At 35.6% G+C, this 107264-nt stretch overlaps 1 protein-coding gene and 1 pseudogene across 5 annotated transcripts; one reads left to right on the forward strand and one right to left on the reverse strand.

The window, feature by feature from the left end:
• The first annotated feature begins 17800 nt into the window (after positions 1-17800).
• Positions 17801-106486, forward strand: BTBD8 (BTB domain containing 8). Of its 5 annotated transcripts, none has more exons than XM_063106425.1 (18): positions 17801-17901; positions 23810-24007; positions 34134-34300; positions 41262-41379; positions 60090-60179; positions 66171-66251; positions 67766-67862; positions 78104-78192; positions 78813-78915; positions 91044-91226; positions 91836-91973; positions 92842-92971; positions 95373-95434; positions 98938-99646; positions 99901-99985; positions 100407-100546; positions 102096-104402; positions 105692-106486. In XM_063106425.1, the coding sequence occupies exons 1-18, from the start codon at positions 17867-17869 to the stop codon at positions 106156-106158; spliced, it is 5199 nt and encodes a 1732-aa protein (XP_062962495.1). In that variant the 5' UTR covers positions 17801-17866; the 3' UTR covers positions 106159-106486. The 5 variants fall into 5 exon arrangements, with proteins under 5 accessions (XP_062962495.1, XP_062962496.1, XP_062962497.1 ...); XM_063106429.1 differs by having other exon boundaries at positions 17882-17901; positions 23854-24007; positions 34134-34321; XM_063106426.1 differs by lacking the exon at positions 91836-91973 and having other exon boundaries at positions 34134-34321.
• On the reverse strand, positions 49259-50021 carry LOC134383256 (solute carrier family 2, facilitated glucose transporter member 3-like; annotated as a pseudogene).
• Positions 106487-107264: the final 778 nt, after the last annotated feature.

The raw sequence follows: 107264 nt of genomic DNA on the forward strand, positions 1-107264 counted from the left end.
CTTTAAACATGTTCAGAACATTTTCAGTAAAGTATTCAATAATTACATGAGATATTCAACACTTTATTATAAAGTAGGCTTTATGTTAGACGACTTGGCCCAGCATCACAAGGGAGTATCATACCACATATCGATAGCTGGGGTTAAGATCAAAATTCAAAACTAGAAGTACATCACTTGGGAGAGCACGATGCTGGTAACATGAAGGTCATGGCTTCAGATCCCTGTACTGGCCAGCCACCAAAAAATACCCACAAAAAAAAAGTACGGTTTCTACTGAATTCCTATCACTTTTGCATCATCCTAGTTAAAAAATAATTGTTGAACCATTGCAAGTCAGGGACCATCTGTATGTTAGAATACCATTTGTATTCCCTCCAAAAAAAGATCTAGAAAAATATCTCTTTTCTCTTTCATAAAGTAGTCCAAATTTTATTTGTCAAGACAAAATAAAAATAAACATCAGGAAGATTTAGTATTGGGAATACCATTGAAACTGTTATACATGGTATGCTGCCCCACTGCCCCCAACCCTTTTTTAAATATGAAAGTGGTTATTTAGAATAAGAAAAGAAATTACAACTGATTACCATTTCTGGAAAGCTGAGCAATATCATAACATAGGTTAAAAATACAGGAACTCTGACAAATTTTATTTTGTATGGTTCTCATCAAAACACACAAAAATTTTGTTTTTAATTGCATGTTCTGTATTACTAAGAATATTCCTTTCGTTCTGACTAGGCACCAGTGAGAACTGAAGCCTCTGCTTATTTACTCATATATTTCCAATATCTGTTGTTATAAGACATTTTCACATAGTGATGTGACCTTGGGCCCTATCCCTTCATGTCACCATGCAGGATGAATCAGCAAAATATTCCTTGAAACCATTCCTACACCAGGACAGGGAGCAAAAACCTATCTAGCAATGGAAGTGAATGTGAACCAATAAATATGCCTCACTAACACAAATTACTGTATCCCCAACTTAGTTTCATCATGGCTGAATCCTAGAAATACCTGCAGCCACTCAGTACCACCAGATATGAAGCAACATTTGACCAAAGACACAGAATCTTGACCTACTGAGGTCAAAATCTTTTACTTTCTCAAACTTTAAAAAAACATACCCAAGTAAATACATCTCTAGATACTCTACTAGAGTCTTGGAAGTGGCTGTGGAAGTGGGGCTCCTGAAGCTTAATCTTTGTTAGCTTCCTGATACTTTGAGAGAGTAGAAAAAAGAAGAGATGAGTGGGAAAAATGTAAGGCAATGGGGGAGGCAAGAAAACGGAAAGAAAAAAATTAAATTTTCTTTCAATATCATTTCCACAGTTCTGCCCTAAGAAAAGGAGGTGGATAAGTGATATTTCACAATTCCCATCCAGCTTGATATTCCCCACAATAATAAATGCATATATATGTAATTCAAATACAATAATTTTTTAAATGTACTGAAAATTATTCATTTAGATAAGAATTTTCACTTAAAAATAGTTACCAAGGTATATTTCATCTTTAAAACAATGATACTATTACTCAAACATTTGCAGACCTCCTTTGAAATTGTTTCTCATTAGATAGTGAGCTATACAAAAAATCAGGATCATTACTATACCTTTTAACCCCAAAATGTTTAACATAACTTTGTTTAAACCATCTTTAACACAAAACATTTTTAAAAATCCTTTTATTGTAAAATTAATACAGATACAGAAAACCACACTAAACAAATTTGTAGCCAGTAATTATTATTGTGTATTATAAATATAATCTCTATTAATATTCTAAATAGAATCTGTTTGAAGATGAATACAGTCACAACCAACACTCAGATCAAGAAATAAAACTTGTTCAACCATTCTGCAAGCCCCTCTATGCCCCCAATTATAGTTACATTATAGTTTCAAACTCCCCTTTCCTCCCAAAATTAAATGGCATTCCTGACTTTTATAGTTTCACTTCCTGTATGTTTTCACTTTTTTTATCATCCAAATGTGTATACTTTTTTATGCGTCTACTTCACTAGGCCATGGCACCTAGATATTTGGTCAAGCAAACATTACTCTAGATGTTTCTGTGAAGGTATGTTTTAGATGAGATTAACATTTTAATCAGTAGACTTTGAGTAAAGCAGATTGCCCTCCGTAATGTGGGTAGGCCTCATCCAATCAGTTAAGGTCTTAATAAAAAAAAGTCTGACGTCCGCAGAAGAAGAGGGAATTCTACAAGCAGACTGCCTTTGGACTTAAAGTGTACCTCTTACCTGGGTCTCCAGCCTGCCAGCTTACCCTGCAGATTTGTAGTTGAGAAGACTTCACAATTACATGAGCCAATTCCTTAAAATAAACCTCTCTCTCTCTCCCTATACACACACACACATATATACATGCATAGATGTATATATATGTGTGAGTGTATGTATATATGAGGGTACTTTAAAAAGTTCATGGAAGGATTTTAATTGTCCTCTAATTTTATTTTTTCATGAATTTTTTGAAGTACCCTTGTATATCCTATTGGTTCTGTTTCTCTGGAAAACTTTCGACAAATACAGATACTATCCCTAGACACCATAGTACGTTCTTGATCATTTTTGACATTTGATTTTTTAAAGTCTTTTTAAATCTACAGGTTTTCCCTCTACCCCTATATTTTGCTTACAATTTATCTATTGCAAAACCTAGGTTGTTTGATCTGCATTTTGCCAACATCATATTTATGGTACAAATTAGCATATCTTTCTGTCCTCTGTATTTTCTGCAGATTGGAATTCAGAGGCTTAATTAGATTCAGGTTTGATCTCTGGCAAGACCATACATGTGGTATGTTTTTCATTGGAAACATAATAGACTGATTTTCTCTTTTTTTGTGATGTTTGCAGCTGTTAATGCTTATTGCCTAGATCTATTAATAATTGAGGTCTGCAAAGTGGTAATATTCTGATTCTGTCACTTCTTTTTCACTTATTAGCTGGAACACTTTATAATAAAGAGATATTTTCACTCAATATTATTTCATTACCCAATGATACAATTCCTACTGAAAAGACAGGATGAATGCTTGATTTTTTAATGGCTGTGTATTTTTCAATAAGACAGCAGTAAGAAATCAAAATCACAACCTGAAATCACACAAGAAGACCTTCAGTGATCATCACCACCGTCACCATAGCCAGTGGAGCTAGTAAAACTTAACTGCTAGGAGGAAACACGTGCTAATTTAGCAAAATGGCATTACTTATTTGAATGGAAGACAATGTAGGGGAAAAGGTAAAACTCTGAGGGGTAACTTTCAAAAATGCTTTGTGGAGATAAATCATAAGCTAATAATATAGACTGTGGCAGGATTTTACATGGATTATCTCATTTAGTCTTCCCAATCACTACATGAGATACTCTTGTCTCCATACAGGAAAACTGAGGCTTAGAGAGCTCAGTAGATCAGCTCAATAGACTACAGCTCACTGGACCAGTAGATTAGGTCATATGGATAATAAACAGCTTATATTGGATTTAACATCATAATTTTAAATTCTGACATCAACCATTATTCACATGCAGGGAAGAGGAGTCTAAGTGAGGCTTGTGCAGAAATCTCAGCTTTTATCAGTTCTATTTATTGCTGTCAGCACTGAGAGGACATTGAACACATCAACAGTTGACCAACGCTAAGGAAAAAAAATCACTATGCCTTCACCCTTGGGCAGAGAGTATTCAGCAAAACATTTTTTAAAAAGGCAATGTCTATACAGCCTCTACAAGAACAATTGAAACTGTGGTATTAGCACATGAATAGATGGCCTGAACAATGAAATAGAATAGATAGCCTAGAAATAGATCCAAGGAACACAGAAATTTAGCATATGATAAAGGTGGTATCTAAAATAAGTGGAGGGAAAGTTCGACTTTTTAATAAATGGTATTGTAATAACTAGACAGCCATTTGGAAAAAAGATAAAATTGGATCTATTTATCATACCAAATAAGATAAATTCCAAATGGATCTGATAGCTAAATATAAAAAATAAAATCACACGTTACTAGAAAAAAAGTAGGTGAATTCCTTTGCAACCTGGAAGATGGGAAAACCTTCCTATCTATGACTCGAAGTTCTGAAGCAAAAAAGAAAAAAATAGATAAATGTGACTTCATTAAAGCAAAACAAAACAAACAAACAAAAAAACCTTTTGCAAGGCAAACAAACAAAAAACCATTAAGAGCTAAGTCAGAAGACAAATGACAAATGAAGAAAGATATTTGCAATTTATGTCAGAGACAAAGAGCTAATATCTCCAACATCGAAAAATAGAGGGGGGAAAAGCCAAAAGCAAAATGGACAAAAGATGTGAGCAAATAATTCATGGAAGATATTTAAATGGCAGTTGAATGAAATGAAGTGGAATTGTAGCCTTAAAAACAAATGACAAACATTTTCTACATTAGTATGGATTATCCTCTAAGACATACTATTAAATTAGAAAGCAAGATGCAGAATATACAAAGAGTATGCTGCTCCCTTATATTTAAGAAAGAGTAACAGGGCTGGCTGGTAGGCTCAGTTGGTTAGAGCATGGTGCTAATAAAACCAAGGTCCAGGGGTCCATCCCTGTACAAACCAGCAGCCCCCTGCCCCCGGCAAAAAAAAAAGAGAAGAGAAAAAAAAGTGGGGAATACATGCACACACACAGGTGTCTTTTTTTTTTCTTTATTGTCCAGATAATAAAGGAATTTACCCACTTTGTTTCTAGTAACAAGTAGTTTCACTTTTTACATGATCTGATCCATTGGAATTCTTATGTATAGTTCTTCCAAAAAGAAGCACTGGAAGGATAAAGCAAAATCCAATAAAAATGGTTACCTATGGGAGAGGGAGGAAAAAGGGTAATAGAATAGAGGGAACAGAAAAAGAAGTGAGATTTCTCTGATACAGCTTTAATTTTGGAAATACATAAATGTTTTACATATTCAAAATTAATTATAACACCAAGGTCAAGGGTTTGGATCCCTGTACTGGCCAGCCCCCAAAACAAAAACAAAATTAAAATTAAAACAAAAGATAAAAAAGATATTCCTAAAACTCAAACAGAAACAAATGAATCTATTTGTATATCATGGTAGTGACATATCACATGGAGAAAATAGTTATTTCAAATAACTTTACAATATAGTATTTTAACTATACACCCTTAGTAAAATTCATTCTATGTACAAATAGAGATGCAAAATACCCTAAACCACAAATAGTCTAATTGTTAGTAATGATATTGGTATTATTTTGAAACTCTTATAGGATAATATAAATACGTAATTCTGTTAATGTTATTAGGTACTGAGAGTTTTTTAGTGCAAAAATAAGGAGAACAGAGGTTAAAAACAAAGAATCTGATATGGTCTGAATGTGTCCCCTGCCAAATGCATATGTTGAAACTTAAACACCAGTGTTGCAGTATTAAGAGATGAGGCCTTCAGGAGGTGATTAAGAATGAGATTAGTCAAAAAATTTATTGAAACTAATGAAAATAATGATACATCATACCAAAACCTGTGGGATACTGCAAAAGTAGTATTAAGGGGGAAATTTATTGCATTAAATGCTCACCTCAGAAGAATGGAAAGATGGCAAGTGAACAACCTAACACTTCACGTTAAAGAACTAGAAAAACAAGAACAATCCAAACCTAAAGTTAGCAGACGGAAAAAAGTCATTAAGATCAGAGCAGAACTGAATGAAATTGAAACCAAAAAATTAATACAAAAGATCAATGAATCAAAAAGTTGGTTTTTTGAAAAGATAAATAAAATTGACAAACCATTAGCATGGCTAACAAAAAAAAGAAGAGACAAGACTCAACAAAAATTAGAAATGAAAAAGGCGATATTACAACTGATTCATCTGAAATACAAGGAATCATTCGAGACTACTATAAACAACTATACGCCAACAAATTTGAAAATTTGGAGAAAATGGATAAATTTCTGGATACACACAAGCTCCCAACACTGAACCATGAAGACGTAGAAAATTTGAACAGACCAATAACAATAAAGGAGATTGAAGCTGTTATCAGAAGGCTCCCAACAAAGAAAAGCCCAGGACCAGATGGATTCACAGCAGAATTTTACCAAGCATTCAAAGAGGAATTGACACCGATTCTTTACAAACTATTCCAAAAGATTGAAACGGATGCAAATCTCCCAAACTCATTCTATGAAGCAAACATCATCCTGATACCAAAACCAGGTAAAGATATAACCAAAAAAGAAAACTACAGGCCGATATCCTTGATGAATATAGATGCAAAAATCCTCACTAAAATACTAGCAAACAGAATACAGCAACACATACGTAAAATTATTCATCACAATCAAGTGGGATTCATCCCAGGGATGCAAGGTGGGTTCAACATACACAAATCAATAAATGTGATACACCATATTAATAAACTCAAACACAAGGACCATATGATCATCTCTATAGATGCTGAAAAAGCATTTGATAAAGTTCAGCACTCATTCATGACAAAGACCCTCTATATGTTAGGTATAGAGGGAAAGTATCTCAACATAATTAAAGCCATATATGCCAAACCCACTGCCAATATCATCCTGAATGGGGAAAAGCTGAAAGCTTTTCCTTTAAGAACAGGAACTAGACAAGGATGCCCACTCTCACCACTCCTATTCAACATAGTGTTGGAAGTACTAGCCAGAGCAATCAGAGAAGAGAAGGAAATAAAGGGCATCCAGATTGGAAAAGATGAAGTCAAACTGTCCCTGTTTGCAGATGACATGATCCTATATATCGAACAGCCTAAAACCTCTACAAAAAAACTGCTGGAATTGATAAATGATTTCAGCACAGTAGCAGGATACAAAATCAACACACAAAAATCAGTAGCATTTCTTTTCTCCAATAGTGAACATGCAGAACAAGAAATCAAGAAAGCCTGCCCATTTACAATAGCCACCAAAAAAATAAAATACTTAGGAATTGAGTTAACCAAGGAGGTGAAAAATCTCTATAATGAGAACTACAAGCCACTGCTGAGAGAAATTAGAGAGGATACAAGAAGATGGAAAGATATCCCATGCTCTTGGATTGGGAGAATCAACATAGTGAAAATGTCCATACTACCCAAAGTGATATACAAATTCAATGCAATCCCCATCAAAATTCCAAAGACATTTTTCTCAGAAATGGAAAAAACTATCCAGACATTTATATGGAATAATAAAAGACCATGCATAGCCAAAGCAATGCTGAGCAAAAAAAATAAAGCTGGAGGCATAACACTACCTGACTTTAAGCTATACTACAAAACTATAATAACCAAAACAGTATGGTACTGGCATAAAAACAGACACACTGATCAATGGAATAGAATAGAGAATCCAGAAATCAACCCACACACTTACTGCTATCTGATCTTTGACAAAGGCACCAAGCCTATTCACTGGGGAAGGGACTGCCTCTTCAGCAAATGGTGCTGGGATAACTGGATATCCATATGCAGGAGAATGAAACTAGACCCATACCTCTCACCATATACTAAAATCAACTCAAAATGGATTAAGGATTTAAATATACACCCAGAAACAATAAAACTTCTTAAAGAAAACATAGGAGAAACACTTCAGGAAATAGGACTGGGCACAGACTTCATGAATATGACCCCCAAAGCATGGGCAACCAAAGGAAAAATAAACAAATGGGATTATATCAAACTAAAAAGCTTCTGCACAGCAAAAGAAACAATTAACAGAGTTAAAAGACAACCAACAGAGTGGGAGAAAATATTTGCAAAATATACATCTGACAAAGGATTAATATCCAGAATATATAAGGAACTCAAACAACTTTACAAGAAGAAAACAAGCAACCCAATTAAAAACTGGGCAAAAGAGCTAAGTAGGCATTTCTCTAAGGAAGATATACAAATGGCCAACAGACATATGAAAAAATGCTCAACATCACTCAGCATCCGGGAAATGCAAATCAAAACCACACTGAGATACCATCTAACCCCAGTTAGGATGGCTAAAATCCAAAAGACTCTGAACGATAAATGCTGGCGAGGTTGCGGAGAAAAAGGAACTCTCATACATTGTTGGTGGGACTGCAAAATGGTGCAGCCTCTATGGAAAATGGTATGGAGTTTCCTCAAACAATTGCAGATAGATCTACCATACGACCCAGCTATCCCACTGTTGGGAATATACCCAGAGGAATGGAAATCATCAAGTCGAAGGTATACCTGTTCCCCAATGTTCATCGCAGCACTCTTTACAATAGCCAAGAGTTGGAACCAACCCAAATGTCCATTATCGGATGAATGGATACGGAAAATGTGATATATCTACACAATGGAATACTACTCAGCTATAAAAACGGATGAAACACTGACATTTGCAACAACATGGATGGACTTTGAGAGAATTATATTAAGTGATACAGGTCAGGCACAGAAATAGAAATACCACATGTTCTCACTTATTGGTGGGAGCTAAAAATTAATATATAAATTCACACACACACACACACACAAAAAAAAAAAAAAACCGGGGGGGGGAAGAAGATATAACAACTACAATTACTTGAAGTTGATATGACAAGCAAACAGAGGGGACATTGGTGGGGGGACGGGGGGGAGGGAGGAGGGAGGGAGGTTTTGGTGATGGGCAACAATAATCAGCCACAATGTATATCGACAAAATAAAATTTAAAAATAAATAAATAAATAAAAAGAATGACATTAGTGCCCTTATAAAAGAGTGCAAGGGAGTTGTTCATCCTTTCCACCATGCAAGGATGCGGCACCAAGGTGCCATTTTGGAAGAAGAAAGCAAGCCCTTAGGAGACACCAAATATGCTAGCACCTTTATCTCGGACTTTCCAGCCTCCAGAAATGTGAAAAACAGATTTCTATTATTTATAAGTTACCCAGTCTGCCTAAGGTATTTTGTTATACCAGCACAAAACTAAGAATCGAAAAACCTTGTAATGTTACATTTGAATTGGAAATATTGTTACTGGACCCAAGACTGGCTGCTTGACCCATACAGAAACCCTGGCTTGAGTCACCAAAATCTATTACCCCAGGGCACTCAGCCCCTGGCTCATCAAAATCTTCTTAACTAACCCAAATCCAGCTGCCTACACCAAACAAAACAAACAACTCAAAAGTCAAGTGTTAATAGGATAGGAAGTCAGCTTTGTTCAGGAATACCAGTAACCTGAAGAGACATGGTAGGCTAACCCATCTCTCTGGTAAACCTAAAGGGGACGGCCAGACTAAAAACATGTCAAAGACTCAGATTTACTGAGGGGTTTTTAAAGAGAGGGTTGAGGGAATGGAATGTGGGAAGTGAAAAGCATGAGGGAGAGGAACATGTACAGGGGCCAGACACAAATTTTCTCCAAGGTTCTTTCTGGCTTCTGCTCTCTCCCTTAATGTTATCTTTGGGTCCAGCAGGGTATCACTTTGGGGTGGAATCAGCATAGTTCTATCGATGTCTTCGGTTTCTCAGGGTCTAGATAGTATGTGTCTCATGGCAAGTTTGTAACTCCAGAGTGACTGGAAAACAACTTTACACTTATGTAAATAATGTCCTATTTTACCATAATCAAGGTTCAAAATCAAATAATCATGGGGAAAGAGGAAACTGAGAGAAATGCAGGGTAAGAAAAAAAACTGTGTCCATTTTTTCTTATAAAAATGTATATTGCTTAGAAACAATGACAGCTCAATGGCAATGAACACACTAAGCACTCATATTATGGGCTCTAAATATAATTTCATACTGAAAAGAACTACAGCTCGTTGGAGGAACAAGCAAGATGAGCCTGGGACATCTGGTTGTTCCAGAAAGCAAGGAAGCTATTAAAGATCAAAGGATTTTTTCAAAAGGACACAGGAGCCAACATGAAGGAACTCAGATTGGCCAGATAGGACATTTAAGCATCACAAAGAATAACAAATGCAATTGACTAAAAGATTCTGCATATATAAAAAAAAAACTATGAGTTCACAAAGATACAATCACGGGCCAGTCAACAATAAAGCGCATATACGACAGCAGCTATACAATATAGTCTAGGTGTGTTACAGACTTTACCATCTAGGTTTGAGTAAGTACAGTACAGTGATGAAATCGCCTAATAAATAATGCATTTCTCAGAATGTATCCCTGTTGCATGACTGTACTAAACATAAACTAGACACATTGGAATTAACTAGGGTACTAACTCCTTATTTTGAAAAATTATTATTTATTTAATTTTTTTATTCAAAATATTTTAACCTTTATTCACATATATTTGTGGGTTACAGTGTGTTCTTTCAATACATGCATATATTGCACAATGATTCACTTAGGGTAGATAGCATAGTTTTGTACCCATTAGTCCACCACTTTTCCTCCTCTCCCCCCACCCTCTGGCCTCTAGTAACCATTATTCTGCTCTCTATTTCTATGAGAGAACCACTTCTGTTTTTAGATTCCACATATGAGTGATATCATTTGTTATTTGTCTTTTTGTGCCTGACTTACTTCACTTAGTGTGATGGTTTCCAGTTCCATTCATGTTGCCCCAAATGACAGGGTTTCTTTTCTTTTCTTTTTTTTAAATAACTGAGCTGTATTCCACTGTGTATATACACCACAGTTTTTCAATTCATTCATCCACTGATGGACATTTAGGTTGATTCCATCTCTTGGCTATTGTGAATAGTGCTGTGATGGACATGAGAGTACTGGTGTCTTTTTGACATATTGTTTTCATTTCCTTTGGATATATACCCAGTAGTGGGATAGCTGGTTTGTAGGGCAGATCTATTTTTAGTTCTCTGAGGAAGCTCCATAACATTTTCCGCAATGGCTATACGAATTTACAATCCCACCAGCAATGTAGTAGAGTTCCTTTTTCTCTGCATCCTTGCCAACATTTGTGATTTTTTATATTGCTGATAATAACCATTCTAACTTGGGTGAGATGATGTTTCACTGTAGTTTTAATTTGCATTTCCCTTTTGATTAGTCATGTTGAGCATTTTTTTCATTTGCTTGTTGGCCATTTGTATGTCTTATTTATTTATTTATCTGTCTATCTATCTATCTATCTATCTATCTATTTATTTATTTATTATTTATTTATTTATTTTTTGAAGATGACCAGTAAGGGGATCTTAACCCTTGACTTGGTGTTATCAGCACCACACTCTCCCAAGTGAGCCATGGGCTAGCCCTTGTATATCTTCTTTGGAAAAATATCTGCTCAGGTCCTTTGCCCATATTTTAATTGGTTTATTTGGTTTTTTGCTGTTGAGTTGTTAAAGTTCCTTATATATTCTGGATATCAGCCCCTTCTCTGATACCTAGTTTGCAAACACTTTCTCCCATTCTGTAGGTTGTCTATTCACTTTGTTGACAGTGTTCCTTGCTGTGCAGAAGCTTTTCAGTTTGACGTAGTCTCATTTATATATCTTTGCTTTAGTTGCCTGTGCCTTTGTAGTCTCACTCAAAAAAGTGCCGCCCACTCCCATTTCATGTAGTGTTTCCCCTATGTTTTCTTCTAGGAGTTTCATAATTTTGGGTCTTAAACTTAGGTATTTAATCCATTTTGAGTTTATTTTTGTGTATGGTGAGTGATGGGGTCTAGCTTTAATCCTCTAAATGTGGATGTCCAGTTTTCCCAGCACATTTGCTGAAGATGTTGCCCTTTCCCCATTGTATATTTTCGGCAACTTCGTCCAAAATCAGTTGGCTGTAAATGTGTGGATTTACTTCTGGGCTCTCTATTATGTTCCATTGGTCCATATGTCTGTTTTTATGCCAGTACTTTGCTGTTTTGGTTACTAAAGCTTTACAGTATATTCTGAAGTCAGGAACTGTGATGCCTCCCACTTCGTTCTTTTTGTTTAAGATTGTTTTAGCCATAAGGGGTCTTTTGTGGACCCATACAAATTTTAACATTGTTTTTTCTATTTCTGTGAAGAACGTCATTGGTATTTTGTTAGGGATTACATCAAATTGTGTAGATTGTTTTGGGTAATAGGGTTATTTTGATGATGTTAATTCTTCTGACCCATGAATATGGGATACCTTTCCATTTATTTGTGTCCTCTTCAATTTTTTTCACCAATGTTTTATAGTTTTTATTATTTAGGTCTTTCACCTCCTTCGTTAAATTTACTCCTAGGTATTTCACTGTTTTGGTAGCTATTGTGAATTCAATTACTTTCTTGATTTCTTCTTCAGCTATTTCATTATTGGTGTATAGGAAGGCTACTAATTTTTGTGTTGATTTTGTGTCTTGCCACTATACTGAAGAAAAATGAAAATTTAAAAAAGAGAATTAAGCATTTATCCTGCCTTTGTAGCATGAGCTATATTTCTGGATATCCAAGCATTTTTTATTGCTGAAGGAAAGCTCTTTACAGAAGATTTCTAGCAAATAAATGTAGAAGGAATGATAAAATTATAGTCATTTGCAACTTGTGGTTAATTAGTTCAAGCAGGAATCATCAACTGATAAAACTGTCAGATGAAAATGAATTATACATTTTAGCAATACTAAAAGGAAGTTGAAATGACTAACATAGGGGGATAATCTATGTTTCCTGATATGATACAAAATGAATTGCCATTATTCTGGTAAACAGAATAATGGCCTTCCCAAAAAAGTTCATGTTAGTAATTCCAAAACCTGTGAATATATTAGGTTGCATGGGTAATTAAGGTTGCAGATAGAATTAAGATTGTTGTTAATCAACTGACCTTAATACAGGGAGATTATCCTGTATTATCCAGTTGGGCCCAAGGTAATCACAGAGTCTTTAAAAGAGGGAAGAAAAAAGCAGAAAAGATCAGAGTGACATGATATGAGAAGGACGTGACCACTACTGTCACTGGCTTTGAAGATGTAGGAAGGGGCCATGAGCCAAAGAATGTGGGTAGACTCCAGAATCTGGAAAAGGCAAGGAAATAGATTTTCTAGAGCTCCAGAAGAGAATGCAGCCTTCCCACAGATTGATTTTAGCCCAGTAAGTTTCATGTTGGACTTCTAACTTGCACACTACAGGTAATAAATTTGTATTGTTTTTAAGCCACTAAGTTTGTGGCAAATTTGTTAAGGCAGCAATGGAAAACTAATACACCACCTATAAAATATTTTTTACTAAAAAGTTGAAGCTGAACCTAATCAAGCCTCTAAAACTAACCTCCATTTGCCAAAAATTTATGGGATAGATGAACATAATAAGTGATGCTGCAAGGACACAAATAATCAAATTTAAAATATGGGATAGCTGGCCGGTTAGCTCAGTTGGTTAGAACGTGGTGCTGATAACACCAGGGTTCAATCCTGTACCAGCCAGCCATCAAAAAATAAATAAAATAAAAGTAAGTTTTGGGGAGGGGGAAAAATGTGAGATACTCTGTAGCTAAACCGGCTAGGCTTCTGCCAAAACGTCAATGGCATGAGGGAAAAAAATGGAAGTGGTAACTGCTCTAGGGTAGAGGAGACTCAGGAAACATAAGAACCAAATTTAAGTTACATATCTTGTTTAAAAATGGACTCAATGAAACCAACTATGAAGGATATATTTTAGGACAGTTGGGGTATTTTTATAATGGGCTGAGTCTTGGTCTGCTAGTGTTGGAGTGAGCAAGACTGAAGCCATGCTGGGTCCTAAAAGAATTTAAAAGAACACAGTTGTTGTTGTTGTTTTTCTTGGCATACATTTCTCTGAGTTCCCTCTTTTCTCATGGTCATTTGATATTTTGAACCTTAATTATGGGGCAAGATAACATTATTTACATGAATGTAAAGTTATCCAGCCAGCCTGAAGTTGTAGACATGCAATCAGACACTATAGTATTATCCAGACCCTGAGAAACCAAGGAAGACATCGATAGAACTATGCTGATTCCACCCCTTCAGCAGGACCTTGAGATAACAGCAAGGATGGGAACAGAAACCACAAGGAGCCTTGGAAAGACCTTGCAACTGGCTCCTTGCAAAAATCCCCTGCAGCTCACGTCCTCCCCACCCTCAACCTCCTGTTTTTCATTTCCCATGTTCCATTCTCTCAAGCCTCTCTTTAAAAACCCCTCAGTAAATCTGAGTCTTGGAGATGGCTTTAGTCTGGCCATTCTCCTTCAGGTTTACTGGAGAAACGGGGTAGCCTAACATCTCTCCTCAGGTCTGCAGTATTTCTGAATAAAAGCTGACTTCCATTTCACCCTTTGACTTTTAGGTTGCTTATTTTTGTCTGGTAGCAGGCAGCTGGACCTGCATTCGGAAACAGATTTGGGGGAGCCTCAGCCAGTAGCTGAGTGGCCCCCTGTATCGGTAGGGCTGCCATAACAAAATACCACAGACTGAGTGGCTTAAACAACAGAAACTTATTTTCTCACAGTTCTGGAAGCTAGAAGTCCAAGATGAAGGTGCCATCAGAGTCAGTTTCTGTTAAGGCCACTCTTGCTGGCTTCATGGTTGCCTTCTCACATGGCCTTTCCTCTGTGTGTGCATAGAAAGAGAGAGAGATAGTGAGAGAGAGAAAATAAGAGAGAGAGAGAGAGAGAGAGATATCTGGTGTTTCTTCCTCTTATAAAGACAGCAGTCCTATTGGATTAGGGCCCACCCTAATGACATCATTTAACCTTAATTACCTCCTTAAAAGTCTTATCTCTAAATACAGTCACACTGGGGTTAGGATGTCAACACATAAATTTGGGGGGGCACAATTCAGTTCATAACAGGCTAAATATTAAATGAAAGTATTGCTAATTTGTAAGGGATAAGATTAGTATTATGGTTTTGTAAGAAAACATCTCATTTTTTAAAGAGATGCACACTGAAGTATGTAGGAGTAAAGTCAAATAATAATTTCTGAAGCTTTACTTATTAGAACTCTAGTAGGAAAAAGGAAAAGAGAAAAGATGAGAAGAAAAAGGAAGGAAAGAAGAATCATTAGAGCATATATGCCCAATTCTTGATTATTGTTTCATCTTGGTAATGGGCATATTGGGATTCATTGTATCTCTTTACTCCTTTGCAAGTTTAAAATTTTTCATATTAAAACATTTTTAAAGAAGAAAAATAATGCATCAAAAATCATTTTGCTTTCACGAAATTGGAGTCCTTGTAAGAAGTTTTGCTTTCCAAGGCAATTTTACCTAACTTTATTTTTCATACGTAAGGATCACAGTTAAAGATAACCCTGAACAAAATTATGGGTTTAGCCATATTTACCTTCAGAGCTCCCATTGCTAGTTCCTCAGGACCCTCCTGGTCAAAAAGTCTTTTAGGAAAAAAAATTATGCTAATCTCATTTACATTAAGGGATAAGTGACTACAGAGATGAACTAATTAAAATAGAAATATTGCTTTAAGTAAAAAAATCTTGGTGAAATCTTTGTGAAGCATCAACGACACGATTTTGTGCATGTTTTGAAGAGTGTACTTATTCTTTAATCATTGCACATAGCCAGTTGCCTAAGTTGCGTCTGAGTAGAATTAAAGAGAATTGAATTACATGGACCAAAAGTCATCCTGTCACCCATTCCCAGCCAGAGAGCAGCCTAGCTATTACTTTATCAGCTGGAAAAAAGGCATGGTAGAAACCTCGCAGGAATTTGAAGGGAGCCTGATGCTAGACTGCCTGGGTTGTTTTTTTAAAAATTGTAGATATTTAAGGTAAACAATATGATGTTTTGATGTACAAAGTGAAATGATCACTTTGATCAAGCAAATTAACATATTCATCATCTCACGTAGCTACTTTTTTGTGTGGTATGAGCAACTAAAATGTACTGTCTTAGCAAATTTCTACTACACAATATTAACTACAGTCCTCATGCTGTGCATTGGTTCTCTAGATTTACTCATCCTTCGTAACTGCAACTTTGTACCCTTTGACCTACATCTTCCCATCCCTGCCCACCACCATTCTACCCAATATGTACTTCACTTTTTTTTTTTTAATTCTACATATAAGTGAGAGTATGCAGTATTTGTCTTTCTGTGCCTGGTTTATTTCACTTGGCATAACGTCCTCCAGGTTCACTCATGTTGTCACAAATACCAGGATCTCCTTCGTTTTCAAAGTTGGAAAAATATTGCATTGTATGCACCACAATTTTGTTATCCATTCATCCCTTGATGGACACTTAGGTCTTTCCCACATCTTGGCTATTGTGAATAACACTGCAACAAACATGGATATCTCTATGTGTACTGATTTCATTTCCTTTGGGTATATCCAGAAGAGGGATTGCTGGATCTTATGGTAGTACTATTTTTAAATTCTTAAGGAAACTTCATATTGTTTTTCATAATGGCTGCGCCAATTTACATTCCCACCAACAATATACGTAAATGGAATAAATTTGCCTGTCAAAAAGAATTTAATATATTGCCTGGGTTTTAATGCTAGATGACCACTTACTGGATGTGTGATCTTGACCAAGTTAACTGTCCTCTATTGTCTCAGCTTCCTCATCTGTAAATTGGGGCTCAAGACAGTACCTACCTAAACAGTGGTTGTGATGATTGAGTTAATACATACGGAGCAGGAAGAGCAGTGTCCATCACACAATAAGCATTCAATTGTTAGCTTTCATTATATTACTTTTGATACCCCTCTTTTCTAAAGGGGTAATTAAGAGTCAACTTTCCAACTATATTTTTCAGAACTAAGGTGTCTGAATATTTGAGAGGGGGCATTATTTGGAAACTTGGCTACTTCCTGGCCAATCTCACTGTACAAAGTTCATATATTTTCCAAACAATTATTATTCTTTACCTTGTACAGAGCTTGTGAACAAAGTAGAACTGTTGAGTTTCCTTCCTTTGGAGGAAGTAATCAAATAAATAACACCAAAAGACTTTTAAATGATATTCACTCCAGGTACTTTCCCCGGGGCAAAGATTCAAAATCCTGTAGCTCATCAATTCACCCACTTTATAGCTCAATCAAAGGCTCTGCTCCTACCCCTTTACCTTCTTCCTTCTTGGTCATAAATTCTAAGGTTTTATATGCAAAGAGCTATAATATGACTTTTGTCAGCTCAAGTCCAAAAGCAGTAATATGAGCCACTGCCTGCATAAGAAGGAGATGGGGGTCTTCAAGACGCTGTAAACAACCTTTGTATGGGACACCGGATTGTTCTAACTGGCAGAATTTAAGTTCTTCACCAACCCCTCCCACCCCCAATTTTTCTTGCCCAAACCATTTATCCCTCAGAGTTGAGAAGCAGGTAATTGAGGGAGTATGATTCGCCGCTGGGTGGGCTTTGTGAACCAGGCTTTCGTTGAAAAAAAGCGCAGACATGACAAGAAAGACACAGCACAGAAAGGCTGCACGTATCGATATTAACTAGGGCCTCAATAAAATGTTCATTAAAATGAATGGTTAGCAACCGGAAAGCAAAGAAGAGGGGCCGGGGTAAAGCACCTGAGGATTCGTCTGCCCCACCGGCCTGCCCGCTCCACGTGCAACCAGAGGCGGTGGTGCCAGAGGCAGAGGTCAACACAGCTGGCGCGCATGCGTTCGCCCTCCTGGTCACGTGCCGGCTAGCTTCTGCGCCCCGAAGATTACTGGGGGTGGCGGTCCGGCTGCTCTAAGGACCTTCCACAAATAGGCTAGGGGAGTCCACGTTTTCCCTTGGGGGCGGGTTCGGGTAGGAGCGGAGCGTTCGGTTGGATACGCCCCCTTCTTCCTCCTGGGCGGGGCAAGTGAGGCCGACTACTGGGCCTGCGCGGTGCCGCCGTACCTTTGTGGGACATGGCCGGCTGCGGGGAGGGCAATAAGGGGTTGCAAAGGAAGGGGCCCTGTGAGCGGCGCCGGCTGAAGGCGATGGTGTCGGAGCAGCTCAGTCAGGATCTACTCAGGTAGGAGGAGGCGGGAACTCTGACTGCTTCAGTTCCTAAATCACCCACCTCCCTCCCCTCGCGTCCAAAGCTGTGGCTTCTACGTGTTCTGCCTCCCCGTCCCTCTCCACCTCGTTCTCTCCTCGGGCTACCGTGGGACGTTCGCCAGTCTCCCCACTACTCCGAAAGCGGCTTCGCTAGCCTTAAATTACCAATGCCGAGCACCTCAGACACCACGTACCGGCTTCAAAAGGAAAACAAAAATTCAAATAGCAGTTATGTGCACCACCAGTTTATGCTAAAATATTCTAACGTGGGCAGGCTTGCAAAGGCAAGTCGCTAAAGTCGGTGTGCATCCAGGTCCTGAAACTTACACAATTTCTTAGTAAACTTATATAATTAAAAAAAATAAAATTAGGAAAACGAGTTTCTTTGGAAAGAAGCAAGATAAAACACATTACTGGAGCCTTGGAGGTTTCTTTCTTCCGAGCCTTCTTTCGACAACTTACCAGAAATGCCTAAATAGAAATACTTTTTGGTTGCAACCTGGCTCCTCTCTCCACCTAGAACTCTGTAACTCCCAGCAACTCCCAGCTCCCTCGAGAACCCAAGCAAATGAGGGTCGTCCTGAAGCTTAACTTCTGTAAGCCTCATGGATATCTATCTTAGGCTATTGGGGCTACACTTAAAGTAATTTCAGTTTACAAGGAAAATGAAGCTTAGAAATATTAGCTAGCTAATTTCCATTCCAGCCAAACATTGATTCTGAAAATTTAATGTGCATCAGAATCACCTGGAGGGCTTGTTGAATCACACATTTACTGGGTTCCAGCTTATAGTTATGATTGGTCTGGGATGGGGCCCAAGATTATGCATTTCTAACAAGGTTCCAGGTGATGCTGATGCTACTATCCAGGGTCAAACTTTGAGAACCACTGAATTAGAGCAAATATAGTTACTACTAATAACTAACAATTGTGCAGCATTCTACATTTTTTTAAAAGTGCTTTCTGTCAGAAATCACCCATGCTAAAGGCTCCAGTAGCTATATGCTGAATTTTATCAAAGTAAAAAAAAATTCCCTTTGATTTGGGCCTGTCTACTGGGAATGCTGGTTTATCCCCCACCAGTGGGAGACTGATAGGAAAGATGGAAAAAGTTAAGACAAGTTGTTCTGTTTGTAGGGTGAATCTCTAAGGATGAGATGCTCCCTCTCTTCAGTGGCTTTGTTCTTTGGGCTGTTTTGTGAGCCTTAAAGTGTTATGAATTTAAGGAAGGTAACAAATCTAATTTATGTAAAGAAAATGAGGTCAAAAGTATAGCTGGTGAACAATGTATTCTTGACCTAGTAGGAACTGAGAATAGGACCCTAAACTCCCAAATTCCCGTAATAAACAAAGAAAAATAGGTGTAGCAGGATTTTTTTTTTTTTTTTTTTTTTTAAGAAAAGAGCTTCATATGCTCACCCAACCACCTTAAATGCTATGGTAAATTGATCTCCAAGCACGGCGATATCATTAATTTGTTCTGCAAATATTAATGAAGTATCTAGCACAAACCATGTACTTAGTCCTGTACTAGGTCCTGAGAAATCAAAGATTAGTAAGACAGTGCTTTGGTGTTTGTGCTTACATTCCAGAGAGAGAGGTAACGACCAAACAGAAGTGATGCTGGTGGTGGTGGGCAGGGGCTGGGGAAGGCTCTATACAGCGACATTTGCGCTCTCAGGGATTGATTAAGAATTGATTAGGTAAAGATTAGAAAGGGAGATGTAGAGGGTATTTAAGCAAGGTTAATGACTTTTACAAGGCACAGAGATTGGAAAGGGCTTGATTTATTTTGGAAAAGCAAGTTGTATTAGATTCTTCCAAATAGCAAGGAACAGAGACATTCCTAGGTTATCTGAGGTGATGAAATATGTGGAGAAGTGGGGAAATGCAGGAAACAGTTTCAGCAGTCAAAAAGCCAAATCTGATGTAGAACTGGAAAGTTACTTGGGCTATGACAATTGTATCAGACCTCATTAACAAATGGACCGTTATTAAGGGCAATTGTAAAAAGAAAATAGCTAATATTTATTGTCATCCTAGTATTTGCTAGACACTGGGCTTCCACGTAATGTTTTATTTACTTTCATGAAAACTGTGAGGTAAGTCTTCTTATCATTCTTATTTAACACATGAGGAAACAGCATTAAGTGATCTCCACAGTGAGGGTGTAAAGAAAAAAAAAGTGATGGAATCAGAATAAAAATCTTGGCAGTCTGGCTACAGAGACAAAGTGACTTGCCCAAGGTTACATGACCAGAATTTGAGCCACAATGTGAACCCAAGCAGTCTGCCTCTTCTGCAGTAGCTGTGCAAACTTATCTTCACCTTCACCTGCTTCTTTCCTTACCCATTTCTTTTTCTTACTCTACCATGGATTTGTTCAGAAACACTCTAAGGGTGCCATTAGTTGGTCCCTGTTTATTATACAACATCTCTGCTTGTGTTCTCTTACTTAGCAACCACATTGGCTGTTGACTTAGTGGCTCAGTCCGCCGTCCATTCAGATGTGATTAAGGCGTAGAAGCATGTGGCACAAACCAGGGCCATATATAAATAATAAATGAATTTCGTAGCTTTATTTGGAAGGAGATTGTGGGTAAGGCAGGCGATCAAAGTGACAGCAGATAAGGGTGAATGGGTAGACTTAGACTAGATCACCGAGACCTTTCTTCAGTGAAATGTTTAGAATGTGTTCTGGAGGCAGTGGAGAGCCATTGGGGATTAACCTACTTGGACCTTGAATTTGAGGAGAGAGAAATCGGAAACAAGGAGACCAGCTAGGAGCTTTTATAGTAGTTGAGGGATACATGATGGCAGTGGAAATAGAACAGTTGATGGGCTTGGTGACTGATTACACATGGGGGAACAGGGAAAGGGAAGAATAGAAGATGACCCCAAATAAGAGGACAATTGAAAGGGAGATGCATAATGAATATTCAGGAAGCTATATCCAGGAGACAATTGGAAATATGTCTGGAGTTGAAGAGGGAAGTTGGATTAGCAGATACAGATTAAATGTTGGTGGCATCACCAACACCCAGTTATCCAAGCCAAATCTGAGAGAGGTCCTAGGTTATTCCCATTTCTTTACCTTTTACATCCTGTCACCAACTCCTGCCAATTTCATTACTTCAAAGTATTTTAATTCCTTCCCCTCTTCTTTATCACTATTGATCCTTTCTTGGCGCAAGCCCTTTCCATCATTCATCTGTGCTGTGCAATAGTTTTCTCATCTTCATTCTCTTTTTTTCTTTAATACCTTCTCTACACAACTAACAGGTGATATTTTGGGAAAAATAAATTTGCCTGTGTTTCAAACCATTTGGTGACTCCCCTTCACCTGTAGAATACAGTTAAGCTCTTTGCCTCTTATTCTTCTTTATCCCTACATCTTCATCTGCCATTTCTAACCCTCTCAATACCCTCTGCTGACCAGTTTGTAGTTCCACACTCACAGATATCTTTGTAAGGACATGGAGCCAAGAACTCCCTCCTACCTTGCCTTGCTTTCCTAGCCAACTCTTATTCAATCTTTAAAATCCCATTTGGTTTTCATGTCCTCTATGAGGTCTTCTTTTATGTATGTTCTTGAAAGAAAAAATTTACTTATTTTTGCTGTTAAATATATCACACCTCCTTAATTTTCAGACCTTGTTTTCTTACTATACTATAAACTCCTTTAGTGCAGATATTATATTTCAGTTATCTTTATGTTCCCAGTGATTAGTACATAGTAGATGGCCGATAAATGTTTAGTGGTAACTGGGTTTTATCAGCAGTTTAAAATGCTTTAGATAGGTTATGCTATGGTTTGAATTTTTGTCTCCTTCAAAACTCATATTGAAATTTAATTGCCATTGTAACAGTATTAAGAGGTGGGACCCTTAAGAGATGATTAGGCCATGAGGGCTCCAGCCTCATGGGTGGGATTGGTGCCATTATGAAAGGGTGAGTTTGGCCCCTCTGGCCCTCTCTTGTTCTCCACCTTGTGATGACACAGCAAGAAGGCTGTCACCAGATTCTGGGACCTTGGTATTGGACTTCCCAGCCTCCAGAACTGTGAGCCAATAAATTTCTGTTTATTATAAATTACCTACTGTGTAGTATTCTGTTATAGGAGCACAAAACAGACTAATACCAGTTAATATAGTAGTTGGCAAAGAAAATAGATGGAAGGAAGCTGGGCCTTGACATCATTGAGACTTTGCTCCAATCTGTCCTTCCTCCAGACTTTTCTATTAGATGAACCAATAAACCCCCCTTAATGTTTAAGCCAGTCTGAGTCAGAAACAGATACAAGATACACTTGTAACTGATTCAGGTGGTTTCATAAAGTAAAAAGCACTGTATTTTCACATTAACAATTTTTTACACACATTAGCTTTTTTTCATTTAACAAATACCCATGTGCATCTATTATGAACAAGGTGGATTCCTTAGTGGTGGTTGTACTGCTTCCTTATTCACTTGGGAAGGAGTAGAGAATGAGGATATGGGTGGGAGAGAAGCAAATTGAGTGTTTTTACAATTTGATTTTTTAACTAGATTTTGAGAGACCAACACATTTTTGCATAACTTTGAAAATTACTTATGAAAAAGCTGATTGATGAAAATATTGACCAAACTAAGATGCATCTGTTTGCTCATTTCCAATGTTCTGAAAGCTTTTGTGCTCTGAAGCATTTGTTTTGTTTAGGGTAAAATAGGATCATTCAACAAGCAGATATTGAGCTCTTGCTGTACTCTGAAGATACAGTTTTGTCCCTTGGGGAGTTCATTGTCTAGTAGGGAGAAAGATACATAAAAATAATAATGATGTAACGACAGAAGTGCTGTAATAGAGGTATGTACTGAGTGTGATGGGATTATAGGAAAGAGCCATTAACTTGGTCGTTAGGGAGTATGAGTGTCATTGGCAACTTTCCAAGCTTTCACTGTAATGGATTTCTTTATCCATTTCTTGTACCTCCTATAGTTTACTGGTGTGACTGCCAGTTATATCCTGCAATACAGAAGTCCTCTGAGAACACCTTGCTGATGATGTTGCTATAGTGATATGAAGTATGAAGTATTTAGTATTTAGAAAGTAAAAATATACAGTTATCACAAAGAGACAAAAGATTAAATTATGACAGTTTTCTATTGTGTTGATTTTTGTTCTCTTATCACTCTATGAATACATGTAATCAGTCTGTGCATTAGTAAAGTGATTTGAATGGGTTTACCCCATGAGTCCATCATTTTAATAATAGATTAGAACATGATTAATTCTATTTGTGGGAGGGGGGAATGGAAAAGAGCTCAAATGTCACATGCTTGACAGCTGAGCCTGCATTTCAGACTTGGTAATTAACTTTAGTCAGAACAAAGTGTACCAGTTTCTGATCTCAGTAGTCTGTTGTTAAGTCCAGTTTGCTGGTTGTATTGACTCTTTACTTTTTTTGCTTTCATTTTAGTAAGATTTTTTTTTTAATTGATTCTTTTCAATAGTCAACGACCATGTTGACTTTGTGTTCTCGTTCAAAATAAATATAAAGAAGGTACATTGTAAAGGAAAATCAATGTAAGTAACAGAAAATAAAATTTGTTATTATTAGAAGGAATTCATAAGAAAAAGATATATTTTGAAAAGTGATCCTGCTCTTTTAGAGAAATTACATTTGTTTTCACTATAAATTTTAGAAAATTAGATTCTAAGCCAATATTAAACAGTGTTCTTTAGAATGAACTGAGAACAAACTCATTTTTATATTATTTTTATTTTATGTTGCCTCTGTGTTTTTTACTGTGTTATTTTCAAACCTATTTTATAAGAATAAGTATATTATACATTTCTTAGCACCACTAATTAAACTATGATTCCTTTTTATTCCTTATAGGCTTCTAAGGGAAGAAATCCATACAGATGTTACTTTCTCTATAGGTTATACTTTGTTCAAAGCACACAGAGCAGTCCTTTTAGCAAGAGTTCCTGACTTCTATTTTCATACTATTGGACAGACATCAAATGATTTAACAAATCGTGAGCCTGTTGCTGTGGAGAATGTCGAAGCTTCAGAATTTAGAACATTTTTGCAGTAAGTACTTTATTTTTTTTCCCTCTTATATTTATGTTTAATATATAATTTATTTTTAAAACATATGTATATGTAAATATGTTTTTATTTCATGTATTTTCATATCTATTTTATAACCTGATAAGAAAAATTTATTCATTTAAATTCCAAATTACTTTAGTAATTACTGAGTAGAGGCTAAGTATTACTATTAGAGGCTTAGTATTGGTAGAGGACTAATCCTGAGAGAGGAGAAATTAATGGTGTGCTCTCTGGCAATTTGAATGAGTTATTCTACGCCAGGGTTTCTCCATAGTGGCACTATTGACATTTTGGGTTGGATAAGTCTTTGTTGCAGGGGCAGTGCTGTGCATTTTAGGATGTTTAGTTGTGACCAAAATGTTTCCAGACATTGCCAGATGTCCTCTGGGGAACCAAATTACACGCTGTTGAGAACCATTGCTACATACTGATTTTTTTTTTTTTTTTTTAAAGATGACTGGTAAGGGGTTCTTAATCCTTGTCTTGGTGTTGTCAGCACCACACTTAGCCAGTGAGCGAACCGGCCATCCCTATATAGAATCCGAACCTGTGGCCTTGGTGTTATCAGCACCACACTCTCCTGAGTGAGCCACAGGCCGGCCCAGCTACATACTGATTTCTGTATTATTGGTATGCAAAGTTTTAAATAAATTATGTATGTTTGTAAAAATATGAGATCATAATTGTGTTTATTCTCATGGTTTATATCTTTGTCCATTTGGGCTGCAATAGTAAAATACTTTAGACTAGGTAATTTATAAACAACGGAAATTTATTGCTCACAGTTCTTAAGGCTGGGAAGTCTAAGATCAAAGCACCAATAGATTAGGTGTCCAGTGAGGGCTAATTCCTTCTACGTGTCTTCACATGACAGAAGGGACTGACAAACTCCCTCAGGTTTCTTTTGTAAGAGCACTAATCCTATTTATGGGGGTGGAGCCCTTATGACCTAATCATTTCCCAAATGCCCCACCTCTAAATACTACCACAATGGGGATTAAGTTTCAATATATGAATTTTGGGAGGACACAAACAGACCATAGTAACGTGCATGTGGTCAAAATTTTTGAAAATAGAACATCAGCTGAACTTTTCAGTAATTTAAGGGACTCATGTTTGATGAAATTAGAGAATTGTCACCAGCTAAATAATGGGAGAAACCAGTTTTAATTCCCATTCTGTGCTTCATTTCTTTTTACTGGAAAATAATATTCTATTGTATGGCCATACCACACTTTATCCATTTATCAGTTGATGGCCATTTAAGTTGTTTTCACTTTTTAGCTATTATGAATAATACTGCTGTGAACATTTGTATACAAGTTTTTGTGTGAATCTGTATTTTCATTTCTCTTGGGTATATACCTAGGAGTGGAATTGCTGGGTCATATGGTAACTCTGTGTTTAACCTTTTGAGAACCTGCCAGACTCTTCCAAAATGGCTGTACCATTTTACATTACAATTAGCAATGTATGAGGGTTTCTGTTTCTCCGCATCCTCAGCAACACTTATTGTTTATCTTCTGTCTTCTCTGTTATAGCCATCCCAATGGATGTGAACTCATTGTGGCTTTCATTTGTTATTTGCGTGATTGCTAATGATTTTGAGCATATTTTTATGTGCTTCTTTGCCATTTTTATATCTTCTTTGGAGAGCTATCTGTTCACATCTTTTGCCCATTTTTAAATTGAGTTATTTGTCTTTATATTGTTGACTTATATAAGAGTTCTTTATATATTCTGGAATATTAGACTCTTTTCAGATATATGATTTGCAAAAATTTTCTCCCATTCTGTGGGTTGTCTTTTAACTCTCTTGATGGTATCATTTACAATGCAAAAGTTTTAAAATTTGATGTAGCCCAGCTTATCTCATTTTTCTTTTGTTGCTTGTGCTTTTGGTGTTATAGCTCACAAACCATTGCTTAATCCAGGATCATGAAGATATTTTCTTCTAAGAATTTTATAGTTTTATACTTTTAGCTCTTACATTTAGGTCTGTGATCTCTTTTGAGCTTGCTTTTGTAAATGGATATCTGGTTGTCCCAGCACCATTTTTTGAAAAGACTGTTCTTTCCCCATTGGATGGTCTGGATACCCTTGTTGAAAACCAGTTGCCTATTGCTATGGACTGAATTATCTTCTCCCAAAATTCACATGTTGAAGCCCTAACCCCCAGTGTGAAGGTAGTTGGAGATGGGGCCTTTGGCAGGTGAGTAATTAGGTTGAGATGAGTTCTCAAAGGTGGGGTTCTCATAAGAATTAGTGCTTTTATAAGAAGAGACATCAGAGAGTTTGCTCCCCCTCATCCCCTATGTGCCATGGAAGGACATAGCAAGATGGCACCATCCAAAAGCCAGGAAAAGGGCCCTTGCTAGAACCCAACCATATTAGTACACTGACCTTGGACTTCTACCCTCCAAAAATTATGAGAAATAGATTTTTGTTGTTTAAGCCACCAGTCTGTGGTATTTTGTTATGCCAGTCTGAATTGACTAATACACCCATAAATGTGAGAGTTTATTTCTGGTCTCTCAATTCTATTCCATTGGTCTTTATGTCTGTCCTTATGCTAGTATCAATTATTAGCTTTGACTTTTATGAGAAATCAAACTTGGATTTTTGTGATTTTATGTCCTGGATCCTAGGTATTTTTTAGATGCCAGTTATTTAGTTATTTGTTGACATGCTTTTTGCCTATAATCAAAATCACATTGACTGTAGTGTAGAAAATTGTCTTTGGGTAATTAAAGTTTAAATGTATTTGTGTGATTTGGCTTATTGTTCATTTTATGCTCTAACAGTTGCTTGAGTGATATGTTTTTCTTTATTATTTCACAGTTTCTTATGTGAAGCTCCTAAATGCATAAATAGAAAATAGCTTAACCTTGGCTTTCCTGTTTTTTAGGATATCATGATATACTGTAATTTAAACAGATACTTTAAGTGCAATTTAGAAAATTATTATCATTTTCCAGTGTAGATCATAGTCTTATCATTGAATTCCTAATATCAATTTTAGAATGTATACTTTTTTTCCCTAATAGGTAGTATAGTAAAGTTATAAGACGAGTTATTGTAGTCAAGTCAGATCTTCCAGTTCTAACTGTGTGAACTTGGACTAATCACTTATCATTAGTTTCCTCATCTGAAAAATGGACGTAACAGTAATAGTAATATCTACCTCATAGTGTTGTGAGGGTTAAAAGAGATGGTTATTAAGCACTTAGCACAGTGGCCTGGCATATAGTAAGCACTGAATAAATCTTAATAAGTGTTATTCATAATAGTAGGTGCTATGAAATTATACATTTATTCAGCTGTTGAGTGCATGTTTAAAAGAAGATCCAAATTTTCATACATTAGAGTAAGGGAGAAATTATATCAATATTATTCATTATTTGTTTTAATCATTAAAAGTGATTAAAAAAAAAAGATGGAATTAGAAACAGTACGGGAGAATAGAGAAAGCGCTGGACTTGGCAACAAGACAAAGATCTGCCTTCTCCTGGTTGTGCATTATCTTGCTTTATGATTTCTTTCAGTCTCAGTTTTTTCATTTAGAACAAGGAAGTTGGGGTAGCTGGCTTTGTGCTTCATAGCACTTCGCAGTGCTCTATTTTAAGCACTTAATCACATTTTATTTTGTATTAGGTTAGTCATGTATGCCTGTGGTTATGTAAGCTCCTTGAGATTAGATTGTCTCATTGATGTGCACATCCCCAGTGGTATCTCATGTAGTGTCTTGCACATAGAAAATGCTTTTGATGTACGCCCCTCTCTTGTTTTTTAGCAGATTGCATTGAAATTTGTCTATATTAAAATAAAGCACGAGGAGAGAATTATAATGGAAAATATTGAAATTAAAATTTATTTATTAAAAATTCTGATAAAATAGATTTTTGAATTTTTGGTATTTGAAATTCCGTTTAAGCCTATTCAGTTCATATCTTTTCTCTTTAAATAACTGGAAAAGCTTTTGAAATATTTTTTTAATGTTCTTTCTTATTGTAGAGCCTTTTGGTGTGCACTTGAGTTAGAATATGAAATATAGCCTCTGAAAAGTTGTTTATACGCATTGACTTCAGATGTGGCTCTAATGATTGTCAGTGGAAAGCAGTGCTTTATGACCTCATGATTAAAATTCAACTCAGGATCATAAAAATCTTTTATTTCTCGAGAAGACTCACCTTTATTGTTGTGAGAGCATGTTGGGAAAGAAAAGAGAGAAGGCCTTTGAATTTTCAGTTTACCATCAATAACTAGGAGATGCTAGGATAAAATGTCCATCAGGTGAACACATAAAACAGCACAGAACAAAGAGATCTGTTTCCTTTTTAAGCTTTCTCAGGTGGTGGCTATTTTCTCCCCCATATCCCTTATACTACTACTAGGGCTGGAAGTGGATGGTATAGGGCCTTCCTTATTGTATTAATTATACTTTCTTCTGTATTCCTGGATGCTCTGATATCGGGGGTCTCACTGACTGGGGAGAGACTGCCCCTCCCAGGTTTAGTGAATTTCTGCAGACAGTAAATGACTTGCCTGTGAACACTCATTTGATGTGCAAACCAACTAATTCTGAGTTCATACACCCACTCTATTTGTTTCTTACATTCCCAGAGGCAATATTTCTCTACCCTAATCATCTCAGGGCTAGGTACCAGACTTCTACGGATCACCCTGAAAGCCCAGAGCCTGCCAACATTATTGGAACTACCTAGTCCTAATCCTGCTTAGTTGCTCACCTTGCTTTGCTCATTTCTTCCCATGAAAACCACAATAAAGGCTTTTGTCCATGCTTTCCCTTTGTTTCCTTTGCCTCCTGGCTAACCCTGTTGCTTTTGGAATGGCCCTGCATGGCGTAGGGTGCCCCCTCCTCTTGGGAATTGTAAGTAACAAATTATCTTTTCAATGGCAGTCGGCTCATGATCTGTTGGCCTCACTATACTTGGATAAAACCAAAATCCCAGGCACATTTTAGAGCACTTGTGAATGTCATTGCTGCTTTCAGACTGTTCTTCCTCCCTTTCTCTAAACCACCTATCTTTGAATCTCATCTCACCATTCTGTACCACAGGACAGTCATCTTACACACCCCCAGGTCAGTTCTCCTCATCTCTCAAATATTTTATTTATTTATTTGTTTTGTGGCTGGCCAGTATCTCAGATATTTTAACTGGTGACTATTGTCAGTTTCTCTGGTAACATGATTCTTGGTAATTGCAATTGCCACATACAGTTTCCAATAACCTGGTCTCTTAGTTACTTCTATTCTCATCTTCCAGTAATCTTGTTCTCTACCCTACCTCAGCTACTTACTGCCATGTCAAATCTGAAAACACATCATTACCAATAACTATAACCCTCCATAATCTTGATTCCAAGCATCTCACTCTGTTACTGCTACCTCCTGTCTTTCTAGCTTACTCCTTTTAGGACTCCAACTCTGATAATTCATCAACCCCAGCAGGACCTGCAATTAATCTTACCACATTTTTATTGTCTCTTATCATCTTATGTCCTTATTTACCTCCATACTCAGCTTAAATTCATTTCACTATCATTCTGTCATTCCCTTTGCATAAAGCCTCAGCTCTCTTATCCCCTTTAGACCTATTTTACTTGCATGTTAAAACCCCAAATCTTATGTCCAGCTCTTTTGCTACTCCACTCCTGCATCCACACATCTGAGTGTGGCTGGAAAAAACACACAACCGTACTAACCAGTCATACCATATGCAGTCAATTTTATTTCCCTAGTCCCATTTGATTTCCCACTTTCCTAGGGGATTATTTTACCTCCTCTTTCCTGACCCTTCAGCTGTTCCTCCCCCACCTTCATTCTCACTTTTGATAGACTTGTTTTCTGTTTCAGTGAGAAACTCAAAGCAATTAGAACTTTCACAAATATCATCCACATCTACTTATTTAACTTGCATCTGTACCCGTAGGCTTTATCTTCCCTCCTGTTACTGTTGATGAACTGTCAGTGCTTCTAAAATCAATTTCTCCACGTGTCCACCACATCTCATCCTGTTTCTTTTCACCTTCTCAGGGACGTTGCTCTAGCAATTTTCACTTTGCCACAGAAAAATTCTCTCTTGGATTTCCTCCTTAGTACATGAAGATACTTCAAAAAGTTCATGGAAAAATGGAATTGAAGGAGAATGAGAATCTTTCCATGAATTTTTTGGAGACACCCCCCACCAACCGCAGAAGCGTGGTATTTTTCCCCCACCTAAAAGACAGACAGCAAAACCCTCTTCTGACCCCACTTTCCCTCCAGCTAATAATCTACTAGATAATTCTCTAATGCTCTACCCCTTTTCACATCAAAGCCCCTTAAAAATGATCTATCTCACTGTCTCCAATTACTTTCCTCCCCTCCAATCTTTTTTAATTGATACATAATTCACATACCATAAAATTCACCCTTTTAAAGTATATAATTCAGTAGTTTTAGTATATTCACAATGTTGTACATCCATCCCCACTAATTTCAGAATACTTTCATCATCCTAAAAAGAAATCCAATACCGATTAGTAGTCAGACCCTACTCCCCCCTTCTCCCAGCCCCTGGCAACCCACAATCTACTTTCTGTCTTTATGGATTTGCCTATTCTGGGCATTTCATGTAAATGGAATCATTTCAAATCCCGGCTGGTTCAAGTCAGGAGCTGGTGAGCACACAGAACAAGAGCTGGCAAAAGCCGCAGCTTTGCCCTTCAGATGAAGTTGCTTGGAGGCGGCAGGGGAAAAGAGGGCCTTGATGGCCCTCAGGCCAGCAAAACCACTAACACGGTTCCCGTGGATCCACAAAGGAGTGAAGAGCCACAACAACTGAAAAAAGGAGCCAGTCACAGGCCAGTGAGTCATCACAAAGGACTAGCCCATGGCCTGTCCCATGGGAAGTGTTTGGAGTATGGGTGGTGGGGTAGATGGGCCATGAGGGGAACACTGGGGCACAGCATGGACAGTTGATCTGCCCTCCACTCAGCGTAGGACCATTCTGTGTGGACTGGTCAGGAATATAGAACTGCAAGGCTGCTGTTTGCTGAAAGGACTCAGGCCCAGACCAGAGCTTCTACACAACCCAGGTGTACTGGATCTCATGAGATCCAGAAGTACCTACAAAGTCAACCATTAAAACCTGAACTGCACAAAAAGCCTTCCCTAGAGAATCAGCAGCAAAGCAGCAATTTAGCTCAACCACAGGGCTGAAGGGCTTGTTCCCACAGGAAGTTCCCCCATTTTAAAAGTAAGCAAAGGACAACAAATTAGTTCCAGTGCAGAGTTTAAGTAGTGGGCACAGCAAATAATCCAATCCAACGTAGAACTGAAAGAAAAAATACCCACAGATCAGAGACAAAGTTTGATATTAACTAGTAAAGGTCTGAGTTCACCAAAGAACACCTATAAAACCTAGAAGGACTGGAAGCCCCCTGACCCCCAAGCCAGGGAGGGAGGAGGGATGGTGCCTCAGCCATACCCCCCAACACCCACAACTAACCCAGTGATGACCACCAAACTGTAGGAAGCGCCCTGGGCTCCTGAACCAGGACATTGGAAGGCCAAGGGCCTTGGCTACACCCCCTCAATACCTGCTCCCAGCCCAGTGATGACCAGTGAGCTGCCTCAGGAAACACCCTGGGCTCCTGCACTGGGGCAGTAAGGGGCTAAGGACTTTGGCCACCCCACCCCCCACCCCCCAACATCTGCAACCAGCCCAGCAACAACCACTGAACCACCACTAGAAGCCCCTGGTCTCCCAAGCCGGGGTGGTGTGGGGCCAAGGGCTTCAGCCACACACCCCTGACATCTGCATTCAGCCCAGCAATGACCAAGCCACCACCAGAAGCCCCATGGTCTCCCCTGCAGGAATGAGGGGGGTGTCATAGGCCTCAACCATGCCCCGCCTCCTTCTTTCTTCTCCCACACTATTTCCTTTCCCCATCCTTCTGTCCCTCCCACGCAACTGCTCTGCAACATCTTAGAATGTAAAAACAGATGGAGCCAGGGACCGACCCCTCCTCCCATAACCAGGCATGCTGCTGCTGCCATGGGGCCTGCCTGGGGTCCTGAGGTATGAAGCTGGGGATGGACCCCTCCTCCTGCAACCAGGCAAGGAGCATGCCTAAAACACCACTTCCATGTGGGTGGCCCACCACTGCCACCACAATAGGCACGGCTGCTGCAAAAGCAGCTAGACGCCACAACCACCGTTCAGATGACCTGCCAGCCATTCAAGTGCATTGACACAAGGAGAGTCACCATTGGAGACTAAAGAAAAGAAGAGGATGTCTCTCTCTACAAAGCCCGTTCCAGAGTGGTAGAAGCATGTGCTCTATGGTAATAGTGGGGGACCTGAACACACCTCTCTTGGCACTGGACAGATCATCAAGGCAACAAATCAACAGAATAACCATTACTCTTTCAGAAAGAGAGAAGAAATCTAGCGTTATCACGTGGGAGGGAGAGGGGGATGGGGAGAGATTGGATAAGGGGCATAAAGAATAAGTACTATTTGTAATAATATATATGCTAATAATATTGATTTGATCAACATATGTCAATGCAGAACCCCCAAAATATGTATAATCAATTATGATTCAATTAAAAAAAAAAAATTGGGAAGTGTGAAACTTCCAACTTTGTTCTTTGTCAAGACTTTTTTGGCTATTCTTAGTTCCTCGCATTTGAATTTGAGGACTGGCTTGTCAATTTCTGCAAAAAAAAAAAAAAAAGCAGATGGAATTTTGATAGGGAGTACATTTAATAGGTAGATCTATTCAGAGTATTGCCATCTCAGCAATAGTCTTCCAATCCGTGAAAACAGAATGCATTTCCATTTATTTAATTGCTTTCAACATTGTTTTGTAACTTTTGATGTCTTAGACTGCTTTTGTTAAATATGTTGCTAATTTTTTTTTTTTGGATATTGTAAGTGGAATTATTTTCTAATTTCATTTTGGATTGTTCATTGCTAGCATATAGAAATACCATTGATTTTTGAATACTGATCTTGTATCCTGCAAACTTGCCAAAGTTGTTTAATAGTTTTTTTGTGGATTTCCAAGGATTTTCTATATACAAGTTTGTCATCTGTAAACAGAGATAACTTTACTTATGCCTTTTCAGTCCAGGTGCCTTTTATCTCTTTTTCTTGCCGACTTGCCCCTGGTTAGAATCTCCAGTAAAATGTTGAAGTGGTGAGAACACATCCTTGCTGATTCTAGGAAGAAACTTTCAATCTTACCATTAAGTATGTTAGGTGTGGGTTTTTCATAGATGTCCATTATCAAGTTGAGGGCATTCTCTCTATTCCTACTTTGTTGAGTGTTTTATTGTGATAGAGTGTTGGATTTTGTCTAATGATTTTTCTGCATTGGTTAAGAAGGTCATGTTGCTTTTGTCATTTATTCTATTGATACATTATACAACATTGTTTTTCTTGTGTTTAACCACTCCTGAATTCCTGAGATAAATCTCAGTTGGTCATGGCGTATAATCCCTTTTACATGTTGCTGGATTTAGTTTGCTGTAGTTTTATTGAGAATTTTTTCATTTATATTAATAAGGTATATTGGTTTATGTTTTTCTTTTCTTTTGATGTCTTTGTCTGCTTTTGTGTAAGTAATACTGTCCTCACTAAATGAATTGGGAGGTGTTCCCCCCTATTCTGTTTTTTTGGAAAATTTTGTTAGGAATTGTTGTTAATTCTTCTTTAAATGTTTGGTAGAATTCAGCGTAGTGACCGGTGAAGTCACCTTGTCCTGGTGAGAAGTTTTTGTTTCTTCTTAAGTCATGTTTGGTAGTTTGCATCTTTCTTCAAATTGTCCATTTCATTTAGCTTATGTAATTTGGGGGCATTATATATTACTTTTTAACACTAAAACATTTTATAGATTTCTTTTCAAACTTTCCCCTGTTTTAGATTAACCTTTCATGCAGTTAGTCCAGGTTAAAAGTGTTTTTAAATTATATGTTATTTATGAAAGCAGCATATTAGGGAAACTAGCTTTCTTTTCTTTTCTTTTTTTTTTCTTTTTTTTAAGAATCATCAACATTATTTTAATTATTATTTCATATTTTTTCTTTTAGGATTGTATATTCATCAAACAGACACATAAAAAATTATGAAGAGGAAATTCTTAGGAAAAAGAGTGGGAAACCACAAAAGAAACTTGACTCCAGTTTTCAAATATATGAAAAATCATCAGATAGTTCTCTTCAGAAACATGAAATTCCAGAGGATATCAGTGATAAAGGTGACAATTTAATTTCTAATGGTGAGGTATTTTTTTGTGAATTTTTATAAAATTTTATAGCCATGAAAGTAATTGTATTCCAATACAGTTAGAAAAAAAGTGTACTTCAAATTTCTGTGTGTATTAATCTGTTTCTATTGCTTATAAAAGAATACCTGAAATTGGGTAATTTGTAAGGAAACAATATTTATTGCTTACAGTTTCAGAGGCTGGGAAGTCCAGAGTCCAGGGAACACATCTGGTGAGGGCCTTGTTCTTGGTGGCGACTCTACAGCAATTCACCATGTCACATGGCAAGAGTTGCTTGGCAAGAGAGAGAGATTCTCATGCACTCCTTTTAAAGCAATCAGAACCACACCCATGACCCCCATTAAACCATCAATGGATTGATTCATTCACTAGGATATGGTCCTCACAATCTAATCACTTCTTCAAGGCCCCACCTTTCAGTTACCATAATAGGATTTCCCACCCTCTTACTACTGTCACAGTGGGGATTAAATCTCAATCTGTAGCAGTCTGCTCTACTGATTTTTTAAAATAAGCACGGAGAAATGAAAATACAAGTATGGTCAGCTCGCTCCCAGTTTTCTCAAGTAATTGGAGATAGGGTTATTATGAATAAGTTCACACATTATTCACAATTCTCCTTTTAACTGCTTAAGTCTGCACATATTGTTGTCCTTACTCTAATCTATTCCAATAGAGAAGCTTTAGCAGACTATAGAGTAAGTTCTGCTGTAACACAATATAAGCATTCCTTAAAAAACACTATACAACACAAAAATTGCTGTTACACAAAAACTTTATTAAAAAAAGATAGGAACCTAATAAAAATGGTAGCCTAGTTTTACACACATTAAATGGTTAAGAAATACATAAATAATACTATACATATGACATTTTACCATGAAAATACCTGAAATTTGCTTGTGGAAGTGGTGTCAGAAGGGTGCAACTTTTGAGTTATTGTGAATTGATGGAAAAAAAGATATTAAGTATATATATATATATAAAGATAAAAGGATATATTCTGACAGGAAACCTGGGGTCTTTGGATCAGAGAACAGACCATTAATTACACACAGAGCATCTTAGTGTGTGAGTTCTCAGCCTCCAAACTCCATGAGGCAAAGCATTGAGGGCATTATGTTACCCTGTTCATGCAGTGAGATTGCACCACAGGGGAGGACACCAAAATTAGGAAATTCTGAGCTTTTATAGGCCCTTGGCAGATCTCTGCCCAGCCTCCTCTCCAAAGAGAAAGAGACCTTTACTTTGGAAGGCAAATCAATCTTCTCCGGGGGTGTGAAGAGACAGTAGTTTTACTACCCTAGAGTGTAAGGAAATGGCTTACAGTGAAGCTAAGTCTTTAAATCTTTCTGGAGCAATACATTATCTCTAACTTCTAAGGTATATTTGCTGTTTAATCATCGTTTGATCAAGTTTTCCAGTGTTCTGCTCAGAAAGGCCAGATCACGCAGGAACGCAAAATATTCATAGAAAATTGTCTCCCAACAGTTGGTTATCTGAAATCAGGTAGAAATTTGTAACACCAGGTATAGATGGGTGTGGCTCAACGTGCAGTGAACTGAGGTAGCTGATAGATATTTAGTATCCGTGTATGGGGGGGAGGGGTGTGTGTGTGTGTGTGTGTGTGTGTGTGTGTGTGTGTGTGTGTGTGTGTGTGTGTGTGTGTGTGTGTGTGTGTGTGTTCTTATACGGCTCAGTTCAGCTGAGTCCAGTTTTCTGCATTGACCTAGTGTTTCTTATGTAAGAAATTGTACATAAGCGAATGCAAAATTCATGTAATACTCAAATTGTATCCTAATATATCAGCTGTATTGGATCAAACTGATGTTCTTAAAACAAGTGTTATAGCAGAATTGACGATATGTGAAAATATGTTAACTAAAGGATCTTATTACTGGTGTGTAGTGCAGTAACAACCATCAAACTGATTTAAGCTTGGTTAGATTCCTTTTGTGTTACATTTACTATATCTAATTATGAAGGAATGAACATTCCAGACTTTGAGGTAGATCCATTCATATACTTTAGTGTCATATAACCCTAAGTAGAGAAGTAAGTAGTTACAGATTGATTTTATAAATAAGGACCGTAAGACCTAGAGAACATAAGGGACTTTCACAAGGCCACACAGATAGGGCAGTTGACAGAGTTGGTATTTGGTGTCCATTTTTCCTGCCTCCAGTTCTCTCTGTTATGGCCCCACAGCAACCTTTTAAAGTGGCCAAACAAGTTGCGAATATAAGTGAAAAGAGTTCATTTACTTCTCTACCCACTGCCCTTCGATTGCTTTCTCCATCACTCCATAGGAAATCCCTAATTGACCTAATTTCCCAACCTGCTCTTTTCTTAAATTTCTATCCTTGTGAATTATGTCACCATCTTTCTAATTCAGTTACTTTCTTACCCTTCATTCAGTTCATGACCTTGTCTGTTGATTTTTCTCCTAAATATTCTTAAATACTTCTCTTCTTTATCCTCCTGCTACTTCTTTATTTCAGGACTTTGACATTTTCCTTGAGAATTTGCAGTCCAGGAAATCTAGGCCCCTAACTGTGCCACCCTCCATTTATGATATATAGAACAATGTTTGTTAATCACAAGTCTGATCACGGCACTCCCCTTGTTAAAATTATTTAGTGGTCTCCCATAGCCTTAATTTAAAATTTAAAATTTCTTCCCCTCATGTCAGGGAATTTCATGAATTGGCTACCACCTAGAACTCTGCCACCTCCTCTCTCCACAACCCCCTCATACACCTTGAATTATTCTGCTACTGAATGACTTGATGTTTCTTTCTCCCCAAAGAACTGTCTTTTGCCACCTCCATGCCATACTTGCTATTTGTTTCTGAAATGCCATTCTAATTATTCATCACATGTTTTGCTTGAGTATCTACTTAGTACTAGGTTTTAAAGATATAAGAGTGAACAAAATAGTGTTCTTGTTCTGCAGTCTAGTAGAAGATGCAGTTAGGTGGGTTCATGCACAAGGTGTTATGAGGACACAAATAGGACACATGTAACCTGGACTTAGGCTTCTAGAGAAAGCTACATGAAGGAAGTGATTTCAGAGTTGAATCCCAAAGAAAAAACAGGAGTTAACTAGGCAAAAACAGTTTAAGGGAGGAGTATTCCAAGTAAAGAAAATGACATGACTATATACCTGGAAGCAGGGAGAGCCAGGCATATAGCCTATTTGGAAAACTGGAAATGGTTTATTATGGAAATAGGGTGGAGTAGGGGGTCAGGATTGGTCACAGAGAAGAGATCAGCTTGGAGATTAATCAGAAGACAGATCATAAAGAGCCTTATAGGAAGGATGACCATATATTTTGTCCAAACTAGGACACTTTTGAGAGAATGTAAGGCTTGCCATGAATAATTCTTCTGGGGCAACAGGCATTAACTGGGACTGTCCCAGGCAAAACAAAACATGTGTCACCTTATTCATAAGCCATTTTAAGGAGTCTGGATGGTACTATTTTGCAGGCTTTTGGAATATAAGGAGAACAAGTTTAGGGTAGTGCAGATGATGACTTTAGGTTGAGGCACATTGAGTTTTGGGTTTCTGTGATTATGTTGTCCTTTTTCCTGACACCAAATGTATGTTGTTTTTTCACACACCAAAAATTCTCTTGCACCAGCTGGGTGTTCAACAATATAATTAAATCCTGATAGTAACTATCCAGAGTTAGCACAGAACCCACAGGTTAAAGGGCTTAGTCCTATAAAACTGCCCCCACTTCAGATGTCAGCTGCAAATGGGATGTTGCTCACACTTCTGCCTAGCTAACTACAAATTCTGGGGGTCCCATGACATATCCTTCCCCCACAGTTTCAGTAATTCACTAGAATGATTCACAGAGCTCAAGAAAACACTCTACTTACGTTTATTGTATTTTATAAAGGATACAACTCAGGAACAGCCGTATAGAAGAGATGCATAGGACAAGGTATTGGAGTGGGGGGTTCACAGAGCTTCCATGCCCTCTCTGGGTACACTACCCTCACGACACATCAGTGTGGTCACTAATCTGAAATATCCCTAAATCTTGCTCAAGAGTTTTTATAACTCAATCTTCAGTTTCTTCCTTTCCCAGAGGTTGGGGAGTTTGGTCTTTCTGGTGACCCTCCCCCATCGTGACGCTGTCTAACTCAGGTGTGGTCAAAAGGGGCTTGTTATGAGTAGTAAAAGATATTTCTGTCACTCAGGAAATTCCAGAGGTTTTAGGAGCTCTGTGCCATGAGCTGAGGACAAAGATATGTCTTTATTATACCATACTGTGATATATTTAAGTTCAGTAAGCTATCTGAACACATAAATGAGATTCGAGATACTTTATACAGTAAGTAATCAGCTATCAAATTAACTTGGTATTCTTTTTAAAAGTTTCTAGGTTTTCTCTTTGTGTCAAGGGAACATTCTTCGTTCTTCATCTCTCCCATTAATTTTTGTGCTTTGTCTTTTTTGTTGTTGTTGTTGGCTGCCCAGTACAGGGATCCAAACCCTTGATCTTGGTGTTATAACACCACGTTCTAAGCAACTGAGCTAACTGGCTAGCCCTGCTTTAAGTCTTCTATAGGAATACTTAGAAGTGGTAGGATCTCCCCTCTCCTGCTGCCCAATTCTGGTTGGAGTTTTATATTTTTCCTTCAAAATTTTTATCATATAATATTTGATACCTTAATTTATTCAAATACTTATTGAGGATCTACTATGTGTCAGGCACTTTTCTAGGTCTGAGGGATATCTCAATGATTAAAATAGGTTTCTAGCCCTTTAGGCCTTACATTCCAATTAGAGAAGGTAGGGTGGGAGTGGAGGATAGATAATAAACATAGGAAAGAAGTTAGAAGGCTGGCATATTACAGAAAGAAAAAAATAATAGGACAAAGAAAGGATTGAGAACAGTAGTGATGGGAGGGTGGTCAGGTTCAACGTCATTGAAGAAGTGACATTTAAGCAAAGAATTGAAAGAGGTGAGGGAGTTAAGCATGTGGATATCCTGAAGAAGAGTGTTCAAGGTAGAAGAAATGTCAGTGCAGTGATCCTAAGATGGGAATGTACCTGCCATATTGGAGGAATGAGAAAGAGTTCAGTGTGCAAAGAAGCAAAATAGTAGGAACTGAGATCAGCGGGGTAATGGGGCCTCGTTGTGGGGGCCAGATAAGATGTTGTGGGGCCTGGTAAGCCATTCTTTGGCTTTTACTCTGAAAGAAGTGGAGAGAACCAAGGTCTGAGGTTTGATCCCTGTACTGGCCAGAAAAAAAACCCAAGAACAAAACAAAAAAACAAACAAGAAAAGAAATGGAGAGAGCCATAGGAAGGTTTTGAACTGGGATGGGCCATGATCTGAATTGCATTTTTAAAAGATGCATCTAGATGCTTTAATGAAAATAGATGGTGTAGGTGAAGCCTTGGAGATCTGTTAGAAGGTTATTGCAGAAATCCTAGTGAGAGATGGCAGTAGCCTTGACTAGGGTATAGCAATGGAGACATTGAGTAGTGGTTGGATTCTGCATCTCTTTTGATGGTAGAGCTAATACTGACATTCCAGTTTATGCTCTAGGTTTGTAAATGTAGTTAGTGGCAATCTGTTACCAGTACTGATCCTCACCAGATGTATTGACTAAATAAAGTTTCTGGGCTGGCAAAACTGTGACATACAGTGGCTAAAAGAAAAACTTTAAACAAAATAAATTTCAACTGAGTTTATTTAAGCAAAAATTCATTTATGAATCAAGCAACATTCAGAACCAGAAGAGATTCAGAGAGGTTTGCTCTTCAAGTGGGTAGTGAGTATTAATAGACAGATCAGAAATCAAATATAGAAATAGCTTGAGTGGTTACAGTTAGGTGTTTGCCTTATTTAGATATGGTCTGATAAGTTGGCTGTCTGTGATTGACTGAAGCTTGGCTGCTTGTGACTGGCCGCAATCTGGCTATGTGTTACCAAAAAAATATACTCTTAATTTATGTTTTAGTTTGTTTGCATACTAAGTTAGGTTGTAGTTTCTTACATAGGAATTCAAAGTACTGAGATAGTGTCAGGTCAAATTTAAATTAACACATAGTAGTATTTTTCTTTTCTTTTTTTTTTTCATTTTGTTATTTTAATTTCTATTCTGCAGAATTTCAAACATTCAATATAGAGAGAATAGTAAAATGAACTCACTTATTTTTCTTTTATATATACTAAGATATATAGTGATGTATTTCATTTTCTATGAGCTATGATATAGGTGTAGTATTTTTCTTTTTTGTATATACACTTTTTTATATTTCAGCTTCCTACTACCTAAATGGTGGATCTTTTGAAGGAGAGATAGTTTTTAAAAATACTTATTTTCTATACCTCCCCATACTGTGTGCAGTACTAAACTCATAAGTGTTCTGATAATGCCCATTGATTACAATTGAATATCCATCAGTTCACACATCATTCTAGCCTATTTTGATTTTCTTTTCCACTACTTAATTCCTTCAACAGGAATTTAGATAATGCTCGTGAATAGCATTGATTAGGAAGTCTAATATTTCAATGGACTTTTAAAAAACCATTGTTCTGCTTTACAATTGGATTTCTTCAACAGGAAGGAATTAAGTAGTGGAAAAGAATATCAAAATTGGAAAAATTTCTGACTTTCTAATTTGGATGTTCATGAAGTGACTTCATTTTTGGTATGTAATTTTGTAATATTACTTATATTTAAATATGTATCTATAACGGCACAAGTGGAAATATATATTTCAAAGCAGAAAGTGTAGATAATTTTAAATTTTTGTTTTATTTTGAATTTACCACTTAAATATTCCAGCTGATCAAGATAATTATGTGCGAAAACCTTGCTAATATTAGAAAACAAATTTTTGGATGTTTATAATATTAAAAAAAACTATTTTTCAGTCTTGTTTTTCTCTGTTAAAGATAATTATGACTTGGAACCCGCATCTGAATTAGGAGAAGATTTATTGAAGCTTTATGTGAAACAATGTTGCCCAGATATTGATGTATATGTTGATGGAAAAAGATTTAAAGCTCACAGGTAAACAGACGTGATTGATTTGGTGTCTTGATTGTGACAGCAGAGTGTAGAAGGATGGCTGTCTTTTTTGACACAGTGGTTTTCAAGCTCTGATTCACGTAGGCCACAGGGGTTCCAAGGTGATTCCTCAGGGGGTCTCTCATGGGGAAGAGGCTGTTTATCAGGCAGGGTTTTCTGCCCACATTCTCACACACACATACACAAGGAGCCACACAGACATGTGCATGCACTTGTTTCTGCCAGAGCAGATCTCTTCTCATCTACTCTGTGCATTGGGCATGAACCTAAGATTTCATTAGAAGAAAATGTTCTGTTGCCTAAAATAGATTTGAAAGCCACTGTCAATGAAAATGTAGTTAAATGCAGTTTTTAATTTTATAGGCATTATAATATTGAGAATTATTATTTCCACATGAATAATGTGTATTTTCTCTGAATGCATTTTTGGCTCAAATTCTGCAATTAAAAATAGATAATGTTCATGAATAGCATTGATTAGAAAGTCTAATATTTCAATGTACTTTTAAAAAACCATTGTTCTGCTTTACAATTGGGTTGCTTAGACATTTCAGGCTTTTCAATTTCAAATTAAAGCCTGCTGCCTATTTTAGCTGGGCTGTTTTGAAATCTGCTTAAAAGAAGAAATGCTTTTAATAAGAAATAGATGATCTGTTGGAACTCAAGGGAAAAAAGTACAGCTGGGCCTCACTATGAACTAGAATCAGAACTATAAAACTGAGGAGTCCAGACATTTTCTTTCTCCTTCTCTTTGTGTTTCAAATAGAATGTTAATTAGAAGTTATTCTGGTGCTCCTGAAGAGGAAGAATAAGACAGTTTGCAATGGCAAGAAGCAGTCTTCTAGATTTAAGTGTGCATAGCCTTAACAAGATTAGCAGTGGGTTTAGATTACAGGATTCCACCAAGCCAAACATTGTGGTATTTGTGCTCTCAGAAATCATACTAGTTTTACCAGTTAATTGACAGCTGTACGAGGGTACTTCAAAAAGTTCATGGAAAAATAGAATTAAAAGGTAATATGAATCTTTCTGAGAACTTTTTGAAGTATGCTCCTACATTGCCAAACTGTAGGGTTGTGAGTTTGAAACCAGACTACTTACTATTCAGAATTTGAACTTTTCTCTCTGGGAACATGTATTTTGTAAATCTATACACACGTATGCATGTTTTCCTAATTCTTATCAAATCTTTATTATGTAATATGTATTGATCAACATATTTTCGATATCATGGGTATATATTTTCTAAATTTTGGTGCGTGTGTATGTATGTCTCTTTCTTTCTTTGGCCAACATTATTTTATTTTAAAAATTAATTTAATTTAATTTTATTTTGTGTCCAGGTTTTTCTTGAGAACATATGGGCATCCTACCAAAGTTCTGCTTATAAAACCCTAAAGCTATTGCTGTCATACAGGGAAGGCAGGACCCTGTGACCATTTGCAATATGTCCTCAGTGTCTGTATTTGGCCTCTCCCTGTGTGCTGCCTGACAGTGGACTAACAGGACTGTGTTTTAGGAGCTGGATCTAGAATATTAGGTTTGTATTCCAGGACAGCTCTTGCTCACATTTCTGGTTTATTTTGTTCATCTAGCAATTAAAAAAGAGGTTCATATTAACTAGAAAGGCAATTTCCTGAGGATATATTCCAAGATCTGACTTAAGTTTCCTACTTGTTGCCCTTATATGAATTACAATACCAAATTCTAAGTCACAGGGTTACCTTTCTAGTCCAAACTGGAATATCCCTTTGTTTCAGTACATACTAATTTTTTATGCAGTTCAAGTAATATTATGTCAGTGGTTCAGAAAATATACATGTAAAGCTCACATATCCACCTAAGGCCCAATGTCAGAACTTTCTAAATTACTTTTTATTCTGGATTATCATTGTCAACATTTCTTCTAGTGGTATGGCTAAAAATCCATTTGTAACATGTCTGCTTTAATTTTTTAATTATATGTACTCATATATTGAAAGATCAATGAAAGTACTTATAAAGGACCAGGATTTGTGTTTGGAAGTACATCCAGTTTAGGTCTCAACATTTAAAATAGTTTAGTTTGCTAGTTCAACGTGTTCAAATTGGTATGGTAACAAGGTGGTTTCCTCTTCTATTGAGTTAATCTTTCTCTCATTTTCAAGTTATTTCTTCAAACCCAGTTCTTCCAAGATTGTCTCTCCAATTGCTGTGTCCATTCTGTACCTTGATCCTTGCTTTGCCCAATGCCTGGAGCACTTCATATGCTGAAAGATAGTCTAATGCCAATCATTTGCTTGTGGTGGCATAACTAAGCCAAAGAAGTCATTTATAACAGTAGTTAAGAGGTGTGTGGACAGTGGTGCCGGTCTACCTGGGTTTTAATTCCTGTTCCACCATCATTAACTGTGTGAATTTGGGCAAGTCATTTAACCATTCATTCTGTTTTTCAGCATCTCTCATCAAAGATAAGGATTATGAGAGTACCCATCTCATAGGGTGATTGTGAGGATTAAATTACTTGTTACATTTAAAGCACTTTGAACAGTACCTGGTACATAGTAAATACTGTATGTGTTTGCTGAACATTATCATCATCATCTAGGTGATAAGCCTTTGATACAAGCTTTCGTGCAGATAGTAGCAACAGCTTCTATGCCCATTATTTATTTGGGGCAAGCAGAGAAGCATAGTTTCAATTGCTTGTATTTTCTCCTCATCCAAAGAGGGATGGCTTAACAGTAGGTCTTCAGGGGAGAGCACATTTACTACACTCCTCCCCCTCTACACAGGCCTTTCCTTCTCTAAAGAATAACTTCTCCACCCCTTCCCTATCTTTGTCCTTGTTTATCTCCAACACTTCTGCTCAAAAGAGAAATGAAGAGCGCTCTTTTTATTTAGAAGAAGGGAGATTATAATAAAAGGAGGGCCCATTAGCTTTCATGGATCCCATTTGTTAGTTATGTTACTACTCTTCTAGATATCGTATCCCAATATACTGCTAAATATTACCTCTTGTTATGGACCTCTATAACATTACCTTCGTGCCCGAATTGCTCTCAATTACCAAATGAATGCCATTTGGATATCGTGCATTTCTATCTGCTTGTCTTTTCTCCTGTCACCTTCAGTCTACCCTAAGCACCTACCTCACCTGCTCATTGCTGACCTCCCATTTTATAGTGTGATTTGTTAATGGTTTATGAGAGAAATTGAATCTGTTACATTTTTAAGATAATTTATTTGTTGTACTTCTCTGTTCCATAATTAAGATTCTCTTACACTGCCTTATTAAAAAAGTAGGGTAGTGATTTCTAACTTCAGCTTTGTGACACTCAAGATCTGGTATTCCTTCCAAAATATGCCTTTCTTTTCAGTGTCTGATATTATACCATTTGATATTCATTCATTGGGTTAAGATATTGTCACATTCTCAAAATGCAGCTTTCTCTGGATATTTAGTGAATTGGCACTGAGTAAGAAGTTCAGTGTTCTAGTCTCAGCGATGGCACTAATTCTCTATATGTCTTTGGGTACATTAGCTGAAAGTTTTTTCAGAAGTGGTGTGGTTTAGTAATCCAAAAATTAGTCTTTATGGTTTACATTCTGATTCTACCACTTATTATTTGTTGGAAAATTATTTAACCTCTCCAAGTCTCAATTTCTAATTACAGCACAGGATGGCTGTGAGGATTGAATCAGATAATGCACATAAAGCACTACCTGGCACATTGTAAGCTTTTAAAAGTAAATGTTAGTTGCTATAAGTATGTGTTAGATATCTGTAAGATAGACACAGTGTTGCCTGTTCTACTTTGTCTTATAGAAAGGGTCAGCAGACTATGGCCTGAATGTGGTAAGTGGCTTGTTTTTATATGAGACAACAAAAAACGAAGAATATTCAGTAAGGACGCACAAAGCCCAAAATATTTATTATCTGGCCCTTAACAGAAAAAGTTTGCTATTCCCTGCATTAATAGGATTTATATGAAGTTTAAATGAAATAATTAAAGAAAAATTCCAAATAACCATGCAAGAAGTGAATTATTAGCATCTTAATATTAATTACTTTATTATTGATAAATAGTCAACGCTGTCCACTTGAGAGTTTTAAAATAATAATAAGTTAGATATGGGTATAATAGAGGGAAAAGAGGTGAAATTTCTTGGCACCACAAGACATTGCAGGGGGTTGCAATGGGGAACTAAAAGCAAAAGGCACTGGGTGACTGAAAGGAAACAATCCACCTAAAGTAGAAGCTCCCTTAGTGAACTCAATTCAACCTGCTCTCCAGATGCTCTCTGAAAAACATGCTGACATGTTAGGGTGAACTGTCAAAGCTAGGAGACCATTTTCTAGTATTTTTCAAACATATTTCTGTTCCTATCAGTCGCATCACTTGGGTTTGTTCCCAAACTTGCTTATGCCGTTTGAACTTATTATTTTGATAATACAATTTAATATTATATAAGCTAATGATGCACAAAGTATGTGAAAACTAAGGTGAATGCTTTGGAAAGATTTAATAAGGGAGAGGCACTTCCAAAATTGCCATTGAATTTAGTATAGATGAAATAATATAAAAGCTTGAGGGGAAATTATAAAAATCTAGAATGATTCTGTACTCATTGCTTCAGAAAGTTTTTAATTTCTTTCTTCAACTTATAGAAATTGTACTAGAAATCATAGTGTATATGTGTGTAGTTTTTGCAAGAAAGATGAGGCTCCAATCAGCAAAACCACATTTAAAAAAAAGATTGGCCTTAAGGTGAAAGAATGAATGCATATTTGTTTTTAAGTTAGAATTAAATTATTATGATATAGAAAAATCATTTTTAAAATTCTGTCCTTTTTCTTTGATTAACCAAACAAATATCAGTTCTAATTGTGTTGGATAATAGGGCATCCACTGCACTTTACAATATAACTTAAGAAAGCCTAGTTCTATGAAAGCTATAGTCATTGGATGTCACAAAATTCCCAAGAGAAAGTTAATTTTCCTTTTATAAAGTTATGTTCTCTAAGATATTTGCTAAGAAGTGGAAGGGGTTATAGTGACAGCTACAAAAAGTTTGGAGTCACTACTCTATGTTTAACCCTTATTCACTTATGTGAAACTAAAGCAATATATATATATATATATATTTTGATAGATGTATATATATATATGTGTGTATATATATATATACACACATATATATATATATTCTTCTTGGAGCAAGAATACTTAAAAAGTTAGTACTAGTAAAAAAAAAATTCTTCTCTAGAGCTTCTTTGAGTAATCTAGGCCATTATTCTGCCTGGAGTAGTGAATCTAGTTCAGCTAACATTAGGAAGTATTGAATAACAGTGTACTAAAGCAATGGCAAGGGGAAATTAGGACATCTTGATAGAGCCAGAAGCAGCATTGTCAGTTAAAATTAGATTTAATCAAAAGGAGAAAATAGTTTTTGGCATGTTGGAAAATAAAATATTTGGCAAAGATTTTCAATACTCTATGCCATCTATAGCATTATTTTTTAACCTGAGTCGTGTATCCTAATTAAATAGGAATGTTTTCTAAGTTTCTGTTTTAAGGTCAGGGTAATTGTTTAAGCCTCAGATGCTTTTAATCTTAATCAGATGGAAATGGCTAATATAGTGTGTTAATTCAGACTTCTGAGAAGCAGACACAAAGATGGAATTAGACTTGCAAGAAATTTATCGGGGTAAATGCATGTGAAAGAACATGGGGAGGAAGACAGAGAGCTGTTAGAGCAATACTGATCTGACCTGAGTGAAAGAGAAAGGGAAGGAAATTAGGCAAGGTAGAAGCATCTTAGACTGTGGTGTACTTCTAAGGAAAGTTAAGCAAGGCCTTTGGAAGGTTCCCAAGCCAAAGTCACCCATCAGAGAAGCCCCTGTCTCCCAGGGATAGACCTGCCTTTTTATCCCTGCTGGACTTAGTCATGGACAGGGAATAGCTTGTGAGAAGGTGGTCTTGGGACTAAGGGGATATAGATTTCAGAGCGTTGTAGCTGGGGCCATAGGTCAATTATGTACTCAAAGATCAGAGGGGCATCTTCTAATGACTGCCATACATGGAGATCATGACATGTTATACATTTATATATCTTTACCACTAGGCATAATCAGATAAAGTAAGAGGAGTGAAGGATACACTTCTGATAGCATTCTCCATTAATAATTTTTTTATGTGCACTTATTATATGCGAGGTACTAAGTTTGGTACTGAGATTAAGATTCATAAGTAAATAAAGAAGAAAGTACTGTGTGGAGGATTAAATGGATTTTATGTATTGAAATAACAACATAATCAGTGTATTAGAAAAGACTGCTATGGAAAAAGGCCTGACAAGATATCAAATAAAGTGTTAACAGTGTTTATTTCTATAGAGTACAATTAAAATAAACAAGAAAGCAAGGAGAGAACCTAAAATGTTCATTTTATACAATTCTGTCTTGAAGTTTGTTACAAACATATATTATTTTTATAATTTAAAAAAGTTTGTGAGATTCAGCTTTCTATGCTTAAGGAAAGAATTTTAGTCTACATGATATTTTTTGATCTGTTCATATAGGCTTAATCATACTCTATGATCACCATCTGTGGCCTCTGTTATGGAAAAATAAAAACTATATAGCAAACTTAGTGAGTTAAATATTCACTTAATAGTCCACAGTTAATGACACATTAAAAACACACAACTGGCAACATACAAAAGACAGAGATGAGTAGCCACGTCCAAAATCCAAACCAAAGGACCCGGCGACATCTCATGGGAATCCTGGACCTGGGAAGTAGTGCTGCATCTGGCCTTCTGCTTAGGTCTCAAATCAGAGCTCTGATACCCAAATGTAAAACCAAGTTTTTGAGTTCTCAAACCAAGGCTTACCTTCGGAGGTCCAAGATGCAGACTAATAGGACAAACAAAGACTCTGGTGCCAATTGAAAAAATGGAAGGGCTGCAGTTTGTAGGACGACTAGAATAATGGTAAAGCCCAAAAGTATGGGCCATAGCTTTTCATATGCCAAAATGACTTTCAGACTAAAGATCTGGGCCACCAGGATCCTGATGAAGATACCCAGCTGATTCAGAGTACCAAAGGCACCCCATAGGGCAGTAGGAGATCTCTCTTCAATGTACGTGGGCACAAAACCTGTGCAGAATCCACAGGAGATTCCAGTAACCAAGCGGCCCAGAATCAGCATTTCAAATGACTTAGCTAATTTACAGAATCCCATAAGGCAGCTACCTCTGATGGCCAGTAGGTTGACAATGAGCATCAAATTACAACTGCCAAAGCAGTTGACAAAGAGTCCAACAGAAATACCACCAACAGGGAAAATGGCCGCATACACCAACCAAGTAAGGATATTTCTCAGGAGACTATGTTAAGGGCATCCGTTCAACTTCTGTGTATGCTGGCTGAATTTTGGTCAGTGATCTTGATGCAATTGGATATTTACCAACTTTATCTTCCTCCGATGTACGACAAGTGTTATTATTGAGGGTGAAAGTTATAGGATCCACATCTGAAAAATTTTGAAGTGAGGTTATTTTTCAGGTGACTCTATTAAGGGCATCTGTTCGACTTGTGTGTGTGCTGGCTGAATTTTGGTCAGTGATCATGTTGGAAATGGATATGTGCCAACTTTATATTTCTCAGATCTACGACAAGTCTTATTATTGAGGATCAAAGTAATTGAATCCAAATCTGAAAAATCTGATCTTGATGTTTCTATATCCTTCAATGCTACTGCTTTCTTTGGAACAGAATCTTTCATTTCATTGTTAGGCTTCAAGTGAGGATATTCTGCAGGAGACTGTATGAAGGGCATCCATTCAACTTCTGTGTATGGTGGCTGAATTTTGGTCATTGGTTGTGATGAAAATGGATGGTGGCATAGATTGGCTCCTTAACACCTGTATCTTGGAAGATTCCTGTTGAGTAATAGAACACAGCATTGATCCCAGAAAACTGCTGAGAGCTGGAGCACAAAGGAAGTGAGGATGGGCTGTCTGTAGCTAGGAACTATAAAGAGCTACATCACATTGACATGCTTTCCTTGTGACATGCTCGCACTCTCATCTCTCATTTCCTGGATGTCCTGGAACACCTCCTGGGTTCCCCACAACCGTGGGAGGATCTCCTTAGCATTCTCCTCTTCCTTTCTATTAATGGGGAAGAATGTAGGACTTTCAAGGCAAAATGGAAGGGCTGCAGTTTGTAGAATGGCTGGAATGATGGTAAAGCCCAGAAGTATGGGCCATAGCTTTTCATATGCCAAAATGACTTCCAGACTAAAGATCTGGGCCACCATAATCCCGATGATGATGCACTGGTGATTGAGAGTACCAAAGGCAGCCCGTAGGGCATTAGGAGGTATATCTCCAATGTACATGAGCACAAAACTTGTGCGGAGTCCACAGTTGATGCCAATAACCAAGCGGCCCGGGATCAGGATTTCAAATGACTTAGCTAATTGACAGAATCCCATAAGGCAGCCACCTCTGATGGCCAATAGGTTGACAATAAACATTGAATTGTGCCTACCAAAGTGGTTGGCCAAGAGTCCAACAGAAAAGGAGTCAATCATACCACGAACAGAGAACATGGCCATACACACCAGCCACGTGAGGACATTTCTCTGGAGACTATTAAGGGCTTCCATTCAACTTCTGTGCATGCTGACTGAATTTTGTTCATTGATCATGATGGAAATGGATATTTACCAACTTTATGTTTCTCAGATCTACAACAAGTCTTATTGGGGAGCAAAGTGATAGGATACACATGTGAAAAATCTTCAAGTGAGGATATTTCTCAGGAGCCTCTATTGAGGACATCCATTCAACATCTGTGCATGCTTTCTGAATTTTGGTCATTGATCATGATGCAAATGGATATATACCAACTTTATATTTTCCAGATGTATGACAAGTCTTATTATTGAGAATCATAGTAATAGAATCCAAATCTGAAAAATCTGATCTAGATGTTTGTATATCCTTCACTTCTGCTTTCTTTGGAATAGACTGTTTCATATCAATGATAGGCTTCAAGTGAGGATATTTCTCAGGAGACTCTGTTAAGGGCCTCCTTTGAACTTCTGCGCATGCTGGCTGAATTTTGGTCATTGATCGTGATGCAAATGGCTATTTACCAACTTTATAGTTCTCAGATCTATGGCAAGTCTTATTGTTGATCAAAGTAGTAAGATCCAAATCTGAAAAATCTGGATTGGTATTTGGAGAAAAATTTGTAAGATTCTGTCTATCTGCATATTTTGAAATTATTGAGCAATACTTGTTATTGTTATCAGCCACATGTATATTTGCTCTGTTCTCTACTAAAAGTTCCACAATTGCCTCTTTATTTTCATCTATATCAAGTAAAAGTGGTGTGAGCCCTTTAGTTTCTTACACTAGGTAGTCCAATGTCCAAGTGGTGGTGGTGACAATGGCCCAGTGGTCTCATGTTGCAAGATGGTGGAAGCAGAGACCAAGGTAAGTATTTAAAAGTTAAAAATTTCCCTCTAAGCTTGGTGTTAGCTCTATCTCACAAATTTTGATATATTTTCATTTTCTTGCCAATATGATTATATTCTAATTTTCCTTTTGATTTCTTCTTTATCCATGCATTGTCTATTAGTGTGATTACCTTTGAAGTGTTTGGGAATTTTCCAGATATTTCTCCATTATTGATTTCTAGTTGAATTCCGTTGTGGCCATAGAACTTATTTTATATTGTTTCAGTTCACTTACATTTATTTAGATTTTTTTGATGGCCATAATGTGGTTTGTCTTTGTGAATGTCCAACATATTCTTAACTGATTTTTTGTCTACCTGTTCTGTTAATTTTAAGAGGAGTGTTTAAGTCTCCTAGTATAATTGTGAATTTCTCCCTTCAGTTCTATAGTTTTTACTTCATGTATTTTGAAACTCTGTTATATGGTACATACACATTTGGTATTGTTATTTCTTTGTGAAGAATTGAGCCTTTTTTCATTATTAAATATCACTTTTTACCCCACATGATATTCCTTGTCATGAACTCTACTTTGTTATTAGTATAGTCACTTCAGTGTTTGCATGGCATATCTTTTTACATCCTTTTACTTTTTAATTTTTATTGAAATGTATTGATTGTACATATTTATTGGGTACAGAGTTATATTTCAATATGTGTATACAATGTGTGGTGATCAAATCAGGGTAATTAGCATATTCCTCCTTGCAAAACTTAATCATTTCTTTGTGATGTGAATATTTGATCTCTTCTAGCCATTTGATAGCATGCAGTAATATATCCTTTTACTTTCACTTTTAACCTCTTTTTGTCTTTATGTTTACAATGGGTTTAAACTTAATTTCTTGTAGACAACAGGTAGTTGTGCCTTGCTTTTATTATCCATACCCTTCTTTCTCTCCTTTCCACTTGGGTCTCCGATTACATGTATGTTAGATCACTTGATATTGTTCCACACATCAGTAAGGCTCATTTTTCTCCTATTTCCTTTTCCTTCTTGTGTTTTCTTTGGATAATTTGTATTGCTATGTATTATATAAATACAATTCTATAATCGTACTACTGATGTTTTCTTCTTCAGTATCTAATCTTCTAAGTCCATACAGTGAATTTTTAATTTCAGATATTGTATTTTTCGTCTCTAGAAGTTCTTTTTTAAAATACTTTTTATTTTTCTCCACATTAAGTTCCTTATTTTTAAAAAAATCCTTGGCATATTTATGTAGCTTTTTCAAATGCTTTGCCTGCTGATTCCATCTTCTCTGTCATTTCTAGGCCTATTTCTGACATCTGATTTTTCTCCTTTCTGTAGTTCACATTTTGCTGCTGCTTCACATACCTGGTAATTTTTTATTGGACTCCAGACTTTATGAATATTGTAATGTTTGAATTTTGTTTTATTCCTTTAAAAAGATTATTGAAGTTTGTTTTAGCAGGCACTTAAGTTATTGTGGGTCAGCTTCATCTTTATGAGTCTTGTTTTTAAATTTTGTTAGAGTGGATCTAGGATAGCCTTTGCTCTAAATGCTGTATAGCTCTTCTATTGAGGTGTGACCCTTCTGGGATCTTTTCTTAGTGTCCCAAGTATTCAGCCTTGATCACCTGGCCAATGTTGTTTTTGTCTATTTTTTCCACTATAATTTATTCTTCCCCCCACCTTCCATGCCTATACTGTACTCTGTGGAAGGAAGACACTGTGTGTAGTCCATATTTAAGGGTTAGGAAGTAATGTAATGCCACCTTGATAGGGTAGTATCTACATTAGTTATTTGGAATTCTTCTGCACAACAAATTTGTTTCTTCTCCCCCACTTATTAATATATTCAGACACTTAAATATATCAGTATGGACTTGTGGGGATTTAGTTTGTACTTTGGTTTGTAATTTGACTTATTTTGTACTTTGGTTTATTTTATTACTTATTTTGTACCACCTTTAGCCATGGGAGCTCTTTCAGTAGGTTCTTGTGTCACTTTCACATACCCCCATCATTGTGTTTGTGTGTGTAGCATTTCTTTACTACCTTGCACAAAAAGATGCTCTAGATTCATCTGTCCTAGAATCAACCATTTCTTTAATGAATCTTGGTTCCTTTTATTCTGCTGGTATTAGAAACCAAGATCTGAGTGCTTGGTATGCTTGCTGCTACTGGGATGTGTCATTTCTTCTAGGTCCATCAGCTGACTAACATGCATATATGAGGTTACTTCAAAAAAAATCATGGAAAAATAGAAAAGATAGTACAAATCTTTCCAGGAACTTTTTTTTTTTGGTGGCTGGCCAGTAAGAGGATTCAAACCTTTGACATGGTGTTATAACATCATGCTCTAACCAACTGAGCTAACCGGCCAGCCCATTTCCATGAACTTTTTGAAGTACCCTCATATACACATATCTATAAATATTTCTATATGTAGCCATCTTTACCTATATTAAGCTAAACATGAATTCATACTGATGTTTTCAACTCTAATCTATTGCTACATGGATCATAGTTTTACCCCTTGTTTGTCTGTAATCTTCCACTACAGGAGTGAGAAACTTGGCTTTCACCATCCATCATCTAGTACTTAATTGTTGAATTCATGTATAGTGATTTCAAAATTGTTAATCCGTACCCTTGTGGGAAACAACTTGACCAACTAGAGTACAATGCTTATGTATATTTCCTTTGCCTTAACTCTTACAGTATCTACTCATTTCCAAAGTTATTTAGGCCAGAACCTTTTACTCTAACCCCTTTCAGTGAGATTATTTTATACATTTGTAATGCAGTTAAATTCTTTTGTCACAGTCTGTATTCTGTTCTACAATGCATTTCCCTAATTCTGTCTTATGATCCCCTAACCTCCTAAGTGTTTTTGTTTTCATTTGATTACATTTAATTTCACTTTTGCTATTAAGTTCTATGAGTTCATTTCTTTCTTCTTCTTCTTCTTCTTCCTCTTTTTTTTTTTTCTTGTGGCTGGCCGGTAGAGGAATCGAACCCTGGACCTTGATGTTATCAGTACCATTGCTCAAGTTCTATGGGTTTTGATAAATGCATATTGTCCTGTGTCTACCATTACAAGTATCATACAAAATAGTTTTAACTAAGAATCTCTTGTGCTTCATTTATTCATCTTTTCCCCCTCCCCAAAATCCTGGCAATCTTCTTTTGGTCTCCATAGTTTTACCTTTTCAGGAATATCACATAAATGAAATCATATAGCATGTAGCCTTTTTAGACTGGTTTCTTTCACGGAGTAATATGCATTTAAGATTTATGCATGCTTTTGTGTGGCTTGATAGCTATTTTTTTTTTTTAATCACTGAGTAGTAATCCATTGTGTGAATATACTACAGTATGGTTATCCATTCATCTTTGAAGGAAATTATGGTTGCCTCTAGTTTGGGTGATTATAAATAAAACTGTTATAAGCATTCACGTGCAAGTTTTTGTGTAGACATAAGTTTTCAGATCAGTTGGATAAATACTTAGGAGAGCGATTGCCAGATCTTATGATTCTATGGGTTCAGTGTGTTTTGATTTTATGTTTAGCTTTGTAAGAAACTGCCAAAGTGTCTGTACCATTTGGCATTTGTACCAGCATTGAATGAGAATTCCTTTTGATCCTTATCCTCATTAGTAGTATTGTCAGATTTTTGCATTTTAGTCATGTTAGTAGGTTTGTACTAGTATCTTGCTTTTTAATTTTGCATTTCCCTAATGACAAATCATGTCGAGGATTTTTTTGTATGCATGTTTGCCATCTGTATATTTTTCTTAGTGAAATTTCTGTTTATATCTTTTGACCATTTTGAAACTGAATTGTTTGTTTTCTTATTGTTGAGTTTTAAGACTTATTTATATATTTTGAATAGAAGTCCTTTATCTAACATGTGATTTGCAAATATTTTGTCCCAATTGGTTACTTTTGTTTTTCATTCTCTTACAGTATCTTTCTCAGAGCAGAAGTTTTTGATTTTAATAGAGTCAAACTTATCAATTTTTCTCTTTTTTTTTTTTTTTTTTTTTTTTTTGTCTTTTTCGTGACTGGCACTCAGCCAGTGAGTGCACCGGCCATTCCTATATGGGATCCGAACCCGCGGCGGGAGCGTCGCGGCGCTCCCAGTGCCGCACTCTCCCAAGTGCGCCACGGGCTCGGCCCAATTTTTTCTCTTATTGATTGTGCTTTTGGTGTTATATCTAAAATTCATTCCCAAACCCAAGGTCCACATGGATTTTCTCTATATTTTCTTTTAGAAGTTTTATATTTTAGTATTTTACTCTTAGTTCTATGATTCATTTTGAGTTCTTTTTGGTTTAAGGTCTGTAAGTTTATTTTTTTGCATGTGGATGTCCAGTTGTTCCACTGTCATTTGTTAAAAAGACTATTCTTTCTCCATTGAACTGCCATTGTGCTTTTGTCAAAAGTCAGTTGACTATATGAGGGTACTTCAGAAAGCTTGAGGAAAAATAGAATTAAAAGGTAATACAAGGGCCGACCCCATGGCACACTAGGGAGAGTGCGACGCTGGGAGCACAGCAGTGCTCCTGCCGCGAGTTCGGATCCTATATAGGGATGGCCGGTGCGCTCACTGGCTGAGCGCAGTGCAGCCGGTCACAAAAAATACAAAAAAAAAAAAAGGTAATACAAATATTTTTTTTTCTTTTTTTATATATTTTTACCAACCCTTGTGTCAAGGGCTGATTCGGAATAGATTGCTGTGAGGGAGCTGCTCTGCTACGTATGAAACTCTAACCCAGAAGCAGGTCATCTACGAATGGTTTAGCACCAGGTTCCCCATAAATGTCCATGTATAAGGGTGACAGGGTTGCCCCCTTTTCTGCCGTGCCCTTTTCCCCAGGACAAGGGTCTCTCCACATCAGAGATAATACGAGTCTTTCCAAGAACTTTTTGAAGTACCTTCTTGTTTGTGTCATCTATTTCTGGACTTGCTATTCTATTTCATTGATCTGTGTGTTTCTTCTTTTACCAAAACCATACTCTCTTGATTACTATGACCATAGTAAGTCTTGAATCAGGTAGTATGAATCCTTCTACTCTATTTTTTTTTTAAGTATTGTGTTGGCTGTTTTAGGTTCTCTGCCTTTCCATATAAATTTTATTATCCCTTTTGTCAGCATTTACAAAATAGCTTTCTGGGATTTAGATTGAAATTGCATAAATTTTAAAAATAATGAATTGGTGTTGAATTTTGTTAAATGCTTTTCTGCATCTGTCTCGACAATCACTTTTTTCCCTTTTAAAATTTTGACAGTCACATCACTTTTTCCCTCTATTTTATAATGTGCCAAATTATATTGCTTGATTTTGGAATGGAAAAACAATCTTGAGTTTGTGGAATAATTTCAATTTGGTTGTGAGGTTTTATTCATTCTATTTATCTCCGGATTCAGTTTGCTGATACTTTGTTTAGGATTTTTGCCTCTATGTTTGTGAGAGAGATTGGCCTATCATTTTCCTTTTTTGTAATGTCCTTGTCAGGTTTAGGTCTCAAGGTTATGTTGACTTCATAATGAGTCAGGAAGTGTTTTCTCTTTTTTATTCTGTACTTTGAGTAAGATTGACTTTAAGTCTTTCTTAAATGTTTATTCGAATTCACTGGGAAAACCATCTAGGCCCATTATTTTCTTTATTAAGTAGGTTTTATTTTTATCCTTTTTTATGGTTAAATTTATTGAGTTAGAATTCATACACAATCAAATGCACACAATTACAAGTCTAGTTCAATGAGTTTTCACTGATATATAAACCTATTTAACTCCTACCACAATCAAGATTTAGAGAATTTTCATCAATTAAAAGGTTCCGTTGTGTCCATTTGCCATCAGTCCCCTTTGCTTTCCAGCCCCAGGCAACAACTGAGTTTCGCATGCTTTTTGCCATTTGTATATCTTCTTTAGTGAGTTTTCTATTCATATCTTTTGTCCATTTTTAAATTGGATTGTCTTCTTTTTGTTGTGTTCTCTAAACTATGGGTTATTTTACTTTTCCTAGAATTTTATGTAAATGGATTGATGTACTATTATGTATAGTTTCTTTTGCTCAGCATAATAATGCTTGATCCTTGGATATTATATATATCAGTGGTTCATTCAATTTGTATTGCTGAGTAGTATTGCATTATATGGATATATACCAGTTTGTTTATGCATTCCCCCTTGATGGATATATTGGTTGTTTAATTGTTTAGTTGTTATTAATAAAACTGGTATGAACATTTGTGTGCAAATCTTTGCACATATATTTTCATTTCTCTTGGGTAAATACCTAGGAGTGGAATTGCTCGGTCATATGGTAAGCTGCTATTAACTTTTTATGAAATTGACAAGCATCTCTCCAAAGAGGTGGTTTTTTTACACTCCCAATCTGAATGGTATGAAGAGTTTCAGTTGTTCCACATTTTCACCACCACTTGACATTGTCATTCCTTTTCATTTTTTGCCACTCTAATAGGTGTGTAGTGGTATTTATTATATTTTGGTTTTAATTTGCATTCACTTGATCACTAGTGATGTTCAGTATCTTTGTATATGCTTATTGGCCATTTGTATGTCTTGTGATGTTTCTTTTGAAATCTTCTGCTCATTCTTTAAAAATCACTTTTGGTGTGATTAGGTACAAATTTTGATGTAAGTAAACTATTGAGATAGAGACATTTACTTTTTTCTCCCCTCAAATGAATTATATACTGTTCTGACTATAGCTTTTCCCCATCTAATGCTCAATACATGATGGGATGTCATTCTTCATAACTAGCCATAAACTTTAGTGTTGATGTAAAACTATTTCTAGCAATTGGTTCCTTCCTGACAGTATTTTTTGTTGTTGTTGCCCATTTTTTTATTTGGGTTATTTATGCTTTTACAGTTATTTATGCACTGTGGATTCGGGTTATTTGGCATATATATGTTACAAATATTTTCTCCCAATATTTTGCTTATCTTTCCACTTAAAGAGTGACTTTAAAAGGACCAAAGTTTTTAATTTCATTTAAATTAGTATTAAAAAAAAGAAAAACAGGTTCATGCTTTTCGTGTCTTAAGAAATCTCTGCCTACCCTAAAGTTGCAAAGATTTTTACCTGTTTGTTTTTTGTTTGTTTGTTTTTTAAGAGTTTTTATAGTATTAGCTTCTACATTTAGGTTGGTCCATTTTGAATTGATTTTTGTATATGGTGTGAGGTAAATGTCAAGATTCATTTCTTTCTCTGCAAACATCCAGTTGTTTGAGTATCTTTTGTTGATTAAAATCATCTTTTACTTATTAAATTATTTTACACTTTTGTCGAAAAGCAATAGGCCATATAGATTTGGGTCTATTTTTGGACTCTGTTCCAGTGATCTATGTCTGTCTTTACATTATTATTTGATTATTGTTTGATTATTGATTATTGTTCCTTTATATAGTAAGTGACATCATGTTGCTTGAAATCATGTCTTCCAACTTTCTTCTGTTTGATTGTTTTGGTTATCATGGGTCTTTTGTGTTTTCATATCCATTTTAGAATCAACACATTAATTGGTACTAAGAATACTTGTTTGGGATTGTGTTGAATCTAGAAATTGATTTAGGAAGAGTGGACATGTTAACAGTTTTGGGTCTTCAAATCCATGAGCACATCAGCTCCATTAGGTCATTTTGAATATATCTCAACAGTGTTTTATAGTTTTTAGTGTAGAGGTCTTGCACATTTTTTCTTGAATTTGTTCCGATGTATTTGACTTTTTCTGATACTGGTTTAAATGAAATTTTTTTCCTTTATTTTCTAGTTCTTCATTATTATGCCAGATTATCTTTGGTTGATTGCTGGACATTTTATTGAAAATATGCAGAAATAATTTGGCACTCTGGGCAATGTTATTTTAATGCAGACAGGATTTGCTTTTGGCTGGCAGTTAAACTAGGTGCTGATTGCTTTATTCCGGTAAGGGATTGAGCTGATTCAAAGGCCTTCAGATCTAATAAGGGCTTGTCTATTTTCTGTTCATTCTTCTTCCCAGGCAGGGTGTTAGCCCTTCAGGGTCCAACTGAAATACCAGGCTATCCATTGAAACTCTTTATCTTTGATAGCCTACAACCCAAGTTCCAAGTTGTGTTTCTCCAAACCTGTGAAGAGTATCAGAAGCTATACTCAAGTTCTGGGCCTCCCAACCATTGCTTTTGCTTTCAGATTTGGCAGTTGCCTCACTGAAAAAAGTTACCTCAAGTTCTTGGTTCACCTCTTTTGTCTTGTCTCTTGTAACTTGTCTCACTTTTCTAACCACCATAGTAACATTCTTTTTTTATTGTTTTATTTTTTTATCCAAAAAAATACATGGTAGCATTCGGATGCCTTCAAGTCATGCTTTCTTCTTCTCTCATTTTTTTGAATATATGTATTTTGTCCATCTTTCCTAGCTCTTTTCAGCAAAAGAATTGGTCTGAGACAACCTAGTAAGCCTTTGGCAGAGTGTATTTCTCTTCTCCCTCTCCTCCTCCACTCTTCCATCCCATCCTCCACTGGAATATAACATTGTTCTGTGTGTCTCATTTACTACTATATTCCTAGCACCTAGAATAGTGCCTAATGGCGAATAGAAGTCAATAGATATTTGTTGGACTGAAGAATGAATGAATTAACATTTTATTTGAGAAAATAGAATGGAAATTCAAAAGAAAATTTCTTTCCTATCATATTCTCAAACCTAAGATATAGCCTTTCTTGAACATAATCAGGGTGAGTTCTGAACTAGAACTCAGGACCTTTAGAACTGTAGTCTCTTTCTGTTTTCTTTTTAATTTTTTAAAAATTGTAATTGATAAATAATATTTGTAGTCTTTTTTATTGATAGTTCCTCAAGATGTTAAGTAACATAGGTCTTTATTTCTCCATTTGTAAATGATTTGTACTCACTTGGTCATGGAAACAGTTTCATTTGTTATTAAAAGCAAAGAAATGTCAAGAGGAAAAAAAAGATTGCAAGGACATTGGAATTAATGTTTTAAACAATCAAAATACTTAGGTATAAATATAGGTTTATAATTTTTATTATAATAGTTCTGCCAGTGAATAAATAGACAAACAAGACAGATTGTTATGTTTTAAGAGGAAGGTGAAGAGTTTCATAAAAAATTATATTTTGCATAATATGTTTACCTGTGTTTTCTCCACCTCTTCCCTTTAGGGCCATTTTAAGTGCTCGATCGAGTTATTTTGCTGCAATGCTGAGTGGCTGTTGGGCTGAAAGCTACCAAGAGTACATTACTCTTCAAGGGTAAGTGTATTAGTCTGTTCCTGTTGCTTATAGCAAAATACACGAAACTGGGTGATTTATAAGGAAGACAAAATTTATTGCTTACAGATTCTGAGGCTGGGAAGTCCAAAGTCCAGGGGACACAGCTGGTGAAGGCCTTGATTGTGGCAACAGTGACGGCAGGGTATCACATTGCAAAAATGGTAGAGCAGAGGAGTGAGAGAGACAGACTCTTTCTTTTTTTTAAAGCCCTCAGAACCACACCCCTGACCACCACTTTTAATCCATTCACTACCGTGTGGTCCTACAGTCTAATCACCTCTTCAAGGCTCCACCTTTCAATTACCATAATAGGATTTCCTACCCTCTTAACAGTCACAGTGGGGGCCGAGTTTCTAATACATAAAACTTGGGGGGACACAATTCAAGCTTCAGTAAGTTTGGGGGGGACATAATTCAGTCCACTACAGTAAGCAGAATTTTTACAAGGCAGCTTAACTGCAAATGATTGCAAATAATACTTCATACAAAGCCTTTTTATGAATCTGATGTCCTTGTATGTTCATTGAAATACTTGTCATGTAGTAGAATTCAAGAAAATACATTTTCTGAAATGAGAGGTTCTAGGGAGCATTTAGCAATAGAGATAGTGTATTAATCTGCTCAGGCTTCTGTAACAAAATACCAAAACTGGGTGGTTTAAACAACAAAAATTTATTTTCTCACAGTCTGGGGACTGAAAGTCCAAGATAAAAGTGCCAGCAAGGATGGTATCTGATAAGGGCTCCCTCCTTGGGTTGCAGATGGCTGTCATCTTGCTATGTACTTACACAGCCTTTCCTTGGCATGTATACTTGGGAGAGAGAGCTCTATGGTATCTCTTCTTATAAGGATACTAATCCTATCAGATTGAGGCCCCACCCTTATGGTCTCACTTAATCTTAATTATTTCCTCAGAGACCCAGTCTCCAAATATGGCCCTACTAGGGCTTAAGGCTTAGGGTTTCACTATATGAATTTGGGAGGAAGGGGGACACAAGCATTCAGTTCACAACATGTCTTTTCCCTTCACTTCTTTTGTGGGATTCATGGTTTTATCTACATTCTTTATTATTATTTTCATCACACAATGCTATGATATGTTTTTCTTTCTCTGTTATATTACATATTAAGATGATTGTCTCAAATTGCAACCCAAAATTTTATTAGAATCATGGCATATAAAGCTGTTGGAAGGCTAAAGGGAATTGTGGAATTTTACATTTCAGAAAAATCACATCTTTTAGGAATTACGAAGTAATCAGCAAAACAAATTCCATTTTCTCATTGACTTATATTGTAAACTTGGGTAGATGTTTCCATGGGGAGTCTGGTGCAGTAGAAAGATCATAAGTTTTGGTGTCCTTACAGGCAGTCCTACGTTTAGTCCTAACTTGTTACATGACTTTAGAGACATTCTTTAACTTCTCTGCACTTCATGAGGTTGTTGAAAAGATTAAAGAGATACATTAAGAACCTGGCATAGTTTTTAGTGCATAGTATGTAGTGCTCATTAATATACGTTTTTTTTTTTTTTCTTTCTCTAAATTATAGTGTTCTCATTTTTTAGAGAGAAAAAGGTTCAAGTGAGGGTCATGCCCAGTATCAGGACAGTAATGCTTGCTTTACATGATCAGCAGCTTCTTTTGGAATTGTGCAACTGTTATATGTCTGCAGGATGTTTTCTACAAATAGATTGGAATAAAATCCTGTCTGTCCTTACAGAAAGAACCATGGTGTTTTTAATGAGTTGGTAGCTCAAAGATGTAATGCACATGATAGTTTTCAGAAGGGACAGCCTTCAGTAAATTGAGAGGGGAATAGTAGAGTTCTATAATTCTAGTTCCTTCCATGCCCCAGAGTTTGGGAGTAGAAAGGTAAAGTTGGAAGGAAATTCTCCTGTTTTAGCGAGAGGAAAGGGAAAATTTTCTACATACTGTAATAGAAATTGAACCACAATCAACACTTCTGTGTGAAGGAACCGCATGTATTTCTACTTTAAATAAATTACAAGTCTTTTCAGTGGTGGCTTAGGCTCTGGAACATAAATTTGGATTTTTTCATCTCCCTTGGGAGATTCCTGGGATTGTTTTGAGCCTTTAGTATGACCTTTTGAAATATAAATCACATCATATTTCTCTCCTGACTAAAATCCTTCAATGACTTCTCATCACAATTAGAATTAAACCCAAACTCTTTACCAAGACCTACAAGACCCTATCTGATCTGGGCCCTGGCTTCTCCCTAATATTGTACTATTCTTGCCTTTATTTGATGGTCTTTCCTCCTTTAAGCTCATTTTTTTGTTTGTTTCAGAGTCTTTGCACTTGCTAGTCTCTCTGCGTTGAGAGTTTTTCATTTAGTATTTTGGATGGCCAGCTTCTTCTCATGCTTGAAATTTCACATCAAGTATCATCTTCTTAGACTACCCCACCTATAGTAGCTATTACCCAATTCCTCAGTTACTCTGTTTCACATCATCCTGTTTTGTTGTCTTCATGGCACTTTTCACTATCAAAATTATATTATTATAATTTATAATTATATATATTATATATATAATTATATATTATAATAATATATATTAATATATAATAATATATATAATTTATAATTATATATATTATTATATTATAATATATATTATATATTTATAATTATATATATAATATATATATTATAATTTATAATTATATAATTTATAATTATATATATATAATTATATATATTATCTTCTTTATGTATTGGTTTACATATTTATTGTCCATGTCCTTCCCCTAGAATGTAAGCTTCTTGTATGCCCAAGTTCTGGAATAGAACCTACTATTCAATAAATGTTGCATGTGAATGGAGGAACTAACGAATGAATGAATGAAGTCTCTCTGTTACCTTAGCCCACACACATGGGAGCCTGAAACTTAAGAAAGCACACATAAAACACAGATTTTAGTAGACTAGGTGCATGTTTAGTCTCTGGTCTTAGATCTTTGTCCTCTCGTCAGTTTTTTTTTTTTTCCCCTGAGTATATGTATTCATCTTCTACAAGCTTTTAGTCTAATTACATTTTAATGGGTATAGCTTTAAATCTTCCCATTTAAACTGTGGGCTATTGGAGTAATTTGTTGTTTTTCTGGGTCAGTTGATCATATCTCCAACACTTTTAGTAAAAATATAATTGACTTACAGCATAATAACAAGAATACAGCTTAGTAAAACATTTGTCAAGACAGCAGGAAAATGGTTTCTTGCCATTTTTATAGCTCTCATATATATTGATACATAGGTTCAAATGTCTAGATATTGCTCTTTATTTTAACAAAATGACTTTCATTTTTATTCAGTCATTATCTTTTGCTTAAATATGTCAAGTCTTAAAGAAACTATTCTTTCAATATAAATAGCCAATTCTCAACATTGATAAGAATGGCTTTTGAAAATCTAAGGAAAAGTGTTTGGAATACTTTACATTCTAGTAATTATGCTAGTGTTTTAGATTAATAAACTACAGATAATATGGCTTATTATCCTGAGATTAAATCTTATCATATCCGTAGTATATAAATGAGAATATTTAGATATTTGACTTTTTTTCTAAGTATTAAAGATACAGAGTTTCGAATCAATAGAAACTAGTACTTAGCCATAGTAGGGGCCAATAAATATTTATTAAATTAATGGGAAAATATTTTATATCTTCAATTTTGTTGCTCTGAAGGTTTGGGAAGATGCTGGTAAGTGCCCTAATAAGCCATTTATTAAACAGTAATCAAACATTTATTGAACATATATCATTTAAGGCCATAGAATCAAAACAAACACTTTTCTGAGTTTTGCCCTCTATGACTCCATTTCTTTTCTTCTTTCTTTCCTCGTTTTGTTTCTTTAGCAGACATTAGGTACTATGCTTAAACTGTGGAGGTCTTATCAGCACTGTCTCCATCATGAATCTATTGCAGAGCTCCAGTTTTATGTGGGGAAAGTAAATTCTTCTGATCCTATGGTTATTGAATCAATCAGTGCTGACATTTTGCTGGTATTTGAGACAGATACAAGGAGAAATAAGACATGATACCCTTACAGAACACCATCTAGGAGAGACAAATATGTAAATAAAGATATTGCAAGTTAGTTTGATAAATGTGATCATGGAAGTATACTGCTTAAGAGCCCAGGCATTGGAGTCAGTCAGTCTGGATTTAAATGCTAGTGCATTACTAGCCATTTGACCTTGGGCAACTTACTTAATTACAGTTTCCTCATCTATAAAATGAGACTAATAATATCTACTATTGAGTTTTTATGATGATTAAATAAGCCAGTAGCATTCAAAATGTTTATTAGTTCAGAGACTTGTTCATAAGTGCCCAAAAGATGGTATGGTTTTTAACATTCAGCGATTTTTTTCATGTTGGGGACATTAAGGAAACAATCAGAGATAAAAAGCCATGTGTCTTGTGTCTGAAAGATGAAATAAGTGGAGAGGGGGAGCATTTTAAGCACAGAACAGTATATGCTGAGGCACAGATGTATAATGAATTGTAAGCAGCTCAAGAGTAGAAAATGAGTAAGGTCAGTTGTCTTAGAACAGCTGCTGGAGAGGGAGAAATGGAGGTCAGATGATAAAGGACTTTGTACACCAACCTAAGGAATTTGGAGTTTTTTCAATGGGCTTTGGAGTTTTAAAAGTGGAAGACGATATTATATTTACATTTTAGCAAAGTCACTCTAATAGCAATGTGAGAAATGGGATGCAAACAGAATGTTTCGCTCAGGAAACCTGTGTGAGAGTATACTGTCATTGTACAGGTGGGAGAAAATGAGAGGCTAAACCAGGACTGTGAAAGGGAAATAGAGAGCAGAGGCTGAATTCAAGAAATTCTTGAAAGTATAAATGACAGGATATAAAAGAAAGAGAGGATTAAGATGAACCTTAAGTTCTAACTTTGGCATCTAGATAAATAATGTCTGTTGGAGTTTTAAGGGGGGCCCAATAAATAGTATTCTTCCTGTTCAGACTAAGACAAAAGAATCAGCAGATGAAGTAAGAAAACATTTCTTTTGTTATTGATAAAAACTGTTAAAGCAGTAGGATGTACTTTAATGCAAGGGCCAAAGTTGGCTTGCTAAGGCAGCCCACCTGAGAGGGAGTCCCATTCTCCATAGCAGATATACTTCTTCCCCATCACCTCTTCCCACTGGTTCACAGGGAAGAAGGGAGAAAGGAAATCAAATTACCTCTCATCTTGAGTTCCTCCTGACCGATGACCCGTGGTGGTTGTCCACCAACCAGATACTTCCCCCTCCTCGGTACGGAGGAGTAGAGAGGATGGGGCAAGATGCAAGAAGCCCTGCATTGATGCTATCAGCAAAATGGAAATAATAGAAAGACAACTGAATTCGGGGTAGAGAGGATGGAGGAGGACGTGAATTCAGAGTCAGAAATACAGCAGTCGGGAGGATAAGGTTGTCACTCCAGACTACTTCTTAAGTCATATCTTTACTTTTCCATCTGTGTAATGTGGATTTTGGCTAATTAGAGCCGCTGATGGGTATTATGAATTAAGAAATCTGTACAGCATAACAAGAATCTTTCTAGTAAGTAGAGCTGTCCTTCTGAGGCTCTGAGTAGGAACAGACGCCACTTGTCAAAGGTGCTGAGGAGTGAATTTCTTAATGAGCCACAGATTCGACAGTGACCTCTAAAATCCCTTCTGACTCTAAAAGTCTGTGATAAAAGCTCAATAAATAATCAATGACTTGATAATATAATAACATTTTATATAAAATCCATAGCTGCAGTTTATTTTAAATTAATGGTATACGTGCATGAATGTTATTTGAAGAATATATTCTTCAGATAAAAGTAAGATTAGAACTTTATCTTAACCAAAAATTTACGGGAAAATAGAATGTATCGTTGATATCAGTTAAACCTTGATTATTTCTGGATTTGAGTTTTCTTTTATTTTTTAGTATAAACCATGTAGAAGTGAATGTTATGATGCATTTTATATATGGAGGAACTTTGGACTTTCCAGACAAAGCAAACGTTGGGTATGTATTACCTTTAAATGATTTTAAATATGAAAGTGTTAATATTTTGCAGGTTCTGTTTTCTTGAGCTATGTTGCAAAGTGTCAATGAAGTAGAAGGTTTATTTTTTTTAATCTATTTCGCTGTATCTTAAGTATGTTTTGGGAATATCTAAAAACAATAAGCACGCTACCTTATTTAGAAGAAAAGGTGATTTAGCAACTCAGTAATAAGAGTAAGAAAGGTCTTTATTAGACTTAAATTTTGTTAGAAGAATCTTATTTTTGTCTAGAAAATAAATGACAGGTTTTTATAAAATAAAATTGGTCTGGGCTGGCTAGTTAGCTCAGTTGGTCAGAGTGTGGTGCTGATAGCACCAAGGACAAGGGCTCAATCCCTGTACTGGCCAGCTGCCAAAAAAATAATTTGATCCAACTTTTATCAAACTTCGAAAATTATTTTGTACTTTGTTTTTTGATTTTAGATTTTTTTTTTTTTTTAACAGCAAAAAAACCCCAAAACAAAACAAAAGAAAGAAAAACCTTTAAACTCATTTAGGAATATAGGGCATCCTAAAAACCAACAATTATGTGATTCTTAAGTGCTCTATGGTAAAATGCCATCCAAGCTTCTGAAATCCTACTAGAGAGTGATGTCTTCCCCTTTTCTTGTGATTCTAACATCAGACAAGCAAAAGCTAAACTTTTTATTTTAAAAATTCATTGGTTTCTTTAATTTCGAACTGAATAAATATGTTTTTGGGGAGAACATATCATGAGTCACAGGGATTATATCCCCTGGCAACCTATATGAAATTTTGTTAAGCTATCAAGGTTTATAGGCTTCCTAATTACCTAAAGTATGTGTACGTGCTCAGAAATACTTGCCAAATAAGCAAAGAAAACTCTCTGGTCATTGGATGCTGCCTCCAATCTTAGCCTCATTTGTAGGCATTTTCAATGTGATAAACACCAATGAATCACCTCCTTCCCCAAACTTTTATTACACAAATTTATTGCAAAGAGTTTTCCAACTTTTACAGCCTTCCAAGCAATTTCCTGGATTTTGCTCTTTATTTCACAAAGCCTGTGAGGGGAATTTGAAACATTTCCAAATTTACTTCTTGTTATTCTCTACTAATCAAATCATGGTCAGTTCTTTCAACTTTTGGCCTATGTTCTTTGTATAATCTATAAAGAGTATCTATTATGTAAGGCAAAAAGTCAGAACTAAAATAATTCAGTTTATCCTTTTCTCTCTCTTTTTTTTTTTTTTTTTTTGACCGGTAAGGGGATCTCAATCCTTGGCACAGTGTGGTCTGCACCACGCTCAGCCAGTGAGCACACTGGCCATTCCTATATAGGATCCAAACCCACGGCCTCGGCACTACCAGCGCAGCACTCACCTGAGTGAGCCATGGGGCCAGCCAAGATTATCCCTTTTTCTAAACAGACTATATGTTATCAAGAAATTACTATGTATTATGCCTTGATTTTTAAATCAGAGAATTAACAATGCATCTATTTTTATTTTAGTCAGATACTCAATATGGCTGATATGTATGGACTAGAAGGATTAAAAGAAGTAGCAATCTATATTTTAAGAAGAGATTACTGTAATTTCTTTCAGAAGGTAATTATTGAGTCTCAGAAATCTTTTATCCAGTGCTTTAAGTCACCCATTATTACTTACTAGATGTTTAACTCTGATAGTAATAATGCTTTAAATATTAAAAATATTAAGTCAGTTTAACTAATGGTAGCTCTAGTTGAGAAATAATGCATATGGTATGCTTGCAAAAATCAGAAAATAATTTAAATAATTTTAAGTAAAATTGATGTAAGGGTTTTATTGAAGGGATGTAGTCGTATCCTATATAACTCAAAGGTGGAGTGTGCAACTGGGACTCAGGGTTTGGAACTAGAAGAAAGGAAGTCAAGAACTAAAGTTACCTTCTCTATTTATCAAAGGGATACATAGTGCTTCATTGGTTCTTTTCCCTGAAAGTATATTCCTTTCTTCTACCACCTCTCTACAGCATGTACTTGGAGTAGACTATAGTTCTCTTCTACCTTTCTATGAATACTATTTTAATTTTAGTTTATGCAAAGGTAAATTTACTGTCTAGAGAAAGATCCCATACTATGCACTCAAAGCCAGTTTGTGCATTCTTAGATTCCCCATTGTTTTAATTTACTCTGTGACTGTAGGTTATTTTTATTTTCTTATTTATGCTTTTCTACATTTTCTAAATTTTCTTACAATGAGCATTTTTTTATATGCAACAAAAACAAATCTTAAAAAATTGTTTATATCATATATCCATCTTATTGGGTACTTGAAGCAAAAATATGATTTTATTCTAATTAGGTAGTTTAATAACATTTAAATTTATTTATTATTTTACACATTCTACAGCTTTTTGGTTTTGATATTTTTTTCCTCAGGATAATTAGTATATCCAACGTTATATAATGTAATCATTTTTTATGGCCATTTACCAATTTATCGCTAACCCCCTCTACTCCTCCCCCTCTCCCACCTATGATGGCCTTAGTTCTGTTCTCTCCTTTTGAAACTTCAACAAATGATTGTGATTGTTGTATCTTTCTTTCTTTCTTTGTTTTTCTGGCTCCCACGTATGAGTGAGGACATGTGGTATTTCTCTTTCTGTGCCTGGTTTATTTCACTTAACATAATTTTCTCTAGTTCATCTATATTGCTGCAAATGGCAGAATTTCAATCTTTGTGGCAGAGTAGTATTCCATTGTGTATATATACCACTTTTTTCTTATCCAGTCATCCTTCCATGGACATTTTTCTAACTCTTGTTTATTGTAAATAATGCTGCAGTGAACATGGGAGTGCAAGTATCCCCTCGACATGATGATTTCCATTCCTTTGGATTTCTAGCCAGCAATGGGATTGCTGGATTGTATGGTAGTTCTATCTGTAGTTGTTTGAGGAATCTCCATAGTATTTTCCATAATGGCTGCACTGACTTACTGTCCCACCAACAGTGTAGGAATGTTCTCCTTTTTCCACATCCTTGCCAGAGTTTGTTACTCTCTTTATGTTCAGTCTAACTGGTGTGAATTGATATCTCAATGTTTGTATTTCCCTGATTTTTAGTGATGTTGAGCATTTTACATGTGTCTGTTGGCCATTTGTATATTTTCCTTTGAAAAACGCCTATTCAGCTCCTATGCCCACTTTTTATTTGGGTTACTTGTTTGTTTTTTTACTGTTAAGTTATTTATTTGTATATTCTAGATATTAATCACTTGTCAGATGCATAGTTTGCAAGTATCTTCTTCCATTCTGTAGATTGTATTTTTGCTCTGTTAATTGTTTCTGTTGCTGTGCAGAAGCCTTTTAGTTTGATGTAATCCCATTTGTTTATTTTTCCTTTTGTTGCCTGTTCTTTGGGGATCATACTCATAAAGTCTTTGCCCAGTCCAGCTTCCTGAAATGTTTCCCCTATGTTTTCCTTTAAGAGTTTTATAATTTCAGGTCTTATGTTTAAGTCTATAATCCATTTTGAGTTCATTTTGGTATATGACAAAAGGTACAGGTCTAGTTTCATTCTTTTACATATGGATGTCCAGTTTTCCCAGCACCATTTATACAAGAGACAGTCTTTTCCCCAATGCTTGTTCTTTTTGCCTTTGTCAAAAATCAGTTGTCTGTAAGTATATGGGTTAATTTTTGGGTTCTCTATTCTGGTCCATTGGTCTGTGTGTGTTTCTATGCCAGTACCATGCTGTTTTGGTTACTATAGCTTTGTAGTATAATTTGAAGTCAGGTAGTATTATGCCTCCAGCTTTATTTATTTACTTTTGCTTAGGATTGCTTTGGCGATTCAAGGGGGTTTTTTTGTTCCATATAAATGTTAGGATTGTTTTTTCTATTTCATTGGTATTTTAATGAGGATTGCATTGAACCTGTAGGTCAGTTTGGGTAGTATGGATATTTTCACAATGTTAATTCTTCCAATCCAAGAGCATGGAATGTCTTTCCATGTTTTTGTGTCCTCTTTAATTTATTTCAGCAGTGATTTGTACTTCTTGTTGTAGAGATCTTTCACCTCCTTGGTTCAATTGATTCCTAGGTATTTCATTTTTGTGTGTGACTATTGTAAATGGGCTTGCTTTCTTGATTTCTTTTTCTGCTAGTTCATTATTAGAGTATTAAAACACTGCTGATTTTTGCATGTGATTTTGTATCCTGAAACTTTACTGAAATTGTTTATCAGCTCTAAGAAGTTTTTTGTAGAATCTTTAAGTTTTTCTATAGATAGGATCATATCATCAACAAGCAGGGACAGTTTGACTTTGTCTTTTTGAATCTGGATGCCTTTTCTCTTGCCTGTATGCTCTGGCTAGTACTTCTAATAGTATGTTAAATAGAAGTCATGAGAATGGTCATCTTTGTCTTGTTCCTGTTCTTAGGGGAAAAGCTCTCAGCTTTTCACCATTCGGGACGATATTGGTGGTAGGATTCTCATATATGTCTTTTGTTATGTTGAGATACTTTCCTTCTATACCAAATTTGCTGAGAGTCTTTGTCATGAAAAAAATGTTGAATTTTGTTAAATGCTTTTACTGTGTCTGTTGAGATAATCATATGGTTTTTGTCCTTGATTTTGTTGATGTGGTGTATCACATTTATTGACTTGCATGTGTTGAACCATCCTTCCATCCCTGAGACGAATCCCACTTGATCATGGTGTATAATTTTTTGGATGTGTTGCTGTATTCTGATGGCTAATATTTTGTTGAGGATTTTTGCATCTCTGTTCATCAGAGATATTAGCCTATAGTTTTCTTTTTATGTTGTATCTTTGCGTGGTTTTGGTATCAGGGTGATGCTGGCTTCATAGAATGAATTTAGGAGAATGGTCTCTGTTTCAACTTTTTGGAATACTTTGAAGAGAATTTTTATTAATACTTCTTTAAAGGTTTGGTAGAATTCAGCAGTAAAGCCATCAGGCCCTGGGCTTTTCTTTGTTGGGAGACTGCTGATTAACATTTCAATCTCATTACTTGTTAATGGTCTATTCAGGTTTTCTATTTCTTCTTGGTTCAATTTTGGTAGTTTGTATGCATCCAGAAATTTATCCATTTCCTCTCTGTTTTCAGATTGCTTGTTACATAGTGGTTTATAATAGTCTCTAATAGTATAGTATTTCTGTGGTATTGGTTGTAATATTCCTTTTTCATTTCTGATTTTTGTTATTTGGATCTTCTCTCTTACTTTTTTAGTTAGTCTGGCTAATAGTTTGTCTATTTTGTTGATGTTCTCAAAAAACCAACTTTTTGTTTCATTGATCTTTTGTATCATTTTGGGGGTCTCTCTTTCATTTAGTTTTGCTTTGATCCTAATTATTTCTATCTACTAATTTGGGGATTAGTTTGATCTTGTTTTTCTTGTTGGATGAAATGTTCTGTAGACATTGCCTGGTCAAGTTGGTCTAAAGCATAGTTTAAATCCTGTGTTTCTCTGTTGATGTGTTGCCTAGATCTGTCTAATGCTGAGAGAGGGGTGTTCTGGTCCCCAAGTATTAGCATATTTGGATCTATCTCTTTCTTTAGGTCTGATAGTATTTGCTTTAAGTATCTGGGTGCTGTGGTGTTGGGTGCATATATATTTATGATTGTTATGTCTTCTTTCTGGATAGATTCCTTTATCATTGTATGATTGTCTTCTTTGTCTCTCTTTATAGTTTTTGGTTTGAGGTCTATTTTATCTCATATAAGAACAGCTACTTCTGCTTGTTTTTGATTTCCATTTGCATGGTATATCTTTTTCCATCCCTTCACTATTAGTCTATGTGTATCTTCATAGGTGAGGTGAATCTCTTGCAGACAGCATATAGTTGGGTCTAGCTTTTTAATCCAATTAGTCTGTCTGGATAGAGTTTGGACCATTGCCTCTATTTTTGGATATGTTCATGAATATATGTGGGTTATATGCAGCTTCTTATATTTTACTTTCAATAATCCCTCTAATTTAAAAAACACAAAATGCATATTTGTTTCTGTTACAACAACAGAACATGAAGTTTCTTTTTAATTCTCAGTATGGTATATTGTTGAAAACTTTTCATTTTATTTCCTTTATTTTAATGTAGTCTATATTACTGTGATAACAGATATTTGAGAGAACAATTTCTCTTTTTATCCAGTTGATCCTTAATCCTTTTTGCTTTATATATAATTTTTAACTTTCAGTTCTCAATTATACGTTTCTTGGCAGTGACTTAAATATAGTAAACTTATAATAATGCACTCTACAGTTACACAGATTTGTGTATAATAAGATAGGCAACTGGCCCTAGAACTTCTGGCAAGCTAGCTACAGTCATTGCATTAGCTTTACAATCCTGCTTTTTACACAGTTAAATTTTTCAGACATCATTGATAGAATTGCGGCAGGACTTACAAAAAAACCCAATTTATTTTGCCACCAATTAAAAGATATATTTTAGGCAGTGATTTAATGTATTCTCTACAAGCCAGTTCTACAAGCTGGTTTTTTAAATGACTAATGGTCAGTCATCCTACTACAGAAGTCTTGGGAATCAGCATTTCCATATAAGTAAATTCTCAGAGAGCGAAAGTTATCCCTTCAAGCCAGTGGTCAGCAAACCTTTTCTGTAAAAGGCCAGATAGCAAATATAGGTAGGCTTTATGGGTCATATGGTCACTATCACAACTACTCTACTGTTATAGAGCAAAAGTGGCTATAGACATTATATAAATAAAACAGCATGGCAGGATTCCAGTAAAATGTTATTCACAAAAACAGTGGTGCATGTGATCTAGTGATCCCACTGCTGGGTATTTATCCAAAGGAAAGGAAATTAACATATCAAAGAACTATTTGCACCCCCATGTTTATTGTAGCACTACTTACAGTAGCCAAGATATGGAATCAACCTCTGTCCATCAACAGATGAATGGACCAAGAAAATGTGGTATATATACACTATGGAATGCTACTCAACCATGAAAAAGAATGAAATCTTATAATTTCCAGCAACGTGGATGAGCCTGGAAGACATTACGTTAAGTGAAATAAGTCAGGCACAGAAAGATAAATACTGCATGTTCTCACTAATATGTGGGAGCTAAAAACAAAATAAATAAGTTGAACTTTTAGAAGTAAAGAGTAGAATTGTGGTTACTAGAGGCCGAGAAGTGAAAGGGGAGGAAGGATAGGGAGAGGTAGGTAAATGGACACAAAATTACAGCTAGGTATACAATAAGGCTAGGCATCTGTAATAAACAATTTATTGTATGTTCTCATGACTAGAAGATAGGAGCTTAAATGCTCTTATCACAAAGAAATGACAAAATTTTACAGTGCTTAATATGCTAATTACCATGATCTGATCACCCATTGTATACAGGTATTGAAATATAACTCTCTACCCCATAAATAGTAAAATCAATGTTTCAGTTAAAAAATAAGATGAACAGTGGTGGGCTAGATTTGATCCACAGACTGTAGTTTGCTAGCCTCTGCTTTTAGCAGCAAATTATTTTGTATTTTAAAAATTTTTATAGAAATTATTCTTGTTATACATCTGTTAGTAGATTTTGTGTTGCATAAGGCTAGTTATTCCTAAATGAAATTAGACTGCTGGCATTTTAACTCTTGTGCTTTACTTTTACAGTTTTTCAGATTTCTGGGTGCTCATAGGCTGTGAAGTATGTTTATACCTGTAGCCTCTTCCCTTATACTGATTTGATACTCTCATTTGAAGTGGGTCAGAAAACCAAATTATTTTACTTGGTAGAATTATCACTGTATAGTTGATATAGTGATATCCAATTCTGATTTTAGGACAACTTCAAATACCTGCAGTTATCTCAAAGGGATTTAAATTTGTTTAATTAAATTTAATTATTAATATGCAAAGCAATATCTTTACATTCAGTTTCTTAAATACTAATATAACACTTTTAAGAGAGGGATATTAAAAAATCAAATTAATAGCAATTTCTAATTAAAAAATTGGAAATCACTGACCTTATTAGAATGATTATGCTGGAGACATTTCTTAAGAAGCTTTTGTGAGGAGCCAAGGGCAGCCCCCTCTAACCAGAAGCATGCAAGAGAGCACACCCAGGGTCCTAGGCAGGAGTCGAGGGCAGCTCCCTCTGCCCAGAAGCAGGTAAGAGAGCATGCCTGGGGTCCTAGGTGTCGGACCTGAGGACAACCCCCTCCACCAAGAAGCAGGCAAGAGAGCATGCCAGAGGTTCTAGGCATAAGTCAAGGACAGCCCCCTCTACCCAGAAGCAGACATAAGAGAACTCCAAAAATACCACTTCTGTGTGAGTGGCCTACCACAGCCACTGCCACAGCCATGGCTGCTACAAAAGCAGCTCAGTGCCACAGCAGTAGCCATAGCCACTGTGCAGGCAGACAGCCAGGTACTACTTGACTGCATTGACACAGAGAGTCACCAGTGGAGACCAGAAAAAGAAGAGAATGTTTCTCTCCTCAAAGCCCATTCCAGAGTAATAGAAGAAGCACCTACCATACCAGATCACCAGACATCAATGTAGAGATACTAGAATTATGAAAAACCAAGAAAATATGACACCACCAAAGAATACAGTAATGCTAATACACCAGACCCTATAAAGTAGGTGTAACCCTTAAAATGACTGAAGAGAATTCTTCTGAGCAACAATCTTAAAGAAACTCACTGAGATACAAGAAGATTCAGTTAAACAACATAATGAAATGAGAAAAAAAATCCAGGATATGAAGGAGAAAATTTACAAAGAGATTAATACCTTAAAAAAGAATGTAGCAAAACTCATGGAACTGGAATATTCACTCAACAGAATAAAAAACACAACCAATAGCTTAAGTAGCAGTTTAGAACAAGCAGAAGACGGAATTTCTGATCTTAAGATAGTCTTTTTGAAATAATCCAAGTGGACAAAAAAAGGAAAATGAATTATAAAAAATGAAAATCTAAGAGAGCTAGCAGACAACCTTAAGTGCACAAACTTTTGAATCATGGGTGTTCCAGAAGGGGAGGAGAAAGAAAAAGGCATGGAAAACCTATTCAATGAAATAATAATGGAAAACTTCCCAGGTACTGGGAGACATAGACTTTCAGATCTAGGAGGCTTAAAAATCCCCAAACAGAATCAACTCTCCAAGATACATTATAGTCAAACTGGCAAAGCTCGAAAACAAAGAGAATCTCAAAAGAAGAAAGAGAAAATTGTCAAGTCACCTATAAGGGAGCCCCTAGCAGACTAACAGCAGACTTCTCAACAGAGACTCTACAGGCCAGAAGAAAATGGGATGATATATTCAAAACACTAAAAGAAAAAAACTGCCAGCCAAGAATATTATACCCAGCGAGGCTACTCTTCAGAAATGAGGGGGAAATAGTGTATTTTCCAGACAAACAAAAACTGCAGGAGTTCACCACCACACGACCAGCCCTACAAGAAATCCTCAAGGAAATCCTGCACCTGGAATCTGAAAAATGGTAATCACTACCAGTAATACACAAGAAAGGACAAAACCCACTGATAGAACAAAAATGCAAACAAGAAAGAAACTAAATCTTACCACCACGAAAAAACATGATGACAATTTAATAATGCCCCTGCTTTATTTTTGATTTTAGTAATTTCAGTCTTCTCTCTTTTTATTCTTGGTCAGTCTAGATAAAGGTTTGCAAATTTTGTTGATCTTTTTAAAGAATCAGCTTTTGGTTTGTTGACTTTTTTCTAATGTTTTTTAATTCCCTATTTCATATGTTTCTGTTGTAATCTTTATTTCCTACTTATATTTGCTTTTGGTTTAGTTTGCTCCTCTTTTTCTATTTTCCTAAGGTAGCAGTTTATATTACTGCTTTGAGGTTTTTCATATTTTTAATATGTGTTTACAAGTATAAGTTTTCCTCTAAGCACTGCGTGAGCCCTGCATCCTATAAATTTTGATATGTTGCACTTTGATTTTTATCTCAAAGTACTCTAATTTCCCTGTGATCTTTCTTTTTACCTGTTGTTAATCTAGGAGAGTGTTGTTTAATTTCCACACATTTGTGAATTTTCTAAATTTCCTTCTGTTATTGTGATCAGAGAACATATTATTTATGATCTTAGTCTAATGTATTAAAACTTGTTTTGTGGACAAAAAATAAAAAGTAAAAAAAAAAGCCAATAATATAAATAAGACCACAAAGAACTAAAATAAAATTGAAAAAAGTTATAAATTGTTAGTTACAAAAAAAAAGAAGAAGCTTTTGTTCTGTAAGAGCAGGCAATCTTTGGAAGTACACTTTTAGCGACTAGATATAAAAATTGGCTGATTTCTGGTCTTTATTAAGTGTATAAACCCAATAACCCAACTAATAAATGTGTATAAAGAGAAATTGAACTCTATCCAACCTAACTCCTAACTGGACAATAGATGTGCTTAGAAACATAGTCCATAACCTGGAAATACTCATCCATAGTATGGGCACTATATAGCACAGGTGCTTAACACCAAGAGCAGTGAGTTTTCACTACTTGTATCTACAATTTTTTGTTTGTTTTAATTCATTACTTCTGTATATATGCATTTTAAAAATACATTTTGTAATTATGATCTAATTAAATCTTTTTATTTGAGTTCAGTGTAGGACCTTCCATTGTATATATACTTTAAGTTATATTTATGTTTTAAGAAGCAGATTAAACCATATTGCTGTATTGCTGTGATGTGCTAGATAGAAATGATTATACTGCTTTTGCTTAAAAAATATATTTAAGCTATGAAAAATAAGCATAGAAATTACATGCAGTCAAACAGCTAAAAGAGCTCAAATGCTGTTCTATAACAGTAAAAGTTATCAGTGATATTTGGTTTTAAAAGAATAACATTTTTTAAGGACTATTTTTTTTTTTACAGTGGTTTTAGGTTCACAGCAAAATAGAGAGGAAGGAACAAAGACATCCCATATACCCCCTACCCCACACACGAATAGCCTCCTGCATTGTCAACATCCCCCTCCAGACTGGTACATTTGTTATAATTGATTAATCTGCATTGACACATTATTATTACCAAAATCCATAGTTTACATTAGGGTTTACTCTTGGTGTTGTACATTCTATGGGTTTGGACAAATGTATAAATGGCATATATCCATAATTATAGTATCATACATGACTCCGTCGTGGTCTAGTGGCTAGGATTTGGCACTTTCATAGTATCATACAGAGTAGTTTTACTATCCTGAAAGTCCTCTGTGCTCTGCCTGTTCATCTCTCTCTTCCCCTGCCTTTCACCCCCATGAAATTACTGATATTTTTACTGTCTTCATAGTTTCGGTTTTTCCAGAATGTCATACAGTTGGTATCATATAGTATGTAACCTTTCCAGATTGGCTTCCTTCATGTACTAATATGCATTTGTTTCCTCCATTTTTTTTAATGGCTTTATAGCTCATTTATTTTTAGTGCTAAATATTGCATTGCATTCATGTACTACAGTTTACTTATCTTTTCACCTACTGGAAGACATTTTGATTGCTTCCAACTTTTGCCAGTTATGAATAAAGCTGCTGTAAACATCCATGTACAAGTTTTTGTGTGAAAAGGTGTATTTAAGGAAAAAAAAATTTAAGGCATTGACTAAGAACATGTCTTGCAGGCAAAGTACCAGTAGAAGTTAATTCCAGATAAAGAATTAAATGTAGAAAGTGAATTTTGAAATCACTGAATTTTGAATTGCATATATTTGTTCTGTAGTTTAGGTATATGAGTCAGATTACCTTTATGAACCAGATACTTTTAGTAAATTGAAAAATAATAAATGTGGTGTTTTGTTTTTTTAATCAATTTTAGCCTGTTCCTAGAATATTGGCATCTGTACTCGAATGCCTGATTATTGCTCATTCAGTTGGAGTGGAAAGTCTTTTTGCTGACTGCATGAAGTAAGTTATCTTAAGTAGTGCTGATACTGTTTATTTACAGATATTGTGTTCCATTCTCCTGATTTTGTGGGCAGTGTTAGAGTTGGCCTGTTTTCTTGGGTATGACGTAAGTAGCTTTAGTGCTTAACTAGTTATACCAATTGAATAGAAGTATTGATTTAGATATTACTTAAGATACTTGAAATCAATTTCATTTTAGCTGAACCATGGTTATGTTAAAATTTGTGCACATAACCCAACATGGATTTAAAATGTGTTTACAGAAAAGGGTGTTGGGCCGAGCCTGTGGCGCACTCGGGAGGGTGCGGCGCTGGGAGCGCGGCGACGCTCCCAGCAGCCGCGGGTTCGGATCCTATATAGGAATGGCCGGTGCACTCACTGGCTGAGTGCCGGTCACGAAAAAGACAAAAAAAAAAAAAAAAAAATGATCACTACATGGAGACAGTGTAAGTAAAACAGAAAAGGGTGTTAAGTTCATCTTATATCTCATAAAATTAACAGTAAGGGTTAGTCAAAAAATATATATGTACAACTTATGTAATTGTAAATCAAAATATTATTGACTATTATAACGAAAAATATTTCAATTTCACTAACTTGAGATTCTTTGATTTTAACAGGTGGATTGTAAAGCATTTTGCAAGGGTTTGGTCTGAGAGAAGCTTTGCAAATGTACCTCCTGAGATTCAGAAAAGTTGTCTTAATATGTTGATTCAGTCCTTAGTAAGTATAACCTGAATACCCTGGTTTGTGTGTGTCATCAAAAAATTTATTCAATTTCATATAGTACAGTACTTCTGATGATTTAAATATAAATGTAGAATTTTATTATAAAATCAAGATGAACGAACCAATTCCAAATAACCCAAAACCAGTTCAGAAAACCTAGCCTTTAAATTCTGTTCCTCTGGAACTACTTTCAGTACCCAATTCATCAGTCAGAGTTCAGTTAGAAAACCAGAACCACTAGGAGGTATATATTGGTTCATGAACAAAGCAGGCATGGTGCCAGAGATGAGATTATACATTGGCTCAGCAGTATGGACTTCTCCTCACCAAGGTGGATCTGGGTATAACACTGAAACTTCTCAATGGCACCATTCCTGAAAGGGATCAGTCGTCTATTTGGTGGCGGGTTGATTACATTGGATGACTTAGATCATGGAAAAGACAGTGCTTTGTTCTCACTGTAGTAGATGTTTGATCTGGATATGTTTTGCCTCCCTTTCTCACAGTATTTCTGCTAAAACTGCTATCTGTGAACTTAAAAAATGCCCTGTCCATCATGATATTCCACACAGCATCACTTCTGACTAAGGAACTCACTTCACAGCAAATGAAGTATGGCGACGGGCCCATGCTCATGGAATTCACTGATCTTACAGGGTTCCCCATCATCCTGAAGCAGCTGGCTTGACAGAATGGAGAAATGGCCTTTTGAAGACTCAATTAAAATGCCAGCTAGGAGGCAGTGCTTTGTAGGGCTAGGGCATTATCCTCCAGGGAGCAATATATGCTTTAAATCAGTTTTTGATTTATCATGGTATTTCTCCTGTAGCCATGATTCATGAGTCAAGAAATCAAGGTGTGGAAATGGGAGTGGCTCCACATAAAATAACACCTAGTGATCCAATAGCAAAATTTTTGCTTCCTTTCCCCGCAACTTTAGGCTCTTCTGGTCTGACTTCCAAAGAGAAGAATGCTTCTACTTGGGGACACAGTAATGATGCTATTGAACTGGAACTTAAGACTGCCTTCCTCTGGCCACTTTGTAAATCCACAGGCAAAGAAGGGGAATTACTTATAGGTTGAGCCTGACTATTAAGGGGAAATCGGGTTGCTGCTATATAATGTGGGAAAGGAAGAGTACATCTAGATTGCAGCACTCCCAGGTTATATGAGTAAATTCGATAGAAAACTTTAACAACCCAATTTACGCAGTGCTGATAATGGCCCAGTTTCCTCAGGAATGACATTTTGGGCCACACTACCAGATAAGGAAATATAAACAGCGGAGGTACTTGCTGAGGGCAAAGAGAATATGGAGTGGGTAGTGGAAGAAGGTAGTTACAAATGCCAGCTATGACCACATGACTAGTTAACAGAAATGATCACTGCAGTAGTTATTATATAAACATATTTCTATCCCTTTTTATATGAATATGGTTGCTATATATTAGCCAAATATATTTGTTTTTTTCCCACTGTCTCATTCCCCTTTCGTCTAATATAAGACTTGTTAATAATAGTTAACTTTGTATCTTCATACTTAAGTTAGAAGATACCTAAGAGAACCGTGAATCAGTTTGAAGAATAACAAACATCACCCAAACACAGAACAAGGAACTTTGTATCCTCTCTTTTAGGGAAAGGGTTAACGTTGTATGGGGGATAGCTGTATCATGTTAAGTGGAAGCACAATTGTTATTGTCTCTATTTGGAAACTAAGTATGGATTAAAGAGTTGTGTATGGACGCCAAGTTGACAAGGGGTTTTCTGTAGTGGCGTCATAACATGTTAGCTTGGCTAGGGTGAACTCTATGTCCCAGAATTTCCTTCTCTGTATGTTTCCAGTTAGAGTGGCCACAGGAGACAATGTGGCATGAGATTTAGAGGTGGAAGTGAAACAGCAGTCATTTTTGGTTTTTATACTAGGAAGGCTGGGGCAGGTGCTTTTAGGTCTCACATGTTGTTGCTTATTTACTGGCTCACCTTGTTGGCATGGAACAGCAGCCAGGCCTGCAGCTGTTCCACTTTGCCCTCTCTCTTCCTTCAGCTTCTCTTACCTGTCGGCCAGGTATGTGCCTAGGTCCCTAATGAAAGGCCCAACATCTCCTGAAGGATACCCACTTCATCCAGGTTGGAGGCAGTAAGACTGATGTGAGTCCATCTTTGTGGATTCCAACTGATGCTTTTGATGTCAGCTTGTTCTTGCTCTCCCTCACTTTATATCCATCTTCTCTTCTCAACTGCCTGTCCTGTGCACTTCAAACTACCTCATCAGATACAAAGGCTTTAACTAGCTTCCACCATTGTGTAAGGTCAAGTACATATATATACGAGTATATAATAAATACCTCCCAGTGGTCTTGTGTCTCATAAAGAACCCTCAGTGATAACATCAGACTGGATTACATAGAAGGTACATCTAAATCTAAATGGAAAAATTGTGTAGGCCATCAGCTGATGAGACACCATTATAAAAATAAATCTAAATCTGTGTTTAAGCTAATGAAGGACTTTGTAGTTTTGTTGTTTGCTATTTTGCCTTAGTTTCCTTGGTCACTGAACATTTAACAAACTATTGGCCCAGCTTTAACTGAGTTCAGTAGAAGTGAGAGCATCATTTAGTAGTAGTAGCAGTAGTTGTAGTTTTTTAGACCTTTCAGTTTGAAAAATGCTTTTTCGTGTGTGTGAAATTTAGTAGAGTAAAGGTACTGTTATCTCCATTTCACATATGAGAAAAGAGAAACAGAGAGGTAAGTGCTTTGTTCAAGTGAACAATGTCAGTAAATGACAAAGTCAGGTCTTAAAACCAATTGCTACCATCGTAAAGGTAATCTGATAAGTGCTCAATGTGGTCAAAGATTTTTTTTTTAAGGTATGGGCCTTGGCTTTAAGAAACTCACAAATTGATGGAAGAATAGGCATTTAAACAACTAAGTAAAATGCAATTTAGACCATGATGAGTACAAGCATTATGTTCCCTGTTAGTGTTATTTACCATTGTAGCCCCAGCTTTAGAACAGTACCTAGCACATAGTAGGCACTCAGTATTTATTGTCAAATAGGTACAGGCATACTTCATTTTATTGTGCCTCACTTTATTGTGCTTTGCAGATATTGGGTTTTTTTACAAATTGAGGGTTTGTGGCAACACTACATTGAGGAAGTCTGTCAGCACCATTCCTCTAAGAGCATGTACTCACTTTGTGTCTCTTTCTGACATTTCGGTTAATTATCATAATATCTCAAACTTTTAAATTATTTTTATATCTGTTATGATAATCTGTGATCAGTGATCTTTGATATTGCTATTGTAATTGTTTTGGGGTGCCCCAGATTGCACTGATATAAGATGGTGAACTTAATAAATGTGTGTGTTCTGACTGCTCCACTCACTGGCCATTCTCCCATCTCTCTCCCTCTCCTCAGGCCTCCCTATTTACTGAGACACAGTAATACTGAAATTAGGCCAATTAGTAACCCTACAATGGCCTCTAAGTGTTGAAGTGAAAAGAAGAGTAGCACATCTCTCACTTTAAATCAGAAGTTAGGAATAATTAAGTTTAGTGAGGAAGGCATGTCGAAAGCTGAGACAGGCCAAAAGCCAGGCCTCTTGTGCCAAACAGTTAGCCTAGTTGTGAATGCAATGGAAAAGTTCTTGAAGGAAATTAAAAGTGCTACTCCAATGAACATATGAATGATAAGAAAGCAAAACAGCTGATAAGATAGTCTGGATAGAAGATCAAACCAGACACAACATTCTCTTAAGCCAAGGCATAATCTAGAGCAAGACCCTAACTCTTCAATTCTATGAAGGCTGAGAGATGAGGAAGCTGCAGAAGAAAAGTTTGAAGATAGCACATATCGCTTCTTTCCCTCAACCTCATGAAGCAGTCTCCATAACATCAAAGCGTAGGGTGAAGCAGCAAGTGCTGACGTAGAAGCTGCAGCAGGTTATCCAGAAGATCTAGCTAAATCATTGGTGAAGGTGGCTACACTAAACAACAGATTTTCAATGTAGATGAAACAGCCTTCAATTGAAAAACATGCCATCTAGGACTTTCCTAGCCAGAGAGAAGTCAGTGCCTGGCTTCAAGGCTTCAGAGCTTCAAAGGACAGGCTGACTCTTTTGTTAGGGGCTAACATAGCCGGTGACTTTAATTGTTGAAGACACTGCTCATTTACTGTTCCAAAAATCCTGAGGCCCTTAGGAATTATGCTAAATGTCTGCCTTGTGTTCTATAAATGGAACAACAAAGCTTGAATGACAGCACATCTGTTTAGAGCATAATTTACTGAATATTTTAAGCCCATTTTAGGACCTATTGCTCAGAAGAAAAGATTTCTTTCATAATATTACTGCTCATTGACAATGCCCCTGGTCACCCAAGAGCTCTGATGGAGGTGTATAAGGAGATTAATGTATTCATGCCTGCTAACACACCTCCATTCTACAGCCCATGGATCAAGGAGTCATTTTGAGAAAGACATTTCATAATTCTAAAGCTGCTGTAGATATTGATTCCTCTGATGATAAGGGCAAAGTAAATTGAAAACCTGGAAGGGATTCATCATTCTAAATGCCATTAAGAATATTCGTGATTCGTGGAAGGTAAAAATACCAGCATTAACAGGAGTTTGGAAGAAGTTGATTCCCAACCCTTATGAATGACTTGGAAGGGTTCAAGACTTCAGTGGAGGAAGTAACTGCAGATGTGGTGGAAATAGCAAAAGTTGTAGTGGAAATAGCAGGAGAAATAGAATTAGAAGTGAAGACTGAAGACGTGACTGAATTGCTGCAATCTCATGATCAAACTTTAATGAGTAAGGAGTTGGTTCTTATGGATGAGGAAGAACCAACTTGAGATGAAATCTGCTCCTGGTGAAGATGCTGTGAATATTGTTGAAATGACAACAAAAGATTGAGAAGATTACATAAACTTAGTGGATAAAGTAGCAGTAGCATTTGAGAGTATCAACTCCAGTTTTGAAAGTTCTACTGTGCTATCAAATGCTATCAAATGTTATCAAACAGTATTGCATGCTGCAGAGAAATCTCTTGTGAATAGCCAATTGACGTGGCAGACTTCACTGTTGTCTTATTTTAAGAAATTGCCACAGCCCCCAACCTTAAGCAACCACCACTCTGATCAGTCAGCAGCCATCAACATCAAGGCAAGACCTTCCAACAAAGAAATGATTCACTGAAGGCTGATGATTGTTGGCATTTTTTTAGCGATAAAGTATTTTTTAATTGAGGTGTGTACTGTACGTTTTTTAGATGTAATGCTGTTGCACACTTAATAGACTACAGCATAGTGTAAACATAACTTTTATACGCTCTAGGAAACCAGAAAATTTGTGACTTGCTTTATTGCGATATTCACTTTATTATGGCAGTCTGGAACTAAACCCACAATATTTCTGAGGTGCCTGTAAATAAATAAATGAGTAAGTGTCATGTATATTTCAAGTATATACACGGGATCACAGAGTTTAAAATAATTAATCTGACTGAAAAATGAGAGGAGTAATTTAAAATGAACCTGAAGATAGAGGAAAAGTTCAAAATAAAGAAGTAGATTAGGATAGATTGAAAATGTGGCCAGCGACATGGAGACAAGGCATTGTCAGTATTCTGCTTTAACTAGAATTAGAGAAGATGAGTCTGGGGACTGACTAAGGCCAAATTGGGAGGGATTTTAACTGAATGTCTTGTTAAACACAAGTTTGATTTTTATTTTTCCAGGTGGTATGCAAGTTCATTTGAATAATAAGCCCTTCAAACTATGTCTCTTCCTCTGCTGTACTGTTTTACTTTGATTTTATAGCTCTAATTAGGTCCTTGTTCACTTTGTGAATGCTTGACTTTTCCTTTCAAGACAGTTAAAAAGAAGAACATTAGAATAGCCAAATATCCAGTTTGATTGATAGCCTTTTGGTATCATGGTGATTATTCTGAAAATTTGAAATTTTGTTTTTCTTTGTGTATATTCGTTTTAAGAAACATTAATTTAACATGTTCTTTATGTTTTATTATAGAAATAAAATATATTTAGCTTTATTGATAGAAAATAAAATGTTTTAAATTTTTTCAGATTAACACTTGAAAAATGCTACCCAGAAAAATGAAAGAAAGAGCAAGCAGTCTTTTTTTTTTTTAAACAAGAGCCCAGATCGGCCTTTTGGATAATCTTTTAATGTGTACATATTATATTAATTTTATTTTGAAAAATAAGAATTTAAAATTGTATTACATTTTTACACATTTGATATCCATTAAAAAATGAATTGCATTTTCAGAAATTTTTTCTTTGTGTATTTGAAGATCTTACAAAGCATTGCTTATGACCAATGCTTACTGATGTGGCTTTTATCCTGTGGGAGGTAATTTATTTTTTGTGCAAATTATACCTGGGCATTCTACTTCTTTAATATTACTTTATTTATATGTCCTTACCATTCATCTTTAACCTATTTTATTTTATTTTATTTATTTTATTTTATTTTGGAAAGAACACAACATGAAATCTACTGTCTTTAACAAATTTTTAAGTGTACAATGCAGTAGTGCTATTTATAGGCACAGTGTCATACAGTAGATCTCTAGAACTTAATCATCTTACATAAGTGAACCTTTATGCCCATTGACAGCAACATCCCATTTCCTCTTCCCCACCCCTGGCAACCATCATTCTATTCTCCATAAGAGTCTGACTATTTTAGATCCCTCATATAAATGAAATTATGCAGTATTTGTCCTATGATGATCTTACTTTACTTAGCATGTTTTCAAGGTTCATACATTTGTATGTCTTGCCCAGGAAAAAGCTGTGAGCAAGGGCGCTTTCCAAAAGCGCTGAGCTGTGGGGACGGGATATTGTGACTACCATGTGTGTTCTCCCCAACAGCTAGTTTTCTGATCCTGTCAGTACTCTAAGACTAGAAAGACAGGAGCCAGTCCTCCGGGCATACCCCAGAAAAGTTGGGATATTTTTTGCATGGTCCAACTTTTTCCCTCCCCAGGGAGAAGCCGGGAGCTGTGGGCTGTCTTCCTGATCTGTGGCTTTGTGTCAGGAGTAGATATTCTGGTGAGAGGGTGTCTCACATTTCCCTGCTGGCTTCAAAATGTCTGATTTCACACTCACCTGATATGCAGGAGCCTGTCAACTAGTTTCTGGATTTCTCACAAAGAGAATTTGTCTGTTAACTGTTAAATTCGTGTCTTCGTGGGGAAAGGAGGGTCCAGGGCTTCCTATTCTGCCATCTTTCTGATGTTACTTCTCAAGCAGTCTTCTTGAGTCTTCTTTTGTTCTAATTCAGTTTAATCATACATGCCATGGCAGGCACATTAATCCATCAAATATTTGTTGATTATCAGTGGTATTCCCAACACTGTCATATACCAAAGGAGATAAGAAAGTGCTACATTAGACCATATTTGGAGAATTTTTAAGTATATTTTAATATGAGGAAAGAGTTTTTCTTTGTCACTGTACAGAAGTTCAGTAAGATTTGGCTGCTCCCTGTTACCAGGTTCAAACCATTGCTTTAAGGAGGGAGAGAGCAGAGTGATTGGATGAGGAGTGGATAGAGAGAAGAAGGTGCTAGAAAAGTTAGGACTTTATAATTCAACTATTTAAATTATTTTAAATCATTATCAAAAGTTTCTGTTTTCAACTATTTTGTTAAAGCCCTTAAAAACAAATTATGAAGAGTTTTTAAGTTTAGGAAATTTAAAACAAAAATAGGTGTGGGGATGGTCACTAGGGTAAACTAAAATTGTATATATGTGTATATGTGTATATGTGTGTGTATAATGCTATTAGTCCTAAGGCCAAAGGATATTTGAAGACCTATTTGACTAACACAATATCAGAGGGATTAAGAAATAGTATGAGTCATAGTATTTATTCAATATATGGTGTTAGGACAACCAGGAAGCTAGCTGGAAAAAAATTAACTTGAATCCATACCTCACTTCTCATACCAGGATACATTCCAAATGGATCAAAGATTTGGATTTTTAAAAATTAAACAAAATCCTATAATAAGCCATGGGGTAATTATATTATAACCTTATTAGCAAGGGTTAAGGACACAAAATTCAGAAGCCACAAAAGAAATTTGATTACATAAAAATGCGTAATTTTTATATAGTAAAAACAACCTTAAGGAAAGTCAAGACACAGGTGACAGTTCGTATCATACTTATGATACAAATATAGAGTTCCTACATATTGATTTTTAAAAAAATAAAAGCTAAGTGTAAGATAGTTCACAAAGGAAATACATACAAATGCCTCTTAATTTGATGAACAGACCCTCAATTTATTAAAGAGAAATGGGCATTAAAACTACATTGTCAAAGTCCTGGCTAGTTAGCCCAGTTGGTTAGAATGTGGTGCTGATAACACCAAGATCCAGGTTTAATCCCTGTACTGGCCAGCTGCCAAAAAACCAAACCAAACAAAAAAAAAAAACTAGCGTCAGACCATTTTTCTATCTTTCAGAATGATAAACGTAAGGAAATCTGTGCTAGGTTGCTAGAGAGAAATCTACTATTTGCAAAACAATGCTCAATTGACTGTATGTTGGCAGTATTTTGGATACCCCTGTTGTCCCATCTCATATGCTCTTGGCCTGTGTTTCTACTCCAACCGTTGCTACAGCATCTAACTGCACACAGGTGTAATCGGGCAGCACTTGCCCTCAGCCATATCACCCGTCTTTCTCATTTTCTGTCCTGGGGCTTTACTGCTGCTCTACATTGGATATTTGCAGCTCAGCAATTCTGAACCTGTGTAAACCTGGCAGTGAAAGGGAGTTAATACCCCAAGGGCGCAAGCCTTGACCAGTGGGAGATGGGAGCCAGTGCTTACATGTTTCCCTGTTCTGTCCCTTGGGTGGGTAATTCAAAGTCCATCCTGCATTATTCTTCAGAGGGTCCCCAATGAGATTGAGCTTCAGTTGCCTATAATAGTGAATGCTATATGAGCGCTTCTCAAATTTTAAAGTATATTAAAATCTCTTGGGGATCTTGTTGAAATGCAAATTCTAATTCATTAAGTGAAGGGAGGAGCCAGAGATTCTGCATTTCTAACAAGCTCTGACTGATGCTGATTCCATGGACCACTCTTTGAGTAGCAAGGAGTTAGAAAACACATCCTTGGGTTGGCTTTCCTTCCTTGTTTCATTCTCCCAGTGCCTCAGATCCCCTTGGGATCACCTCCCAAAATAAGGTATCTGCATACAAGCCTGTTTCTCAGGCTCAGTTTTTAAGCAGAACCCAGGCTAAGACAAGTAGTATTTATCTAGCAATTCTACTTCTAGGAATGTATCCTGTATATATATATTCACATATGTGTGAAATAATGTATATACAAGGTAATTTATTACAATATTACAATAGCAAAAACCTGGAGATAATGTAAATTGCTATAAGTAGAGAGGACTGGTTAAATGACTAATGATATATCTATATTATGGACTATTACATAGCTATTAAAACAATAAAAGGGCTCTATACACCCTAAAAAAAACATTCAAGATGTATGCTAAATATAATAGGCAAGGTATAGAGTACTGTGCATATTAATGCCTCCATTTGAATAAAGTAAGGGGAAAATTACATATATTTTTTGTTTGTATGTATATAAAATAACTCTGGAAAGATAGAGGGGGAAAATAACAGTTATAAAATGAGTGGTTTGGGGACAGGAAGGAGAGGAAGACTTTTCCTAGAAATGTCCTTTATACATTTTTGAATTTTGAACAATGTGATTGTGTTAGCTATTGAATTAAAATTTTATGTGTTTGGTCTAGAAGTATCACATTTTTTTCTTTGAGCCTCGAGATAAATTTTACTTATTTATTTATTATTGGTTGTGAATATTCATGCGATACAAAGCTCATTGTCACCCCTCGTGCCCATGGTACTCTAACACTTAATGTTTATTATATATTCAGATCAGTATGGAATAAGATCACATATCATCCATGTTATCATTTAACCATGTCCATATTTTAGTTTTCCAATAGTTTCCAAGCTAAATTATGACAACTATACATCTAGTATATAGCATTATTTATATAGTAAGCACTTTGTAGATACCTGCCAGAGTTATTTGAATACCCTGCATTTGGCTCCACTACCAGATCAATACCTGTAGTAGAGCACATTGGGTTTATTGCCTAAAACTGTTAGTAATTGCACAGTTACTCAGGAAGTCTCTAGAGGATGAAAGGATAATACTTAAAAAAAAAAAAACAAATTATAGAAAAATACGATTTTTTTTACTCTAGTAAAGTAGTGGAAGTATATAATTCATTTTTAAAGAATTGCTAAATGGGTAAAATTTTTAAAGTTTTGATGTTCAAGGGTTAAACTTATCTTAGATATTCACTTATAGACTCTCAGTCTCTGATCCTATTAAGAGATCAACAAATATTTGAGTGTCTGCTATGACCCGATTCTAAGCTAGGCCCTGGGGATGCATCAGTGAGCAAAAACAGAAATGGTCTTGCACTCATTGAGCGTACAACGTGGTGAGGAAGATGGACATTAATCCAACAGTTATGTCTATGTTTTAATAATTACAAATGAATTAAGTGCCCTAAAGGAAAGGGACAGGTTCTCTAATAGCATGTGTGAAAAGAATCTGATGAAGGTGTAGGGATCAGGGAAGACATAGTGCTTTAGTCTGAACAATACAGAGGGTGTGCAAAGTCCAGATCATGCAGTCCACGTTAAGTATTTCTGTCATTTCCAGATTTATCAATTATCTATTGCTGTATAACAAACCACTCCAAAACTAAGTGGTATAAATCTGTAATTAAATATTTCTCACAATTCTGTGGGTGGACTGGGTGATTCTTCTGCTAGTCTTGCCTGAGCTCACTCCTGTGGCTACATTCAGCTGGTGGCTAAGCTGGAGGCTCAGCTTCCTGCTCCTCATGGTCTGTCTTAGCAGGCTTCTTTATGGCCTGGTGCTCTCAGGATTCCAAGGGTAAATATAGAGCTGCAAGGCTTCTTGAGGCTGGGCCCTGGAGCTTGCATGCCACCCCGTTGATTAAAGCACATGAAAAAGCCAGTCCAGATTTAAGGCATGAGGAAATAGATTTCACTTTTTGATGGATAGAGCTGCAAAGAATTTTGGCCATATTTTTCAAGTCTATCAGGTAACTTTATTGAATAAACAGTTATTTACTGTCTGTCAGGTAACTATTCAATAAGTAGTTATTTACAGTCAATCAGGTAACTGTTTATTCAATAAAGTTACTTACTAAGCATCGTTTTCAGAACTCAAATCAAACATGAATAAGATGTAAGTTGCCGTTTTTTTCCTTTACCTTGGAACACACGACATTTGTGAATTGTCCTTCCATTTTTCAATAGTGATCAATATTTGTGAACATTTTTTTCCTGTGTTATAAAAGTGAATCATCATTAAATAAATAAAATATAAAAAGTAGAGTCTGACCTAATTAGAAAAGAAGAATAAAATCACTAGGGATTATGAATAATTTTTAGTCTTTCTAAATTTGCAGTAAAGAATGTATTTTATAGTCAGGAAAGAATTAAGGCTATGTCAGTGTAGCCATGCAGTTATGAATGATATCCATAAGTATAAAAACTAATTCAGTACTGATAATTTCAGGGAAGTCAAGTTTTTCTCTCTAGTTATATCGTAACTTCGCTCTCAGGTTTGTTTTAGCTACATTTTTTTTTTTTCTTTAAAGGTGACCGGTAAGGGGATCTTAACCCTTGACTTGGTGTTGTCAGGACCATGCTCACCCAGTGAGCTAACTAGCCATCCCTATATGGGATCCGAACCCATGGCCTTGGCGTTATCAGCACCACACTCTCCCGAGTGAGCCACGGGCCGGCCCTGTTTTAGCTACATTTTAAAGGAGGTTTCTTCCCAGCCCTAAGTTTGCCCTTTTGATAATTCTGAACAAATGAATATTATATGTAAAACTAATGACAAAAACATTAGCTTCTTGGAGTTTTGTTTTTTTCAGGAAACATCACAAGAAAACAAAAGTATTTGATTTGCTTAGAAAGTGATTTTATGTGCAATAATACCATCTAACTTTTTTCCCAATATTTTTTAAATTCTAAGAATGATAAGAATGCTGCTTTTCTTCTGATGGAAAGTGACAGGCTAATCATCAGTTTACCCAGAGTGAAGTGGACAGAGGCAGCACTGACTATGGCATCTCAGCTCCAAGAAGAATGTCTTGGGTTTATTACAAAAAACTTCTCCAAAATCATTCAGAGTGAAAATTTTGCTCTTCTCTTACAGGTATTATGTCTAAACTTATATCCTGTCCTATCATTGTGTTTATATTTTAATTATGCAATGGTTTTTAAGTGCAGGTTGTCTTTGATTGAATTAGTATGATTTAAATAAATTCCATAGCAGATGGCATGTTTGCATGAGATTTAGAGCAGTGATGGTCAGAATTTTTGGCTCACAAGATAAGGAAGGCAAGAGGGACAGGTTTGAGTTCCCTGGCAAGGCACATATAACTATAGCCAACTCTAGCCCTCAGTCAGCATAGGCACATTTTAGAGACCAAAGTCATAAAGATACTGTTTCATTCAGTAATATAATTACGGTCCATACAAAATTCCCTGTCTAACTGGCGAGCTACTTTCTCTAAAATTAGTCACTGAATAAAAAACTCCTATTGCTTGTTTTCTAAGTTCTGTTATTAAGGGCTATGTTGACTCTTAAAAACAGTGTGTATATGTGTATGTGTAGATTTTTTGAAAGGGAAAGAGCAGATATAATTACTGGTTGACTTCATACAGCCAGTTATGTTGATTGTTCTGCTGTTATGCCAGACTTTCACATTTCTCATACATTTTACATATATTTCTATTAAATATCAGTTTCTGTATTTTGTAGTCACAAGCAATGAGCAGCACAGCTGATCTGTTGGACAAAATTTTTAAAGCAATTGAAGAAAACATTACCACTGAAAATAGTTGCTCTCTTCTTATGGCTCTGGATACATTACTGAACTCTGACAGTACAAAGGAAATGGTACTGAATGTAATGAAATTTATTAAAATATTGTAATATTTGAACTGTTTAAGATTTTTAAATGTGTGTATATTTTAAATGTTGCATGGATCATTGAAGCTAGGCACTGGACACCTACGGGTTGATTATGTTCTCCACTTTTGCGTGTGTTTGGAATTTTTCATAATACAAAACTTTTAAAATTCCATTTACCTCCAAATGGACTTTTTATAAAAGTTTAGAATTTGGCAGTTTGGCTGGTTAATTTTAAACATTTGATACTTAGGAATATTATTTGGCACAGCATAACTCTAGTATTCCTGGTTACTAAATTTAAATTTGGGGGATATAAAATGTGTATTTTAGAATTTTTAATCATCAGTGTCTTTTATTTTCATGATGTAGTTGTAATTCCTTTTTCTCTTCAAAAGTCATTTTAAAATTAGATTGAGAAAAAGCAAATTAAAATATTACTTATTTTTAAGTGTAATTAATCAGTGGTAATTAGTAAGCTAATTGCAAATTTATTGGCATTTTGTATTTATTCAACAAGAATTATAAAAAAAAATTCATCCTATTTATTAGAGTATTTGACCTTGTAATGTCATAGTTGATATGAAAAGGCTGTGGAACGTATTCATATAATGGCCATTCATATTATTTAAAATAATGTTAGTTGAAAGGATAAGATTTAGCTTCATGTTCACTATAAAATTCTCTTATAAATAAGTAAGCCTTCCTCATAAGTAAAACAGAACCTACAGTCTTAAAAATCTAAGTGATGACATCATTGATCTAGCTTCGGAGTAAGTAGATTCAGAAAGGAATAATGACTGGTTGCTATGACAATGTGGCTCTCACCAGCTGCTGATTTGTTGCTTGAACACAGGGTTTTACGTGCAAGATCCAGGCTCTGCGTGATAAGCTGTGGATCTTCCTGGTTCAGTCTTTCTATGCTGTTCGTCACACGGAAAGCTGGAAGCTGGTGAGCACAGATGATCAACAGAAAATCCAAGCAGGTATGTTAGTTTTGAGATTTTTTTAATTCTTATATTATGGTCTTTGTGACAGCAGATATTTTGACGGCATTCTGATAAGTGGTAACATTAACATTTGTGTGCTTCTGTTCAATAATAGGGTGCTAACTGAAACTAGTGATAGTATGTTTAGGCAGTTTTAATAAATCATGCTTTTTGCTGTTCTTAGAAAATGAAACTCACTTCCTTTTTATTTATATATATATCAATTTTTTTTTACTTCATATTAGCAAGTGTTCCAGCCAAATTTGCTTAAAAGCATTCTTGTGAAGTGATTAGAAGTATAAGAAAATGTAATCCACACAGAACAGATTAGCATACGTACTTTCTTCCCCTTTTTGAATATATTTTGCAATAAAGCTTTTCTATCTTTTTCATAAGGTAGCCTTTCTTATAGTTTTGCCTAGATTAGATGGCTTTATTTCACAATTGATTGGTTCAGTGATATGGTATGTGCTATTGCAGAATGTCCCTCAGGAGCTGCACAGTGGTATCTGACATTTAATACGTATCATTTGAAACATTAGCATTAAATAAAAGGCATATATTACTCAGAATGTGTGTTTCAAAAATATTAAAATAAAATTGTGAGGGTTTGGAGCTAAAAATGGCTTCATGACTATTTTCATGTTAAAGCAGATGCCTTAGAAAAAATGTTGGCTTATTCAGCAAATATACTTTTAAAAAATGTTTAAGTTAAAAGACTATATTTTATGAAGCAAACACTTTTTTACTATAAAACATGGAAGCCATATGTGATAAAATATATTCTTGATAATGCATAGATATGTTAAATTCTTTAGTGGTATAGTCAGAATATGTTGTACTCTGTCTTGAGTGTAAACATAACATGATAGTGTAGCTAGATGTGCTCTAAAGAGCACTTTTCAAAGAAATTCTATTTTTTAAGCAAGAAAAATTATTAGAAGAAAGTCTTTAGAAATAGGAAATTTTTTCCTTGGGACTGTTTCTGTACGAATTTGTTGATGATAGTTTATTTTTACTACAAAATCCATAGAATATGAGGAGACAAGATAAGATCAGCATTCCTTGAGTCGATGTCCTTCAACTCTTTTCTAATCAGAAGCAAACTTTGTTTTTCTCTGTTTTAGAAGATTTCATAGTTAAGTTGAGCTTCAAACAATGTTCTTTATTTTAATTATTCAAAGTGCTAATTAAAAATATGTGTAAATACACATATCTAAACAAAATGTTATTGATAATCCAACTAATTATCAAAAAGAACTTTTCTTTCTATTATATTGAGTCAGTGTAATAATTTTTTAACCTTCAGTATGTTGAATTATAATGAGTCCTGACTTATGCATAAGTACTGCATTGGGAAACTCAGATAAAGGAATGGTTCTGGGTTGTCTTTGTTATAACATTTCTTATGTTTTGGTTGACTTACCTTTGAGAGAAATATTTTATGAATTTCTTCCTGTATATTATTGTGCAGAGTCATTTTGCTTACTGCAAGTCAGTCCTTATAATGCCATTTCCAAGATCCTGCTTTGTCTTACAGCATATATCGTATAGAATAGAGATTATGGAAGATGCATGATAGAGTTACAGATAATGTGTTTTTTATTTGCTGTTTTAATAAAAAATCATTTTTGGAGATTATATATCTTCAAAAATATATCTTAAAGCCCTGTAACCTTCAGAAGAAATACATTACCTAAACTATATTTATAGCTCTCATACCATTATTTCTATATATTTTTCTGACATCATTATAATTTTTATTTGAGGAGCATAAATATGAGTTCCCCAATAATTCCCAGACATATGTAACTTAGAAAATGAAGTTTTATTTAATTCTAAAAAGAATGATGCGGGTTTGAGGATTGTTTCTTGTTTTATTTTCAGCAGAAGCATTTTTTTTCTTTTCTCTTTACTCCTTCCACATGATATACCTGCAAAACAAGAAAACATTTCTGAATAATTCCAACAGAGTATTTTTACATTTTGTAGAATAAACATTTTCTCATATTTAATAGTTTGTAAAATATTACATCTGCCACAGTCTGTAATTTTTTGAGATTCAGAAAACTAAATGAAGCCATTTATCCAAAATTTCACAGTTTGAGAAAATTGTTTTTAGGTAAATGTATAAATTTTCTCTGTGAGAGTGTGCATTTCTTATTTATTCATTTTAATAACATGTAATCTTAGACAACAGGGGATAAGATTTAAAATGAAGTTCTTTTTAAAATTATAAAATATAATAGAGGATTGTATTGTGTAGTAGATTTGTTTCAGTTTTTTTAAGTCATTTCCATCGTAATACAACTTTTTTCTGCCAGCATACTATTTTCCCTCTACTTCCATGGTAATAATAATACTTCCTATGAAAATAAATTGCTATTTCTTTCTACAGCTGCATTTGACAAAGGTGACGATCGAAGACTTGGCAAAAAGCCTATATTCAGTAGCTCTCAGGTAAACTTTCTAAATTTTATAGATCCAAAAGAAAAAAGATACCAAATAGTTCAAATTTTTTGTTTTATAATTTAAATTTTATCATTTTATATTTTAGAATAATTTTTGAAAATCTATTAAAGCTATTTCTTGATGTATATAATTTTGAGTCTTTTTCAAATCAAGTGGACATTTAATAAATTTTTAAATGATGTGAATTTGTGATATCCAGCTGGCATAAGAAGTGTCTACCTTTTTTATTTCCTTGAAAACCTTTTTGGCAACTAACATACTGGAGCTATTCCAGTAGATTAGAAATTGTTTAGAATTTTAGACCTAATTCAACATCTATTTTTCTAACTAACCTACTTCTTATGCAAGAAGGTTTTAGTTGTTCCAGTTTTTCTCTATACTAAGATTTTAATTCACATAATATATTTTTGGTGTGAAAAAAGCAATTAGTACCAAGAGTATAATTGTGTTTTATTTTAAAATTTACTTGGCGTACTTACTTATATGAGGAAGCTAAAATAGTCAAACTTTCAGAAACGGAAAGTAGAAAGTTGGTTATTGGGGTCTAGGGGGAGGGAAAAAAGGGAATTGGTTGTTTAGTGGGTACAGAGTTTCAGTTTTGCAAAATGAAAAAGTTCTAGAGAACTGTTGCACAACAAAGCACATATAGTTAATATTACCGCATAAAACTGTAAAAATGTTTAAAACACATAAAAATGGTTAAAATTGTAGATTTTACATTACGTGTTTTTTTACCATACATGCAAAAAAAAGTTACTTGGTATATTCATTATGACCTAAAATAATTTTTCCTCCCAAAAATGTTATTAATGATGGTTAGGGTTCCTAGCTAACTTACAGATGCACACTTAATCCATAATACTAGTATTTAAAGTACAAAATTATATTAACCTACTATGTGGATTGCAGTGATATTATGGAGACATACACTGAGAGTTCCGGTTTGGAATGCAAAGAACATATTGCACTTGCAGAGAGGAATAGGGAATCCTCTTTTCTTCCTTATCAGCCATTATATAGGAACTCATACACAGCTGAGAGCTCTCATGGCTTGATGGAGGAGTCAAACTCCAAATACCTTGGGTGAGAAACTGTGGGATACTGGAGCTTTTTGTCAGTAAACCTCCTGGGACTGTTTTCCAGAGTGTATTTCACAGTATACTAGCTCCATGTTATGTTCTACCTAAGAACATCTAGCATCAACTAAGTTTGAGAATTGCTCCACACCATAGCTCCCCTTAGAGACTGATGATGCACATTGCACCTTAAAAGTTCTAAGAAACACTATAGTGAGAACATTTAATTCTGTTTCACCCAAAATTTCCCCCAATTTTATATCTATGGAACATCACTAGGCTCCCCTTCAACACTTATAAACATATTATGAAGTTCAGCAGAACATACTCTAGGAAATGGTAACTTAGGACGTGTTTTTCTATGTATGCTCCCTGTTACCCCTGGATTTATTTTTAAGGAATTAGCCTACCTGCCTTGCTTTTCCCTGTTGTCAACCAGACATTCCCTCTTTCCTAGCCTTACAGCAAATGGAAAAAAGACTCATTGTTCTTCTTTATCTCCCTTACTTTGAGGTCATTTGAATGTATTTCCTGTTAACAACAATGGGTAAGAACCAGGGTAATAAATTTCCCCCAGAAAGTCTATGGTATACTGAAGTGTATACTGGACATGTAAAATCAGAAGAGTTCAAATCTTGACTTCACATTTATTACCTGTGTCATCCATGAACCTTAGTTTGCTTATCTTTAGAATGGAATAATAAAACCTAGCAGGATAATTTTGAAAATTAAGTGAAACAATCTATATGCAGTTATCTGGTATGTAGTAAGTGCTCAATAAATGTGGAATGAATATATGTGTTTTCCAAAGAGAGATGAAATCTTGAGGAGGTGGGAGAAAGTTAATCAGACAGAGAAAGGTTTAAGAGTGTTAGTCCTAAAGTACTTTAGGGTAAAATATATATCTGCAATTGGCTTCAAAATAAAATGGATGTAGGTATATAGGAAATAAAATTGGCTGTGTGTTGATAGTTGTTAAGCTGGGTATTAGGTACAGGGGGATTCATTGTACTGTTCTATCTTCTTTTGATTATGTTTAAATTTTTCTATAATAAAAAGATAACCCAAAAAAAGGAATGGTACTAGAACAGAAAAAGTGTCTAAGAGGAATACTTTAGAGGGTTTACCTTCTTTTTCTTCATTTTCATCAATAGCGTATGGTGACCGTTATCGGTTGGGCATTTATATATAGCAAAGGTATGTAAACTTTGCAGATATAATTCAGAGACTGCCTAGAAAAACATATACATTGAATCCTCATCATGGTATGCTATATTAATGTGAAATTTCTAAAGGAGTATAGTTACTCATATACTACATGAATTTTACCCACAGCATAATAACTTTAAAAAGCACAGATTCAAGGATAGAGTAATTAAGTGGGATCTGTTTTAAGGGTAGGAAAGAGGTTAAAAGCAGAAGTCAGCCTGGTTTTAGGTATCAAAAATAGAGAAAAATGTTATTTTTGGTGGCTAAGATTTGATCAAGAAAACAAAAAATGAGACTCCGAGAACACTGCTCTGAAAAGGACCAGTCTCCACCCTGTAGATATGCATGATCCAAGGCCTAGAGATGTTAATAACTTCTTAAATATCCCAGGACGTATGGAGGCAAAGCCATGAAGATAGTCTAGTGATTCTAGTGATTCCTTTATTACCATACCTTGCTTTTTCCTAAATTTAGCAGTTATTTATTTATTTATTTATTATCTGTGTCTGTATACACATACTTGCATGTACACACATACATATATGTTATTTTATCTTAGACAATTTTAGTGTAATTGAATCTTTAATAATAAAATTTATGGCATTTGGAATAGGGTTGAAGAGAGAATTTTCAATGAAAATCTTTAAAATGTCCCTTAAATTACACCATGTAGATGACTACCTGCTTGAGGTAGTAAATTATGAGCTAAAGTCCTAGTTCCATCCCTTACCAGCACATACCTGCTTTAATCCCCAATTTCCTGTCTAAGAAATGGAAATAGCAACAGGAGCTATTTCATAGGATTGTTGAGAGGATTAAATGAATGATGTATGAAAAAGGTTTAGCACAGAACCTGGGAGTGGCCCTCAAAAAAGCTTAGATATTATTATCATCCACTCAAGACATCCTGAACCTTTATGTATATTACTCTCTACCATAACATCTTAAATTCAAATAGTATGCCTTTTTTTATTCCTTTTAAATAAATATTTATACTGTATTTCATATTCAATTAAGGTAATATGATCATAGACACAAAATTTTCATCAAAATGATCAAAGACAGTTCAGGTTTTGCGTGGCCTGAAATTGTAATATGAACTTTGCTATTTTTTTTTCCTCTTTGAAAAACTAGCTTACTGAAACATAAACTATTATATGCCATACACTTCAGTCGGGCTACAAAGTATTTTTTTCTTCTTTGTAGCAAAGGAGACAAGTTTCAGATTCTGGTGTTACAAAAAACAAATCTTGGAACGGGAATAACAAGAAAGAGTGTTGGAGTTCTCTCTCTACTAACCAAAAGATGAAATCGGATGGATTAGGAGCCTCTGGACATTCGTCAAGTACTAATAGGAATGTTATAAATAAAAGTTTGAAGCATGATGATTTAAAGGAAAGAAAGGGTACAAAAGTAGCATCTAAGATTACAAAAGAATTAAAAACTGGGGAAAAAATTGCTTCTGCAAAGCCCAAAACTTTAATAAAGCTCAAAACAGAGAATAGTGATAATGCAAAGTTGGAAAACTTGTCACGGAGACAGGCTGTGGAAAGACCAGTAGCAGCATCAACTGGACAGAAAAACTCATTAAATGGGAAAGGAGTGAGAAATCAGGAAGGGCATATTACAGGTGCCAGACCCAAGGTACTCACTGGAAACGTAAATGTGCAAGCCAAAGCAAAGCCTTTGAAGAAAGTGACAGGGAAAGATTCTCCATGCCTCAGCATTGCAGGACCCTCCAGCAGATCTACAAATTCAAGTATGGAATTATTGATTTCAACTGAATGTCTGGATGAACCAAGAGAAAATGGATCAATAGGAGAAGAGAAGCCTTCTGGTCATAAACTATCCTTTTGTGATTCTCCAGGACAGACAGTGAAAAACAGTGCAGACAATGTCAAAACTTCCGCTGTAGGTGAGTTTTAGTACTCTAATTTTTAATAGCTCCTGACAGTTAAAGTTTCTAGAAAAAAACAATCCTGTGTTTGGGCTTTTACTTAGTTTCAAATGCCGAAAAGTGTTTATTTATATGTATTCATGCAAACAGATAAAATGTAGTCCTACCCACTTTAACATTTAATTTTGTTTATAGTGTCTGACCACTAAATTTGCACATACTTGTTACATATTTGTATTTCATCTCATGACTCACTTTTTCTTAATTTATAGCAGTAAAATCTCGACCTGCTTCAAGAGTTACCAATGTAAATTCGAATAAAAACATTCATGAACAAGACACTAATGTAAATAACAGGTAAGACTTTATTTAATGTTTACCTATATGTTAGTTTTCCCCAGAAGTTAATTATATACTGACTTCTAGCCAGATATTTTAAAAACATCTTTTCTTCTTTATTAAAAAAAGTATGTATTTATACAATGATATTTTAACAACTTTTTTTATTTATGAAACAAAGTATATTTATGTAAAATCATGTCAATGCAAAATATTAGAATATCCTAATTTATACTTGTAGTGCATTATTATGCATTGCTTTACAATACTTGATCTGTACTTCTATAAGCTCATAGACTTATAAACATGTGATTTTTCTGTTTTCAGAAGAGATGTATTTTTATCTCTGGAGAAAAAAGTATATTTCTTGTATGGATCTTTTAAAAGCTCATGTTTTAGAATCTCAGTGTTAATACTGAATACAAATCATTTTCCGTAGTGTACTAAAGAAAGTCATTGGCAAAGGACATAGTGATCCAGTAGCACAGGCAATTTTGAAGAAACGAGGAAATGGCAATGGATGTGCTACAGCTCAGCAGAGAACCAAGAGTGCCCCATCTAATCTTGCTAAAACTCAAGGTAAAGCTGAAATAGTCCTGGGTATCATGAGTATTATTTCCTTATTTAAATTGGATAAGTAGAATTCTGATTGGGAACTTCAGTAGCAAGTAAGCAAAATCTAAAATGATTTCACTCATTTTACATTTGTTTACACTATAGAGATGAGAATTTATACTTTTACTTTTCAGATAAGTATTTTGGTGTTTGGGGCTGTGGCTTTGATTTTTATTGTCTTTTTTGAGAGAAATAATCAAGGGCGTCACCAGTTTACCTGCCTTTCTGGTCCTTTTATATATTATGTCCATATATCTTGAAAGTTTCATTGATGACTATAGGAATTCCATCTGCAAAACCAGCACTAAAGAGTTCTTTAAAAAGCATGGTGCAGTCTGGACAGCTATCATATATAGGTAGGAATAATTTTCCCTCCAGACTCTGTGCTGTTTTTCAGTGTTCTAAGAAAGAAAAGAATACTGATCAGATCGCACAATTTGCTGACATAACTGATTTTTAAATTACTTTGTTTTATGTATTAAGTATTTACATATGTGAGAGCACTTTATAAAATTCTAAAAACAATTTTGATTTGGGTTATCAATTAATATCAAAACTTAACTGAAAAATAAGGCAGAGCACTGCCAGAAGCCCTCTGGACTCCTTTGCCAGAATAAGGGGGTTGCCACGGGCCTCAGCCACGCCCCCAGCCACACCCCCTTCCCCCTTCCTTGTCCTCCCACGCTATCCTCTTGCCCCTTCCTCTCTCCTCCACCCCAACTGCTCCACAACATCTTAGAATGTAAAAAATAATAATAATAATAATAAATTTTTGAAAAAAAGGCAGAGGAAAATTATTTATTATTCTAGTAAAAGCTAAAAATTAAACATTTAAGAATATTTGATAATTCTGCTTGACAGTTCTGAGTGCCCAGAATATCATCTGTAAGACTTTAACCAGTGTAAACAAATGGATTCCCTAAATTAATTCCTCTTTCCTTCAAGTCAGTAGTTCTAGTTTCTACCACAGATCTAAGTTGTTAACTCTAATGAGCTACAATAGTCATTATCTGGTTATGAGAAGTAAACTGGCTTTATTCACGTTTGAAGAACAAACTGTAACAATTTCAACAAATTCTATTGTATATTTTACATTTAGCCTGATTCTGTTTTTCAGCTATGTAGAACAGAGTCTTTTTTTCCCCCAAAAAAAACTTCAAAGGGAAGACCCTTCATGCTCCTTTGGTATAAGAAAACCAGATTTTTCCACCATCATATATTTATGCAAATCCAATTTTGGCATAAGGTTCAAGGCTGTTTACTTGAAGAAGAGAGATCATATTTTAATAATTTTTACTAAGACCCTGGAATACTCTCTATATTTTTTACAGAAAAATATTTTCTCTTTATTTTATCATGTGACTAACTCTGAATCTGTAATCATTCATTTAATCGTAGATATGTTTTCATTGTTTTATTGATTTTTATTTTTTCTAAAGTAATTTAAAAACAATTATTGAATTTTACTCACAAATTGGAAGCTATATTTTATTTCTGAACTTTGTTTTCTTAGGATCCCAAGGAGAGTCACCAAATTCAGTAAAATCTTCAGTCTCTTCAAGGCAGTCTGACAAAAATGTGACAAAGTTGGATCACAACGCAACTACGGATAAACGAACACCTAAGAGAAAAATTGTCAAGCAAGGGCATACAACTTTGCCTAAAGTTAATGGAAAAATAGTTGCAATGCCTAAAAACCTAAATCAGTCAAAGAAAGGTGAAACTTTGAATAATAAAGATTTAAAACAGAAAATGCTTCCTGGACAAGTTATATTGAAAACACTGTCTTCTTCTCAAAGACCTTTAAAAAGTGGAACATCTGTTCAAAAAAGTATTCATCATGCTGTACATGATAATAGTAACAGGGACAATGTTTCTGAACAGAAGCCTCACAGACCTCTAGTTAATCTTGCATTTGAAATCAGTGGTACAGAAGCATGCCAGTCATCATGCATTCCTGACCCACAAAAGCCATTAAACGATCAAGAAAAGAAGTTGGTGTTAGAATGCCAAAATATTTCAAAGCTGGATGAATCAATAAAATATGAACTGGAATCAAAACAGATTTGTACAGATAAAAGTGAAGCAAAATTTTCTGATGATAAAGAAACAGATCATTGCAGTGTAGCTAAAATATATTGTCATTCTGATGGGAGTGATAATGTAGATCCAAAATTTTATAGCACCACTACCCTAAAATTTGTTATTTCAAATCCAAATGAAAATCCCTTGAACTCTAATCCAATTTGTGATTTAGATTCAACAAATGCAGAACAAATCCATTCAAGGTCAAATAGGGAGAACCAAGTAAGGAGAAAAGATACAAACAAAAAATCAAGCATTCACTGTGTGAACGCTGTTGTACCTTGTGTTCCTGGAATGACAAATGGTACCTTAAATTCTGTTCCAGATGATAGAAAATCTAAAATTCATGTAGAACTGACAAGTTCTAGTCAGTTGTCTGATGACAAACTTGTTACAGCAGACTCAGATATATCCTCCAAATGTTTTTTGGGACAACTATCAGAAAAAACTTCTAAAAATGTGGAAACATCAGAAACCCCAGAGAGCCATGAAACTCCAGAAGCTCCATTTATGGCTCACTGGAATCCAAGTACCAGTGTTCTGCAGCAGAGAGAGAGTCCTGAATCTGACACTGGCAGTGCTACCACATCTTCTGATGACATAAAGCCCAGATCTGAAGACTATGATGCTGGAGGGTCTCAGGATGATGATGGGTCAAATGACAGAGGTATTTCTAAATGTGGCACTATGCTGTGCCATGATTTTCTTGGAAGAAGTAGCAGTGATACCAGTACTCCTGAAGAATTAAAAATATATGATAGCAATTTAAGAATTGAAGTAAAAATGAAGAAACAAAATAGTAATGATCTTTTCCAAGTTAATTCGACAAGTGATGATGAGGTTCCTAGGAAGAGGCCAGAAATTTGGTCTCGATCTACAATAATCCACCCTAGGGAAAAAGAAAATATTCTAAGAGGCAGTGTCCAGTTTGCTCAGGAAATAGATCAGGTTTCTTCTTCAGCAGATGAAACAGAAGATGAGAGGTCTGAAGCTGAAAATGTTGCAGAAAATTTCTCTAAATCTAACCCAGCTCCTCAGCAGTTTCAGGGAATAATTAATTTAGCTTTTGAAGATGCAACTGAAAATGAAAGTCGTGAGTTTTCTGCAGCTAAAAAGTTTAAAAGGTCAGTTTTACTTTCAGTAGATGAATGTGAAGAATTAGGATCTGATGAGGGAGAAGTCCATACTCCCTTTCAGCCTTCTATAGATTCTCTTTCACCTTCTGATGTTTTTGATGGCATTTCTCATGAACATCATGGAAGGACCTGCTGCTATTCCAGATTCTCACAAGAAAGTGAGGATAGTATTTTAGAATGTAAGCAACAAGATAAAGGCAATAGTATATATAAAAATGAAAGCACTCCCTTGGATCTTAGTAACATTGACTCTTCAAGAAAAGGTAAACAGAGTGTTTTAGCTGCAGGAAAAAAGGACACAATTGATATCCTGTCCAAAGGAAGCAGACAACTTCTTCCAGAAGATAAAAAAGTAAACAGTGGAAGTGATGTGGATAATGACTTTCAGCATTGCAGCAAACTCTTGGATAGTGATATAAAATCTCAAGAAAGACCATGTCATTTAGAGCTTCATCAAAGGGAACCCAATTCTGACATACCAAAGAACAGCTCTACAAAATCTCTAGACTCCATTTGGAGTCACATTCTGCCTCAGGAAGGTCAAGTTAAAGAGAGCCATTCTACAGCTACCGAAAAAGCTAATATTGCTTTATCTGCAGGTAATGTACAGAAATAGAAATACTAAATGTATAAGAAAATGAGTTTATAGAATTTTAAAGTTGTATGTAGCCCTGAATGTTATATTTTAGTTAGATAGAATAATTATTTAAGCAACAGATTCAAATTTTAAATGAAAACTTAAATTTCTTAATAATATGAAAATTAGCTAGTTACTCATTCTTTATTGTTCACTTGAAGTCCTAGTGAAGAATTAATATCTAGTAAAAAATTTTGGTGGTTTATTAGAACTAACCTCATAAGAGATTTTACATGAAAGAATAAACAGAAAAACTTACTTTGCTGTTATTTAGTTATGTCTAACATAAGAATTCTTGACTATTAGAAATTTTATTATACTTTGGGTATGATTGTGGACTAGTATATATCTAAGAGGGCTGTGCAATAACTATAGTAATATATAACTACAAGCACTGAATTATTTTAACAACTAGATTGATTATTACAATTTATATACATTTTACAGAGATTAAGACTTTCAGGGTCACTATAATTCTATTCTAAAGTTTTGAAGTAAAAAGATAAATTTCCTAAAAGAGATTATATTTAGAAGCACTGATAATATATGAAGAAAGCCCAGGCTTATTTCATATGCTTAGATGATTTCCTGTCCTTATTGTTTTGTGTTTTTGTCTTCCCTATTATAGTAATTCGAAATAATGACCCGCATTTAAAATGTGCAATAGTAGCTGACTGAGTAGCTATTGTATACCATAACCAAGAAAAATGCTGATCAATAGTCCCTATTCAGCAAAAAAACATAAAAATAGGGAGATCTTTTAAAGTTGTACTTTTTCATTTGTTTGTCCTTGCTTGCATCCTCCTTTGCATGTGCAATATACAAATAAGCTTTTAGATAAAATGTATTTATTCCCTCTTTTGAAACTGACTTACTTTAAAAGTCACCATCAAATAACTGCCTTTTTTTCCCTTTAAGTTTCTATTATAGTAAATTAGATATATGTGCACATTTTATGTTTATGTTTAAATAATTTATATTGTTTCCTGTATCGCAAGTTTTCAAATTAAAGTATGGAGAATTATTGTTAGTTGCCTATGTTGATTTTGCTGTTAAACATTACCCTCGAATCTTTCAACATAGAAAGAGAAATGCCTCAAAAATCTTGTCAATTTCGTATACATGTTATTTTTCCCATTCTGTGTTTTTTTGGACGATCACTGTTATATTGTGTTAATATTGTTTTACAAAACTCTGAGGGGTACCAACATGTGCAATTTTTACATTGTGTAGTATTATGAATTATTTCAGGAGACATAGATGATTATGACACACTGGTACAAACCTGCATGTATGACCATCGGCCTTCAAAAATCCTGTCTCCAATATACGAGATGGATGTAATAGAAGCATTTGAGCAGAAAATGGAAGCAGAAACACATGTTACAGATATGAATTTTGAAGATGATCAACACTTTGCAAAACAAGATTGGACGCTACTAAAGCAACTGCTCTCTGAACAGGATTCAGACTTAAATATTGCAAATTCTGTTCCTGAAGACTTAAATTTAGCACAGTATCTAATCAATCAGACACTACTTTTAGCACGAAACAGCTCAAAACCTCAGGGTATAGCACATATTGACACTTTGAACAAATGGAGTGAACTAACATCTCCACTTGATTCCTCAGCAAGCATCACCATGGCTAGTTTTTCCTCTGAAGATTGTTCACCTCAAGGGGAATGGACAATCCTGGAACTGGAAACTCAGCATTGAGAGTGTTAACATTTTGGAAAATTTTAAATATGCCACCCCTTTATTTTTGGATGCATATATTATATCCAAATGATAATTGCATTAGCAAGATATAGACTGTCCTTAATATTGAGTCTTTCCAATTTAACGAGGTAAACCTAGTTTATTAATGTGATATCACATGTAGAAAAAATGTTTTTCTAAAAATTTTGAGCATGTTTTCTATAGTTATTACAGAAACTAGAAGACTTATAAGGAAACCCTTGCTTCAGTTTTTCTCTCCTAACTGATCATTTGTTCCCTTGTTTATTATTTAAAAATTTTAAATGTGAATGCACAAGATCAGTTCCTTTAATTTTTGCTCTGCATATGGTAACAAGGTAATTTAACAATAAAAAACTTACTGTGCTTGTGTCTACTTATGTAGAGTTAATCTGCAAATAACATTCAAACTCAGGTTGGAGTGGTTAAGGTTGATAGCTGAGTGTTTGAAAAAACCTTAGCTTTCTCAACAACTGAGGTCTAGGAAATGATGAAGCAAGTGCATCTCAAATTTCAGCCACATTGTTACAAACAGGAGAAACGGAATTTCCTATATCTCTCTTTTTGGGATATATCCAGAGAGAGACATCTGCCCTTATTTAAAAGCAGTGGGAAAAGTGTCTCTCTGTCTTCTCTACATTTACTCCCTTTATAGTTAATCACTCTCCATTTTCCATTTCATGTAAGGGATATTTGGAACTACATCTGCATTAAGTAAGCTCTAAATATTAACTTGGAAATGGGTAGATGAGACAACTGAGAAGCCACTGAGTTTAAATGTACATGTGTTTGCTTTCTTGGTGGGTCTGTATTCCTTTTTTCCTTGATCAGATTGTCTTTTAGTTTGTAATTTCAGCAGAAAGGCACAGATAAAAACCTTTTCTACCGAGTGTTACTGGGGAGTGAATACTTGGATACCTTTGATATGGGTGGATGATATTACCCTTACATAATGGGATTTCATAGATTAGCCCTCTCAAAGTTTTGTAGCTAACTCAGGATTTCTCTAAAATATGTCAGGAGTAAAGATATCTTTTAATTTATATTTCCTTTTCTAAATTAGCAAAGGTTTCAACGATGCTCAA

The sequence above is a fragment of the Cynocephalus volans genome, chromosome 8 (genome assembly GCF_027409185.1).
Source record: "Cynocephalus volans isolate mCynVol1 chromosome 8, mCynVol1.pri, whole genome shotgun sequence".
NCBI classification, from domain to species: domain Eukaryota; kingdom Metazoa; phylum Chordata; class Mammalia; order Dermoptera; family Cynocephalidae; genus Cynocephalus; species Cynocephalus volans.

Bases quoted from the DNA above. Each gene is read 5' to 3' on its own strand.
- BTBD8 (XM_063106425.1), top strand. From the start codon at position 17,867: ATGGTGTCGGAGCAGCTCAGTCAGGATCTACTCAG. The intron at 78,193-78,812 runs GTAAGTTATCTT...TGATTTTAACAG, and splicing joins CTTTTTGCTGACTGCATGAA to GTGGATTGTAAAGCATTTTG. The intron at 95,435-98,937 runs GTAAACTTTCTA...TCTTCTTTGTAG, and splicing joins CTATATTCAGTAGCTCTCAG to CAAAGGAGACAAGTTTCAGA.